Raw genomic sequence first — 132,427 nt, forward strand, 5'->3', positions numbered from 1 at the left:
CTCTCTTTCTCTCTCTCTCTTTCTCTCTCTCTCTCTCTCTCTCTCTCTCTCTCTCTCTCTCTCTCTCTCTCTCTCTCTCTCTCTCTCTCTGTCTCTCTCTCTCTCTGTCTCTCTCTCTCTCTACTACACCTTCACTCTCCATCTTTCCCCATCTCCACCTCTCTCTCTCTCTCTCTCTCTCTCTCTCTCTCTCTCTCTCTCTCCTCTAACCCTCCCTCTCTCTCTCTCTCTCTCTCTCTCTCTCCCTGTCTCTCTACCCCCCCTACTCTCTCTCTCTCTCTCTCTCTTTGTGTTGAGAATGTTTTATTCACTCCCATGTCTCCATCTCGCTGGGCACTTAGAAGTTGGGCTGCTGTGAAAGGGGGATGAGGAGGATGAAGAGAGGAGGGATGAGGAGGATGAAGAGAGGAGGGATGAGGGGGATGAAGAGAGGAGGGGAAGAGGGAAGGGGATGAAGAGAGGAGGGGAAGAGGGAAGGGGATGAAGAGAGGAGGGGAAGAGGGAAGGGGATGAACAGAGGGGGGAAGAGGGAAGGGGATGAAGAGAGGGGGGAAGAGGGAAGGGGATGAAGAGAGGACGGGAAGAGGGAAGGGGATGAAGAGAGGGGGGAAGAGGGAAGGGGATGAAGAGAGGAGGGGAAGAGGGAAGGGGATGAACAGAGGGGGGAAGAGGGAAGGGGATGAAGAGAGGGGGGAAGACGGAAGGGGATGAAGAGAGGAGGGGAAGAGGAAATGGGGGCATGAGGAGAGGGGGGGAGAGGAGAGGGGGAAACGAGTGTTGATGTGTGTCTGGAGTCGTCGCTCTCCTCTCCCTGGCTCTGTTCAGCTTTCTGTGGGGCCGCGATAGCCATGAGAGTGACACACACACAGACAGACACACACAGACAGACACACAGACACACAGACAGACAGACAGACACACACACATCTCTGACAGACATCTGTACCCCTCCACCCCCCTCCCCTCCCCTCTCTCCCACTGGAGGAGTGATTGAGATTAATGGCAGCATTTAAAACCCCACTGAGCTCCACCTGTCTGAAACAGCCCCCAGGACAGCTCCAGCCACAAGCCCAGAAAGGAGAGGCCGTCCTGGGGTATGATTCATCACTGAAGCCCCTGACAGCCTGGAGCCACAGGGTGAGACTCCACAGCTGGACCACCCGTACAGGGCTATCACTCTGGACTGACAGGCTGGCAAGCCGGATCAAACCGGATCAAACCAGGTGGCCACTGGACGGAGAGAGGGGGAGAGTTCAGCGAGGTCCAGATGGGGATGGGTGTGTGGGTTTCTGGGTGGCTTGGTGGCTGGGTGGCTGGGTGGCTGGGTGGCTGGGTGGCTGGGTGGCTGGGTGGCTTGGTGGCTGGGCGGGTGGGTGGGTGGCTTGGTGGCTGGGTGGGTGGGTGGCTTGGTGGCTGGGTGGCTTGGTGGGTGGGTGGCTTGGTGGCTGGGTGGGTGGGTGGTTGGGTGGCTGGGTGGTTGGCTGGGTGGCTTGGTGGCTGGGTGGCTGGGTGGCTGGGTGGCTGGGTGGGTGGCTTGGTGGCTGGGTGGCTTGGTGGCTGGGTGGGTGGGTGGGTGGGTGGGTGGCTGGGTGGCTGGGTGGCTGGGTGGCTGGGTGGCTGGGTGGGTGGCTTGGTGGCTGGGTGGCTGGGTGGGTGGGTGGGTGGCTGGGTGGCTGGGTGGCTGGGTGGCTGGGTGGGTGGGTGGCTTGGTGGCTGGGTGGCTGGCTTGGTGGCTGGGTGGCTGGGTGGCTGGGTGGGTGGCTGGGTGGCTGGGTGGGTGGCTGGGTGGCTTGGTGGCTGGGTGGCTGGGTGGCTGGGTGGCAAGGTGGCTGGGTGGCTTGGTGGCTGGGTGGCTGGGTGGGTGGGTGGGTGGCTGGGTGGCTGGGTGGCTGGGTGGCTGGGTGGCTGGGTGGCTTGGTGGCTGGGTGGCTGGGTGGCTGGGTGGCTTGGTGGCTGGGTGGGTGGGTGGTTGGGTGGCTGGGTGGTTGGCTGGGTGGCTTGGTGGCTGGGTGGCTGGGTGGCTGGGTGGGTGGCTTGGTGGCTGGGTGGCTTGGTGGCTGGGTGGCTGGGTGGCTGGGTGGCTGGGTGGGTGGCTGGGTGGCTGGGTGGCTGGGTGGCTGGGTGGCTGGGTGGCTGGGTGGGTGGCTGGGTGGCTTGGTGGCTGGGTGGCTGGGTGGCTGGGTGGCTGGGTGGCTGGGTGGCTGGGTGGCTTGGTGGCTGGGTGGCTGGGTGGCTGGGTGGCTGGGTGGTTGGCTGGGTGGCTTGGTGGCTGGGTGGGTGGCTTGGTGGCTTGGTGGCTGGGTGGCTGGGTGGCTGGGTGGCTGGGTGGTTGGCTGGGTGGCTGGGTGGCTGGGTGGCTGGGTGGCAAGGTGGCTGGGTGGCTTGGTGGCTGGGTGGCTGGGTGGCTGGGTGGCTTGGTGGCTGGGTGGGTGGGTGGTTGGGTGGCTGGGTGGTTGGCTGGGTGGCTTGGTGGCTGGGTGGCTGGGTGGCTGGGTGGGTGGCTTGGTGGCTGGGTGGCTGGGTGGCTGGGTGGGTGGCTGGGTGGCTGGGTGGGTGGCTGGGTGGCTGGGTGGCTGGGTGGCTGGGTGGCTGGGTGGCTGGGTGGGTGGCTGGGTGGCTTGGTGGCTGGGTGGCTGGGTGGCTGGGTGGCTGGGTGGCTGGGTGGCTGGGTGGCTTGGTGGTTGGGTGGCTGGGTGGCTGGGTGGCTGGGTGGTTGGCTGGGTGGCTTGGTGGCTGGGTGGGTGGCTTGGTGGCTTGGTGGCTGGGTGGCTGGGTGGCTGGGTGGCTGGGTGGTTGGCTGGGTGGCTGGGTGGCTGGGTGGCTGGGTGGTTGGGTGGCTGGGTGGTTGGCTGGGTGGCTGGGTGGGTGGCTGGGTGGCTGGGTGGCTGGGTGGCTGGGTGGCTGGGTGGCTGGGTGGCTGGCTGGCTGGGTGGCTGGGTGGCTGGGTGGCTGGGTGGCTGGGTGGTTGGGTGGCTGGCTGGCAGCCACAATCAGTCAAGTCCCTACAGGGTGGAGATGCATTCAGATGGTCTCTCTGATGACGCCTGGCTAGCTGGCTCTGACACCAGTGAACTCATCCTCCTCATCTCCTTTCCTTCTTCATCTCCTTTCCTTCTTCATCTCCTTTCCTCACGTACCCCCCCTATCTTAACTTTCTGCCGTCTCCTGTCCTGATCCTTCTGGAAAGAATGACATGTGGTTGCTGTTTGCCGGAGATTTGCCTGAACACTTTGTCAGAGAAACGTCTGAAGTTCACCTTAAAAGCATATCTTGAGTGGGGGAAAAAAATGAGCTTGCGGCATATTTGTGGTAATTTGTTTTGGTAAAGGAGAGAGATTGAACAGTGTTGACCAATGGAGAGGCTGCAGTCCTCCTGCCCCCCCTATCAACATCAAGAATGTTCCCTAATGCACGAGGCACTGTCGCACACACACACATACACTACACATCCTCATACACACACACACACTACACATCCTCATACACACACACAGACACACTTTTATGATAGAGGGATGTACAGCACATGAAGAGATCAGAGGAATAATAACACAACAGAGACATGAATGTGGACCTGGTTTACTCTGTGTGTGTGTGTGTGTGTGTGTGTGTGTGTGTGTGTGTGTGTGTGTGTGTGTGTGTGTGTGTGTGTGTGTGTGTGTGTGTGTGTGTGTATTTCTGTGAGAGAAAGTGTGGGTGTTGAAGTCAGAGGAAGTGTGTGCACATGAGTGTGTTTAAGTGAGATTGTGTGTGTGTGTGTGCATGTTAAAGATAGCCCCCACTGCCTGAGGTACCGTGACAGGAGTCTAAGGATGACTGCAGTACGACGCACAGGCTTAAAATAGCAGGCCATGCTAATCTAATGCTAAATAGCGTGCATTGCAACCTAACCAGTTGCATGCTAAGCTAACGCTAGATTGGGCATCTGCTAAGCTAAAGGTTACCTAGGTGAAAGCATATAGCCGGATACATACAGGGCTGTAGCACTGGATACATGGATGGTAAGCAGAGTCCTTATCACAAGCATTCAAACGCAGGTCACGACAAGAGAGACAGAGTGAGGGAGGGAGAAAGAGAGGGAGGGAAAGAGAGAGAGAAGGAGAGAGAGAGAGGCTGACGTCGCAGGTTTGATACTGTCACTGAGAGATGTCACACACACGCACACACTTTCTCACACACACACACACACAACATGAGTAGTAGTGTAACTGCACATGAACGCACACGTCAGACCACTAATCTAATCTATCAATCGGTGCAGTGGCATGTGTGACTGGGACAGTCTGCTGATATGGCCTACAGACATCTCTCTTTCTCTCTCTCTCTCTCTCTCTCTCTCTCTCTCTCTCTCTCTCTCTCTCTCTCTCTCTCTCTCTCTCTCCATCCATCTCTCTCTGTCTCTCTCTCTCTCTCTCTCTCTCCATCCATCTCTCTCTCTCTCTCTCTCTCTCTCTCTCTCCATCCATCCATCTCTCTCTCTCTCCATCCATCTCTTTCTCTCTCTCCATCCATCTCACTCTCTCCATCCATCTCTCTCTCTCTCTCTCTCTCTCTCTCTCTCTCTCTCATTCATCTCTCTCTCTCACACACACACACACACACAAACACACACACAAACACCCCCCCCACACACACACACACACACACAGCTCATAAACACCACCACAGGAGACACTTCATATGCTGAGTATGTAAATAAGGGTGACCTGCCGATCCCATTTCACAGTCACCCAGGAAGTCCTCCCAGGAAGTCCTCCCAGGAAGTCCTCCCAGGAAGTCCTCCCAGGAAGTCCTCCCAGGAAGTCCTCCCGCTCATCCCAGCCTAGCGACCCTGCGACCCCGCCACCCCTGCCAGCAGGAAACGCCTGGAATGTCAGATCACAGGCCAGACGAGTATAAACAGAATAGGGGGGAATTTTGCTCTATTGACGTGGAAGACGGCCTTGTGGTGTTGAATACGCCCTCGGGCAACTGGGTCAAAGTTAGACATGATCTGACTCTATGTATGTGTGCAGTTTATATACCGTGTATAGGAGTAGAAGGTATATCTGCCTCTCATTCTCCATCTCTCTCTCTCTCTTGCTCTCTGTCAGTCTCTCCATCCCTCTCTCTTTCTATTAGTCCCTCTCTTTATGTCTTTTTAGCATTCTCTTTATTCTCTCTCTATCTCTCCATCCCTCTCCCTCTCCCTCTCTCCATCGCTCTCTGTGTCTCTCTCCCTAGCTTCTTCTCTCCCTTTCTCTCTCTCAGCCCCCCCAGACAGTGAGTTATGCAATGACATAACAGGCTGTTCCACTCATGCCCACTGACACTTCCTGTTGCATTCATTGAGGATCAATAAAGTTTCAGATATAATCGTACAAATATGCCTTAAGAGTCAGGAAGTACGCAAGCTCACATACATACCATCCTACCTAAGTTAGGACATGATCAGACAGTGAGGTGAAAATATGAACGGCATGAAGTCAGAACCAGTCCACAGAAACGACACCATTAAAAAAAGTCTCATCTCTAATACATGTATGTGTGTGTGTGTGTGTGTGTAAGAGAGAGAGAAACTAACGTGTCTATAGCCAGGCAAGCCTCACCAACAGTGTGTGCATGTACAGTATGTCTGTATGTGTGTGTGTGTGTCTGTGTGTGTGTGTTGTGTGTGTGTGTTTGTTGTGTAACATGTCTTATGGAGCCCCTGCGCCCGACCAGCCAGCTCTCTGCTGAGACGATTAAAAGGCCAGCCTGCACGCCTGCCACACAGACCAGACTCCTGCAGACACAGCACTGAGCAGTCTCCACGGGAACAAGAGGAAGTGATGTCACAGGATATCCTTATTAGGACCAGGAACTAGACCTGAACATAACATGGACTTCCTGGTTTCTGTATCAGTTCTAGTTGTGGTAGACCAGGGGGGGCTGGGTCTAGGCTTAGGGTCAGAATAACTGGTTTAGTTTGGAAAAACTAGGTTTAGGGTCAGAATAACTATGGTTGAGGTTGGAATAACTCAATTTAGGGTTAATCTGGGATCAGGGTTAATATAGGGTTTAGGGTATTCTGGGTTTATGGGTAATCTGGGGTCAGGGTTAATCTAGGTTTTAGGGTAATCTGGGGTTATGGGTAATCTGGGGTTATGGGTAATCTGGGGTAATGGGTAATCTGGGGTTAGGGTTCATCTAGGGTTTGAGGTAATCTGGGGTTATGGGGTAATCTGGGGTTATGGGTAATCTAGGGTTTAGGGTAATCTGGGGTTATGGCTAATCTGGGGTCACATGGTCTTACCTTCCAGGCAGCAGGTCCTCCAGAGTCCTGAGTGCGTCATCACCTCCTCGTTCTTCTTGCTCGTCTCGTTCTCGTTGGTGCTCTTGACCTTGCACACTCCCCGCGAGTACAGCCAGTAGTCCGTTCCCACGGCGATGGTCATGAGGCTGAAGGCGGCGAAGGCGCCGACCGTGGTCAGAAGCATCTGAACTCCGCGGTCAAACACCCCCATGTTGCCGCATTCCATGAAAGGGGGCCCCCCTTTCCTCTTGATGTACAGGAAATAAATATTTGTGAGTTTGCGGGGCCAACCCAGGTCGGAAGGAGGCGGGGCGCTGCGAGCCGGAGGGGGGGCGGGGGAGGCGGGGGAACTCGGGGGGAATCGTATGGTTGGTTTTGGGGCGGGGGCCACAGACCAGGTGTAAAATAAAGGAGGAGGATGGGGGGGGGGGCTGGAGGGGGGGTGGAGAAGTGTGTGTGTGGGAGTGTGTGTTTGTTCCCTCAGTGTTTGACAGGCCAATCAGAGAGATCTGGCACTGGAGGACACCTGCTTAGACTGTCTAGGTTTTCCCTGTTTCAACAGCCCGCTAAAGAGACCTTCTGCTGGACTGCTAATAATTTCCAGTTCACCTAAAGTAAAAATGATCGTAGTATTTATGTATTTTTTATGATGTTACTACTTGGTAGAATGAAATGCGGCATGTTGGTCAGTCAGCAACCGGATAGAACGGCCTAAAACTCAGCGGCAAGAACAGGGCCTAGATTTGCTCCCTCAGCGCGCTCATGCCCACTGATCCCACACGTGTCACGCAGCTGACAGGCTCTATGTCGATGTGTCTGATGATTGGCATGTGTAGCGATTGCTTCAGCTTTGCGCACACTCTCACTCTCACACGCGCTCACACACACACACGCACTCACACAGGCGACCTCTCACACTCACGCACACGCTTTGAATTCAGATTGATGGGGAAAGGGGAGGGGAGGGGAGGGGGGGGTTCGGGGTTCTATGATAGACTCACGCGGCCCGGTTTCCTAAACACCCTCCAACCAGTAATTCAAACGCTACCTAACTAGGGCGCTAATTATACTGCTATTCTGCTACGTTGTTCTTCGAACCCAACAGGCCGGTTCTAACGAATCGCGGTGTCTTTTTTCCTGCATTCTGTCTGTCTGAATATCTTGCATGTACGGTAACGAGGATAACGGGGCAAAACACTATAGGTTGTGGATGTGATGGAGAGGAATTATTAAAGAAATGTAACCGTGTTGTAAAATTAACAGATTTTAAATGGGTCCCCTGAAATTACCAATTACTTAGCAACGAAATATTTAGGGGCAAACGTGTTTGCCTCAAAGCCAGGATTAAAACCAACCCAGACGAAGAACCCCAAATAAATATCCTAACCAAGCAAAAGGAAATAAAGTCGTGTAAATAAAGCAACCAGCTAGTTTGCCTTTTTCCTAAAATTCTGGTCCCCAGTTTCCATATGTAGCCCCTAGATCGTTGAAGGTTTCCACCGAGAATGAAAATCTGTTAGAAAGAACGGTACCGACGCAGATCCAGAGAGAGAGAGGCGCATCCAGACAGACAAGCCGACCATCACTCGTCATAGAGCCGGGGAGAGAGAGGAGATGTGGAGGGTGCGCTGGGCAAGCTCTTCCGCGCAAGACGATCTGCTGTTGCTCCCGTATCCAAACGATCCACCGCGGTTCTTTCGCAGCCAGACCCGGAACCAACGCCGAACCTTTCACACAGCCCTTCTGCCATACAAAAACAGCAAAATACCGTCAGACCGGATCAAACGACGACTCCGCGCGGAGGGAAAGATGTGACAAAAAAAAAACAAATAGCATCACATCAATCCTTTATTTCCCCCCAGATTCTTCCTCCCTGGTTCTTTTTCCTCGCAGGCTGAGATAGAAGTGGAGGGTAGAGGGGGAGGAGGGGGTGGCGGGTGACGGCTAGAAGCAGAGGATGAAAAAACCGACACAACCGGAGAGGGAGAAGATCGAGGTCCAGTGTCCGCGCTCAGCGCCACACTCCAAAACTAGACACTGCGGGTCGTTCATAGTCAGCGGGCAGAGACCAGGACTGGATCCCATATAGTGTACAGGTCCTGGGGGTTAGAGATGATCATTGTTCTGTTCATTCTGTGTTTATTCTGGAGACAGGCGATGCGTCTTCCACTTCGGTGTCGCCCCCAAATCCCCCCACTTCTGCCTCTTGTTTTCCCCACACGGTTTAGGCGCCGCGTCTCCGGTTAGAAGCTTCCGCCGTGCTGCTGGGAAGATGCGAGATTTTAATTCGAGAATGCGGGGGAGAGGGGAGGGGTTCAGCTCAGCGGCTTGGTTTGTCGAGTGAGAAGACAGGGGTGAGAGGGGTTACAGTGATCAACATTCAGGCTAAATTTGGTCGTGAAGCAGTGCTCTGTGCGTGCGTGAGTGCGTGTGTTGGGAATTGACAGGCCTTTCTGTCCCCGCTATATAGCGTTGATTTACCAGGCCTTCTTGCGTCTAATTTCAGAACCTTTGTTTGCTGTTTGGTCCTACAGTGAACGTCCTGGGCTACTTGTCTTCGGATTGTTGTTGTTTTCTTCACCCGTGTAGAGACACGTTTGAGAGCAGAGCCGAGGCTCTGAATCCCTGTGTAACCGTTAGAAAGTCTGACTCACTTCAGTTAGCTTTGCCGCGCTGCCGCGGTGCTGAAACGGACAGCTCCTCGTGCTTGCCGTGTCCTCTCATTTCCAATGCTCTTGTCTCCCCCTTGCGATAAAGATATTCTACTCGCCCTGTGGTCACTCAGTAAAAACTCACATATAATAGATTCACAGCAAGCCAATATGAAGCTATAGTTATGACCATTATGATGAATTAGTTGGGTTGTTTGCAGTCGGACTGGGTGCCTGTCTGTACTTCAACTTGTCTTCAACTTGTTGATACAAATCTAGACAGGAAGAACAAGTGACAAAAACAAACTTTGTTAAGGAAAGAGAGAGAGAGACATAAGAGACAGAGAGACATAAGTGACTGAGAGAGAGAGAGAGAGAGAGAGAGAGCGCTTAAAGAAATACAGATCCCCTGTCTTCTGCATACCACACTTTAACATTCTTTCACTGGGGAATAGGGGGAGAGGAGGGAGGGGGGGGAGGGGGGAGGGAGGGGGGAGGAGGGAGGGGGGAGGAGGGAGGGAGGGAGAGAGAGGAAAAGGAGTGACTGGTACATCCCATATGAGTGTCCTCCTAGAACTACGTTTAGGAATCTTTTAGTAAGTCACTCAGTAAGTCGCCATTTTGGCTCTTCTTAGATGTTGCGTAACAGTAGAATGTTATTGTTCGTGGAACATCAGGACACAAAAGCACCAAAATGGAGGACGGTTTATATGATTCTTCTACAGTGGCTTGGCAATGCTTGCTTGGCAGGGGCACAGCCAGGGGCAGGGGGGGCTGGGGGAAGGTTGGAGGGGGCACATGCGGGCACAGCTTGTAGTGTTTGACCATGTCCATCCAGCACAGGGAGAGCACACAGATCACTAACAGATTTAAACAGATTACAAAGGCTTTACAACACACTGAACAAACTCACTGCTGGCGGCCTGGCTGGCCATGCGTGTGTGTGTCTCGTTAGATAGAGGCATTGACACACACGCACACGTTCCTACGGCTCGTACACGAGGCCTATCTGTACCTGTCTAATTTGTTAAAATGCATCCCCTCTCTTGCTCTCTCCCTCCCTCTCCATCTCTCTCTCCACCTCTCTCTCTTTCTCTACACATCCCTCTCTCTCTCTCTTCACCTCTCTCTCCACCTCCCTCCCTCCCCCCCTCTATGCCCGAGGGGGAGTCCAGCTGGGCCGTAGGGAGGGAGGAGAGGGAGGGAGGGAGGGAGGGAGGGAGGGAGGGAGGGAGGGAGGGAGGGAGAGAGAGAGGGAGGGAGGGAGGGAGGGAGGGAGGGAGGGAGGGAGGGAGGGAGGGAGGGAGGGAGGGAGGGAGGGAGGGAGGGAGGGAGGGAGGGAGGGAGGGAGGGAGGGAGGGAGGGAGGGCAGTAGAGCGTGACAGTGGAGCAGCTACCTGCTGCAGACTGTCCCACTTCCCCCCTGCCTACCCCTCACCCACCCCTCCTCCTCCACCCCTCCTCCGCCCCTCCTCCCTCCTTCCTCCCCCCCTCCTACATGGATGGACTGATGGAGATAGACAGATAGAGAAACACCTGGATAGGCACTCCCAGTGCACCCCTGCTGGTGAAGGCGGACTCCATCTTCCCTTTACTGTCCCTCTCCTCCATCTCTCCATTCCTAGTGAACGAAGGATTCCCACCGCGGCCTCCTCTCCTCCGCCCTGCCTCTAATTCTTCTCCTCCCCCTTTTTCACACTTCGGTGGACACGGTTGATGAGGCCAAAAGAAAAGACAGACAAAACCCACTCCATCTTTCGCTCCTCTCTTCCCTCCTCTCTCTCCTCCTCTCCTCCTCTCTCTCCTCCCTTCTCCTCTCCTCTCCTCCCTCCTCTTCCTCTCCCTCCTAGTGCGTCCAAGGACATTGTCCCAGACAAAGCCTCCCTCATCTTCCTCGCTCATGAGCGAGAACATCTGTGTGTGTTGTCCGAGTGCACCTTTAAGTGTGCGCTTATGAGTGGTTGACTGTGTGTGTGTGTATATGTGTATATGTATGTGTGTGTCTGTGTGTATATGTATGTGTGTGTCTGTGTTTGTGTAGTTGTGTGTGTGTATGTGTGCACGTGTGTGTATATGTATGTGCGTATGTGCGTGTCTGTGTGTGTGTATATGTATGTGTGTGTCTGTGTGTGGGTGTGTCTGTGTGTGTGTCTGTGTGTGTGTCTTTGTATATGTATGTGTGTGTCTGTGTGTGTGTATATGTATGTGTGTGTCTGTGTGTGTCTGTGTCTGTGTGTGTCTGTGTGTGTGTGTGTGTATATGTATGTGCGTATGTGCGTGTCTGTGTGTGTGTATATGTATGTGTGTGTCTGTGTGTGTGTCTGTGTGTGTGTCTGTGTGTGTGTCTGTGTGTGTGTCTGTGTGTGGTCCGTCCAGCTGTGGTGGAGAAGAGGCCAGTGAGACACGTACACATGTGCTGACTGCTCAGTTTCCATGGGAACGCGCCCCTCCCCTTCCCTCTCTATCCTCTTCACCCTCCCTCCCTCCCTCCCTCCCTCCCTCCCTCCCTCCCTCCCTCCCTCCCTCCCTCCCTCCCTCCCTCCCTCCCTCCCTCCCTCCCTCCCTCCCTCCCTCCCTCCCTCCCTCCCTCCCTCCCTCCCTCCCTCCATCCTTCCTCATAGCACTATCAGAAGGCTGACAAGAGCGCCATACGTCTTGCTGTGTGTTCCTGGCTCTCACGCCAAGCTTGTCTCAATCCGTCTTGGTTTGAGTGCTGTGTGCGCGTGTGTGTGCGTGCCTATAACATGTTTACACTGTGCGCGTGTGTGTGCGTGCCTATAACATGTTTACAGTGTGCGTGTGTGTGTGCGTGCCTATAACATGTTTACAGTGTGCGTGTGTGTGTGCGTGCCTATAACATGTTTACAATGTGTGTGTGTGTGTGCGCGTGCGTGCGTGCGTGCGTGCAAGTATGTTTTCACTTTTATGTGCTTGCCCGTTGTGATGTGATGTAGCGTTGATGTTGTATGTTTAATGTGTTCATCTGTGTGTATAAGTGTGTGAGTGCTTGTTTGTTAATAGATGTGTATATGGATGGTGTGTGTTGGTTTTTGTGTTTGAGTGTTAATAGGTGTGTGTTTGTGTGCAAGGAGAATGCTTGTCTTATTCTTTAATCAAACAGTAAGTGAGGAAGAAGGGGGGGAGGGAGAGAGAGGGGGAGGGAGGAAGGAGGGAGGAGGGAGGGGGGGGTGGTGTTATCAAACAGAGTGGCTCACACAAACCATAAATCAATATCTGTCACCAGGGAACCAGCACAGTTTGTGACTGTGTGTGTCTCTGTGTGTGTTCCTGTGTGTGTGTTAGCTAAACATGTGTGAGCAGATGCAAGCAAGACCACTTGGAATAAAGAAAAACGGTGGTGTGTTTCAATCTAATAATTACAAAACAAGGCTGGGTAACAATAACAACTATTCTGAATGTGTGTAAAGGCTGTAGAAAAGCTAGTGTTTAAGGTCACTTTTACACTGATGTAAAGTGGCTGTGTACAATTACTTTGACACATGTTAATCAGCCTGTTTGTGTGCCTACAGTCCTGACATGATGTCCCAACCTGGTCCACAAACAGCTCGACAAATACAAAGGAGATATATCAACTAAATGCCAGTAGTTTTTATTGGAATTCTGAACTACAAAATAGAGCATATTCTAATTTTTTTTTTACCAAATTGATTAAAAAAATGGTAGAAGAGGGAAGTAGCTACGGTTGTTGCCGTGGTGACAGGTTCTCTCTCTGTCGCTGCAGCCAGTTGAGTGAGCAGGTGGCGCCCTCTACTGGTGAATTTCCTTAATGGAGCTGAAGCAGAAAGCCATGCAGAGCGCTGCAGAGAGGCTGTGGAAGAAAGCTCCGATGGACTTGTTCTTCTCCTCTCCTCTGGCAATGGAGGACTCAACAAGGTCTGGACCTGGAACAACAAACACCATCACAAAACAGGATATGACATCACACTGGAACTTTGGAACTGTGACTTCTCACTTAAAGATAAGTGTGTGTGTGTGTGTGTGTGCAAGTCTGTGTGTGTGAAATGGTGGGAGAGCCAACTAAAGTGGGGAAGCCTAAATGAGTAAATATACAGTCAGGATCTTACGTTCAGAGCTGAGGGGAGACACTTTGTTTGTGTTGAATATGTATGTCTTTTTTCCCTTGCCCATCCTTGAGGGAAGACTTCTCTTTCTTCTGGGCTTGGAAATGAGAGCAAAAGACCCACAGATTCATTGAGATTGTCACATGTCGTCCCTTCTCATCGCTGACTCAGCTCAGCGATGAGATGTGTTCTACCTAGCGCCAGTGTTGTTTTCAGCATAGCCATATGAACCATCTCCGGAGGACGGGGGTCGGCCTTTCCAAGCGGCCCCAAATCATCTCCCTCTGGGCTGGGGGCCTGAGCCATTGAGCCCCTGGAGGTGGAGGAGGATTGGGTCTCACTAGTCTTCTACAAGCCAGCAGACTCCGTCTCAAGTCTGTCATCTAAGCTTATGTTTGTGATGTAGATGCTGGAACCTTCCACCGGCCTTTTTCTAAGCCAGCAGAGTTCTCGACACTCTCCTTCTCCTCACAGCCTGTTTCCAGATCATGACTCTCACCCGACACAGCAGTCGGGCGCCAAACCTCAGCATGACGGTAGATCACAGTGGCCACGATCCCGGCCACGCTACACAACACCTGCCCTTCCCCGGAGGGTGGAGTGTACCTGGGCACTGTTGCTATCCGAGGAAAGTGTTTTAGACAGAAAGGTGATATTTATATTTGATCAATATAACAAGTGTTCTTGCAATCAGTATGAGTTTTATGTTGCAAATGCGCTACCTAAAGGCTGTTATAAATGAATCTGTGGGAAGACATCCAGGGCCCAATAGAGACAAAAATAAACAACCTTTCTCTGTCCTGGTTAGATTATCATCTGCATTACTGTGTATATAGTGTGTACAACAGCACTTAGGAATGCTTGCTTGATTGGACATGATGTTAGTTTCCTCCAGGATCACAATGACTCTTATTGAGAGACTTGTTGCTCTTGTGGGTTAGTTATAACGAAGTTAACTCTTGAACTCTTGTACTCGCTGTGAAATATTTTGCTGTTGATTGTTCTTCTACAGGTACAGTCTTGCACTTTTTGGGGTTCATGTTGTTTTAATTTGTAACTTGTATAACTGCATGCTTTTATGGGTTCTTCCCTTTGGCACTTGTTTAGATTTTCACAATGTATGCTTCATGTTTTGACTGCTTGCAGTGTTTGGGACTACCTCATTGTTATGATAAGTGACCTATGCTCTTTTGTAAAGCTCTCTCTTGGAAGTCGCTTTGGATAAAAGCGTCTGCTAAATGCATAAATGTAAATGTAAAGATATAAATCTTCACTCAACCACACCACCAATAAACAGAACTGGTGTTTCGATCTATAGCATCGATAGTATCTATACCAACGTTGGTATCAGTATTGATTGATACTCACATGATGAGATCGATACTTAAGTTTCAATTTCTTTTCGCTATATTCAGTACACAACTCCCTCATAGTGGTTGTGCAAACGCCTCCTCTCACTTGGCTCAAGCTGACTTGGCTCCTCCCTCACCTCCCCTCTCCCCTGCTATGCTGAGAGTTGTTGCCGGTGTCGCACGGTGCAACACCAAAAAAAAAATTCTGACGGCCGTCAGAAACGGTGTCCTCTATGGTAATGATTTTATGACGACTCTAAATCTGAAAAAAAACGGCTCCAGATTAGTGTGAAGAAATGAAATAACATCCCCAAACCTTCTTTCAACGTTTTAATACCTTTGGGAAGCAGTTATGGTGGGAAAATGTGTTATTAAATCTTTTTTTTATGTTTATTTTTGTGGGTCACACATTCTGACGGCCGTCAGAAATGGTGTCCTCTATGGTAATGGGTTTATGACGACTCTAAATCTGAAAAAAAACGGCTCCAGATTAGTGTGAAGAAATGAAATAACTACCCCAAACCATCTTTCGAAGTTTTAATACCTTTTGGAAGAAGCTACGGTGGGAACACACATTCTTAAATCTTTATTTTAATGTATTTTTTGTGTGGGTCACACATTCTGACGGCCGTCAGAAATGGTGTCCTCTGTGGTAATGGCTCTATGATGACTCTAAATCAGAAAAAATGGCTCCAGATTGGTGTGAATCGATGAAATAACATCCCCAAACCTTCTTTCAACGTTTTAATACCTTTGGGAAGCAGTTATGGTGGGAAAATGTGTTATTAAATCTTTTTTTTATGTTTATTTTTGTGGGTCACACATTCTGACGGCCGTCAGAAATGGTGTCCTCTATGGTAATGGGTTTATGACGACTCTAAATCTGAAAAAAACAGCTCCAGATTAGTGTGAAGAAATAAAATAAGTGCCCCAAACCATCTTTCGAAGTTTTAAGAAAGTGTGTTCCCATCATAACTGCTTCCCAAAGGTATTAAAACTTCGATAGATGGTTTGGGGTAATTATTTCATCGATGAACACTAATCTGTAGCCTTTTATCCGATTTAGAGTCATCATAGAGCCATTACCACATAGGTTACCATTTCTGACGACCGTCAGAATGTGTGACCCACCAAAATATAAAACGATTTTTTAAGAATGTGTGTTCCCACCGTAACTGCTTCCTAAAGGTATTAACATTTCGAAAGATGGTTTGGGGTAGTTATTTTATCGTTTCACACTAATATGGAGCCATTTTTTCCGATTTAGAGTCATCATAGAGCTATTACCAAAGAGGTCACAATTTCTGACGGCCGTCAGAATGTGTGACCCACCAAAATATAAAATGATTTTTTAAGAATGTGTGTTCCCACCTTAACTGCTTCCTAAAGGTATTAAAATTTCGAAAGATGGTTTGTGGTAATTATTTCATCGATGCACACTAATATGGAGCCTTTTTTCCGATTTAGAGCCATCATAGAACCATTACCACATAGGTCACCATTTCTGACGGCCGTCAGAATGTGTGACCCACCAAAATATAAAATGATTTTTTAAGAATGAGTCGTCCCACCGTAAATTCTTCCTAAAGGTATTAAAACTTCGAAAGATGGTTTGGGGGAGTTATTTAATCGATTCACACTAATCTGGAGCCATTGTTTCCGATTTAGAGTCATCATAGAGCCAATACCACTGAGGTCACCATTTCTGACGGCAGTCAGAATGTGTGACCCACCAAAAATAAAACGATTTTTTAAGAATGTGTGTTCACACCGTAACTGCTTCCTAAAGGTATAAAAATTTCGAAAGATGGTTTGGGGTAATCATTTCATCGATGCACACTAATATGGAGCTTTTTTTCCGATTTAGAGTCATCATAGAGCCATTACCACATAGGTCACCATTTCTGACGGCCGTCAGAATGTGTGACCCGCCCCCAGAAATACTAATACAAAAATATTTTTATGAGTGTGTGTTCCCATCATAACTGCTTCCCAAAGGTATTAAAACTTCAAAAGATGGTTTGGGGTATTTATTTCATCGATTCACACTAATTTGGAGCCATTTGTTCATATTTCGAGTAGTCATTTATCCATTACGATAGAGGACACCATTTCTGACGGCCGTCCGAATGTGTGACCCACACAAAAAATACATTAAAATGAAGATTTAAGAATGTGAGTTCCTACCATAGCTTCTTCCAAAAGGTATTACAACTTTGAAAGATGGTTTGGGGTTATTATTTCATCCATTCACACCAAATTGGAGCCATTGTTTCTGATCTAGAGTCATCATAGAGCCAATACCACAGAGGACACCATTTCTGACGGCCGTCAGAATGTGTGAACCACAAAAAATATATATTAAAAAAAGATTTAAGAATGTTTGTTCCCACCACAACTGCTTCCCAAAGCTATTAAAACGTCAAAAGATGGTTTAAGGTTGTCATTTCATCGATTCACGCTAATCTGGAGCCGTTTTTTCTGATTTAGAGTCGTCATTAAGCCATTGCCATAGGGGACACCATTTCTGACGGGCTTCCCAAAGGTATTAAAATTTCGAAAGATGGTTTGTGGTAATTATTTCATCGATGCACACTAATATGGAGCCTTTTTTCCGATTTAGAGCCATCATAGAGCCATTATCACATAGGTCACCATTTCTGACGGCCGTCAGAATGTGTGACCCACACAAAAAATACATTAAAATATAACGATTTAAGAATGTTTGTTCCCACCATAGCTTCTTCCAAAAGGTATTAAAACTTCGAAAGATGGTTTGGGGTATTTATTTTATCGATTCACACTAATTTGGAGCCATTTTTTCTGATTTAGAGTCGTCATTTATTCATTACGATAGAGGACACCATTTCTGACGGCCGTCAGAATGTGTGACCCACACAAAAAATACATTAAAATAACGATTTAAGAATGTTTTTTTCCCACCATAACTGCTCTCAAAGGTATTAAAACTTCGAAAGATGGTTTGGGGTAGTTATTTAATCGATTCACACTAATCTGGAGCCATTGTTTCCGATTTAGAGTCATCATAGAGCCAGAACCACTGAGGTCACCATTTCTGACGGCCGTCAGAATGTGTGACCCACCAAAATATAAAATAATTTTTTAAGAATGAGTCTTCCCACCGTAACTGCTTCCTAAAGGTATTAAAATTTCGAAAGATGGTTTGGGGTAGTTATTTGATCGATTCACACTAATCTGGAGCCGTTTTTTCTAAATTACATTTGTCATTTATCCATTACGATAGAGGACACCATTTCTGACGGCCGTCAGAATGTGTGACCCACACAAAAAATACATTAAAATAACGATTTAAGAATGTTTGTTCCCACCAGAGCTTCTTCCAAAAGGTATTAAAACTTCGAAAGATGGTTTGGGGTATTTATTTTATCGATTCACACTAATTTGGAGCCATTTTTTCTGATTTAGAGTCGTCATTTATTCATTACGATAGAGGACACCATTTCTGACGGCCGTCAGAATGTGTGACCCACACAAAAAATACATTAAAATAACGATTTAAGAATGTTTTTTTCCCACCATAACTGCTCTCAAAGGTATTAAAACTTCGAAAGATGGTTTGGGGTAGTTATTTAATCGATTCACACTAATCTGGAGCCATTGTTTCCGATTTAGAGTGATCATAGAGCCATTACCACATAGGTCACCATTTCTGACGGCCGTCAGAATGAGTGACCCGCCCCCAAAAATACTAATACAAAAATATTTTTATGAGTGTGTGTTCCCATCATAACTGCTTCCCAAAGGTATTAAAACTTCAAAAGATGGTTTGGGGTATTTATTTCATCGATTCACACTAATTTGGAGCCATTTGTTCATATTTCGAGTAGTCATTTATCCATTACGATAGAGGACACCATTTCTGACGGCCGTCCGAATGTGTGACCCACACAAAAAATACATTAAAATGAAGATTTAAGAATGTGAGTTCCTACCATAGCTTCTTCCAAAAGATATTACCTCTTTGAAAGATGGTTTGGGGTTATTATTTCATCCATTCACACCAAATTGGAGCCATTGTTTCTGATCTAGAGTCATCATAGAGCCAATACCACAGAGGACACCATTTCTGACGGCCGGCAGAATGTGTGAACCACAAAAAATATATATTAAAAAAAGATTTAAGAATGTTTGTTCCCACCACAACTGCTTCCCAAAGCTATTAAAACGTCAAAAGATGGTTTGGGGTTGTCATTTCATCGATTCACGCTAATCTGGAGCCGTTTTTTCTGATTTAGAGTCGTCATTAAGCCATTGCCATAGGGGACACCATTTCTGACGGGCTTCCCAAAGGTATTAAAATTTCGAAAGATGGTTTGTGGTAATTATTTCATCGATGCACACTAATATGGAGCCTTTTTTCCGATTTAGAGCCATCATAGAGCCATTATCACATAGGTCACCATTTCTGACGGCCGTCAGAATGTGTGACCCACACAAAAAATACATTAAAATATAACGATTTAAGAATGTTTGTTCCCACCATAGCTTCTTCCAAAAGGTATTAAAACTTCGAAAGATGGTTTGGGGTATTTATTTTATTGATTCACACTAATTTGGAGCCATTTTTTCTGATTTAGAGTCGTCATTTATTCATTACGATAGAGGACACCATTTCTGACGGCCGTCAGAATGTGTGACCCACACAAAAAATACATTAAAATAACGATTTAAGAATGTTTTTTTCCCACCATAACTGCTCTCAAAGGTATTAAAACTTCGAAAGATGGTTTGGGGTAGTTATTTAATCGATTCACACTAATCTGGAGCCATTGTTTCCGATTTAGAGTCATCATAGAGCCAGAACCACTGATGTCACCATTTCTGACGGCCGTCAGAATGTGTGACCCACCAAAATATAAAATAATTTTTTAAGAATGAGTCTTCCCACCGTAACTGCTTCCTAAAGGTATTAAAATTTCGAAAGATGGTTTGGGGTAGTTATTTGATCGATTCACACTAATCTGGAGCCGTTTTTTCTAAATTACATTTGTCATTTATCCATTACGATAGAGGACACCATTTCTGACGGCCGTCAGAATGTGTGACCCACACAAAAAATACATTAAAATAACGATTTAAGAATGTTTGTTCCCACCATAGCTTCTTCCAAAAGGTATTAAAACTTCGAAAGATGGTTTGGGGTATTTATTTTATCGATTCACACTAATTTGGAGCCATTTTTTCTGATTTAGAGTCTTCATTTATTCATTACGATAGAGGACACCATTTCTGACGGCCGTCAGAATGTGTGACCCACACAAAAAATACATTAAAATATAACGATTTAAGAATGTTTGTTCCCACCATAGCTTCTTCCAAAAGGTATTAAAACTTCGAAAGATGGTTTGGGGTATTTATTTTATAGATTCACACTAATTTGGAGCCATTTTTTCTGATTTAGAGTCTCATTTATTCATTACGATAGAGGACACCATTTCTGACGGCCGTCAGAATGTGTGACCCACACAAAAAATACATTAAAATAACATTTAAGAATGTTTTTTTCCCACCATAACTGCTCTCAAAGGTATTAAAACTTCGAAAGATGGTTTGGGGTAGTTATTTCATCGATTCACACTAATCTGGATCCGTTTTATCTAAATTACATTTGTCATTTATCCATTACGATAGAGGACACCATTTCTGACGGCCGTCAGAATGTGTGACCCACACAAAAAATACATTAAAATAACGATTTAAGAATGTTTTTTTCCGTCCATAACTGCTCTCAAAGGTATTAAAACTTCGAAAGATGGTTTGGGGTAGTTATTTAATCGATTCACACTAATCTGGAGCCATTGTTTCCGATGTAGAGTCATCATAGAGCCATTACCACATAGTTCACCATTTCTGACGGCCGTCAGAATGTGTGACCCTCAAAAATATAAAATGATTTTTTAAGAATGTGTGTTCCCACAGTACCTGCTTCCTAAAGGTATTAAAATTTCGAAAGATGGTTTGGGGTAGTTATTTGATCGATTCACACTAATCTGGAGCCGTTTTTTCTAAATTACATTTGTCATTTATCCATTACGATAGAGGACACCATTTCTGACGGCCGTCAGAATGTGTGACCCACACAAAAAATACATTAAAATAACGATTTAAGAATGTGTGTTCCCACAGTACCTGCTTCCTAAAGGTATTAAAACTTCGAAAGATGGTTTGGGGTAGTTATTTAATCGATTCACACTAATCTGGAGCCATTTTTTCTGATTTAGAGTCGTCATTTATTCATTACGATAGAGGACACCATTTCTGACGGCCGTCAAAATGTGTGACCAACACAAAAAATACATTAAAATAACGATTTAAGAATGTTTTTTTCCCACCATAACTGCTCTCAAAGGTATTAAAACTTCGAAAGATGGTTTGGGGTAGTTATTTAATCGATTCACACTAATCTGGAGCCATTGTTTCCGATTTAGAGTGATCATAGAGCCATTACCACATAGGTCACCATTTCTGACGGCCGTCAGAATGTGTGACCCGCCCCCAAAAATACTAATACAAAAATATTTTTATGAGTGTGTGTTCCCATCATAACTGCTTCCCAAAGGTATTAAAACTTCAAAAGATGGTTTGGGGTATTTATTTCATCGATTCACACTAATTTGGAGCCATTTGTTCATATTTCGAGTAGTCATTTATCCATTACGATAGAGGACACCATTTCTGACGGCCGTCCAAATGTGTGACCCACACAAAAAATACATTAAAATGAAGATTTAAGAATGTGAGTTCCTACCATAGCTTCTTCCAAAAGGTATTACAACTTTGAAAGATGGTTTGGGGTTATTATTTCATCCATTCACACCAAATTGGAGCCATTGTTTCTGATCTAGAGTCATCATAGAGCCAATACCACAGAGGACACCATTTCTGACGGCCGTCAGAATGTGTGAACCACAAAAAATATATATTAAAAAAAGATTTAAGAATGTTTGTTCCCACCACAACTGCTTCCCAAAGCTATTAAAACTTCAAAAGATGGTTTGGGGTTGTCATTTCATCGATTCACACTAATTTGGAGCCATTTTTTCTGATTTAGAGTCTCATTTATTCATTACGATAGAGGACACCATTTCTGACGGCCGTCAGAATGTGTGACCCACACAAAAAATACATTAAAATAACATTTAAGAATGTTTTTTTCCCACCATAACTGCTCTCAAAGGTATTAAAACTTCGAAAGATGGTTTGGGGTAGTTATTTCATCGATTCACACTAATCTGGATCCGTTTTATCTAAATTACATTTGTCATTTATCCATTACGATAGAGGACACCATTTCTGACGGCCGTCAGAATGTGTGACCCACACAAAAAATACATTAAAATAACGATTTAAGAATGTTTTTTTCCCACCATAACTGCTCTCAAAGGTATTAAAACTTCGAAAGATGGTTTGGGGTAGTTATTTAATCGATTCACACTAATCTGGAGCCATTGTTTCCGATTTAGAGTCATCATAGAGCCATTACCACATAGGTCACCATTTCTGACGGCCGTCAGAATGTGTGACCCTCAAAAATATAAAATGATTTTTTAAGAATGTGTGTTCCCACAGTACCTGCTTCCTAAAGGTATTAAAATTTCGAAAGATGGTTTGGGGTAGTTATTTGATCGATTCACACTAATCTGGAGCCGTTTTTTCTAAATTACATTTGTCATTTATCCATTACGATAGAGGACACCATTTCTGACGGCCGTCAGAATGTGTGACCCACACAAAAAATACATTAAAATAACGATTTAAGAATGTGTGTTCCCACAGTACCTGCTTCCTAAAGGTATTAAAACTTCGAAAGATGGTTTGGGGTAGTTATTTAATCGATTCACACTAATCTGGAGCCATTGTTTCCGATTTAGAGTCATCATAGAGCCATTACCACATAGGTCACCATTTCTGACGGCCGTCAGAATGTTTGACCCTCAAAAATATAAAATGATTTTTTAAGAATGTGTGTTCCCACAGTACCTGCTTCCTAAAGGTATTAAAATTTCGAAAGATGGTTTGGGGTAGTTATTTGATCATTCACACTAATCTGGAGCAATTTTTTTTCGATTTAGAGTCATCATAGAGCCATTACCACAGAGGTCACCATTTCTGACGGCCGTCAGAATGTGTGACCCTCAAAAATATAAAATGATTTTTTAAGAATGTGTGTTCCCACAGTACCTGCTTCCTAAAGGTATTAAAATTTCGAAAGATGGTTTGGGGTAGTTATTTGATCGATTCACACTAATCTGGAGCCGTTTTTTCTAAATTACATTTGTCATTTATCCATTACGATAGAGGACACCATTTCTGACGGCCGTCAGAATGTGTGACCCACACAAAAAATACATTAAAATAACGATTTAAGAATGTTTGTTCCCACCATAGCTTCTTCCAAAAGGTATTAAAACTTCGAAAGATGGTTTGGGGTATTTATTTTATCGATTCACACTAATTTGGAGCCATTTTTTCTGATTTAGAGTCGTCATTTATTCATTACGATAGAGGACACCATTTCTGACGGCCGTCAGAATGTGTGACCCACACAAAAAATACATTAAAATAACGATTTAAGAATGTTTTTTTCCCACCATAACTGCTCTCAAAGGTATTAAAACTTCGAAAGATGGTTTGGGGTAGTTATTTAATCGATTCACACTAATCTGGAGCCATTGTTTCCGATTTAGAGTGATCATAGAGCCATTACCACATAGGTCACCATTTCTGACGGCCGTCAGAATGTGTGACCCTCAAAAATATAAAATGATTTTTTAAGAATGTGTGTTCCCACAGTACCTGCTTCCTAAAGGTATTAAAATTTCGAAAGATGGTTTGGGGTGGTTATTTAATCGATTCACACTAATCTGGAGCCATTGTTTCCGATTTAGAGTCATCATAGAGCCATTACCACATAGGTCACCATTTCTGACGGCCGTCAGAATGTGTGACCCACCAAAAAAAATACAAATAAAAAAATATTCTTATGAATGTGTGTTCCCATCATAACTGCTTCCCAAAGGTATTAAAACTTCGAAAGATGGTTTGGGGTAGTTATTTAATCGATTCACACTAATTTTGAGCCATTTTTTCTGATTTAGAGTCATCATAGAGCCATTAAAATACAAATAAAAAAATATTCTTATGAATGTGTGTTCCCATCATAACTGCTTCCCAAAGGTATTAAAACTTCGAAAGATGGTTTGGGGTAGTTATTTAATCGATTCACACTAATCTGGAGCCCTTGTTTCCGATTTAGAGTCATCATAGAGCCAGTACCACTGAGGTCACCATTTCTGACGGCCGTCAGAATGTGTGACCCACCAAAATATAAATGATTTTTTAAGAATGAGTCTTCCCACCGTAACTGCTTCCTAAAAGTATTAAAATTTCGAAAGATGGTTTGGGGTGGTTATTTAATCGATTCACACTAAACTGGAGCCATTGTTTCCGATTTAGAGTCATCATAGAGCCATTATCACATAGGTCACCATTTCTGACGGCCGTCAGAATGTGTGACCCACCAAAAAATATATATATATATTCTTCTGAATGTGTGTTCCCACCGTAACTGCTTCCTAAAAGTATTCAAATTTCGAAAGATGGTTTGGGGTAATTATGTAATCGATTCACACTAATCTGGAGCCTTTTTTCCGATTTAGAGTCATCATAGAGCCAATACCACAGAGGACACCATTTCTGAAGGCCGTCAGAATGTGTGACCCACACAAAAAATACATTAAAATATAACGATTTAAGAATGTTTGTTCCCACCATAGCTTCTTCCAAAAGGTATTAAAACTTCGAAAGATGGTTTGGGGTATTTATTTTATCGATTCACACTAATTTGGAGCCATTTTTTCTGATTTAGAGTCTTCATTTATTCATTACGATAGAGGACACCATTTCTGACGGCCGTCAGAATGTGTGACCCACACAAAAAATACATTAAAATAACGATTTAAGAATGTTTTTTTCCCACCATAACTGCTCTCAAAGGTATTAAAACTTCGAAAGATGGTTTGGGGTAGTTATTTAATCGATTCACACTAATCTGGAGCCATTATTTCCGATTTAGAGTGATCATAGAGCCATTACCACATAGGTCACCATTTCTGACGGCCGTCAGAATGTGTGACCCTCAAAAATATAAAATGTTTTTTTAAGAATGTGTGTTCCCACAGTACCTGCTTCCTAAAGGTATAAAAAATTTCGAAAGATGGTTTGGGGTAGTTATTTGATCGATTCACACTAATCTGTAGCCGTTTTTTCTAAATTACATTTGTCATTTATCCATTACGATAGAGGACACCATTTCTGACGGCCGTCAGAATGTGTGACCCACACAAAAAATACATTAAAATAACGATTTAAGAATGTTTGTTCCCACCATAGCTTCTTCCAAAAGGTATTAAAACTTCGAAAGATGGTTTGGGGTATTTATTTTATCGATTCACACTAATTTGGAGCCATTTTTTCTGATTTAGAGTCGTCATTTATTCATTACGATAGAGGACACCATTTCTGACGGCCGTCAGAATGTGTGACCCACACAAAAAATACATTAAAATAACGATTTAAGAATGTTTTTTCCCACCATAACTGCTCTCAAAGGTATTAAAACTTCGAAAGATGGTTTGGGGTAGTTATTTAATCGATTCACACTAATCTGGAGCCATTGTTTCCGATTTAGAGTGATCATAGAGCCATTACCACATAGGTCACCATTTCTGACGGCCGTCAGAATGTGTGACCCTCAAAAATATAAAATGATTTTTTAAGAATGTGTGTTCCCACAGTACCTGCTTCCTAAAGGTATAAAAAATGTCGAAAGATGGTTTGGGGTAGTTATTTGATCGATTCACACTAATCTGTAGCCGTTTTTTCTAAATTACATTTGTCATTTATCCATTACTATAGAGGACACCATTTCTGACGGCCGTCAGAATGTGTGACCCACACAAAAAATACATTAAAATAACGATTTAAGAATGTTTGTTCCCACCATAGCTTCTTCCAAAAGGTATTAAAACTTCGAAAGATGGTTTGGGGTATTTATTTTATCGATTCACACTAATTTGGAGCCATTTTTTCTGATTTAGAGTCGTCATTTATTCATTACGATAGAGGACACCATTTCTGACGGCCGTCAGAATGTGTGACCCACACAAAAAATACATTAAAATAACGATTTAAGAATGTTTTTTCCCACCATAACTGCTCTCAAAGGTATTAAAACTTCGAAAGATGGTTTGGGGTAGTTATTTAATCGATTCACACTAATCTGGAGCCATTGTTTCCGATTTAGAGTGATCATAGAGCCATTACCACATAGGTCACCATTTCTGACGGCCGTCAGAATGTGTGACCCTCAAAAATATAAAATGATTTTTTAAGAATGTGTGTTCCCACAGTACCTGCTTCCTAAAGGTATAAAAAATGTCGAAAGATGGTTTGGGGTAGTTATTTGATCGATTCACACTAATCTGTAGCCGTTTTTTCTAAATTACATTTGTCATTTATCCATTACTATAGAGGACACCATTTCTGACGGCCGTCAGAATGTGTGACCCACACAAAAAATACATTAAAATAACGATTTAAGAATGTTTGTTCCCACCATAGCTTCTTCCAAAAGGTATTAAAACTTCGAAAGATGGTTTGGGGTATTTATTTTATCGATTCACACTAATTTGGAGCCATTTTTTCTGATTTAGAGTCGTCATTTATTCATTACAATAGAGGACACCATTTCTGACGGCCGTCAGAATGTGTGACCCACACAAAAAATACATTAAAATAACGATTTAAGAATGTTTTTTTCCCACCATAACTGCTCTCAAAGGTATTAAAACTTCGAAAGATGGTTTGGGGTAGTTATTTAATCGATTCACACTAATTTGGAGCCATTTTTTCTGATTTAGAGTCATCATAGAGCCATTAAAATACAAATAAAAAAATATTCTTATGAATGTGTGTTCCCATCATAACTGCTTCCCAAAGGTATTAAAACTTCGAAAGATGGTTTGGGGTAGTTATTTAATCGATTCACACTAATCTGGAGCCCTTGTTTCCGATTTAGAGTCATCATAGAGCCAGTACCACTGAGGTCACCATTTCTGACGGCCGTCAGAATGTGTGACCCACCAAAATATAAATGATTTTTTAAGAATGAGTCTTCCCACCGTAACTGCTTCCTAAAAGTATTAAAATTTCGAAAGATGGTTTGGGGTGGTTATTTAATCGATTCACACTAAACTGGAGCCATTGTTTCCGATTTAGAGTCATCATAGAGCCATTATCACATAGGTCACCATTTCTGACGGCCGTCAGAATGTGTGACCCACCAAAAAAAAAATATATATATTCTTCTGAATGTGTGTTCCCACCGTAACTGCTTCCTAAAAGTATTCAAATTTCGAAAGATGGTTTGGGGTAATTATGTAATCGATTCACACTAATCTGGAGCCTTTTTTCCGATTTAGAGTCATCATAGAGCCAATACCACAGAGGACACCATTTCTGAAGGCCGTCAGAATGTGTGACCCACACAAAAAATACATTAAAATATAACGATGTAAGAATGTTTGTTCCCACCATAGCTTCTTCCAAAAGGTATTAAAACTTCGAAAGATGGTTTGGGGTATTTATTTTATCGATTCACACTAATTTGGAGCCATTTTTTCTGATTTAGAGTCTTCATTTATTCATTACGATAGAGGACACCATTTCTGACGGCCGTCAGAATGTGTGACCCACACAAAAAATACATTAAAATAACGATTTAAGAATGTTTTTTTCCCACCATAACTGCTCTCAAAGGTATTAAAACTTCGAAAGATGGTTTGGGGTAGTTATTTAATCGATTCACACTAATATGGAGCCATTGTTTCCGATTTAGAGTCATCATAGAGCCATTACCACATAGGTCACCATTTCTGACGGCCGTCAGAATGTGTGACCCTCAAAAATATAAAATTATTTTTTAAGAATGTGTGTTCCCACAGTACCTGCTTCCTAAAGGTATTAAAATTTCGAAAGATGGTTTGGGGTAGTTATTTGATCGATTCACACTAATCTGGAGCCGTTTTTTCTAAATTACATTTGTCATTTATCCATTACGATAGAGGACACCATTTCTGACGGCCGTCAGAATGTGTGACCCACACAAAAAATACATTAAAATAACGATTTAAGAATGTTTTTTTTCCCACCATAACTGCTCTCAAAGGTATTAAAACTTCGAAAGATGGTTTGGGGTAGTTATTTAATCGATTCACACTAATTTGGAGCCATTTTTTCTGATTTAGAGTCATCATAGAGCCATTATCACATAGGTCACCATTTCTGACGGCCGTCAGAATGTGTGACCCACACAAAAAATACATTAAAATATAACGATTTAAGAATGTTTGTTCCCACCAAAGCTCCTTCCAAAAGGTATTAAAACTTTGAAAGATGGTTTGGGGTGGTTATTTAATCGATTCACACTAATCTGGAGCCATTGTGTCCGATTTAGAGTCATCATAGAGCCATTATCACATAGGTCACCATTTCTGACGGCCGTCAGAATGTGTGACCCTCAAAAATATAAAATGATTTTTTAAGAATGTGTGTTCCCACAGTACCTGCTTCCTAAAGGTATAAAAAATTTCGAAAGATGGTTTGGGGTAGTTATTTGATCGATTCACACTAATCTGGAGCATTTTTTTTTCGATTTAGAGTCATCATAGAGCCATTACAGCAGAGGTCACCATTTCTGACGGCCGTCAGAATGTGTGACCCACCAAAAAAAATACAAATAAAAAAATATTTTTAAGAATGTGTGTTCCCATCATAACTGCTTCCCAAAGGTATTAAAATTTCGAAAGATAGTTTGGGGTTGACATTTCATCGGTTCACACTAATCTGGAGCCATTGTTTCCGATTTAGAGTCATCATAGAGCCATTATCACATAGGTCACCATTTCTGACGGCCGTCAGAATGTGTGACCCACCAAAAAAAATATATATATATATATTCTTCTGAATGTGTGTTCCCACCGTAACTGCTTCCTAAAAGTATTCAAATTTCGAAAGATGGTTTGGGGTAATTATTTAATCGATTCACACTAATCTGGAGCCTTTTTTCCGATTTAGAGTCATCAGAGCCAATACCACAGAGGACACCATTTCTGAAGGCCGTCAGAATGTGTGACCCACACAAAAAATACATTAAAATGTAAACATTTTAGAATGTTTTTTCCCACCATAACTGCTTCCCAAAGGTATTCAAACTTCGAAAGATGGTTTGGGGTAGTTATTTCATCGATTCACACTAATCTGGATCCGTTTTATCTAAATTACATTTGTCATTTATCCATTACGATAGAGGACACCATTTCTGACGGCCGTCAGAATGTGTGACCCACACAAAAAATACATTAAAATAACGATTTAAGAATGTTTTTTTCCCACCATAACTGCTCTCAAAGGTATTAAAACTTCGAAAGATGGTTTGGGGTAGTTATTTAATCGATTCACACTAATCTGGAGCCAATATTTCCGATTTAGAGTGATCATAGAGCCATTACCACATAGGTCACCATTTCTGACGGCCGTCAGAATGTGTGACCCTCAAAAATATAAAATGATTTTTTAAGAATGTGTGTTCCCACAGTACCTGCTTCCTAAAGGTATTAAAATTTCGAAAGATGGTTTGGGGTGGTTATTTAATCGATTCACACTAATCTGGAGCCATTGTTTCCGATTTAGAGTCATCATAGAGCCATTACCACATAGGTCACCATTTCTGACGGCCGTCAGAATGTGTGACCCACCAAAATATAAATGATTTTTTAAGAATGAGTCTTCCCACCGTAACTGCTTCCTAAAAGTATTAAAATTTCGAAAGATGGTTTGGGGTGGTTATTTAATCGATTCACACTAAACTGGAGCCATTGTTTCCGATTTAGAGTCATCATAGAGCCATTATCACATAGGTCACCATTTCTGACGGCCGTCAGAATGTGTGACCCACCAAAAAAAAAATATATATATTCTTCTGAATGTGTGTTCCCACCGTAACTGCTTCCTAAAAGTATTCAAATTTCGAAAGATGGTTTGGGGTAATTATGTAATCGATTCACACTAATCTGGAGCCTTTTTTCCGATTTAGAGTCATCATAGAGCCAATACCACAGAGGACACCATTTCTGAAGGCCGTCAGAATGTGTGACCCACACAAAAAATACATTAAAATATAACGATTTAAGAATGTTTGTTCCCACCATAGCTTCTTCCAAAAGGTATTAAAACTTCGAAAGATGGTTTGGGGTATTTATTTTATCGATTCACACTAATTTGGAGCCATTTTTTCTGATTTAGAGTCTTCATTTATTCATTACGATAGAGGACACCATTTCTGACGGCCGTCAGAATGTGTGACCCACACAAAAAATACATTAAAATAACGATTTAAGAATGTTTTTTTCCCACCATAACTGCTCTCAAAGGTATTAAAACTTCGAAAGATGGTTTGGGGTAGTTATTTAATCGATTCACACTAATATGGAGCCATTGTTTCCGATTTAGAGTCATCATAGAGCCATTACCACATAGGTCACCATTTCTGACGGCCGTCAGAATGTGTGACCCTCAAAAATATAAAATGATTTTTTAAGAATGTGTGTTCCCACAGTACCTGCTTCCTAAAGGTATTAAAATTTCGAAAGATGGTTTGGGGTAGTTATTTGATCGATTCACACTAATCTGGAGCCGTTTTTTCTAAATTACATTTGTCATTTATCCATTACGATAGAGGACACCATTTCTGACGGCCGTCAGAATGTGTGACCCACACAAAAAATACATTAAAATAACGATTTAAGAATGTTTTTTTTCCCACCATAACTGCTCTCAAAGGTATTAAAACTTCGAAAGATGGTTTGGGGTAGTTATTTAATCGATTCACACTAATTTGGAGCCATTTTTTCTGATTTAGAGTCATCATAGAGCCATTATCACATAGGTCACCATTTCTGACGGCCGTCAGAATGTGTGACCCACACAAAAAATACATTAAAATATAACGATTTAAGAATGTTTGTTCCCACCAAAGCTCCTTCCAAAAGGTATTAAAACTTTGAAAGATGGTTTGGGGTGGTTATTTAATCGATTCACACTAATCTGGAGCCATTGTGTCCGATTTAGAGTCATCATAGAGCCATTATCACATAGGTCACCATTTCTGACGGCCGTCAGAATGTGTGACCCTCAAAAATATAAAATGATTTTTTAAGAATGTGTGTTCCCACAGTACCTGCTTCCTAAAGGTATAAAAAATTTCGAAAGATGGTTTGGGGTAGTTATTTGATCGATTCACACTAATCTGGAGCAATTTTTTTTCGATTTAGAGTCATCATAGAGCCATTACCACAGAGGTCACCATTTCTGACGGCCGTCAGAATGTGTGACCCACCAAAAAAAATACAAATAAAAAAATATTTTTAAGAATGTGTGTTCCCATCATAACTGCTTCCCAAAGGTATTAAAATTTCGAAAGATAGTTTGGGGTTGACATTTCATCGGTTCACACTAATCTGGAGCCATTGTTTCCGATTTAGAGTCATCATAGAGCCATTATCACATAGGTCACCATTTCTGACGGCCGTCAGAATGTGTGACCCACCAAAAAAAATATATATATATATATTCTTCTGAATGTGTGTTCCCACCGTAACTGCTTCCTAAAAGTATTCAAATTTCGAAAGATGGTTTGGGGTAATTATTTAATCGATTCACACTAATCTGGAGCCTTTTTTCCGATTTAGAGTCATCAGAGCCAATACCACAGAGGACACCATTTCTGAAGGCCGTCAGAATGTGTGACCCACACAAAAAATACATTAAAATGTAAACATTTTAGAATGTTTTTTCCCACCATAACTGCTTCCCAAAGGTATTCAAACTTCGAAAGATGGTTTGGGGTAGTTATTTCATCGATTCACACTAATCTGGATCCGTTTTATCTAAATTACATTTGTCATTTATCCATTACGATAGAGGACACCATTTCTGACGGCCGTCAGAATGTGTGACCCACACAAAAAATACATTAAAATAACGATTTAAGAATGTTTTTTTCCCACCATAACTGCTCTCAAAGGTATTAAAACTTCGAAAGATGGTTTGGGGTAGTTATTTAATCGATTCACACTAATCTGGAGCCAATATTTCCGATTTAGAGTGATCATAGAGCCATTACCACATAGGTCACCATTTCTGACGGCCGTCAGAATGTGTGACCCTCAAAAATATAAAATGATTTTTTAAGAATGTGTGTTCCCACAGTACCTGCTTCCTAAAGGTATTAAAATTTCGAAAGATGGTTTGGGGTGGTTATTTAATCGATTCACACTAATCTGGAGCCATTGTTTCCGATTTAGAGTCATCATAGAGCCATTACCACATAGGTCACCATTTCTGACGGCCGTCAGAATGTGTGACCCACCAAAATATAAATGATTTTTTAAGAATGAGTCTTCCCACCGTAACTGCTTCCTAAAAGTATTAAAATTTCGAAAGATGGTTTGGGGTGGTTATTTAATCGATTCACACTAAACTGGAGCCATTGTTTCCGATTTAGAGTCATCATAGAGCCATTATCACATAGGTCACCATTTCTGACGGCCGTCAGAATGTGTGACCCACCAAAAAAAACATATATATATTCTTCTGAATGTGTGTTCCCACCGTAACTGCTTCCTAAAAGTATTCAAATTTCGAAAGATGGTTTGGGGTAATTATGTAATCGATTCACACTAATCTGGAGCCTTTTTTCCGATTTAGAGTCATCATAGAGCCAATACCACAGAGGACACCATTTCTGAAGGCCGTCAGAATGTGTGACCCACACAAAAAATACATTAAAATATAACGATTTAAGAATGTTTGTTCCCACCATAGCTTCTTCCAAAAGGTATTAAAACTTCGAAAGATGGTTTGGGGTATTTATTTTATCGATTCACACTAATTTGGAGCCATTTTTTCTGATTTAGAGTCTTCATTTATTCATTACGATAGAGGACACCATTTCTGACGGCCGTCAGAATGTGTGACCCACACAAAAAATACATTAAAATAACGATTTAAGAATGTTTTTTTCCCACCATAACTGCTCTCAAAGGTATTAAAACTTCGAAAGATGGTTTGGGGTAGTTATTTAATCGATTCACACTAATATGGAGCCATTGTTTCCGATTTAGAGTCATCATAGAGCCATTACCACATGGGTCAACATTTCTGACGGCCGTCAGAATGTGTGACCCTCAAAAATATAAAATGATTTTTTAAGAATGTGTGTTCCCACAGTACCTGCTTCCTAAAGGTAATAAAATTTCGAAAGATGGTTTGGGGTAGTTATTTGATCGATTCACACTAATCTGGAGCCGTTTTTTCTAAATTACATTTGTCATTTATCCATTACGATAGAGGACACCATTTCTGACGGCCGTCAGAATGTGTGACCCACACAAAAAATACATTAAAATAACGATTTAAGAATGTGTGTTCCCACAGTACCTGCTTCCTAAAGGTATTAAAATTTCGAAAGATGGTTTGGGGTGGTTATTTAATCGATTCACACTAAACTGGAGCCATTGTGTCCGATTTAGAGTCATCATAGAGCCATTATCACATAGGTCACCATTTCTGACGGCCGTCAGAATGTGTGACCCACACAAAAAATACATTAAAATAACGATTTAAGAATGTTTTTTTCCCACCATAACTGCTCTCAAAGGTATCAAAACTTCGAAAGATGGTTTGGGGTAGTTATTTAATCGATTCACACTAATCTGGAGCCATTGTTTCCGATTTAGAGTCATCATAGAGCCATTACCACATAGGTCACCATTTCTGACGGCCGTCAGAATGTGTGACCCTCAAAAATATAAAATGATTTTTTAAGAATGTGTGTTCCCACAGTACCTGCTTCCTAAAGGTATTAAAATTTCGAAAGATGGTTTGGGGTAGTTATTTGATCGATTCACACTAATCTGGAGCCGTTTTTTCTAAATTACATTTGTCATTTATCCATTACGATAGAGGACACAATTTCTGACGGCCGTCAGAATGTGTGACCCACACAAAAAAATACATTAAAATAACGATTTAAGAATGTTTGTTCCCACAATAGCTTCTTCCAAAAGGTATTAAAACTTCGAAAGATGGTTTAGGGTATTTATTTTATCGATTCACACTAATTTGGAGCCATTTTTTCTGATTTAGAGTCGTCATTTATTCATTACGATAGAGGACACCATTTCTGACGGCCGTCAGAATGTGTGACCCACACAAAAAATACATTAAAATAACGATATAAGAATGTTTTTTCCCACCATAACTGCTCTCAAAGGTATTAAAACTTCGAAAGATGGTTTGGGGTAGTTATTTAATCGATTCACACTAATTTGGAGCCATTTTTTCTGATTTAGAGTCATCATAGAGCCATTATCACATAGGTCACCATTTCTGACGGCCGTCAGAATGTGTGACCCACACAAAAAATACATTAAAATATAACGATTTAAGAATGTTTGTTCCCACCAAAGCTCCTTCCAAAAGGTATTAAAACTTTGAAAGATGGTTAGGGGTAGTTATTTAATCGATTCACACTAATCTGGAGCCATTGTTTCCGATTTAGAGTGATCATAGAGCCATTACCACATAGGTCACCATTTCTGACGGCCGTCAGAATGTGTGACCCACCAAAATATAAAATGATTTTTTAAGAATGAGTCTTCCCACCGTAACTGCTTCCTAAAGGTATTACAATTTCGAAAGATGGTTTGGGGTGGTTATTTAATCGATTCACACTAAACTGGAGCCATTGTGTCCGATTTAGAGTCATCATAGAGCCATTATCACATAGGTCACCATTTCTGACGGCCGTCAGAATGTGTGACCCACACAAAAAATACATTAAAATAACGATTTAAGAATGTTTTTTCCCACCATAACTGCTTCCCAAAGGTATTAAAACTTCGAAAGATGGTTTGGGGTAGTTATTTCATCGATTCACACTAATCTGGAGCCGTTTTTTCTAAATTACATTTGTCATTTATCCATTACGATAGAGGACACCATTTCTGACGGCCGTCAGAATGTGTGACCCACACAAAAAATACATTAAAATAACGATTTAAGAATGTTTGTTCCCACCATAGCTTCTTCCAAAAGGTATTAAAACTTCGAAAGATGGTTTGGGGTATTTATTTTATCGATTCACACTAATTTGGAGCCATTTTTTCTGATTTAGAGTCGTCATTTATTCATTACGATAGAGGACACCATTTCTGACGGCCGTCAGAATGTGTGACCCACACAAAAAATACATTAAAATAACGATTTAAGAATGTTTTTTTCCCACCATAACTGCTCTCAAAGGTATTAAAACTTCGAAAGATGGTTTGGGGTAGTTATTTAATCGATTCACACTAATTTGGAGCCATTTTTTCTGATTTAGAGTCATCATAGAGCCATTATCACATAGGTCACCATTTCTGACGGCCGTCAGAATGTGTGACCCACACAAAAAATACATTAAAATATAACGATTTAAGAATGTTTGTTCCCACCAAAGCTCCTTCCAAAAGGTATTAAAACTTTGAAAGATGGTTTGGGGTAGTTATTTAATCGATTCACACTAATCTGGAGCCATTGTTTCCGATTTAGAGTGATCATAGAGCCATTACCACATAGGTCACCATTTCTGACGGCCGTCAGAATGTGTGACCCTCAAAAATATAGAATGATTTTTTAAGAATGTGTGTTCCCACAGTACCTGCTTCCTAAAGGTATAAAAAATGTCGAAAGATGGTTTGGGGTAGTTATTTGATCGATTCACACTAATCTGTAGCCGTTTTTTCTAAATTACATTTGTCATTTATCCATTACCATAGAGGACACCATTTCTGACGGCCGTCAGAATGTGTGACCCACACAAAAAATACATTAAAATAACGATTTAAGAATGTTTGTTCCCACCATAGCTTCTTCCAAAAGGTATTAAAACTTCGAAAGATGGTTTGGGGTATTTATTTTATCGATTCACACTAATTTGGAGCCATTTTTTCTGATTTAGAGTCGTCATTTATTCATTACGATAGAGGACACCATTTCTGACGGCCGTCAGAATGTGTGACCCACACAAAAAATACATTAAAATAACGATTTAAGAATGTTTTTTTCCCACCATAACTGCTCTCAAAGGTATTAAAACTTCAAAAGATGGTTTGGGGTAGTTATTTAATTGATTCACACTAATCTGGAGCCCTTGTTTCCGATTTAGAGTCATCATAGAGCCAGTACCACTGAGGTCACCATTTCTGACGGCCGTCAGAATGTGTGACCCACCAAAATATAAAATGATTTTTTAAGAATGAGTCTTCCCACCGTAACTGCTTCCTAAAGGTATTAAAATTTCGAAAGATGGTTTGGGGTAGTTATTTGATCGATTCACACTAATCTGGAGCAATTTTTTTTCGATTTAGAGTCATCATAGAGCCATTACCACAGAGGTCACCATTTCTGACGGCCGTCAGAATGTGTGACCCACCAAAAAAAATACAAATAAAAAAATATTTTTAAGAATGTGTGTTCCCATCATAACTGCTTCCCAAAGGTATTAAAATTTCGAAAGATGGTTTGGGGTTGACATTTCATCGATTCACACTAATCTGGAGCCATTGTTTCCGATTTAGGGAGATCATAGAGCCATTACCACATAGGTCACCATTTCTGACGGCCGTCAGAATGTGTGACCCACAAAAATATAAAATGATTTTTTAAGAATGAGTCTTCCCACCGTAACTGCTTCCTAAAAGTATTCAAATTTCGAAAGATGGTTTGGGGTAATTATTTAATCGATTCACACTAATCTGGAGCCTTTTTTCCGATTTAGAGTCATCATAGAGCCAATACCACAGAGGACACCATTTCTGACGGCCGTCAGAATGTGTGACCCACACAAAAAATACATTAAAATGTAAACATTTTAGAATGTTTTTTCCCACCATAACTGCTTCCCAAAGGTATTCAAACTTCGAAAGATGGTTTGGGGTAGTTATTTCATCGATTCACACTAATCTGGAGCCGTTTTTTCTAAATTACATTTGTCATTTATCCATTACTATAGAGGACACCATTTCTGACGGCCGTCAGAATGTGTGACCCACACAAAAAATACATTAAAATAACGATTTAAGAATGTTTTTTCCCACCATAACTGCTTCCCAAAGGTATTCAAACTTCGAAAGATGGTTTGGGGTATTTATTTTATCGATTCACACTAATTTGGAGCCATTTTTTCTGATTTAGAGTCGTCATTTATTCATTACGATAGAGGACACCATTTCTGACGGCCGTCAGAATGTGTGACCCACACAAAAAATACATTAAAATAACGATTTAAGAATGTTTGTTCCCACCAAAGCTCCTTCCAAAAGGTATTAAAACATCGAAAGATGGTTTGGGGTAGTTATTTAATCGATTCACACTAATCTGGAGCCATTGTTTCCGATTTAGAGTGATCATAGAGCCATTACCACATAGGTCACCATTTCTGACGGCCGTCAGAATGTGTGACCCTCAAAGATATAAAATGATTTTTTAAGAATGTGTGTTCCCACAGTACCTGCTTCCTAAAGGTATAAAAAATGTCGAAAGATGGTTTGGGGTAGTTATTTGATCGATTCACACTAATCTGTAGCCGTTTTTTCTAAATTACATTTGTCATTTATCCATTACTATAGAGGACACCATTTCTGACGGCCGTCAGAATGTGTGACCCACACAAAAAATACATTAAAATAACGATTTAAGAATGTTTGTTCCCACCATAGCTTCTTCCAAAAGGTATTAAAACTTCGAAAGATGGTTTGGGGTATTTATTTTATTGTTTTCAGACTAATTTGGAGCCATTTTTTCTGATTTAGAGTCGTCATTTATTCATTACGATAGAGGACACCATTTCTGACGGCCGTCAGAATGTGTGACCCACACAAAAAATACATTAAAATAACGATTTAAGAATGTTTTTTTCCCACCATAATTGCTCTCAAAGGTATTAAAACTTCGAAAGATGGTTTGGGGTAGTTATTTAATCGATTCACACTAATCTGGAGCCATTGTTTCCGATTTAGAGTGATCATAGAGCCATTACCACATAGGTCACCATTTCTGACGGCCGTCAGAATGTGTGACCCTCAAAAATATAAAATGATTTTTTAAGAATGAGTCTTCCCACCGTAACTGCTTCCTAAAAGTATTCAAACTTCGAAAGATGGTTTGGGGTAATTATTTAATCGATTCACACTAATCTGGAGCCTTTTTTCCGATTTAGAGTCATCATAGAGCCAATACCACAGAGGACACCATTTCTGACGGCCGTCAGAATGTGTGACCCACACAAAAAATACATTAAAATGTAAACATTTTAGAATGTTTTTTCCCACCATAACTGCTTCCCAAAGGTATTCAAACTTCGAAAGATGGTTTGGGGTAGTTATTTCATCGATTCACACTAATCTGGAGCCGTTTTTTCTAAATTACATTTGTCATTTATCCATTACTATAGAGGACACCATTTCTGACGGCCGTCAGAATGTGTGACCCACACAAAAAATACATTAAAATAACGATTTAAGAATGTTTTTTCCCACCATAACTGCTTCCCAAAGGTATTCAAACTTCGAAAGATGGTTTGGGGTATTTATTTTATCGATTCACACTAATTTGGAGCCATTTTTTCTGATTTAGAGTCGTCATTTATTCATTACGATAGAGGACACCATTTCTGACGGCCGTCAGAATGTGTGACCCACACAAAAAATACATTAAAATAACGATTTAAGAATGTTTTTTTCCCACCATAACTGCTCTCAAAGGTATTAAAACATCGAAAGATGGTTTGGGGTAGTTATTTAATCGATTCACACTAATCTGGAGCCATTGTTTCCGATTTAGAGTGATCATAGAGCCATTACCACATAGGTCACCATTTCTGACGGCCGTCAGAATGTGTGACCCTCAAAGATATAAAATGATTTTTTAAGAATGTGTGTTCCCACAGTACCTGCTTCCTAAAGGTATTAAAATTTCGAAAGATGGTTTGGGGTGGTTATTTAATCGATTCACACTAAACTGGAGCCATTGTGTCCGATTTAGAGTCATCATAGAGCCATTATCACATAGGTCACCATTTCTGACAGCCGTCAGAATGTGTGACCCACACAAAAAATACATTAAAATAACGATTTAAGAATGTTTTTTTCCCACCATAACTGCTCTCAAAGGTATTAAAACTTCGAAAGATGGTTTGGGGTAGTTATTTAATCGATTCACACTAATCTGGAGCCATTGTTTCCGATTTAGAGTGATCATAGAGCCATTACCACATAGGTCACCATTTCTGACGGCCGTCAGAATGTGTGACCCTCAAAAATATAGAATGATTTTTTAAGAATGTGTGTTCCCACAGTACCTGCTTCCTAAAGGTATAAAAAATGTCGAAAGATGGTTTGGGGTAGTTATTTGATCGATTCACACTAATCTGTAGCCGTTTTTTCTAAATTACATTTGTCATTTATCCATTACTATAGAGGACACCATTTCTGACGGCCGTCAGAATGTGTGACCCACACAAAAAATACATTAAAATAACGATTTAAGAATGTTTGTTCCCACCATAGCTTCTTCCAAAAGGTATTAAAACTTCGAAAGATGGTTTGGGGTATTTATTTTATTGTTTTCAGACTAATTTGGAGCCATTGTTTCCGATTTAGAGTCGTCATTTATTCATTACGATAGAGGACACCATTTCTGACGGCCGTCAGAATGTGTGACCCACACAAAAAATACATTAAAATAACGATTTAAGAATGTTTTTTTCCCACCATAATTGCTCTCAAAGGTATTACAACTTCGAAAGATGGTTTGGGGTAGTTATTTAATCGATTCACACTAATCTGGAGCCATTGTTTCCGATTTAGAGTGATCATAGAGCCATTACCACATAGGTCACCATTTCTGACGGCCGTCAGAATGTGTGACCCTCAAAGATATAAAATGATTTTTTAAGAATGTGTGTTCCCACAGTACCTGCTTCCTAAAGGTATTAAAATTTCGAAAGATGGTTTGGGGTGGTTATTTAATCGATTCACACTAAACTGGAGCCATTGTGTCCGATTTAGAGTCATCATAGAGCCATTATCACATAGGTCACCATTTCTGACGGCCGTCAGAATGTGTGACCCACACAAAAAATACATTAAAATAACGATTTAAGAATGTTTTTTTCCCACCATAACTGCTCTCAAAGGTATTAAAACTTAGAGTCGTCATTTATTCATTACGATTGAGGACACCATTTCTGACGGCCGTCAGAATGTGTGACCCACACAAAAAATACATTAAAATATAAACATTTTAGAATGTTTTTTCCCACCATAACTGCTTCCCAAAGGTATTAAAACTTCGAAAGATGGTTTGGGGTAGTTATTTCATCGATTCACACTAATCTGGAGCCGTTTTTTCTAAATTACATTTGTCATTTATCCATTACGATAGAGGACACCATTTCTGACGGCCGTCAGAATGTGTGACCCACACAAAAAATACATTAAAATAACGATTTAAGAATGTTTGTTCCCACCATAGCTTCTTCCAAAAGGTATTAAAACTTCGAAAGATGGTTTAGGGTATTTATTTTATCGATTCACACTAATTTGGAGCCATTTTTTCTGATTTAGAGTCGTCATTTATTCATTACGATAGAGGACACCATTTCTGACGGCCGTCAGAATGTGTGACCCACACAAAAAATACATTAAAATAACGATTTAAGAATGTTTTTTTCCCACCATAACTGCTCTCAAAGGTATTAAAACTTCGAAAGATGGTTTGGGGTAGTTATTTAATCGATTCACACTAATTTGGAGCCATTTTTTCTGATTTAGAGTCATCATAGAGCCATTATCACATAGGTCACCATTTCTGACGGCCGTCAGAATGTGTGACCCACACAAAAAATACATTAAAATATAACGATTTAAGAATGTTTGTTCCCACCAAAGCTCCTTCCAAAAGGTATTAAAACTTTGAAAGATGGTTTGGGGTAGTTATTTAATCGATTCACACTAATCTGGAGCCATTGTTTCCGATTTAGAGTGATCATAGAGCCATTACCACATAGGTCACCATTTCTGACGGCCGTCAGAATGTGTGACCCTCAAAAATATAGAATGATTTTTTAAGAATGTGTGTTCCCACAGTACCTGCTTCCTAAAGGTATAAAAAATGTCGAAAGATGGTTTGGGGTAGTTATTTGATCGATTCACACTAATCTGTAGCCGTTTTTTCTAAATTACATTTGTCATTTATCCATTACTATAGAGGACACCATTTCTGACGGCCGTCAGAATGTGTGACCCACACAAAAAATACATTAAAATAACGATTTAAGAATGTTTGTTCCCACCATAGCTTCTTCCAAAAGGTATTAAAACTTCGAAAGATGGTTTGGGGTATTTATTTTATCGATTCACACTAATTTGGAGCCATTTTTTCTGATTTAGAGTCGTCATTTATTCATTACGATAGAGGACACCATTTCTGACGGCCGTCAGAATGTGTGACCCACACAAAAAATACATTAAAATAACGATTTAAGAATGTTTTTTTCCCACCATAATTGCTCTCAAAGGTATTAAAACTTCGAAAGATGGTTTGGGGTAGTTATTTAATCGATTCACACTAATCTGGAGCCATTGTTTCCGATTTAGAGTGATCATAGAGCCATTACCACATAGGTCACCATTTCTGACGGCCGTCAGAATGTGTGACCCTCAAAAATATAAAATGATTTTTTAAGAATGTGTGTTCCCACAGTACCTGCTTCCTAAAGGTATAACAAATTTCGAAAGATGGTTTGGGGTAGTTATTTCATCGATTCACACTAATCTGGAGCCGTTTTTTCTAAATTACATTTGTCATTTATCCATTACGATAGAGGACACCATTTCTGACGGCCGTCAGAATGTGTGACCCACACAAAAAATACATTAAAATAACGATTTAAGAATGTTTGTTCCACCATAGCTTCTTCCAAAAGGTATTAAAACTTCGAAAGATGTTTTGGGGTATTTATTTTATCGATTCACACTAATTTGGAGCCATTTTTTCTGATTTAGAGTCGTCATTTATTCATTACGATAGAGGACACCATTTCTGACGGCCGTCAGAATGTGTGACCCACACAAAAAATACATTAAAATAACGATTTAAGAATGTTTTTTTCCCACCATAACTGCTCTCAAAGGTATTAAAACTTCGAAAGATGGTTTGGGGTAGTTATTTAATCGATTCACACTAATCTGGAGCCATTGTTTCCGATTTAGAGTGATCATAGAGCCATTACCACATAGGTCACCATTTCTGACGGCCGTCAGAATGTGTGACCCTCAAAGATATAAAATGATTTTTTAAGAATGTGTGTTCCCACAGTACCTGCTTCCTAAAGGTATTAAAATTTCGAAAGATGGTTTGGGGTGGTTATGTAATCGATTCACACTAAACTGGAGCCATTGTGTCCGATTTAGAGTCATCATAGAGCCATTATCACATAGGTCACCATTTCTGACGGCCGTCAGAATGTGTGACCCACACAAAAAATACATTAAAATAACGATTTAAGAATGTTTTTTTCCCACCATAACTGCTCTCAAAGGTATTAAAACTTCGAAAGATGGTTTGGGGTAGTTATTTAATCGATTCACACTAATCTGGAGCCATTGTTTCCGATTTAGAGTGATCATAGAGCCATTACCACATAGGTCACCATTTCTGACGGCCGTCAGAATGTGTGACCCTCAAAAATATAGAATGATTTTTTAAGAATGTGTGTTCCCACAGTACCTGCTTCCTAAAGGTATAAAAAATGTCGAAAGATGGTTTGGGGTAGTTATTTGATCGATTCACACTAATCTGTAGCCGTTTTTTCTAAATTACATTTGTCATTTATCCATTACTATAGAGGACACCATTTCTGACGGCCGTCAGAATGTGTGACCCACACAAAAAATACATTAAAATAACGATTTAAGAATGTTTGTTCCCACCATAGCTTCTTCCAAAAGGTATTAAAACTTCGAAAGATGGTTTGGGGTATTTATTTTATCGATTCACACTAATTTGGAGCCATTTTTTCTGATTTAGAGTCGTCATTTATTCATTACGATATAGGTCACCATTTCTGACGGCCGTCAGAATGTGTGACCCACACAAAAAATACATTAAAATAACGATTTAAGAATGTTTTTTTCCCACCATAACTGCTCTCAAAGGTATTAAAACTTCGAAAGATGGTTTGGGGTAGTTATTTAATCGATTCACACTAATCTGGAGCCATTGTTTCCGATTTAGAGTGATCATAGAGCCATTACCACATAGGTCACCATTTCTGACGGCCGTCAGAATGTGTGACCCTCAAAAATATAGAATGATTTTTTAAGAATGTGTGTTCCCACAGTACCTGCTTCCTAAAGGTATAAAAAATGTCGAAAGATGGTTTGGGGTAGTTATTTGATCGATTCACACTAATCTGTAGCCGTTTTTTCTAAATTACATTTGTCATTTATCCATTACTATAGAGGACACCATTTCTGACGGCCGTCAGAATGTGTGACCCACACAAAAAATACATTAAAATAACGATTTAAGAATGTTTGTTCCCACCATAGCTTCTTCCAAAAGGTATTAAAACTTCGAAAGATGGTTTGGGGTATTTATTTTATCGATTCACACTAATTTGGAGCCATTTTTTCTGATTTAGAGTCGTCATTTATTCATTACGATAGAGGACACCATTTCTGACGGCCGTCAGAATGTGTGACCCACACAAAAAAATACATTAAAATAACGATTTAAGAATGTTTTTTTCCCACCATAACTGCTCTCAAAGGTATTAAAACTTCGAAAGATGGTTTGGGGTGGTTATTTAATCGATTCACACTAATCTGGAGCCATTGTTTCCGATTTAGAGTCATCATAGAGCCATTACCACAAAGGTCACCATTTCTGACGGCCGTCAGAATGTGTGACCCACCAAAAAAAATACAAATAAAAAAATATTCTTATGAATGTGTGTTCCCATCATAACTGCTTCCCAAAGGTATTAAAACTTCGAAAGATGGTTTGGGGTAGTTATTTAATTGATTCACACTAATCTGGAGCCCTTGTTTCCGATTTAGAGTCATCATAGAGCCAGTACCACTGAGGTCACCATTTCTGACGGCCGTCAGAATGTGTGACCCACCAAAATATAAAATGATTTTTTAAGAATGAGTCTTCCCACCGTAACTGCTTCCTAAAGGTATTAAAATTTCGAAAGATGGTTTGGGGTAGTTATTTGATCGATTCACACTAATCTGGAGCAATTTTTTTTCGATTTAGAGTCATCATAGAGCCATTACCACAGAGGTCACCATTTCTGACGGCCGTCAGAATGTGTGACCCACCAAAAAAAATACAAATAAAAAAATATTTTTAAGAATGTGTGTTCCCATCATAACTGCTTCCCAAAGGTATTAAAATTTCGAAAGATGGTTTGGGGTTGACATTTCATCGATTCACACTAATCTGGAGCCATTGTTTCCGATTTAGGGAGATCATAGAGCCATTACCACATAGGTCACCATTTCTGACGGCCGTCAGAATGTGTGACCCACAAAAATATAAAATGATTTTTTAAGAATGAGTCTTCCCACCGTAACTGCTTCCTAAAAGTATTCAAATTTCGAAAGATGGTTTGGGGTAATTATTTAATCGATTCACACTAATCTGGAGCCTTTTTTCCGATTTAGAGTCATCATAGAGCCAATACCACAGAGGACACCATTTCTGACGGCCGTCAGAATGTGTGACCCACACAAAAAATACATTAAAATGTAAACATTTTAGAATGTTTTTTCCCACCATAACTGCTTCCCAAAGGTATTCAAACTTCGAAAGATGGTTTGGGGTAGTTATTTCATCGATTCACACTAATCTGGAGCCGTTTTTTCTAAATTACATTTGTCATTTATCCATTACTATAGAGGACACCATTTCTGACGGCCGTCAGAATGTGTGACCCACACAAAAAATACATTAAAATAACGATTTAAGAATGTTTTTTCCCACCATAACTGCTTCCCAAAGGTATTCAAACTTCGAAAGATGGTTTGGGGTATTTATTTTATCGATTCACACTCATTTGGAGCCATTTTTTCTGATTTAGAGTCGTCATTTATTCATTACGATAGAGGACACCATTTCTGACGGCCGTCAGAATGTGTGACCCACACAAAAAATATATTAAAATAACGATTTAAGAATGTTTTTTTCCCACCATAACTGCTTCCCAAAGGTATTAAAACTTCGAAAGATGGTTTGGGGTAGTTATTTCATCGATTCACACCAAATTGTAGACATTGTTTCCGATCTAGAGTCATCATAGAGCCGATACCACAGAGGACACCATTTCTGACGGCCGTCAGAATGTGTGACCCCCCAAAAAATACACTAAAAAAAAGATTTAAGAATGTTTGTTCTTTCAACGTTTTACTACCTTTGGGAAGCAGTTATGGTGGGAACATTTGTTATTAAATCTTCTTTTTTATGTATTTTCTTTCTTGGTCACACATTCTGACGGCCGTCAGAAATGGTGTCTTCTGTGGTAATGGCTCTATGATGACTCTAAATCAGAAACAATGGCTCCAATTTGGTATGAATCGATGAAATAACAACCTCAAACCATCTTTCGAAGTTTTAATACCTTTTTGAAGCAGTTATGGTGGGAACAAACATTCTTAAATCTTTATTTTAATGTATTTTTTTGTGGGTCACACATTCTGACGGCCGTCAGTTATGGTGTCTTCTGTGGTAATGGCTCTACGATGACTCTAAATCAGAAAAAACGGCTCGAGATTAGCGTGAATCGATTAAATGACAACCCCAAACCTTCTTTCGACGTTTTAATAGCTTTGGGAAGCAGTTATGGTGGGAACACACATTCTTAAATCTTTATATTAATGTATTTTTTGTGTGGGTCACACATTCTGACGGCCATCAGAAATGGTGTCCTCTGTGGTAATGGCTCTATGATGACTCTAAATCAGAAAAAATGGCTCCAAATTAGTGTGAATCGATTAAATGAATACCCCAAACCATCTTTCGAAGTTTTAATACCTTTGGGAAGCAGTTATGGTGGGAACAAACATTCTTAAATCTTCTTTTTTTAAATGTATTTTTTTTGTGGGTCACACATTCTGACGGCCGTCAGAAATGGCGTCCTCTATCGTAATGGATAAATGACGACTGCAATTTAGAAAAAACGGATCCAGATTAGTGTGAATCGATTAAATAACTACCCCAAACCATCTTTCGAAGTTTTAATACCTTTGGGAAGCAGTTATGGTGGGAAAAAACATTCTAAAATGTTTATATTTTAATGTATTTTTTGTGTGGGTCACACATTCTGACGGCCGTCAGAATTGGTGTCCTCTATGGCAATGGCTTAATGACGACTCTAAATCAGAAAAAAACGGCTCCAGATTAGCTTGAATCGATGAAATGACAACCCCAGACCATCTTTCGATGTTTTAATAGCTTTGGGAAGCAGTTATGGTGGGAACACACATTCTTAAATCTTTATTTTAATGTATTTATTTTGTGGGTCACACATTCTGACGGCCGTCAGAAATGGTGTCCTCTATGGATAAATGACGACTCTAAATCAGAAAAAATGTCTCCAAACTAGTGTGAATCGATGAAATAACTACCCCAAACCATATGTCAACGTTTTAATACCTTTTGGAAGCAGCTAAGGTGGAACGCATTCTAAATTTTTGTTGTTGTAGGTTACACATTCTGACGGCCGTCAGAAATGGTGTCCTCATGTGGTAATGGCTCTGTGATGACTCTAAATACAATTGTATCTCCCCTAACATGCAAAGGATCTGTCCTGCCATCATGTGTGTTATTTTTCTCACAATAAAAAACCTGAGATAATATGGAGATATCTGCTCTTTTCGAGCAAAAGTTACAGAGGGGATGCACATTATATCAAACCCTTTTGGCAACTGATATAATGTGTACGCCCACTGTAACTTCTGTGTTCATTGACAGACCCTTATGTAAGGGGAGGGGGTACACATTATATCAGGTGGAAAAAACGGCCCGATATAATGTGTAGCCTAAATATGATCATAATCATGATCAACTAATCACAAAATCATTCAATGATCATGAATATTCAAATTAGCATATTGATGATGCATTCACTTCCTAAATTATGAGGCATTGCTTTCCCCTAAACGAAAGTAGATACGCTGTTTTTCTAAGTAAAAAGTATCGATATTGGTATTGCCAATACTGGTCCTGTATTTGCTTGGTATCGATACCAAATGTTGCAGTATCAAAGCAGCTATACGTTTAAGACCTTACTTTTACATTACGACCATTTGGTAAACAGAGCTCGCTGCTTCACACTTTACGGCAATTGGTAGGAGTTTACGCGCAACTGAAGCAGCAAGGCAGGCTGCTGTCGAAAGGTACAAGACCGCAAGACGCCTAACTACTTAATAACTTTGGAAACGATCCGCCTCATCAGTGTTAAAACGATGAACATTTAGTATGGCGTAAACGAAATCTGTCGTATCTGGTGTTTGATTTGCATGTTGAACGTTAGCTTCCAAGATATCATCAGTGGAGTTGGCTAGTTAGCAAACTATGATTGTCACACCTATTTAGCTACATACTCTAGTTAGCTAACTAGCACACCACCATTAATTCACGTTTCAGTTGGGCTTTCATTCTGCATGGAATCAACAATGCAAGTTTACTGATCTTTTGAAAACGTTTTTTAGTTTCTTGCTTTTCTACAGGTACACTTGCACTTAAAGCGATTCATGTTGTTTAATTGTAACTTGCTTAACTACATGCTCTCATGGTTCTTCCCTTTGGCACTTATTTTGGTTGTTCACAATATGTGCTTCATGTTTTGGCTACCCGCAATGTTTTTGGGGCTATCTTGTTGTTATTATCAGTGACCTATGCACTTTTTAAAGCTCTCTCTTGGAAGTCGCCTTGGATAAAAGCGTCTGCTAAATGAATAAATATAAAGTTGACACACACGGCGTTCCTCAAAAGCATGCCTAAAATGTGTGCGTGTGTGTATGCTTGTATGCTTGCTCCTCAGGTTATGACTTTTGGCCTGCCAGGTCTTGAGGGATTGCAAGGTTGGCCTGTCAGAGTAGTGGTTGTGGTGAGTGTGTGTCCTTGTGTATGTTTATAGACGTGCAAGCTGCCCTATGTCATTCAGGCTCACTGCCAGCCTGGAATTTTCAACCCAGGTCTTAGTTAGTCAAGACTCTCAAGTTTTCCATGCTTGCATCACCATGGGAACTCATCAGAATACCTCAACAGTTCTCTCTCTCTCCTCATCTCTCTCTACCTTTCCCGTTCCCCCACCCCCCTCTCTGTTTCCATGACAATCCCAGAGCGTGTTGCTGAGTGTGTTGATGCTCCCGTTGCTGAGGACTGCGGGATTGCGAGCGTTCTCCATGGCGACCGAGACTTACGCGTCGGGCACACACTCCGCGGCCTTCGTCACGTGTCCCAACGACACGGTTGCCAAGGATCTGGCCAGGTGAGGGTGTGCTTGATTTTGGATTTGTCTTACCCCTGCTGCGTGTAACCTTTTTGTGATCTGAACCACACAGATACATTCAAACACTCTGGATTTGAGTTATTTTATTCTGCTGGCTTGGAAGGTATGACTGTCACACACACAACACACACACACTCACAACACACACACGACACACACCCCGTCACGTATGAGTGTGTGAAAAGTGACCGAAGCTTTTCCTTCCATCTAGAGGCATAGTGGAGAAGAAGCTGGCTGCATGCGTCAACATAATTCCCAAGATCACCTCAGTGTAAGTTCATCCTGAGTAGGCACAGGAGAGCTGCCTAGGTTTGTACGTTTTTCATGATAAAGGACCACTCTGTTATGTCGGTTGATGTTCTGGTGCTCTGGTTGCAGGTATGAGTGGCAGGGTAAGATTGAGGAGGATAATGAAGTGTTGCTGGTGAGATTCTCTCTCCCTCTATCTCTTCCTCCCTCTCTCTCTCTCTCTCTCTCTCTCTCTCTCTCTCTCTCTCTCTCTCTTTGTATCTCTCTCTTTCTCTCCCTCTGCCTCTCTCTCTCTCCCTCTCTCTCTCTGTATATCTCCCTCTGTCTCTTTCTTCCTCTCTCTCTCTCTCTCTCTCTCTCTCTCTCTCTCTCTCTCTCTCTCTCTCTCTCTCTGCCTCTCTCTCTCTCTCTCTGTCTCTCTCTCTCTCTCTCTCTCTCTCTCTGTATCTCTCTCTCCCGCTATCTCTCTGTATATCTCTCTCCCGCTATCTCTCTCTGTATCTCTCTCTCCCGCTATCTCTCTCTGTATCTCTCTCTCCCACTATCTCTCTCTCCCGCTATCTCTCTCTGTATACCTTTCCCTCTCTCTCTCTCTCTCCCCCGCTGTCACATTTGGAATATCAGTAGAAATGCAGTTTAACAATATTTTAAGTGTTTATCAGTTTGTAACATAATTATTTCCATGGTTACAATCGGTATCCATTTCTTTTGCATGAAAGAACACCAAATAGTGTAGATATAGGATACGGACAAACACATTAATCATTGACCCATGAAGCAGGAACATCTGATTGTTGTTTGTTTCTGGGTATAGATGATCAAGACCAGAAGTTCAAAGGTACCCGCCCTGGCCGAATATGTCAGGTACGTCGCCATGGTTGCCGCTTCATCCAATGGAGTTGCACTGACACCGATGACTCATAGATCCTGGTTGAACTGCTCTGAAGTGTGTGCGTGTGTTTGTTTCCAAATAGACCCCTGAGTGTGTGTTTGCGCAAATATTTGGAGTGTGTGTGGGTGTGTGGGGGGGACAGGTTGAATAACTGTCTATAAAATAATTGTCTCCAGATCTACCCACCCTTATGAAGTAGCCGAGGTAATCAGCTTGCCCATCGCCCAGGGCAACCCGCCGTACCTCAAATGGATCGGCGACACCGTTCCAGAATGACGGAGGGACAGGACGGACAGACGTCCACATGAACAAAACAAACGAGGACGTGAAGAGGGTTCCTGTCGTTTCTCAAGCCCTGTGCTTTGTTTCACTACTTCAGAGCACTGTAGCTCATTTGAAGGAGTGTTTATCGGTTCACCTGGAAGTCCTGCAGGTGCCAGAAATGATTAGCTTCTGTTTTTGACATTTGTTCGGATGAAGAAATGAGGCAGAAATTGATTTGATTTGAAATAATAAAATGACAAAAATGTGACATCAAACTTCCGTTTATGTGATCTCTGTGCTGTCATTGTCCTATCATCTTTTTTTTATCTTAATAGTTTTGTGCTTTTTTAATTCCCATTGATCCACAAGAGGCCAGTAACCAACCACAACAAAGAAGTTAACCCAGCCACAGGGACAGTTTGACTTCATAAATAGTTTATTCACTTTTATTTTCTTAAATTTTCAAACAACTTTAAGGCCTTGTAGTTCACTAAAGCACCAACGTCACATACAATACCATAGTCGTTCTCAAATACTAAAAAATACTGCTCGGAAACCAAAAACAAAAGCAACTGGATAGAAACAGTGATACTGAACAGCATGAGACTTGTGCTTAACAGATGATTGGTTGGTTAAACAGGAAATGTGCCAGGATATTTACTTTGCATTTTACCATTGTGGAATGATGATGTCACGCTCAATACGAGTAACGATACCGAGCACTTCATTCACCTCCAACAAAACTCACCCTCTCATCCTTTCACTTATCCACTCACCCCCTCACTCGCTCACCCGGGAATTGCATGAACCCGACTGAGAGACAGAGCAGAGACAGTAATAAGCCCAAAACTTTTACAACTTGTACAACATAAGTGCATGTTAGCTCCACACGAAAGAGGCATTAGAAATAAGTGGATGCCAAAGAAAGCACATCTCTCCTACGACGTATCACAGGAGCCACAACATCTCTGCTTTGACCTGTCACGGAAGAACAGGCTGTTGTGCTCATGCTCGTTAAAAGACCAAATGAGGTGGGTCTGCTTTCTGACGCTAAGATGGAATTTCTCTCTTTTTTTTCTTTTTCTTTCAGTTTTTCCACAGTGACACGCAATGGTCTGATGACTTCACTTGGGAAGTCTTTCATTTGCTAGGCCGGGTCAGAGCACACACGCTATGACACACAAACAGGACATGCTGCCACAGGCACAGTATAAACAATCAAGGAACAAAACACATTACGGAACGTTATTATTATTGCCATGGAAATGACCATCCACTTTGAACACGCTGGTAATTCGAGCAATGTACAGAAAAACAAATGTATGAACAGCAATATACAGAAGGACACAAAAACTCCCCTTTCAGTTGATATCTGTATACACGCCACGTACAGTTATGATCTTAAGCCTGTATAATTCATCGAAGCCCTGCTGGGATTAATAACACCAGAGTAAATGTGAGGGTTTGCATATTCTCATCGAATGCTGGAAACGCTGTTGTTGTTGCACGAAGCATGAAATTGGTCGAAAGGCAGTTGATGTTGATGCTCACAGTTGCTGTTGAAGGGAACATGTTCATTTGACACAATGGTACGGGTGTATCCATACTTATATTTCATATTTTGAGTAATTTTAAAATGATAAAAAAAAGGCTGGGCTCCCTTGTGGTACTTTACAAGTAGCTGATCTCTAGGACTGTACTGTGGTCCAGCGAGTCTTCAGGCCGGGATCGTTTTCTTATACTTTTAGAGCCATTGCCCGCAGTGGGAATGGCCTCGCAAGGCCCCAAGCCTGGGCCTTTCCCAGCCGTCTCCCCGGTTTTGACCCTCTGCCCTGGGGGGACCATATCAAGTTGATCCCCCTTCAGAACCTGAGTCTTGGAGCTCTCTGCCACTCCACCATTTCCGTACTGCTCCATCCTGCTGATCTTCTTCATTCGTATCCCTTCCTCTCCTCCTCCCTCCACCCCTCCTTCTCCTCCTCCCTCCACCCCTTCCTCCTCCTCTCCTCCTCCCTCCACCCCTCCCTCTCCTCCTCCCTCCATCCCTTCCTCCTCCTTCTCTCCTCCCTCGCCCTCTACTTCTTCCTCTCCGCCTCCTCCCCCATCCTTCATCTCCGTCACCCCGAGGACGTTTCTAGTTCCGGGCGCAGTACCACTCCTCCGCTGTAACTCTGTACCCACCCTCTCGTGGTTCTCCACCCTCCGCGAGTAGCGACACAGGGCTTTGCGGAAGCCCCGCTTGAAGTTGTCGGACAGGAAGCCGTAGAGGATGGGGTTGGCGCAGGAGTTGGCGTACGACAGGACGACCACGAAGAAGTAGAGCCCTCGGAACTCCCCGGGCAGGACGACAAGCAAGTTGACGATGTTGAGGACGTAGAACGGCAGCCAGCACAGCACGAACACCGCCACCACCACCACCACCATCCGCGTTATCTTACGCTCCGATTTCCTGCGGCGCGAGGAAGTGGCCCGCGCCCGTTTCCCCGCCCTGCGGACCTGGAAGTGACATCACACGAATGATCATTGCGTTGGGAACCGGTTTAGGTCTTTGGCAGTGTGTTTCTATCTGAGGGGGGAAACTGTCCCTGTCTTGGGAGGTCTATTGGTCTAGGAGTCGGCCGCTGGGGTCGGCGGGCCACACATGGCGTCCGTTACCTTGACGACGATGAGCAGGTAGCAGAGACAGATGACCAGCAGGGGGCAGAGGAACCCGACGGTGGAGGTGTAGACGATGAACGAGGCCTTCCAGACCTCGGCCGGCTCGGGCCACACGATACTACAGTTCCCATCATCCTCCAGCACGTCTGCGAACACCACCACGGGCAGCACCACCACGAAGGACACCGCCCACACCGTGGCGTTCACCGCCCTGGCCACACGGGGGCGCCGCCAGCACGCTGACCTGGAGAGAGGAGAGGACAGCATAGGGGTGCAGGATGGACGACAGGTACCGAGGTCAGAGACGAGCAGGATACATTATTACAGAACTTTTTTATATATAAATATCAACCTTTTGAAAAAAGGTTTTCACACACAGTGAAAGGAGAGTAGGAGGGACCAAAAATGTCTAAAACAGAGTAAAGCAGAGCAACGTACAACAGAGTACAGTAGAGCAGAGCAACGTACAACAGAGTACAGTAGAGCAGAGCAACGTACAACAGAGTACAGTAGAGCAGAGCAACGTACAACAGAGTACAGTAGAGCAGAGTCGTCATCAAGTACTCATCAAGGAGACCCAATGCACAAATGTGCCCAAAAACATTCTACTTTTGAGCTTTTTTTCACCACTTTTTTGTATTTTTATACTAGTTCAACTTTTTCACACATAAAACGACACAAAAAAGTTTCATGTTTTTTGCAATTATTTAAAAAAACGTTCTAAACTTTTGGGCTATAAACAAAACAAAAAACAATTTTTCAACCAACAGATGTACTGTCACCGACAGTAAATGATCGCCGTCAGAGTACCCAATCAGAGGCTTGCAGCAAACACACCTGATGGGGTGCACCACGGCCAGGTAGCGGTCGATGGACATGACGGTCAGGCAGAAGATGGAGGTGAACTGGTTGATGGCGTCCACGGTCATGACCACGCGGCAGACCAGCGAGCCGAAGGGCCAGGAGAGGAGGGCGTTCTGCACGGCCAGGAAGGGAAGGCCCAGCATGAACAGCTCGTCAGCCACCGCCAGGTTCAGGATGTATATGTTGGTGACGGAGACCGCCTGGGTGTGGTGCAGCACCACGTGGATGACCAGGGTGTTCCCCACCAGGCCGACCACGCACACCGCCGCGTACATGGCGGGGATCAGCACCCCGGCCACGCTGGGCCTGAACCCCCCCGCGGCCCCGGGGGCGGAGCCGTTGTGCCGGGCGGGGTCGTCGGCGGGGGGGTCGTGGGCGGGGTGGAGGGGAGCGGGCGTGGGGGAAGAGGGGGTGAGGAGGAGGAGGAGGAGCGTGGGGAGGGAGGAGATGGGGAGGGTGGCGGTGGCGGAGGAGGCGGGGGAAGCCCAGGTTGGGGTGGGGGTCGTCTGGGGCGGGAGGGAGGGGAGGGAGGCTTGAACTTCAACGAGCTCCATGGAGGAACGAGTGGATGAGGGGGAGGAAAGGGGGGGAGGGGGGAGATAATGTGTGGAGGAAGGATACGAGAGGATTTGAGGGGTGTAAGAGTACAGGCGGAGAGAGGAGGAGAAAAGGGAAGAGGAAGTGGGAACTGTAGAGGGAGGAAGGGAGGATGGAGAGAAGGTGGCAGAGAGTGGAGTTCTCAGAGCTTTGCCATTGGTCCTGAAAAAGAGATAGAAAGAGACAAAGAGAAAAGAGGAAGGAAGATTTAAAAGGAAAGGGAGAGAGACATAGAGAGATGCTAATCTTAAATCTCAAAGGAGAGCAGCGAAAATAAGACAGCGAAAATATTTCAGCGAATAAGCTGCGAAAGTATTTCCAACAACTATTTACTTTGTTTTATTCAAACGTGGTTGAGCTGGACACCGATCATGTCGGGAAGAAAGCTGGACCAAAACAACAGGAAGTCGACTTGTTTGTTTGTCCCTAACTTGTTGATGTGAACATGGGAGCTTCGTAATAGAGCTGAGACCATACAAACACACGCTCAGCTACGCACACACACACACACACACACACACACACACACACACACACACACACACACACACACACACACACACACACACACACACACACACACACACACACACACACACACACACACACAAACACTCTCCTGCGACAAACACAAACACACCAGACTCTGGTCTGCTGCTACAAAAAATGTCTGCATTTACTCATTGCCACTCAGGACACAGTCCTCTCTACACACATACACACGTCACACGCGCACTCCCGTACCTGAGTTATAGCTGATAATTGGCCCCCGGTCTGCTCTGGTTTATGTGCAGAAACAACAGAGGCATGTTCTTGACAAGCCCGCGTTTGATTAGCGCAAACATGATAAAGGGATGGGGAGTGAGGAGGGGCTAAGGGTGGCAGACTAGCAGAGATGGAGTGAGGGAGACGAGAGAGGTTTGGGGGGAGGGTAGAGGTATAGGAAGGAGAAAACATCCGACCAGAGATGGGCAGTGAGATAATGAGGGAGGGGGGGGGGGGAGGGGGGGAGGGATGAGTTGGTAGTGAGCAGTGGCCCAGCGCTCATCAAGCAGTGTGACACTGACAGTATTTTTGTACACTTCCTTTCCCGTGGGTGTTGCTCCTAAACTGTGCCCCTCTGGAAACGTCACGCATTAATCACTCAGTTCCACAACACAAACAAACAAGACGAGCTGATGAATCATGTGACAGGCAAGGACACAATCAATCACTGGACTGATCTCTTTGCTTGAGCCAATAAAGACTTGTGTGAAGAAATGTGATGCACACAAAGACACACACACACACACACAATTTACGATAACACACACAACAGTGTGGGGACATAAACACATCTGACACAGCGAGACCCCAATTACGGTGTACAAGTGTTGGTAGCTGCAAGTTATTGTTTGTGTCACAGAGTGTGTGTCTCAGTGTGTGTCTCAGTGTGTGTGTGTGTGTGTGTGTGGGGAGGGGGGGGGGTGGGCGGGGTGTCAAGGTGGAGTGATTGGACAGAGAATGACTGGAGGGTGGAATGCACCACACACATGCACACACACAAGTACACACACACACACACACACACACACACACTGCATGCAAACATGCACGATCACAGACTCAGAGAGTCTGAGAGAAAAAAGGCGGTTAGAATGAGAAAAGGATCCAAATTGAAAAGAAAAAAAAAAGATACAGACGACTGTGTTCCAAGGAGTCTATCAGTTTCTAACACGTACTTTTCTCTTATTTTCTCTCTCTTGTTTCCTTCCAATTTTTTCTTGATTTCTAATTTACCAAACCTACAATTTGTCACAGCAAGAGTGGGTTGATTTATTCTTCCGCTAGCCAGGAGGGAACTGAACAGAGAACCAGACAGAAAATCACTTTCTCTGTTCAATATCGAAGACATCTTTTAAGTCCAGCAGTTTCAGACTCCGCCAGACACAATCCCCCGACTCTAAACAGGAAACAGCAACTGCTTCTGGAAGCGTTCACGGTCCCTCTACAAGACACTCTGAAAGTGAGCGAGTGTGTTTTGGTCTGTCTCTTGAGAGCTGTTGAAACCTGTACTTAGTATGGGACCGTTGATATCAGAGAAAGGTCATCCCCGTCAGGGGCGGATCTAGAGATTTTCATTCGGGGTGGCAATGGGGTGGCAGAAGGAAGTTGTTGGGTGGCCTCCTGGAGGCGAATTAAACGGAGAGTCGTTCGCCCAGTGAACGGGCCGGCTGAAACGGAGGGTCGTTCGCCCAGTGAACGGGCCGGCTGAAACGGAGGGTCGTTCGCCCAGTGAACGGGCCGGCTGAATGCATCAGCTCCTCTTTGACTGGCGTCTCCTGAACAGAGCGCTGACCAAACCCCGCAGCGAACAAAGGTAGCCCTAATCAGTGCAACCATAAAACACCACACACAGACACACACACACACAACTTCTATTTCCCCTGTGTTCAGAGGCAGAAGGCGCAATTGTCTGTCCTAATCTCCTGCATCCACAATACCACAGGAAGCCCTACCCAACCCATACACACACACATACACACACTCTCTCACACACACACACACACACACACTCTCACACAGACACACACACTCTCTCTCTCACGCACATACACTCTCTCTCTCACACACAAACACTCTCTCTCTCTCTCTCTCTCTCTCTCTCTCTCTCTCTCTCTCTCTCTCTCTCTCACACACACACACAAACACACACACACTCCTTCTCTCACACACATACACTCTCTCTCTCACACACACACACACACACACAGAGCTATTTAGTTTGTATGAATGGGCCCGACACAGATGCTCCCTATTGACATTTAACGACAGCCTCGACTCCGAACGTTCAAAAGCCTCTGTGCATGATTACGTGGTTTGTGCTGGAGCACGCACACACACACACACCTTAACACGCACACACCTGGACACACACACCTCCCGGCCAATATAAAAGCCGTGTCCAGGCCTCTGTAATTAGCCTGTATGGGAGGCCTGTGGACAGGTGGGTGGACTTGAAAGGTCAACGCTGAAACGTCTGGAATCAGAGGGAGGACAAATGTTTACCGTGTGGAACGCTTTCAAATTCATACTGATGGGGGGTAGAGAGAAGCGGGAATGGGTGGAGAGAGAGGGAGGGGAGGAGGAGAGAAAGAGGTGGGCATGGAGTAGGGAGCGAGAGAGGGGGAGAGAGCTGGAGAGAGAGGGGAGATGAGAGAGGGAGAGGGGGAGAGAGCTTACGAGAGAGGGAGAGGGGGAGAGAGAGGGGAGATGAGGGAGGCAGAGGGGGAGAGAGAGGGGAGATGAGAGAGAGGTAGGAGAGAGAGGGGAGATGAGAGAGGCAGAGGGGGAGAGAGAGGGGAGATGAGGGAGGCAGAGGGGGAGAGAGAGGGGAGATGAGAGAGGGAGAGGGGGAGAGAGCTTACGAGAGAGGGAGATGAGCGAGGCAGAGGTAGGAGAGAGAGGGGAGATGAGGGAGGCAGAGGGGGAGAGAGAGGGGAGATGAGGGAGGCAGAGGGGGAGAGAGAGGGGAGATGAGGGAGGCAGAGGGGGAGAGAGAGGGGAGATGAGAGAGAGGTAGGAGAGAGAGGGGAGATGAGAGAGGCAGAGGGGGAGAGAGAGGGGAGATGAGGGAGGCAGAGGGGGAGAGAGAGGGGAGATGAGGGAGGCAGAGGGGGAGAGAGAGGGGAGATGAGAGAGGGAGAGGGGGAGAGAGCTTACGAGAGAGGGAGATGAGCGAGGCAGAGGTAGGAGAGAGAGGGGAGATGAGGGAGGCAGAGGGGGAGAGAGAGGGGAGATGAGGGAGGCAGAGGGGGAGAGAGAGGGGAGATGAGAGAGGGAGAGGTAGGAGAGAGAGGGGAGATGAGAGAGAGGTAGGAGAAAATCAGGGTCCAGGATGGCAGTTTCACCCTGCAGCGGTGAGTGAGGGGGAGGCACCTCCAACCTTTCAGACCCCCCACGCACCCAACACATACGCCTGCTCTCATCCTCACCTCATGTTCCCGCCTCCCTGTCATTGACAGATAGGGAGAGAGATCCATTGTATTCACATGTGTTCCAGTCCCCTGACGCATGTCTATACAGACACACACACACACACGCACATAGACACACAGACAAAGACCATGTACACACAGATACACAACACACCCAGCAGGCAGTCATGCAGTCACACACACATACACACACGCATACATACATACATACATACATACATACATACATACATACATACATACATACATACATACATACATACATACATACACACACACACACACACACACACACACACACACACACACACATTCAGGCACAGGCTCAGGTTCTTCTGTGACTTAACGTCAACAACTACTTAAACATCAAACCTCCTGACATCCCACAGGTCCCTCGACACAGCAGGCACTGCTAACCCTTGGCTGTGATGTCACCTGCTAACCCTTGGCTGTGATGTCACATGACGCGCTGCCAGTGAGTGGAACCACATACATCGAGATATTTGATTACAGGCCAAATTGGCCGTGTACAAACAAGCCATGGAAAATAAACACCATTAAGACACTCATTGAACTGATTGGAGCCCAATTAAATAAAAAGGGGGTGGGGAGGGTGGGCAGGAAGGAGTGTGTGAGAGAGAGAGATTTAGAGAGAGAGAGAGAGAGAGAGAGAGAGAGAGAGAGAGAGAGAGAGAGAGAGGGCAGACGTCAATAGAAGTGAAGGAGAGAGTGAGGGAGAGGTCTGTATTTATCTTTCTCTGGATTTTAGTGTAGTGTTTTAAGTGTGGCCTACATGTAAAAATGAGGATGACAATAATTGTAGGAAGGAAGGATGATGACAGTGATGAGGATACATTTAGGAAGAGGATGATCAAGATGATCAAGTTACTGTAAGAGATGGGAGGAAGAGGAAGGTGAGGAAGAAGGATAGACACAGTGTATCAATTCTCGAGAGAGAGTCTATTCGGAACTAAATGAAGTGATAACTGACATTGGCCGCGTTTCCCAGATTCGTTAAGAAGCTCTTAACGCCAAGAGGTTCTTTGGAGCGTTCTAAGAGCGCTCTACGGTCTTAGAACGCTCCCAAGAAGCTCTTAGCGTTGAATGTCTCTCAGTGTGAGACTGAACCCCGCCGACAGGTGACGGGAAGTGCCACCATCGCGCGGCAGCGTATCTCAACTCCCTCTCTCCACTCGGATGAGCGCAAGGTCTCCCCTTCTCTCACGCGCGCCACTCAGTAGAAATGACTACAGTTTTGCTCGTACGGAACGATACTTGCTTGATTTGGTAAACTGTCGTAAAGTACGTTATCATTAGACATCAAAAGAATGTATGCATACGAATCATCGAAAGTAATTGATGTCTACTCATATTAAGAATTGGAAAAACTGAAGAAAAAAAATACTACACAAATAACAATAGGCTACTGCAAACCCACAGTAGCATATAGGTAGATTTTAACATACCCATGCGCACTGTAACAACTCAGTCAAAGTTGAAAGAACAATTCATATGAAAACACAGTGGCAACAAGGATTACATCAACCTCCCTATGAGGTTCAAAATAATAATAATAAAATAATAAAACTAGATAGCCTAGATGATAATGATCATGCTCTTACCTTTGGTATTAAAATGTGAGCAGTTTCTCAGATGTAAAATACACACAAGTTTGCTGCTCTCTCCTAAATGATAAGCTTTAACAAGGACAACCGTCAGCGCTTTATGTCTTTTGTGTTTCCAATCTGCCTTGTCGCGAGCTGCAATTGCGGTCTGCCACAATCACGTACCATACCCGTATTACAAGGACGCGTCTCGGTTTAACCGTTGCAATGCTGAGATGGGTTACAGGCCTTTACGTCACACACACACACACATACACTCACACACACACACACACAAACACACACACACACACACAAACACACACACATACACACACACAGGTATGGTATTGTGTGAGTGATGGCAAATGGATTCAGAGAGAGTTCAGTGATATTTGTGATATCACAGTATAGTACTTAAATCAAGGTATATAACCTTCTTCCTTTTGTTGTAATCATGTTTTGATGATCACCTTTTGCTTTTTATTTTTTTATTTTTAATTATTTTTACACATTGTATTGCCTTTGTGTATTTATGTATGTGAAGCACATTGAATTACCACGGTGTTTGAATTGTGCTATATAAATCAACTTGCCTTGCCTTTTTTGTGATGAGGACAGGAGGAGGATATTAGGCATCTTTTTAGTCAGTGTTCCAGGTTCCAGGCTCTGTTTCAGGTGCTGCAGGACTGGTCTCGGAGGCTCGGGAGGGAGTTTTCAGTGCCGTTGTTTCTACGAGGACCCAGGTACACAGTTCTGTTTTTACGGGGACCCAGATACACAGTTCTGTTACTAGGGGGACCCAGATACACAGTTCTGTTACTAGCGGGACCCAGATACACAGTTCTGTTACTAGGGGGACCCAGATACACAGTTCTGTTACTAGGGGGACCCAGATACACAGTTCTGTTACTAGGGGGACCCAGGTACACAGTTCCACAGTTCTCTCTCTCACACTCACTCACACACACACACACACTGTCAACTGGGTCACGGCACATTGATCGTGAAGTCAAAAAATATAAACACTTAAACTCCACAAAACACCATCTCCAACTTTACCCCCAGTTCGTTTCATTAAGACTCTGGGGCTGACATGTGTATTTGCGTAAATAGTTGTAAGTTACATAAAGACCAGTAAGGCCCAGTAAACTGACTTACTAAAAGGATGCTGCTCTACCATCGATCAGACCAACCGTTAAACAGTTATGTAAATGTCCTGTCAATGTGTACTACAATCTCTTTTATAGAAACTCAGTTCCATTCAATCCACTGTGTACCCTGATAGGAACTTGAATACAATCTTAGTCAAACACATGTGTGTTCTTGTGTTCTTGTGTAGGAGTGTGTGTGATTGTGAGTGTGAGGAAGTGCGTACGTGAATAAGATACTACCAGATAACCAAAAACAATCCAGGTAAAACCAAGGATCCTTGGATGGATCATGTGACAGGTCATGTGACCAGTCCCCTGGATGATGAGCTGTTCTCTCCTCTCTCCTCTCACGTACAGTCATGAACAGGTAGTTCAGCCAATAGAACTGCCAGGATAACCTGGAGCCAGGTGATTGGTGGAGGTGCATGGCGCCATCGGGACAGAGTACGTGTAAAAAGACGGCAGAATCCGTCCAGAGTTCCAGAATCGTCTCCTGGGAAGAAAGAAGATGAAGATGGTTCTAGCACCTCTCCTCCTCCTCCTCCTCTGGACAGGTGAGTCTAGCTCTGCACCTCCTCCTCTTCCTCTGGACAGGTGAGTCTAGCTCTGCACCTCCTCCTCGTGTGCACAGGTGAGTCTAGCTCTGCACCTCCTCCTCTTCCTCTGGACAGGTGAGTTCTACCTCTCAGCTCTGACTTGTTCAGTGCCTACTTGCATTCTACTACTTGCACTATTCCTATTTGAAACATTCTGTATGTCTTCTTCTGTAATAATTCTTCAACTACGAATGTGTGAATGTGTTTAATATGATTCCATTCCCTCCCTCTCTCTCTGTCTCTTTTCCTCTCTCTCTCTCTCTCTCTCTCTCTCTCTCTCTCTCTCTCTCTCTCTCTCTCTCTCTCTCTCTCTCTCCAAACAGAGAGCACATTGAGCTACAATCAGAAGAGGATCCTTGGAGGATATGACTGTGCTGTCACCGAAAGGCTGTACCACGTCCATCTGTATAAGCACCATAGCACATATCCTTCTGAGTATCTGTGTGGTGGTTCCCTCATCCATGCAGAGTGGGTGCTGACAGCTGCCAAGTGTTATTTCCCTAAGGAAAAGAAAGGCTGGTGAGTTTGTTTTTACTGTGTGCGTCTTCTGATGTGTGTGTGTTTCTAATGTAATGAACTTTTCCTCAGTTTAATCACTTTTTGTATTGACTATTTTAACGTACGCTATGTGTATATATTTGTATTAGGGTTGTCATGATAACGCGTTTATTTCTATTAATTAATTGTAGAAAAAATGACGTTTGAATTTTTTTTCCACGGATTACCGTGATATATGTAAAGCTGATAGGAACATCGTTTTGTGTGATTTCTGCCATGAAAGATTTTCGTACTGTTGGTGTTGTTGGAGCCGTTCCAATTGGGTCTAATGGGGCTTCAGAATACCCTATAAAAGGAGGCCTAACTGATAGTGTGGTTCTCCCCTAAATCTGTGACATAACCACGCCCCCTTCATTTGATTTTAAGAAATGGAACTGAATAAATAATGCATTTTTCAACAAAAGTGAAGCTTATATTTATTGAACTTTACTGATTCATTCTCATTTTTTTTTAGAAAAAGTTGTTAATGTGTGTATTGCTGAATGGATTTTTTTAGGATGGATTTTACAGCCATTTTATTTAACATAAACAACATTTCACAGTTACAGACACATGTAATGCATCATTGCTTTGTGTCGCTCAAGAGCAACGCTGCCTACCAAAGCAGTCGAGTTGCGTTTCGGGTCGCACACACACATATACTGTCACTATCGAACGGACACCATCAAATGAATCCTGAATCTTCTTGTAACCGACTCTTCTCTCTGCCAGGGAGATCTATGTGCATGCAGGTGTTCACCCAGGAACTGAAAAGGTCGCTGAATACCCCATCAAAGAAATTCAGAGGTTCCATGACGACAAACACAACCTCCCTGGTGAAATAATCCTGCTGAAACTTCAGAGCGCTGTGCCTGAAGGTATCACGCCTGTCTCACTCCCGGTGTGTGATGATAAGGGTCAGCCTACTGTCGCTCCCACATCCATCCAGCTGGCCGGACACGTTCTTACAACAACGAGGATGTTAAATCATGACAGTAAGATCATTTTTATTATGAGGAACTCAGACTCAGGATGGAGATGTGACTCTGAACTATGTGTTGTCTCCGTGGAGATATGTGACTCTGAACTATGTGTTGTCTCCGTGGAGATATGTGACTCTGAACTATGTGTTGTCTCCGTGGAGATATGTGACTCTGAACTATGTGTTGTCTCTATGGAGATATGTGACTCTGAACTATTTGTGGTCTCCATGGAGATATGTGACTCTGAACTATGTGTTGTCTCCGTGGAGATATGTGACTTTGAAGTATGTGTTGTCTCCATGGAGATATGTGACTCTGAACTATGTGTTGTCTCCATGGATATATGTGACTCTGAACTATGTGTGGTCTCCATGGAGATATGTGACTCTGAACTATGTGTTGTCTCCATGGAGATATGTGACTCTGAACTATGTGTGGTCTCCATGGAGATATGTGACTCTGAACTATGTGTTGTCTCCATGGAGATATGTGACTCTGAACTATGTGTTGTCTCCATGGAGATATGTGACTCTGAACTATGTGTTGTCTCCATGGAGATATGTGACTCTGAACTATGTGTTGTCTCCATGGAGATATGTGACTCTGACCTCTGTGTTGTCTCCATGGAGATATGTGATTCTGACCTCTGTGTTGTCTCCATGGAGATATGTGACTCTGACCTCTGTGTTGTTTCCATGGAGATATGTGACTCTGACCTCTGTGTTGTCACCATGGAGATATGTGACTCTGACCTCTGTGTTGTCTCCATGGAGATATGTGACTCTGACCTCTGTGTTGTCTCCATGGAGATATGTTACTCTGACCTCTGTGTTGTCTCCATGGAGATATGTGACTCTGACCTCTGTGTTGTCTCCATGGAGATATGTGACTCTGACCTCTGTGTGTCTCCATGGAGATATGTGACTCTGACCTCTGTGTTTTCTCTATCCTTCCAGAAAACGTTGAGTCTAAGAACTTGCTGTGTGTGGACATGGAGGTTGTGAAATGCCCGAAGCCATCAATGCTTTGTTTTAATGATGTTTATCGAAAGCATAGCCTTTGTTATAAAGGATATGGAAAGAATGCCGGCCAGGTAGGGAAACAACTCCTACCTCATCTTCAACAGCATCATCTTAAATATGTTTAGTAAAAGTGACTGAGAAATTGCAATTATTTGTTACAAAATAAATTCCCTCTTTCTTTCTTTCTTTCTTTCTTTCTTTCTTTCTTTCTTTCTTTCTTTCTTTCTTTCTTTCTTTCTTTCTTTCTTTCTTTCTTTCTTTCTTTCTTTCTTTCTTTCTTTCTCTCTCTCTCTCTCTCTCTCTCTCTCTCTCTCTCTCTCTCTCTCTCTCTCTGTCTCTCTCTCTCTCTCTCTCTCTCTCTCTCTCTCTCTCTCTCTCTCTCTCTCTCTCTCTCTCTCTCTCTCTCTCTCTCTCTCTCTCTCCCCACACCGTTCAGTTCGTGTCTGTGCTCACATCAAGTTGATCAAGAAGCTTACTGGTCTTGAATAGATTCACATCTGACCTAGCTTCTGGGGTGGGACGCCACCATCTAGTGGTCACTAGTGGTAACTACACCAGGTTCAGGATGGATATACAACAGATAATTGCTTGTAAAATGATGTTGGATTCAATAAGGAACAAAGGTTTATGTCTTACTATGAAGCTGTAAATCAGGGTGGGCCAGTGGTTAATCAGAGGGGCACATTAAAAAACACATTAGTTCCGCTTTTGGGGCAAGCACATTTAATCGTAATAACTTGATCAATTTATTTAATTTCATTATTCAGTCAGCACGGGGGGAGGGCGGGGGCAGGGACATTTTACAGGGGTACTGGCCCCTGTAGCCCCCCGTGTAGAACCACCACTGCGAAAGTCTTCTGTCATTACATTGGTTGTCCTCATCCCTCCTCGAGGCTGAAAGAAGAGAGACAGGGAGATGAGAGAGAAAGAACACAAAACAGTACATGGACAAGACAGTCCCTTTCTTTTGTAAATATTCATTTGCAAACGCAGACACAAACGTTCACCGACTGAGTTAAGGATCCCAGATCACAACTTTGCTTGTGGACACATAACAACAGCACCACCAATTGGTGGCTAGTAACAACTACACTCATGCCAAAATATTTTTGAAATATTGATAAAAATGAGCTTAATATGAAGAAAGTGAGCTTATATTCAAAATATATCAGCTAGAAAACTTTTAAAAAACAAAAATATATTTGGCACCCCATAGGGTTTAAAGCTAGTAAACTGCTAGTCAGCCGGAATACTTGGATGTCGGAACTTGGACAGCTTCACAAATGTTACCTACAGCAGCGGTAGGCTGTATCCTACATTTGCCAATAACTTTTATCAATGTAAAAAAAGAAGATAGCACTAAAAATCATGTTAGCCTGCACTAAATACATTGGGTACGGTGATTCTAGCTTTAACAATGTGAAAGGATTTAAGTGTCCCAAACATGGGAGGGACATCTTTAATAATAATTAGTTAATCATTAATATGTAATTAATAATTAATTGATAATTAATAATACAAATAATTGTTTAGAATAAAAACATGTTTGAGCTTCTTAATTAGCAAAGAAAATAAGGAAAGGAATTATGTCAACATGGAACTAGTAGTTAGTACGGTTTAACGAAGGAAATTGAACTAAAAGCTAGTGGAAAACATTTTTGTAAAGAAAATGCAGAAAACCCAACAAATTCAATTAAATCTTTCACCTCAATAAAGAACATAGTCATACATATTGACACTCTCATTCCAAACTTGGTCCTTAAACAATATGACAAATGAGAATATAACCAGTCATAATGGTATAAGCAGTAACACAATAATACAGCCTACCCTTGTCTGGAGTTTTGTCCTCATCCATGTGGTATCTTTGGTAACGCTGGCTGACTGACACATTGTGCACCCAAGCTTCACTGTAAGCCTTTCCTCCAAGTCAGCCTTTTCTATTGGTTCCAGTCGCTGTTCTCTCTCTCTCTCTCACTCTCTCTCTCTCTCTCTCTCTCTCTCTCTCTCTCTCTCTCTCTCTCTCTCTCTTTCTCTTTCTCTCTCACTCTCTCTCTCTCTCTCTCTCGCTCTCTCCCGCTTTCTCGCTCTCTCTCTCTCTCCCGCTTTCTCGCTCTCTCTCTCAACCCCACCCCCCTTTCTCTCTCTCATTTGACCCCAGTGTTCTTGTATTTGACCCCAGTGTTCTTGTATTTGGCACAAATCAACAATAACCAGGAATACTGAAACTTATTGAATGTAGTAATCTCTGTTAAGAAGCTCCAGTCAAATTGTGTCTTTGATCTACCGTGTTACTGTAACATACCAGGACACTTGGCTGAGTCTCGATAGTCAAATCCACAACCGGAACATTCAGTGAATGGAATACTCTAGAAGTTCTTTCTAGTTTAAACGTTAGATAGGAAATTTTACTACAACTGGCACAATATCTTTACATGAAAGATATTGATGAAACGACTGTGTGACTGTGTGTATGTGAGTGTGTGCGTGTGTGTATGTGTGTATATGTATGTGTGTCCATGCATTTGACTGAATTACATCAAGATAAGCAAACCTTCCTGACTGGTACAAACGGATTGGTGATAACTGTCACGCTTGAAGTTCATAATACAGAAGACCTTGGTTGAACACAGAACACACCCTCTTACTGGAGTTAACACAGTCAGACACGCACACACACACACACAGTAGTTAAGAGCACGGTAGATGAAAGAGGTAGAACAAGGTTCCAAGTAGAATAAAAATAGGGTTTATGGACTGCTTAGAACCCTCTGAAAGTACTGTTTAGAACCCGTCTCCTGCCAGCCTTACCTGAACAGATCAGGGGTCTGTTCCATAAAGCAAGTTTACAGAATCAGGCAGGCTTACGTCAAATACTTTCCGTCAAATGTGTTCTTACGAACTTCCGTTTAAAGTAAGAAATTCAACATATATTATGTAATTTCTTTGTAATCATCCAAAATAATGCTAAGTGTATGGGTATTTTTCCAAGTAGGCCAATGACTGGTCGATACGTGCGATCGATGCATTGAGTGGACAACGTGCTTTGAGTGGGCCGCGCACCGTTTACTGAGTGGGCCGGTCTGACAGTAAAACTCCCGGGCCACTTTTCCCCCCAGTCCGTCCCTGGCTATGACCATATTCTGTAGAAATTAACAAAGCATATAGCACATGTATATTATCTCAGTAGATACACGTCTGACATGTTGTACTTAAATAACATGTGTATGTGTGTATATGTGTGTGTGTCCATGCATTTGAACGAATTACATCAAGATAAGCAAACCTTCCTGACAAGCACAAACGGACAGGTGATAACTGTCACGCTTGAAGTTCATAATACAGAAGGCCTTGGTTGAACACAGAACACACCCTTGTACTGGAGTTAACCCAATCAGACACGCACACACACACACACGCAGCTTAGTTTTTTTTTAAAAGCAAAACAAGTATTCTTCTATAAACTAAAGTGTCAGGTATTCTAATTTACACGTTTACATTTTCATGTTCTCATTTTCTAAATACTGTTTCTCAGGGTAGCAGAAAGTGATCTTTCAGAGAAACCAAAGTCTCTGTCACCAGAATATGAGTCTCTTCTTTCTTACTTTGTCTGATTGCATGTTTCCTGCAACACCAACACCCTTTGGTTTTGTTTACAGTTTTAGCCAGTAATGTAGGTAGCAACAGGACTTTAGGCTTAACTTTAAACAAAAGGCCACTCATGTACAGATTGTACTCTCTCTACATAGGAAATGCTATGACCATATTCTGGAGAATTGAACAAAGCATATAGCACATGTATATAATATATATCTCAGTAGATACACGTCTTACATATTGTACTCAATAAGATGACTCAAGATACTAGAAAGGTAGAAAACGTTACCTAATGTTAAAACATGAATGTACAGTGTTTGGTAGATATATGAATTCTTGAATAATGGAGGATGGGCAGTACCGCTCATCTCTCCACCCATGTACAGTCATGAACAGTAGTTCAGCCAATAGAACAGCCAGGATAACCTGGAGCCAGGTGATTGGTGGAGGTGCATGGTGCTATCGGGACAGAGTACGTTTAAAAAGACGCCAGGATCCGTCCAGAGATCCAGAATCGTCTCTTGGGAAGAAAGAAGATGAAGATGGCTCTAGCTCCTCTCCTCCTCCTCCTCCTCTGGACAGGTGAATCTAGCTCTGCACCTCCTCCTCAGACTCCACAGGGGTCCACCTCGGCAGGGACTCTTGATTCTTGCGTTGATCATGTTGAGGATGGTTAAACTCTGCCTCACCACCTAATCTCAGATTTTTTGTCAGGTTGATTTTATGTTTTCATTTGAAAAAGGACGTATGTTGTACGATCATAATGTTTTATTGGAAAACTATGCAAACCACCAGCAAATTTTCCTAAATGAATGAAATTCATTTGATTTAATCATTATAGAAAGATACATTTACTCAACTCCACATAGTTATTTGAACTTTATTATTGTGTATTTTGAGTAAATGTAAATTACGCTTCTTAAGTAAATTACGAAATGTGTTTACGGAAGCAGATAGAAGTATCAAAATGTATTACATTTGAGTTACATAGGCTTAATCAATTAAAGGACTAATAATTAATCTCAGTGAGTTCCATGAATGTAGGGAACATGAGCAACCCATGTTGCACTTTATCGTATCAGAAGAGCTGATATGTGTTGACCAACTCAAATGGTTCAAGGCAATCAGTTTCCAAAAACTGATTTAACTTGAGTGAACGTATCTTCTTTTACAGAGTGTGTAACATTTTTCACTCCATCACATTTTTTGCATATTTCTTTTTAAAATGATGTACAGCATACTGTATACTCTCTCTTTCTTCTCTCTCTTTCATTTACTCTATTTCTATCCATGTAGATTCTTCATCAAGCTACAATATGAAGAGGGTTATAGGAGGCCAGGACTGTGGAGATAAAGACAGGAGGTACCACGTCAGACTGCACCATAGTAACGGTGTTGACGCCTACCTATGTGGTGGTTCCCTCATCAGTATACAATGGGTTTTGACCGCTGCTCACTGTCTGATCAATGGCAAATTAGGGTAAGTGGAAGAGAGTCGTGCTACTGTTTGACACTGAAACGTATCCATGTGGATCTATCAGTGCGCTGTTACAATCATTTCATCTGCCCCATCTATGGGACTTTGCAGTGTTTACAAAGACATGTAAAGTCATAATGGGAGTGAGAGATCACCTGCTTACTGTTAACACTTTCTTTCTACCAGGACACTGAAAGCTTATGTAGGCGTTCATCCAGTTCCAGATCCAAAAAAGTTCCAGATCATTAAAGAATATTTCACATACACTGACAAGGACGGTCTCCATGACATCATGTTACTGAAGCTTCCAACTGCTGTGGACATCGTGCCAATACAACTTCCAGACTGCGCAAATTTTTGGACAAACTTGATGACATGGTAAATCACTAACACACATTACTAACATGTCTTACATTCTGACTTGGATATCAACACAGGAACAGTAGTTTTGATTGTGAAGTTGGTATCGATGTCACTTTGTCTTCCATAAAGCTTTTTGGGGCCCAAAACTAAGAAACCATGCAACGGGGTCACAGTTCAGGTGGCTGGTTATGCTGGAACCAAACCCACCGCTGAGGGAGGTAAGAAAGTTAGGATTTTTTACATATAATACACTACTTGCTGATGAGCTTTGTAGTAAGACAGTATACTAACATGTAATACAGTATTATCTGATGGGGTAGTAAGACAGTATTCTAACATGTAATACAGTATTTGGCAGCTACAGAAGCTACTGAAACACAGATGGATCTAATGTGACCTCCCTGCACTCTCCATCCTTACAGCCAGTGTCCCTTTTCCTACAAAACTGCAGTGTGCTGACTTTACTGTTATGGACTGCACAACTACATCGTATCAACATAATTTCTGTTATGGATCATCCAAAATCACCCCAAATGTGGACACCTGCGGCGTAAGAGCACATTCACTACACTGTCATTAACAGTATCATATTTTAATACAAATATGTTTTTATCATTTAATCCCCATCTCAATCTCCCCATCTCTATTTCTCTCTCCCTTGTTCTATGTCTCTTTCTTTCAGGGGGACTCTGGAGGAGGTGTGGTGTATGAGAACCAGATCTTTGGTGTGCATGTTAAGGGTAAACCAGTTCTTTGTAGCGGACCGAGTAGAGCTATGGATGTCTGCAAGTACAAAGAATGGATCAAGGATAAAACTGGTCTACGCTAATGCTGAACATGTAATGTGATCCTGCTTTCTAACCAGCAATAAAGAGATCTCTGATCTCCCTGCATGAACTACACGTCTCTGGTCACTTCTGTTACTGTGTGTGTGTGTTGGGGGGAGGGCATAAGCATTTACAGGTAGGAGGTGACAGGAACATATGTAGATACTACATTATCACAACAACGTTTTTGAGAAAGAGAATCAGATGTTTTGGATGAGAGAACAAGGCATAGATTACAGTTTTTTACAGTCGCTAGGACACATTTCTCAATACTTAAGTCGAGTTTTCAAAACTCTTCACACAGTGAGCACAACAGTACATGTGGGCTAAACTGTGGATCATTTATCATTGCTTTGGCACAAAATGCATTCAATGACCACATCTTTCAAATTACATTCCTTCTTTTCTCAATTCGACACAACAACTGACAAAACTGTATGTACATACTGTTTTCAAAACTGTTAAACTTAGATTCAAAACAATAATATAATACACAACTGAATAAGACAGAAATTTGCTACATTTCTACAGTAATATTGTAATGAAATATATTTCAAATCAAATTAAATGCTATAAAATGATCTCTACGGAAGGGTTGTGCTAGGTGAGGAAAGGGATGCAGAAAGAAGAAATCAGCCAACATTTGTTCACAAGTTCAGATATTACACCATAGATTGAATAGATAGCTTTTATTGAAGCAGAGCTCGTAGCAGAGCCGAGCCGGGAGCAGTTGGTGGAGGCCGGTAGCAGAGGCCTGGGGCCTCGGGTCCGGGCATGGATTCGGGGTGTGGCGGAGAGTCCTAATGGGTCACGGCCGAGCAGCAGCTCAAGCAGATCCCCTGGGAAGCCTGGCTAGATGACAGGGAGAAGCAGAGAAGCGAAGGGTGGGAGGGTGAAAACAACATGCTAGCACAGGGACCAGAGGAATTGAAGATACTTTATACAGAACTCTTAATTGACAAGGGGAGTTTGGTCGCATTCTTCTGTGCTTTACTGGGCTGATGCGTATTAGTGTAACCTACACCCTACTGGCTCTTCACTAAGAGCGAGCGGTAGTTAGAACGGTATTTCCCACGATGGTTTGTTCAATTAAATGAATGGAGGAGGAGGCGGCGTACAAAATAATGCACTTTATTCACAGTACGGTAAGGTGTTCACATGAGCTACTATTACAACAAGCTGCACCAAGGCTGTGATTTCGTTATAATGCCGGTTACAAAATGTAAAATTTAACTATCATCACTAAATAAACTCAAAAGAGGGCACTCTCACTGCAAAGAAAAAGACAGAATAAGACCCGTCCAACAAAATAAGTGACACTCAAAACAGCACTTGGAGGTGGTTTCACATAGGCACACAACGGCAAACCGAAAGCCCTCAACTGCTGTTCTATAATAGTTGCCCAGGAACAGCGAATGGTTTTAAAATAGTTACTTTCATAAAAATCTACAGTGGGGAAAAACAGTGGCTACTAATGATCCCTGTATGTCTGTGCTGAGGTCAGACTGCAGACAGGAACCATGTAGTTCTCATGTAAGCTTGCTATTAATAAGAGTAGATTGTGTCTATGTGTCAGGGATAATAGATGTTTGAGATCAGGAGAAAGTACTGGCTAAATGGTCCTTGTCATGACAACTAGGAGAGCTCCAACTATGTGTTGGGAGCTGTGAATCTCTTTCTCTGAGACTGTTGTAACGTCATTACTGCCTGACTGTCACTATCTATGTTTACATTCTTGTGCCCTATAAAAGATGGTCCTCTGTCCTTCAGAGCGGAGAGAGACTTGATTGAGACCTAAGCCTGGTGTTGTGTTGTAATTTATTGTCAGAGGTCTGGTTTTCTCTCCCAATCTGCAGATTGATAAATACTTATTAAAATCCAGAACTCAACTGAACTTAGTCACTCCGTTTATGAAGAGACGGACAAAACACTTTCTTCATCAATTGGCGTAGTCGAGCAGCAGGATTGCAGAACCAGATCCAGGAGAGACCCACGGCGGCACCAGTATAAAGCAGAACCCGTGGTGCACAAAACAAAATGGTAAGGGGATCCTTTTCCAAAACCCCATTCATGGACTGCTTTATGCTTGGTGCGCCTGCTGTCCCTCTGCGATGCTGGTAACGTAAACAATTTAAGAACCTTTTATTGTGACGTTCAGTTGGGAGCCTGGTCTTAGCAGAGCAGAGTCTGCTAGGCCTCAACAGGAGGACGATAATATTAGAGTTTTGGTTTAGTAAATTTGGGTCATTTGTTGACTTGCTATTTTTACTTTGTCTAGGTCAGAGTTGACAAACTCTGATAGCGTACAAGAACCCTGGTCGCGGGAAGTATTGAAAAAGTATGTAACAGAATCTGTATTCTTGATCTGAGGTAAAGGATCTGTTAACAGAGAATACGGACCATATACTCTTGATCTGAGGTAAAGGATCTGTTAACAGAGAGTTATGGTTTTACAGATACAGACCAGGGGTGAACCAAACAAGGAAAGGTATGTGTTATTTTTTTATGCATGTTTACAGCTGAAAATTTTAGTTGAACAGAGATATTATGTTTGTTTGAATTGTATTAAGTTGAACTGGATTGTATAACGTTTTGTGTTGGGCTTTTCTCTTTTGAACAGAGATCTTATTGGGACTTTTATTTTTGTTTATATTGTAACTGTATTAAGTTTTGTTTTGGGCTATTCTTAAGACCAAGCACAGTAGGTGGGCGGTCATAATGTATTAGGGTCAAAGGCTTTATGCGAGAGACCAACTTTAAGGATAAAGTGGTTTTATACAAGTTAGGGATACTTTGACAATGTAAAGGGACAGTTAGGCTTTTAACTGACAAGCTTGGCATTTAATGATCAGCGAGGGACACAATCAAATACTAAGGGAAAGACAGACAGGCAGTTTATTAATTAACTCGTCTCTTTTAAGCACAAATTGTGTTTTTTTGTTACTTATGAGGTAACGGAGTTGTGGAGATTATTGTATGCGCGTTCCCAAAGAGTTGGGTCTCTGTAGGCGCGTCCCATGATGGAGCGCCCGGAGGGTGAGGATAGCTTGGCTTGAAAAGGGCCATATTTGTAGTTCACAACCACATGATGTTGTAGTTCTCTTATTCTTTTATATTGTGACCGTTTTACAGTGCTACCAGATTGTGCGACTATTCTAAAGTGCTGTGTGATTCTTGTTGCAGTAAATCATAAAAGTTGGTGACATAGCCTACAGTTATGAGATTTGTTACAGATACTTTGTATTCAGATACATTGTAATTCAGTATGGGTAATCTAGCTTCCAGTATGGGAGCGATAGAGACGTTGTTAGTCCAGCCCGATATATGTGTGATTTACATGGAATCAAGCAGTTTCAAGTATTGAGAGATTGCATGCGTGGATTAATCATGACTCGAGACATTGTTTTCTGCTGGAGGAAACGTTTGACGTAAAGATATTGGAGTTTAAAAGGCTATTCTGAAAGACAAGGAAACAAGTCGGACGTGTAAACAGTATTAAAGCTGGCAAATGTTGATATGGTTAACTGAATCTAAGAGACAATGTGGCATTTTCTTGAGAAAGTAAGGTCAGATCAAGCTAAAACTTATTCTGATAGAATGCTAGTCTATTCAGACAGAGACAAGATGAACAGAAAAGTCATTATTAAAAGGTGATCAGACTGAACAAAGTCATAGAGTGAGGGAACTCAAGACATTGCTTGAACATGTTAGCATGAAGTTGCTTGAACAGACGAACAGGGCCAAAACTACTTGTGAGAAGACAGTAGTTGTGAAACAGGCTGAAGGTAGCTTAATTCTCAAGTGAAACAAAAGAGTCTGCCTAAGATTTGTAGCCTATTTACCCACAATGAAGATGATGCTGTTGCTATACCTGTGGCTATACAGAGGAGAGCCAGAGACAGGGAAAAGGCATTATTAGGGGAAGCAGCGGGTCAGGTACAGCCAGAACAGTACTTACAAGAGAAGGTCGAGGTTCATATCATAACAAATATGATTGGTGAGGTTATTCAGGAAGGCCTGTAACTATCAATTGAACCCCCAGGTATCAATGAACCCTATGGTTCATCCAGGCCCTGATGTATGACAGCTTCTGTACCTTTATCGCCCATGATAAGGGACTGAGCTGAGGGAGCTAGGAAAGGGATTTCCTGACATGAGAGGACTCAGCAACATTTTCTAAGAGATTTAAAAATAGCTATCAATGCTAACATACCTACTTTTATTGATTTGAATCAAGGGTTATAGGGTGAACTCCAGCCTGGTATGTTGAGAAAACATAAAGCATACATTTCTGTTGGTGTTTAATGGTAGTGTAGCGTGGTTTGCTCGTTTAAGATTAGTAATACTTAATTTCTAATAAAGTATAGTAGTTCTTGGGGCACCACCTCTGATTCGTGAAAGGGACAGAGGAAACCTTGTTTAATAGTATCGAATAATAGCACTCGTAATAATCAGTCTAATCTTAAGTAGTAAATTCTATGAAAGTAGAGCAGATCATATAACGTGAGAGATAAGCGAGTATTATACACAATGATTTATTTAAGAGAATGTAATTATAGTGAACACATACCAGACAAGTTATGGGTTAGTTGGGCTAAAGCAGTACAGTAGGCCTAAATTCTAATGAGAGCGCGCTACACAATGGTTGCGTAAAGCGCGTGTGGAGGGGAGGGGAGAAGTTGAGGAAGAGGTAGAGATAGGAAGAGGCTTTTATAGTAACAATGGACGATCAATGGAAACTGACCTAACGATGATTAAGTCAAATCATTTGTAGAATACAATCAAACATCAACAATTCAATCACAACATGCCAATATGTCACAAGTAAGAAATATTGCAAATCGCAGTTACTTTTGTCGGTTTGAAGAACGGAGTCAAATGGTTCGTTATGTCCAACGAACAGAATCGGAATCTCTCGTCAAAGTTCCGGGCGCTCAGTGAAGGTGCAGGTTAAGAGGAATAGGTTAGAGAGTGACGCGTTCACCCACAAGTTTATCCTACGAACAAGCGGGGGTGATTGTACGTTTGGGGGTTAAATACCCCAAAGAACAGGGGGTCATCCCTGTGAAGGTGACCTCTCTCATTGGTCAGTTACTTCCACCTGGGCGTCGTCCTGGGAGATGCCTAGAGGTGTGAAGTGGCTGATAGCTTTTGAGTTCCTTTATCTCAAATGTCCATGGGATGCTTAAACTTCAGAATATAACAATACAACGTTCATAACTGGTTTTGTTAGTATGATACAATTATTTTGATACCAAGATTGACTGATTTAACTATACCTGAAGGGAAGTTATAATCAAACATCAATTAACAACGTTCTAGGTAAATGAGACAAACACATTCTAACACATCGACTACTGTCCTTGAATTAGTGTCCATGAGCCATGTAGTCCTTTAGAAAATGTTTGTAAGTCCACACAAGTAAGTTCCTTCAAGTAATTCCTTTTGTTCTGACAATGTGAGACCATGGTCTCTGTTCCTGACCCCATGCTGGGTCAGGAATTTGAAGCTCCTACTCTGGGAGATAAGGACAAAAGGGGAAGGACCCTTCCCTTGTCGGGGGTAGGGGAAGGTGTGGATGGTACCATGCTTTGTCTGTGGACTCTCTGCTACATATCCCCCTGCTGGCAACGTCCGATGACTCGACGTCGTTGGGCTGTTGGCACGTAAGAAGAGCAGAGAAAAGACAAACACGACAGTACGATAGCATTTCTACTGGACACATTGGCATGAGTGGACTCTAAACAAGGCAGGAATCAATGGGGCTAACTTAGGTCCTATTAATAAGTTTCTCTAGGTTAAGGTCCTATGCCTAAAATTGAAAGGAAAGAAAGAGAAAAAGAAAGGAGAAAGAAATAAAAAAATAAAAATAGAAATACAAAATAATAAAGTGGGAGTGGGCTTTGACTTCCTGGAGTCATAGTCGTATTTGTAAGGGGCCAGGGTAGCTTGCTCATGAGGCATTGTAGCATATTATTGTGGTCAGTCATGTTGGGTGTCTGGTACCGATTTATTTATTTTTGGTAAATTGGTGGAGCCATATTTGTCTTGTGACGGTATTTGGCTATTGTTTTGGTTTAAGGGAAGGTTAGTTTTGTGAACTTTGAGGCACTTGGGCAAGGCACCTGTTGTGCACTTGTTTCCTCAGCAGTTTGACAGGGTCAGGTTGCTGGTATAAAGCCAGGCCAGGGCTCTGTGCATGGCTTGTTGTCCGGTGGTTTCTTCCGGGGTTTGTGCCACCTTGTCACCGCTGGGGTGCTTCTTCTGGGATGCTTATCGGCCATAGTAGGTCTTCCTACTTTCTGCGCTCTCATCCAGTTTGCATCATGTGACTTCTTTTGGACCTGTGACGCTTCTCGTCGTAGGTGGGTTTCTGCTGGTCGACAGTCATTGCGGAGTGCTGATTTTCCTCGAACTGTGTGTCTCGATGAGTGAGTGGCGTAGCTCTGGGGCGGTCTGGAGTGGCCATCTAGTCCATGGGTCGAGTCTCCTTCTGAGATATGTGGATCAGACGTAGGATGTCCCCCCCCTTCAACTGTGAAGACTGTGTTGTGGACTTCAGGGTGAGGCAGTGGATAGGGCTTCTTGACGTTGGTCCACATCTGGTTTCGTTTGAAGTCAATGAGGGGTTCCAGTCTGTTGAGTAGATCGTGTCCAATCAGCAGTTTTTCGGTCTCAAGCGGAGAAACATGGACGGGGTGGATTAGGGACATTTCCCCTAACGTTAGCTTCAAGTAGAGTGTTTCTGTGACTGGAGCTTTGTTTTGGGTGAAGCCTGTGAAGTTGAACTCACTATTTTCACTTGCAATCCATCTTCTGTTTGACCTGGCTATTCCTTTCACTTTGAGGGCATCTTTGAGGGTCATTTCCTGTCGTATTAGCTGTGTTTCCTGTTCCGACAGCTGTGTTGTAGCTTTATCCAGTTCTTCAGCCAGGCAGTTGGCTTCTTGTTCCAGTCGTTCCCTTTGGTACTGTTCACCTTCTTTCGCTTCGAGGGCATCTTTGAGGGTGCTATCTTGTTGCGTTAGCTGAGTCTTAGCGTCTTCTAGTTCTTCGGCTAGGCTGCTGGCTTCCTGTTCTATTTGTTCTCGTCGATCTTGTTCTGTTTCTCTTGCTTTGAGGGCCTCTTTGAGGATTATTTCCTGTTGTATCAGTTGTGTTTCCTGTTCCGTTAGCTGTGTGTTAGCACTCTCCAGTTCTCTAGCCAGGTCGCTTGCTTTTTGTTCCAATTGTTCTCGGCGCTGTCGTTCACTTTCTGTCGCTTTGAGAGCATCTTCTTGATCTCGAAGAGCTTGTGCCCATTGTGTTTTGACATCCGCAATTGATAACCTGAGTTGGGCAGCATAGTTGAGACCGAGGCTGGATAAGCATTTGATGGTTTGGGACTTGCTCAATGTTTGACCCACATTTTCTGCAACCACTTCCAGGGTTTTCCTGGCGATCTCCTCAAACGGTAGACCGGTCAGAGTTTCCACATATTTGGGGTTTTCTTTCTCTGATAGGTAGGCCATCAATTTCTCAGCTTCCGTGAGGTGAGACATGATTAGTTAACTAAGGATGTATTTGGCTAATTGAGGTTATTAGCACAATGCTATTGTGGTAAAGTTCTTAGGCACTTTAGTTTGTAGTGTTTTTTTTTTTTTTGTAAAAAAAATAAAAATAAAAATAAAAAATAATAATAATAATTAAAAATATATAATATTACTTAAAATCAGAAATTAATATTCAAAGATTAGCAATCCAAAAGTGAAATTAATATTCAAATTAAAATTAATATTAAGGTTAACTGGCAGATCAAATCACAGATAATGAACCAAATTGCTGCTGCATCTTTGATGTAGCTTTAAATTGGGCAAGGCTTTACATTAATGTCGAATTGAATGTAAAACAGTGAAGCTTTTCCGAAAGCTAGGGTTTATCAATTTAAGAATTGTGTAACAATTTGTGGCAGTAGGCTGCGTTGTTTGGCTACTTCGAAACAAAAGTCCTTTTGGACTGCTCGCAGATATAGTGGGCAAACTAAAAATAATACACTTTACGTTTAATTATTATTTAGTGACTGTGTTAAAGTTGGTACTGATGAGGGGTAAATAGAATTACAGTTCAGGATGGTCAACAGCGCCGATATTCTGACAACTTTCCACTTTTAAGTGCGCGGAATGAAATCAAATTACAAGTTTTGCTGACGAAGCGTAACTATTTCCGGTTTAGCAAACAATAAAAGTCCTTAAATAAGCAGCGTCCACTGTCTCAATAATTATTTTACTGTTACTTTATTGATTCTAGAAAGTTGAGTGTTTACATTAATGTTGAATTACATGCAAAACAAAGTGAAGCTTTATTTAAAAAGCTATGTTAATCAATGGCTAATTGCTTAACAATATTGAAGCCTATAGCTTAGTAGAGAACTGCGAAGTGTCTTTCAACATAAAAGTCCTTTAGGACTAAACCGCATGTTTGTTTCTCGGAACAACTTATCAGTTTCAAAGTGAATTCGCTTAAGTCTCTTTCAAAATAAAAGTCCTGTAGGACTAAACCGCATGTCTGTTTCCTAACGAGACATGGAACAACTTAACAGTTGCAAGGTTAATTCGCTTAACCCAAAATAGTAAACACTACTAAGATACACCTTCAGAAGCGTGTATGGTACCAATATAAGTAGTGGTTACGACCCGTCAAAAGGTTCTTATGCCTTCTCTTGGAAGCGCTGCCTTCAAATTTACAAAATGAAATGAAACGGGACGCCGTGTCACTGCGCACGCGCGTACCTCCGCTCAATCCTAGCTCAAAGTTAGATAGCAACCACAAACATTCAGTTGTCACGACAAAGCCAAATCAATCAGTATTCAGTACACAGCGCAGTATTCAAACAGTGTTTAAAACTGTAGCTATTTGGGGAATAGTTAAATATAACGGAAGTTAATTTAACCAAAAGGGTGGGAGGGTGGGTTCTGTTTCAGACGGAAAATCTCAGTTATAAATCGCTCGTTTCAATCTGTTTCAAAGCCTCGCACGGGGCTCCAGTATGTAGCGTGGTTTGCTCGTTTAAGATTAGTAATACTTAATTTCTAATAAAGTATAGTAGTTCTTGGGGCACCACCTCTGATTCGTGAAAGGGACAGAGGAAACCTTGTTTAATAGTATCGAATAATAGCACTCGTAATAATCAGTCTAATCTTAAGTAGTAAATTCTATGAAAGTAGAGCAGATCATATAACGTGAGAGATAAGCGAGTATTATACACAATGATTTATTTAAGAGAATGTAATTATAGTGAACACATACCAGACAAGTTATGGGTTAGTTGGGCTAAAGCAGTACAGTAGGCCTAAATTCTAATGAGAGCGCGCTACACAATGGTTGCGTAAAGCGCGTGTGGAGGGGAGGGGAGAAGTTGAGGAAGAGGTAGAGATAGGAAGAGGCTTTTATAGTAACAATGGACGATCAATGGAAACTGACCTAACGATGATTAAGTCAAATCATTTGTAGAATACAATCAAACATCAACAATTCAATCACAACATGCCAATATGTCACAAGTAAGAAATATTGCAAATCGCAGTTACTTTTGTCGGTTTGAAGAACGGAGTCAAATGGTTCGTTATGTCCAACGAACAGAATCGGAATCTCTCGTCAAAGTTCCGGGCGCTCAGTGAAGGTGCAGGTTAAGAGGAATAGGTTAGAGAGTGACGCGTTCACCCACAAGTTTATCCTACGAACAAGCGGGGGTGATTGTACGTTTGGGGGTTAAATACCCCAAAGAACAGGGGGTCATCCCTGTGAAGGTGACCTCTCTCATTGGTCAGTTACTTCCACCTGGGCGTCGTCCTGGGAGATGCCTAGAGGTGTGAAGTGGCTGATAGCTTTTGAGTTCCTTTATCTCAAATGTCCATGGGATGCTTAAACTTCAGAATATAACAATACAACGTTCATAACTGGTTTTGTTAGTATGATACAATTATTTTGATACCAAGATTGACTGATTTAACTATACCTGAAGGGAAGTTATAATCAAACATCAATTAACAACGTTCTAGGTAAATGAGACAAACACATTCTAACACATCGACTACTGTCCTTGAATTAGTGTCCATGAGCCATGTAGTCCTTTAGAAAATGTTTGTAAGTCCACACAAGTAAGTTCCTTCAAGTAATTCCTTTTGTTCTGACAATGTGAGACCATGGTCTCTGTTCCTGACCCCATGCTGGGTCAGGAATTTGAAGCTCCTACTCTGGGAGATAAGGACAAAAGGGGAAGGACCCTTCCCTTGTCGGGGGTAGGGGAAGGTGTGGATGGTACCATGCTTTGTCTGTGGACTCTCTGCTACAGTAGTAATACTGGAGGAGTGTTGCTTGACTGGAGCAAAGTGTATGATCGCAAACAGAGAAAATATGAGGATCCTAAAGATTATTTAAAAAAAATAGGGTTAGAGGCCCTGAGGTTAGAGTCCTCTAAAAAATAGGGTTAGAGGCCCTGAGGTTAGAATCCTCTAAAGTAAAGAAAAAAAATAGGTTGAAATCCTTGAGGTTAGAGTTCTATTTCTTTCAACTATGGGGTGTCGAATAAATCTGTTCGAAAGGAATTTGTTGTGCAAACTAAACCAAAATGATATGCACTACTGATGTTTCTTGTCTATTCCTTAGGATAAAGAACACTTGGCCTAGCAATTCCATACACATCCCCCAGCAGTGGAATGCAGAGATTTTAGCGACCGCAGATGTGGCCTTGCTAGAAGCTGGGCCTGAGCTCCTGTGGTCCACACAAGCTAATCATATTGTTATCATTGTTTGTAGTACGACTCTTGAGAACCGGACCTCAGTATGCTAGTGATAGAGAAGTAGGGAAAGGTATTGTCCCAGTTATTGATGCTTTGTTGAAACAAGGAGTCATAGGTAGACTTAGGTCAATTTGATCCCTCAAGGCTAATCAAATACTTGGAAGTTTATTATGGGTTTATAAGCTGGTAATGCCTGTGTTATACATCCTGTTGTGCCTAACTCTGTTACGATACTTAGCAAGTAACCCTGTTACTTTCTAGCTCTGTAAATGACTATTGGTTGCTTTTCTTCTTTGTTCCCATTGCAGGAGAGAGCCAGTAACTGTTGGCATTCACGTTTCGCCAGGTCTACCATACATTTCAGTTGTACCGCAGGAGTACACTGAATCACCTACGTTGTTTAGTCAAGCATTACGAGAGGAGCTCCAGGATGTCACCTTAGCAGCAGGCTCTACTCTGGTGCAGTATATTTATGACCTTTTTGATATGTTCTAAGAATCTTGCCTCCTGCCAACAGGACACTATTGTTGTGCTACAGGCACTGGTTGAGAAGGGCCACAAGGCCTCAAAGGCCAAACTGCAGTTATGGTCTTAGGAGGTCAAGTATCTGGGCCATACACTCAAAGGTACAGAGCGTCTATTGACGCCTAATAGAGTGGAGGCCATCCGATGGAAACCGAAGCCTAGATCACCAAAACAACTCTAGGTTCAGTCGGGTATTGTCGTTAGTAGATCCCTGATTATGCTGTGTTGGCTAGACCTCTCCTTGATTAAAGGAAGGAGACTGATACTCATTTGTTGTGGAAAACTGAAGCTGATAAATCATCTGTATCTCTTAAGCAGGCCTTGGCCAAAGCGCCAGCTCTCGGTCTGCCAGAATACACCAGGGTGTACTGACCCTGCAGCATGGTTATCTTAAGAGGCCTATCGCCTATGTGAGTTTCTTGTTTAGATACTGTGGCAGCAGGTTTCCCCCCGTGCTTACGAGCAGTCTGTGCTGCGGCAACATGTGTGGAAGCAACTTCAGATATAGTGCTGGGGTCGCCCTTGGCAGTGATGGTTCCTCATGCAGTAAGTGTTTTTCTGTTACGCACCAAAACTCAACACCTGTCAGCCACTAGAGCTACAAAGTATGAACTGTAATTCTTGACTCAAAGTAACATTACATTCCATAGATGCCCCACATTGAACCCAGTTTCATTGTTGCCCACCCCTGATGATGGTGAACCACATGACTGTGAGATGGTTGTCGATAAAGTGCTAACACCCAGACCTGATATGTTGTGACAAACTTAGGGATAATGCTGAACTTGTGTTGAACGTAGATGGATCTTCGTCCTGAGCATGGGATGGCTCTCTAAACTCCGGATAAGCGGTCTGCACGGACAGTGAGACATTCGAATCTGGTAAACTGTCTGCACAGCAGGAACAGTTTTGCTTTGACAAGGGCATGTTGTTTGTCAGAGAAGGCAAGATTGTAAATATTCACACTGACTCGAGGTATGGATTTGGAGTTACTCACAATTTTGGTGCCATATGGCCAGAAAGAGGTTTCATTAACTCCTCAGGTGGAGCAATTAAGAATGGAAAGATGATTTGATCATTTTATACTATTACCGAGAAAGCCAACTATTGTTAAGTGTGAGGCTCATACTAACAATAGCAGAAAGAATGTTTCAAGAGGAAATGCTAGAGCTGATGTTGCAGCAAAGGCTGCGGCCCTCTGATGTGTCCCAGGTCTGTATTTGTTTTTTTGTGTCTCAGCAACCAGAAACGCGCTTTCCCTCTCTTCATGTTGTGGTGGACCTTCAAGTCGCTGCTGATAACACTGAGAGGGATGGTTGGTTATCTGTTGGCTGTGTGAAAGATTCCACTTGAATTGTTCCCTTGGTTGGCTCGTTGGGGGTATGGTCTCAATAGTAAATACAGATTGGTTTTGCACCTGGTTTTTCCACAAAGGCTGAGCAACATTGTGCTCAGTGTCATATTTACCAGCAGCATAATCCCGGAAAGGGACCAAAGAGAAGAGACACAGCCCACCCACCACCAACTGGTCCTTTTATTAATTTACAAATTGATTTTATGCAGATGAGCAAGTGTTGTAATTTTGAGTGTGTACTTGTAATTGTTGTCATGTTCTCTAAATGGGTAGAAGCCTACCCATGTCGGAAAGTTGATGCTACCACGGTAGCCAAGATTTTATTATAAGAGATGTGATCTGTAGATATGGGATCCTCACAAGACTGTCCAGTGATAGAGGTTCACATTTCACAGGTAAAAATTGTTCAGGAACTTTGATAAGCGCTCCAGATCAACCATCATTTCCACTGTCCCTACCACCCACAGTCTGCGGGGACAGTGGAGAGGCAACATGGAACTTTGAAAAAAACAAACTAGCCAAGATATGTAGAGACAGGCCTGAAGTGGCCTGATGCACTTCCACTAGCTCTTATAGCCATGAGGTCCACTCCCCAGAGGAGAAATATACTTTCCCCACACAAGATAGTTGAAGGGAGACCAATGAGATTGCCTGTCTCCACCAAATGGATGATACAGTGTTAAACTTTTGTTACGCCCTAACTAGAGCAGCCAGGGTTGCGCATTCACAGGTGAAAGCTGCCTTGCCTGGGGAGCCATGTCATCCCTATCAACCAGGAGACTACGTGCACGTGAAAGTGCACAAAGGGAAGACTGCCTCTCACCGAGATGGAGCTGTCCATAGCTGTTTATCCTGGTGACTCACACAGCTGTGAAAGTGGAGGGTCGTCCAACATGGAGCCATGCGACACACTGCAGAACAGCCCCGCCACCGAACAACACGGTGGAGGGTTCCAACGGAGAGTCAGGGACCGGTGGAGGAGCAGGTGCACCTCCAAATGGTGCCTGCTCCAACTTCACTTCATTTGTCTCATCCCCACTGGGTTACTCTTCCAGGAGTACACCAAGGGGGGTGGAGACCCGTTTGCAGCAGCTGAACCGGGAGCAGGTCAGCGGACCGATTTGAGCCAGAACCAGGACCCCGCCATCTAGCACTCCAATCCAGGGGTGCTGAGAAGGAGGTCCCAAAGAACACCCACCCGGAGGTGTTGAAGACGTCGAAAGGTGAGTCACATGTGGAGAAAGCCAGAGAGGGGCTGCTGTTGCTACCATGCCTCTCTCCCCCATATGTGATTCATGAAGCAGATGACAGCACCCAGACGGGAAACCAGAGAGAGGAGCCTGGAGAGGGGAAGACACTTTCAGTCTTCCTCCAGCCTCTACATGAAGCAGATGACAGAACCCAGAACGGGGATGAGAAGATACTGAGGCAGAGGCCCTCGGTTGTTTCAAGGAAACCGAGGCCGCTGCCTGAGCTACGATGCAAGATGAGATCCAGACATACTGACGCACACACCTGACAGACTTTTACTGATACTGGACGCACGAGTCCACAGACATCGCATACATGAGCCACACCGAGAGTCACTATTGCACGCTCCCAATTATACTGATGTGACATTGAGATTCATCATAAAGCACACATGAAGAACAATCTGTACAACAACACCTTACCGTGGACGAAAAAAATGACTGGACCAGCATTAGAGGGGACAGACCTTGCAGAGTTTGTGGTTAGAGTCCCAAGCACCCTGGAAGTTATCCAGGGATATCTGTCCCTCTGTCAATGGCTGATATGTGTAAGGTTAAGAAGTGGTTTTGTGTAAGGTTGGATGTAACAAATGTGATGAATCAGTCATCTCTTGAATATTCCCAATCTGCATGGTTATGGTGAATGGCAGAGTGGTACAGTGAGAGTGTTGGGGAATAATACATGTAAGGATACGGTTTCTATGTATGCTCACCCTCTACTGGATGATTTGAAAGTTCCATTGTATTGTTCAATGTTACTTGTCTTGTATACCATTTGGATGGGTGACATTAATTCCTGATGTTGCTGACTATGCTATTCATACACCTTTAGCATACCACAGAAGATGTAGTATTTGGTTGATTGAATGTTCAAATAATTATGGGAAGTTAGTTGAAAAAAATACATTTAACCACACTGTGTTTATGTATGCTAACAGCCTGTTGCATGATTGCCTGTTGCAGATGGACCTGTAAGTACTGTATAAGGACATCACCATGTTGGCTTCCTCATGTAGCTAACAAGGGCACCATGTGGGGATGTGGTAAGAGTGCTTATTATTTCCTGCCAGCCGACTGGTCGGGAACGGGTTATCTTGGGTTTATTGTAGGAGCCCTCAGACCTATAGATGGGTTGCCCCTGCACCCCTTGCTCAAACATTGGTGGCACCGCCACAAAAGAAGTATTATTAAAGCAGATGCTAAGAATCTGGGATCACATTACGTGGATTCAATAGTACCTCAGTCACTTGTCATGTTTTCAGCTGCTATTTTCCCTGTGTATGGTGTTATCACTGCCTTTACAGATATTAGGAGCTTAGCACCAGGATTGGAGTCTATTGGTAATGAGACAGCCACAACAGGAATCCTATAGGATACGGTGCGCCACCACACAATGCAAACATAAACAGCCGATTACGCTAGCTCTACATGGCTACTGGTAAGAAAATAAATAAGCCACAACTGCATTAGCCATAAGCATTTTTATTCAGGAGAATTAGCATGTAAACATGCTCAGAGGAGAGGCGAGTACGGAGTCGATTTACGAGCAGGCCGGCGTAGAAAAGACTGCAGGACCTGAGGTTGCTGCGAGGTACTGCTTAGCCAGGACACTATGCTTCTTGTAGCGCCAAATGAAATGAAAGGAGACATGTAACGCAGGGAAACTAAAGGGTTAATGTTAAACGGATGTTAGTCTTAACTGACTGTGGAGTTAACCTATCAGATTGAGATGGGTTGGGGGTTTGGGCCAATTAAATGACACCTATATTGGGGTCGCCCTTGGAAAAGAGCGGGGGAAAAACCCTAGGAGAAAAAAACGGAAGATTTCCTTCAAAGAGCTGGATGTATGTTAAAGGAAAAAAGAGAAAACGATTATAAACTAAATCAAAGTGCTCAAACTAAGTAATAATAACAAACATATTATTATTATTAGAGACTGATCTTTTAGAGCCTGGAACCATCGGCATTGGGAAACAGCAATTGCACACTTTTGACCGTCTTGGTAAGCTTCACTCGTTGAACTACGATGCTAGCATGAATATCACAATGCACACACAAGTTGATGTTCGTTCTTTATTAAAATGATTACAAGGTTTAGTTGTGAAATCTTGTAGGTTAGTTCAGACTGTTATAAAAGGGTTTAAAATGCTAAAGAGCCTGCTCAAAATAGGCGCTAGCTTTATTTTTGGGGTGTGCTTGCCTTCGGCGAGCACAAACCATTGTTATCTCACATATATATTATTTATTATTTATTGTTTCTTTTCGCCCCCCTAAGGATGACTCAATATTTGGACTACATAGACAACGGCGATGTCAAAAGGTTCGTCTCGGTAGCGATTGCGTTGGTTGTATTGGGATTTATGTTCCATTGCACGGTTTAAGTAGAAATTACGTTTTTGTGGCAAAAAGTGAAGCTAACGGTGGCTAACTTGCTAGCCACAGTCACTGACGCCACTAACGTCACCAACGTCACGAAAACTCGCGTGACTATCTCTAGCAGAACATTAGTTTCCCATCTGTTAACTTGGGGGATACTAATCTGCAAGGCAGCTGCAGAAACGCCACAAGCAAAGAGGCCAGGGTGATATTTAATCATTTTACTTTGTGGTGTGAAACATAATTGTGAAATGTAATGTACAATATTAGCTGATATTATTAAGTAAGTAGGCCCACATCTACTTTCGGAAACGGTAGTCTACTATTTCACTGAAGCATTAGCATCATGACATTAGCCTCTGTTGCTTGGGCAACACATACTACAGTGGTCATGATGCATCTGTTTTCAATCGTTAAAATAAACATTCCTCACAAATACGTTTTTGTTGTAGGATTTATTTTGACATTAATAAACGATTTGTTGGTGAAATGACCATTACCTGTGGTTTCAAATCAGTGTGGCGGCTCACTGCAACGCTGTAGCCTACCCGAGACACTAATGAGTAGCTAACAAAAACATCTCTTTAGAGATGTTTAGAAAGTCAAACGGCGACGGAACATGTTTGGCTTTCCCCTTACTCAAAAGTTTTTCAATAGGTGAAAGTATCTGACTACTAACCTGAACTTCATTGCCACAGCCTAAACTTTGTCAATGTCAAAACTTTGTCTGTTCATGAAAATAATTAATGTCAGCCTGCTTCAGCCTTGCTTAGCTGTAGGATATACATTTTACTGGGTCTTGCTGCGCTGCTTGATTTATTGAAATTATTATGAAATGTTTATGTTTTACTAGCCATTTGCCTTCTTAAGCAAATCACAGTATTTCCCACCCCTCATGGTGTAACTGAGACGACCGTAAATAGCCTAATTCATCTTTCAAGTAATAAGCCCCCGTTGAAGTGTTGAGCAGGAAATTAGCTGGTCTGTAGAGATCTTGGGTTGGTGGTTTTACTGATGCAGAATTCTCTCAAATAAAATCGATAGACGTAACGAGTGGCACATAACGTGAAGTAGGCCTAACATTGCATTTGATTTTGTTTGAGTTTTAATAACTTGTCCAGTGCATCGGGGCAAGTAGCACTAGCCTAAATTGATCTTCCAGACTTGCCGTAAAAAAAAAATGTACTCTTCCCGGACAAGCCTTAGCTACATGGCTAGACTGTTGATCCAGATCAGAATCCATCATATCTTGGACACTCAAAATCAGCGAATCTTGCAGCCAAATCAAGTAGCCTATATTTATAGGCCTTTATATGGCTACAAACTTCTGCTCGGTTTCTAGCTGGCTACTTGTTACCAAGTTACAACTTTGTTGCAGGGGCATTCTTTGTCTACATTGCGAGCTAACAGTGTCCGGTAATTATGTCGCTATAAATAATGATGTTAAACCGAGACCACTAAGCCCTCAAAGAAAATGTAAGGTCAAAGAAACAAAAGAAAGGTTTGAGGTTACTCTGAAAATTATTAATAAAATAGGCTTCTAATATTAAACTGCTAAATCCTTCTCTAACTAGGCTCCTCTATGATGCATAATGAAACTTAACGTTTTTTAAGTAATCAATAAGCCTACGCTTGCCCTCATTACTCAAATGATGCCGTTCAGGGCGTTCAAATTACATAATAGGGCGATGATAGGAGGATAATAGGACATAATAGGGCAACCAACAAGTTGTTTATATCTGATTACAATTTAATAAGTTATCTAGCGCTGCATCTTCATGAGCTACATTTGGCCTCCTTCTCTTCCAACCAACCAGTATCACCTCTCCTCCATCTGAGTGATGCATGTCATTTTTACAAACTTATTATCAAGGGAACACAATGGTCAGAACTGTAGTCATACACTTAAATGCTTTTTGAAATATGTAAACACCAGGAGTGTATGGAAAGCTGGGGCAGCCACAAGCACACCCTCACAATTTCCCCAGAAATTGTATGCTCTCTAGTTTATTTTTCATATCTCATGGAAACAGGGCTTTGGCGCATAGCTCATGGCCGATATAATGTTGGTTAGCATAGGCATTGTGTTAAAAGTTCTGCTCTGGCTAAAATGTTATTTTGTTTGAAGGAAGACAAAATTAATAGCAAAATATAAATTGTTTTGTATACTCTGACCTTGCCACACATCTAGGTCAGGTTTTTTTTGTTGGGATACGTTGAATTGGATGGCGAGCCAACCCACGAGGATAAAGCTGGAAGATTTGGAGCCTTCATTTTGAGGACGAACTATTCTCTTCTTTCATATTGGACTGGTAACAAGCTGATTCTGAAACCACCAATGGTGGTGATTTGTTTTCTTTGGTATAATTTAATTGAGCTGGAATCAACATTTATGAATATTGTTTTATGTTTCTGTGTGATCCAAATTGTGTAATACGGATGTTATTAGAGTCAAAGGGTGCACCCAGAAAGTAATTGATTGTATTGATATCTGTAGGAGATTGTCCTATTAACGCATGTAAGACCGTTTCTTTGTCTTCAAGTAAAAAAATCACAATACATATTGCAACTCAGTATTGCTGCTACCTCTTGTTCGCATCTAATTTCTTCTGATCAATTGGCCTATTTCTTCCATTTAGTATAGTCATCAACTTTGTTACAGACTCACAGCAGAACACAGGCGTAGCCTACCTTTTTTGATGGTTTTCATCATTTTCTAACGTCACAACTATTAGAATTCACGACGCGACGGTTTTCCAATAAAATGTTTTTTTTAAATTAAACTACGCTCATAAGTATTCGAAAAAAGTATTCGAATACTAACTTACTTTAGGATATCCGGATATTCGATTAACCACGCCCATCCCTAGTAAACAGTTGATGAATGATTGTTGTGTTGACGTTAAACGTCAAAAGGGGGGACTGTGGAAGAAATGTAGAGGTCTCACCGACGTCCTTTATATAATAGATGGACAGTACAAATATAGTCACCACAAAACATGCCCTTAAACAGCACCAACTCCACTAATGACGAACATTGGAAATGGCACACTGGTGATAACGTCGTAACTCATTGTTTGTACTATTTCTACATCTTGCTCTCTTCAGAGTTGGCCCATTCCAATATCTATAAGCATACTGGTGAGAGGCCCTCTGCATGACCTCTTGACCACAACAAGAGACAAGCCTCACATGTACAAAAACTCTGCGTATCACGCCCCGAATGAACATCTCTAGATCCGCCCCTCAACATAGCTATACATCAAATATTGGTAACACTCTCATTCAAATCTTGGTCTGTACACAATATAGTAAATGAGAAACAAGACTAGCACATAATAATATAACCAGTAAAAATAATCACAATAATATTTTCCAGAATTGTATCCTCTGACCCCTTTCTTTGATAGCGCTGGCTGACTGCAACGTTGTGCACGCAAGCTTCACTGTTCCCAAGTTGGCTCCAGTCGCTGTTGTCTTCCGTCCACTCTCTGTGCCTCGCCCCGTCGTCCCAGTCCGACCTCTCTCTCTTCATGTTTATCACTCTCTCCCTCTTCCACTCTCTCTCTTCAACCCAAGTCTCTGTCACCAGAATAAGAGACTCTTCTTTCTTAATTAGTTTGATTGCATTTTTCCTGTTTGTTTTGTTTACAGTTTTAACCAGTAATGTAGGTGGCAAGAGGACGTTAGGCTTAACTTTAAACAACAGGCCACTCATGTAGAGATTGTACTCTCTCTACACAGGATAGGCTATGACCATATTCTGGAAAATTGAACAAAGCATATAGCACATTTATGCAATAGTATGAACCTGCAGAGCCGGAGACCCCGGAGGCCCGGAGAGCCGGAGAGCTGCAGTTTCAGGACCGCAGTTCTAGGACCCTGACAGCACCACCTAGCGAATTGAAAGGCAGTGTCACTCGATCGCAACAAGATTTGAATGGTTTGTGAGGCACAAGGGAAAACTCATGTGATGATGTTTGATGACACAATTATATAGAAAGGTCTAATATTTGAAAATATGTTCTAATAATATAAAAAGGTCTAATATTTGAAAACCTGTTCGAATAATAAATATTTGATAATAAAGAAATTAAAATCACATACAATTTGAAAAAATTTGCATATATCTTAGATGTCAAGATCCAGTGGAATTTGATAAAATTAAGTAAGCAAATGAAGAAAGATAAAATAGTCTAAAGAAAAGGTAGAAAATATATCAATGTGGACAGATGTGTGAGGTCTGGATTGGCCTTAAAGGTTTTCTGGGACTACAGAGAACCAATGTACACCCTGCAACATGACCCTTAATGATTGTGGCACCTTTGCAGATACTCTGAACTTGTTCTAGAGGGCTTAACTTCACCAAATAGCAAAAGTCAACAAAGCATTATGTCCTGATGACATCAGTAATAACAAGCTCCTGGAGACCTGCTACAAACAACTGTCTATGTGAACTGTTCAACTGGTCCTTGGAGGAGCTGGAACACACAGTTCCAGCTCTTTGGAAGACCTCTGCCATCTGCGTTGTTCCAAAGAAGAGCAGACCCATGCTTCCCAATTACTTCCAACATGTAGCTCTTACATCAGTGGTGATGAAGAGTTTTGAATGTCTGATACTTTTGTACTTTTTCTAGTGCCTTTAACATAATGTAACCACATATGTTTAGAATACAACTACTAAACATGAGTAAATCCTTGATTCATACTGCAGATAACTAAATTCCACACACACACAGGGTTCTGTCAAAATACTTATGCCATGTACGTATTCTGTGATTCGTTTCATTATTTTATTTTATGCTCTATTATACATAAATATCAAAGTTATCTGAGGAAATACAAGTTTAATGTTGATCTGTTATAATTTATTTTATTTAATGTCATCACAAAAAAAAACATTTTCTTTGAGTAATGTGGGATGGTGGTGCTGCGGAGGATCCACCGCTTCCTTGTCTGCTGCTGGTGGTGAACCTCTATGGTGGATGGGCTGCATGAGGATGCTTCCTTTGGTGTGGATGGGCATGCTAGATGATGTTTTGTGTTGGACATGACTCAAAACATTGATCACATCAGTGGATCAGATCATCATTCATATTCCTGTAAATACTGCACATGCCTGTGTGCATGCTACATTTTGGATGTGTCTGACACCACAAAGTTCTGGAAAAGTGAAGTTCTATTCTATTTGCTATGGCTTTTGCAGTCACTCAATCTCAACCACAAATGTGTAATGTTAGAGAGGCAAGACACAAGGTTGACTCTCCGGGCAGATTCAAGATATACATTGTTTATTTGCCAAAATCGCACTATGGTTTAAATAAACAAAACAAATAGTCTAAAAGTTTGTAATTCATAAAATTATCATAAGTGAACAGATAATTGTACCAGAATTGTTTTGAAAGTTTAGCTAACTTAAATATGTTGAACAATACTTGATTTACATAAGCTACGTCGCGCTACTGTTTCATTAAACAAATACTGTAAACAGTAACAATTTACAGTTCGTTTTTAAAAGCTATGTGTGTAGAGCTAGCTAGCTAGTGCTATAACTACTGAATGTTAGCTCTAGCTAATCAAATAGTTTGTTTGACGTTGAAAACCACTCCAGTGTCTTGAAATGATTTTGAAGTTAGCTAGCTAACGTGTCCAATTCAAGACACCAGAATTGTTTTATACATAACCATACGTGATTCACATTACATTAGCTACTTACACTCTTATTCTAGTCCATCTTGTTCTGAGCCGTAATCCTACAATATTCACTACTGCAGGAAAATATTATCTTGTTCCGGTCCATGTTTATTCTATTCGCTAGTGGCGCTGTCAGATAAAACGAGGGTCCTAGAACTGCGGTCCTGAAACTGCGGTCCTGAAACTGCAGCTCTCCAGCTCTCCGGGCCTCCGGGGTCTCCGGCTCTGCAGGTACCAAGCAAGCCCCCACCCCTCGCCCCTCGGCTTGAAGCAACGGCCCCGGTGGATGTAGGTGGTATTGCATTACGGTTAGGTTTCCGACTTTTCCGGTCGTTGTTATTCTATTAACTCCAGTCAACATTTACAAAACTATCTCCCCCAATAATTTTTGTCGGATTCTCGAACCTGGCTCATACTACTAGCTTTTTCATAGAATAATTTTTCCAGATTTTTGCTAAGTTTGAGACCAATCCGAAATGGGTAAACTAGCACCCCATTTATTTGCCTACGTCAATAAAAGTTGCCTGCAAATGTGCTTGCGGATACTAACAGGGCACGAGCACAAAAGTTCACATTGGCCGATTGCCGATTTACATGGAGCTGAATGAGCCATTTACTTATTGAATGAGCCATTGACTTATTGAATGAGCACAGGGAGAAATGGCTTGAGTTATCTGCCTTGTTGTAGCAAGTTTAGCAAATCGTTGTCACACATACATGAAATGTTGTTAATATAGTTTATTCCCGTTATTTTAAAACGGATTTGATTTTTCGTAAAAACGTTCATGACATGATGACATATATTATGTTAAGCGCGAGCATAGATTGTTCACATATCTGGAGCAAAGACGAAGATTAATACTTAACTGTTAACCACTATAGGAAATGATATAAATAATATTAGTCTTGCCTTCAGAAGCTTTTGTTAAACACAGCCATTATTCTTTTTTTGATCGTGCCAGACTGCTTTTGTGGGGCAATGAAGGTCCTCATGCAGTGATATATGTTTCACCCTCACTTACATCTGATGGTAACGTCTTGTAGCCTATATGGTTCTATGAATATCCTTTCAAAGGCAAATGTTCAAACAAGTATATTTTAGACACACTTCTCGAGCTTTTATTTATTACATTATTAACACGTCTTGTTAGATCACGTTATATCCATGAATAGACGTTCGGTTTTCTAGGTTGAACATATAAAACACAGGTCGCATTTCGACACTGATGTGAAATTGAAGGCAGTGTGAATTTCGTGGCATTTCGTTTGAACATAAAGTTGACAGTAAGCTATGGTAAGTCTGCATTATGGAAGATTTCGGTTCCCAAAATAACTAAGCTGTTTCTGCCTGGCGAGAACAACGACGGAGCTGTTCATGTTAACATTTTATTTCATCCGACACAATGCGTTGGAAATCATATCACAAAGAAAAAAAGCAACATATGTGATGAGTTCCATCTAGAATAGCCCTATATTTAGCCCTAGAGCTTATTTCTAAAAAAAAACAAGTAGAAGGAATACTATACAGTGACAGAATACATTTCCGTTAAGTTTGCATCATGTCTCTGATTCTTATCGGACTTTCTGCCCATAGATTCTGTCTTAGCTCACACACACGTAATTATATAATTCTATGCTCGCGACTGGTTGTTGCAAAGTATGACGTGTACAGCTAGTTGCAAGCGTGCACGACGGTCTCGGATCTAGGGAAAAAAAGAGCCACTGTTTAAAGCTAGACCGGAAGACACGGAAGTGGAAATATGGCCGCGCCCTGTCTCGCGCTTTCGCTTGCCTCACTGCGCCACTGAGCACTTTTCATAGAAATGAATGGGGACGCCATCTTGGAAGACAAAAGTAGCTTACTCTAGTTATATTAACTCTATGGCAGGTACCCCCTACTCCATTTATGCAGTATAATACATATCTCAGTAAGTACAAGTCTCACATATTGTTCTTAAATAATAACCCAAGATATAAGAAAGGTGCATAAGGATTTACAGGTAGGAGGTGACAGGAACATAGGTAGATCCTACATTATCACAACAACTTTTTTGAGAAAGAAAATCAAAGATGTTTTGGATGAGAGAACAAGGCGTAGAATAAGGGATCAAACCACCTCAGTCCAGCATTGAGGTGGGACACCACCATCTAGTGGTCACTAGTGGCAACTACACCAGGTTCAGGATGGACGTTCAACAGATACTTGCTTGTAAAATGATGTTGGATTCAATAATGAACAAAGTTTATGTTTTATAAACAACATAGCCATACATAAAATATCTCTAAAACACTCTCATTCCAATATTGGTTTGTACAAAATATGATAAATGAGAAACAAGACTAGCACACAATAATATAACCAGTAACAATAATAACAATAATATAGCAAACTTCTGTCCGGACTTGTGTCCTCATCAATGGGGTTTTCTTGGTAAAGCTGGCTAACTGACACATTGTGCACCCAAGCGTCACTGTTCCCAAGTCTTTACAATTAGTTCCAGTCTTCAGTCCTTGCCCCCCCTCCCCTCCATCTCTCTCTCACTTAGTCACTCTCTCTTCCCCTCTACCTCTCTCTCAGTTACTGTCTCTCAATCCAGCCCCCCCCTTACTTTCTCTCTCTCTCCCCCATTCCCTCTTTCTGCATGACTTTGTAACTGATTGATAAACTGGCTGGTGAAACTGATAAATTGATATTTTTAAATTAATGTATCAATTTTAATTCATATATATTTTCTAAATAAATTATGATAAATAGAAAGGTTGTCATCTTCATCGCTGAACTTTTTGATGGTATTATTTTTAAGTGGGACTAGAAAGCTGATAAAGCAGTTGAGAGGAGCAGAACTCAAACCCCAGTGTTGTTGTATCTGACACCAATGTTCTTGTATTTGGCACAAATCACCAATAACCTGGAATACTGAAACCTATTGAATGTATATTAATCTTTGTCATAGAAGCTCCAGTCAAATTTTGTCATTGATCTACCGTGTTACAGTAATGTAACATACAAGGACACTTGGCTGAGTCTCGATAGTCAAATCCACAACCGGAACATTCAGTGAACGGAATACTCTAGAAGTCCTTTCTAGTTTAAACGTTAGATAGGAAATTTCACTACAACGGGCACAATATCTTTACATGAAAGATATTGATGAAACGACTGTGTGTGTGTGAGTGTGTGTGCGTGTGTGTGTATGCGAGTTTGTAGGTGTGTATATGTGTGTGTGTCCGTTCATTTGAACAAATTACATCAAGATAAGCAAACCTTCATGACTGGCACAAACGGACAGGTGATAACTGTCACGCTTGAAGTTCATAATACACAAGGCCTTGGTTAAACACAGAACACACCCTTTTAACTGGAGTTAACACAGTCAGACATGCACACACACGTGTGCACACACGCACACAGAGGAAGCTTAGTTTTTTTTGAAGCAAAACATGTATTCTTCTATAAAATAAAGTGTCAGGTATTCTAATTTTCACATTTTCACGTTCTAATTTTCTAAATACTGTTTCTCAGGATGGCCGAAAGTGACCTTTCAGAGAAACCCAAGTCTCTGTCACCAGAATATGAGTCTCTTCTTTCTTAATTAGTCTGATTGTATGTTTCCCTCAACATCAACACCCTTTTGTTTGTTTTATTTACAGTTTAAGCCAGTAATGTAGGTAGCAACGGGACGTTAGGCTTAACTTTAAACAACAGGCCACTCATGTACAGATTGTACTCTCTCTACACAGGATATGCTATGACCATATTCTGGAGAATTGAACAAGGCATATAGCACATTTATATCTCAGTAGATACACGTCTTACATATTGTACTTTAATAAGATGACTCAAGATACTACAAAAGGTCGAAAACGTTACCTAATGTTAAAACATATATTTACAGTATTTGGTAGATATATGAATTCTTGAATAATGAAGGATGGGCAGTTTTTCTCATCTCTCCTCCCATGTACAGTCATGAACAGGTAGCTCAGCCAATAGAACTGCCAGGACAACCTGGAGCCAGGTGATTGGTGGAGGTGCATGGTGCTATCGGGACAGAGTACGTGTAAAAAGACGCCAGAATCCGTCCAGAGATTCAGAATCATCTCCTGGGAAGAAAGAAGACGAAGATGGCTCGAGCACCTCTCCTCCTCCTCCTCCTCCTCTGGACAGGTGAGTCTAGCTCTCAGTTCTGACTCCACAGGGGGTCCACCTCAGCAGGGACTCTTGATTCTTGTGTTGATCATGGTCAAACTGATGATGGTTCTGTTGTGTAATGACAGATGTATTTGTTCAGTGCTAACCTGCAGTTCAACATCTCCTTTCAATTATCAAGTTGCACTTTTCAATAAACCAACTATTCCTAATTGAAACATTTTGTTCTTGTTCAAATCTTCTTCTGTAAGAATGATTTAACTATGACTGTGTAAATGTGTTTAATATGATGGACCCCCCCTCTCTCCCCCCCCCCCCTCTCTCTCTCTCTCTCTCTCTCTCTCTCTCTCTCTCCAAACAGAGAGCACATTGAGCTACAATCAGAAGAGGATCCTTGGAGGATATGACTGTGCTGCCACCGAAAGGCTGTACCACGTCCATCTGTACAAGCACCACAACACATATCCTTCTGAGTATCTGTGTGGTGGTTCCCTCATCCATGCAGAGTGGGTGCTGACAGCTGCCAAGTGTTATTTTCCCAAGGACAAGAAGGGCTGGTGAGTTTGCTTGTACTGTGTGTCCAGGGAGGGGGTGGGGTAAACCTGGCAAGGGGTCACATGGCTGAGCGGTCAGGGAATCGGGCTACCAATCAGAAGGTTTCTGGTTCGGTTCCCGGCCGTACAAAAATGACGTTGATGACGTTGTGACGTTGGGCAAGGCACTTCACCCTACTTGCCTCGGGGGAATGTCCCTGTACTTCCTGTAAATCGCTCTGGATAAGAGCGTCTGCTAAATGACAAAATATAATGTAAACCCAGGGCGGACAGGCTGTGGTTACTCTGCTCACAGGGAGGAGTAGAGACACAGCCTTGTTTTCTAATAGAAATAATGTAATGTTAATGAAGAACATTATTCCTCAACATTAGGAACAAAATATGAAAGATTTGGAAGTTTGACTCGAGAAACTAGACCATTTGGAAGGAGACAAGCTTCATGGTTCAACTTTGGCAGAAAAGTATGTGGCCACCTGTCATAACCAGGGGCAGCCAGTGGACCTAGATATAACGAGTAAGACATTATTTTTTTTAATGTAATGACCCTTTCCTTCGTTTCATCAGTGTTTGTAATGACTATTTGAATATACACTATGTGTATTTGCATTAGGCATGTCACGATAACGCATTAGTTCCTAATAATTGTAAACGACTGCAGATTACCGAGTGCTCTAAAGCTGGCAGGAAACATTGTTTTCTGCATAAATGAATGTTCGTACCATCGGAACGTTGAATACATTGGCTTCCTGCTACATGTAAAAGGACAACTCATTTATAATCGTGTGTAGCCTGGCTGCCAGCCCAACTTTTCCCGCCCACAAAAAAAGTGGGTCTGGAGGGTCTCGTATTGGGGACAACTACAGAAAACCCAGAATCGGGACGGACCAATGAAATTGCCAGAGCGGGCTTTATACGATGAGGGACAGATGATCAACAGTAACGTAATCACCCACGTCACAAAAGAGCCCCTGGGTTGAATTCGTTTTCAACAAACAACATATTACGTTGCTCTGATTGGTTGTAGGTCTATCCAATTGAGCGTAGAGGCATTTGTTTTACGAGTTCGGTTGAAACACGCCCCGTAGTCACAGCCCAACGGTGAGTTTTCAGACTCATATTCTGACTAGAATTATGAGGATGACAACGTCAGGCTAAATCGTGTGACTCTCCCCTGAATTTATGACATTACCGCGCCCCCTATATTTGAATATAACAAATGGAACTGAATAAATGTGCCATTAAAAAAAGAAAGAATTCCAAACGTAATTTTCAAACAAAAGATATTTGTTGAAGCCTATAATTATTGTAATATAGATGGCATTCCTGCATCACTGCTTTGTGTTGTCCAAGAAGTTCCACTAATTTCCAAAACACGCTGCGCTTATCACCGGTCAAACATGCACATGCGCTGTAAGTATCGAACGCACGCCATCAAAAATGCTTCTTGTAACAGACTCTGCCCTCTACCAGGGAGGTCCATGTGCACGTAAGTGTTCACGGAGGACAGCAGTTTACTGAAATTCCCATCTCAGAAATTCAGTGGTTCCACGATGAAGAAAACATCCGCGATGGTGAAATAATCTTACTGAAACTTCAGAGTGCTGCGCCTGAAAGCATCACGCCTGTCTCACTCCCGGAGTGTAACGACGGTGGTCAGCCGACTCTTGCTCCCACATCCATCCAGCTGGCCGGACACATTCTTTCAACAAAAGGCTTTGTAGGATGGCAAAGTAAGAACATTTATTACTCAGACTCTGGACGGAGTTACGTGACTCTGACCTCTGTGTTGTCTCCATGGAGATGTGTGACTCTGAACTCTGTGTTGTCTCTATCCCTGCAGAAGACATTGAGGCTAAGCACTTGCAGTGTGTCGACATGAATGTGGTCCCCTGTCCGAAACCATCAATGCTTTGCCCATTCAAAATCGGTTCCCTAAAGAATAACCTTTGTTATAAAGGAAAAGGAAAGGATGCCGGCAAGGTATAGGGAAACAATTTCCCCTCTTTCTTAAACAGAATCATCTTACGTAAATAGAAATGTTTCATAAACCTGACTGAGATATTGCATGAGTTGTTTTTCATATAAATCCTTCTGAACTCTATTATCTCTCTCTCTCACAGGGAGACTCGGGAGGGGGTGTGGTGGACAAGGCCAATAATATCATTTATGGTGTCCATTTAGAAGACAATAGCAAAGTCTGTGGCACACCACCGCGTTCTTTTAATGTCTGTACTCAAATCAAGCAAATCAAGAAGTATGTTGGCCTTGAAAAAAAAAAATGAAAAAATGTCTTAAAAAAAAACATATGAAGAAATCTGATATTGCTTCTTAACCAGAATTAAAGAGATCTCTGATCTCCCTGCATGAACTACATGTTTCTGGTCATTCATCACTCTGTGTGTGTGTGTGTGTGTGTGTGTGTGTGTGTGTGTGTGTGCAGCGACGCAGAGCACCTGTCACTACGGCAACAACCGGACGCCTTGGAGTGTGTGTGTGTTTCCACATTTGTGAAATTAATAAAAACATTGATTTTCTTCATCTTATGATGACGCTTATTTGTGTCTGCAGCTTAGACATTATCAGGAGGGGTCAGATGGCTGAGGGGTTAGGAAATCAGGCTATTAATCAGAAGGTTGCCAGGTTGATTTATGGCCGTGCAAATTGACGTTGTGTCCTTAGGCAAGGCACTTCACCCTACTTGCCTCTGGGAGAATGTCCCTGTACTTACTGTAAGTCACTCTGGATAAGAGCGTCTGCTAAATGATTAAATGTAATTTAATCAGGACTGCAGCGACACAGAGAATGAAAGACTGATACGTGTGCGTAAAATTGAAATAATAAAACTAAAGTTTTTAAATAGACACACATGACCAAACTGTATGCATATATGCATGTTAAGAATGTTAACATAATCTGGTCAAATCTCTTCTAACACATTTGCACACGCAGTCACACTGAGCTGGTTCCCTGGTGACAGATATTAATTTAGGGGGTGTGCATATCACAGTCCATATTTTTTATTTAAGAGAGGCCTTTATTCACAGCAAAGTATAAATAGTACCTATCGACCAGTGGTCTTCAATCCTGGTCCTCAGGGTCCACTGTGCAAGTTAGATGTTTCCCTGCTCCAACACACCTGATTCAAATGAATGGGTCGTTATCAAGCACAGTGGAAGCCTAAAAACAACTATATATTTGAATCGGGTCACTCACACTCCTGAACACAATCTTAAACATGCATGCACGTGTGGGGTTATGTTCATGGACGTCACTAGGGCTCTCAAGTCTCACGCATTCACCGTGAGACACACACATTTCAACCAGCTCTCACGCTCTCACGCTACTCCTCATAACTTGTCCCGCAATGTACAATTGATGGATGAGGTGCAGGCATGCAGAGGTAAGTCTTCTGCAGAGTTGATAGTTGTCTCGAGTTATACAGAGTTGAATGCCACCTACCAGTCAATCCAGAATACCAGCAGGTCCTATCTCTCTCTACCCCCCCCCCCTCTCTCTCTCTCTTTAAGTGTATCTACATCTCACATTATATTTTACTGATGAGAAAAAATCAACATACAGTCTCAAATGCGTCCACATAAAGACGTTAGGTCATTTGGTCACGTTTTTCCAGGTTGGCACTTTGCTTTAGTGTAAATGCCCACGAGATGGCAGTTTAGGGTAATAAACCCTTGTCCGCTGACTTCAGTCGGCGTGACGTAATCTATTCAGACATAGACAGCTTACATCTCAATATAATTAAGAACCGTTAATGAATCCATAAATCTAATATATGTTTACTGTATCTTTTCATCTCCACGCGTGAAGCCTAGTTGTGCTTCTAGTTGTGCTTCGGCTCAGACAACTCAAACTGCGGCTCCATTAAAAGTTACGGATCGTCATCTGTGGTTGTCAGCGAGTCAAGCAGACAGAGAATGAGTGAGTGATGGTCATTTACGGAAGGCTAAACTTTGATCCTGTCAACACCCACCATCACAAGAAGCCCAGATGCGAGGGACGAGCTGGTGTTGCAACCGGGACGGATTTCTCACAACTGACTTTAAACAATTCAAAGCGGTCTACTTGCTTACTACAATCCAATTGTTATAGTGGTCCTATTTATTTAACAGAAGTAACTGCTCTCCAATTTCCGCGTTTTGTCGGCTGTCAATGCCTACGGAGTGCCAAATGGGTAAGTTTGAGCTTATTTTATAATAAATGTTTGCCTCAGTTAGCCTACTATAAAATGAATGACTCAACGAAAGGGCAATCAGCCTATTTATTTTTAACAGTATGAAACGGGCCCACGGATTAATACTAACAATGATGCAACAATGTTTTTATTTAGGCCTAGTGAATTTAACAAAGCTGACCTACTATCTGATGTTTGAAGAAAAGAAAAAATCGCTTCTTAAGGATGGTGACAGCTGTGTGTGTGTTCGTGCGTGTACGTGTGTGTATTGCTGAAGCATGATATTATCAACCCGTCAATCAAACTCGTCAGTTTAACAGTGACAGTTTCAGTGTCCGTTCAGACATGCTTCGGGTCGTTCGTTGTGTGCTAGTTGACGGAAGGGCGTATGCTACTTGAAGGTTACCTAAACACCCGTAGCTAAGCTAACCACAACCAGGCCAAGATAACCAAAACAGCTGCCGTTTCTCTCCTTTCCTTCCTCTTCCTCATTTCCCTCCTCCCTCTACTTCCCTCTACTTCCCTCTCTGTCTTTATCTTTCCTGACAGCACCTTAACAAACAGTTTGACTTGTAAAATTGTAGTTGTACTTCACTCTGCTGTTGTTGTGGTGGGTGGACAGTGTCTTCAGACTTCACTGCAGACGAGAGACTGGAGATTGAAAGCATGAAAATGCACCGGAAAGATCTCCTGGATGAAATCCAGGTAGACACACACACGTGCACACACAGGCATGTACACAAACACACACACACACATGCATGTGTGCACACACATAAAACACACACAACCATACAACCACGTTGACATTAACACACAGACACAAACAGACACTACGACACAAACACACACATTGCAGGATGATTCAATGTTCCCCTCTGTCATGTCTAGCGACTGAAGCTGGATATAGACAACGTCATGGCAGAAATACAAGACTTTGAATCTACTGAGGAAAGGTGCGTGTTCTCACACCACACACACACACACACCGCACACACTCAAACACACACACAAATGGGTAAGTCCTTACTCATACATTTCTTGACTGATCATCTATATGTCCATACCTCAATCCCTGTCTTCAACATTTTTGTTTACCTTGTTGCTCATTAACAAAGCAGTGATGTAATTGTTTACGAGGCTGTGCTAGATGTGTTTGTTTACAAGGCTGTGGTGTATCAGCTTGCTTACAAGGTAGAGATCTACCTGTTTACGAGGTTTGTTGTATCTTGCAGTAAAACCTTAGAGAGGGGGAAGCAGCTGAACTCTGGGAAGAAGAAATTCAACATGGACCCCAAAAAGGTGATAAACAGAGAAATAAAGAATGAAAGAGAGAGGGAGAGGGGGAGAGGGGGAGAGGGAGAGGGGGAGAGGGAGAGGGGGAGAGGGGGAGAGGGAGAGGGGGAGAGGGAGAGGGGGAGAGGGAGAGAGACATAGATAGAGGGAGTGAGGGAGAGAGAGAGAGCTAGACGGATGACACATCCTGGTTGAATAAGACGTTCAGTGAGTGTGTGTGTCGAGGGGTGCCGGATGTCAATTTTAGTTCTATGACCTTCTCACCCATAGACTTTGAAAACCACTAAAAAGAAACACACGCATACATACACACACACATACATACACACACACATACATATATTGTAAGTGTTTATTTTTTAACCATCGCCGTTTTGGCCTTCTTCTCTTGAGATGACGGTGAAGCCAACCTTGACCGAGTAACCATAGTGACCATAGAGCTCAGCTGGCACCCCCCCCTCCCCCTCACACACACACACACACACACACCCCTCACACACACAAACACACACTGTGTCACATACTGGTACACTGTTCTTTACCCTGGTTACGGTGTTGGTGTAAAGAGGAAGAGAAAGAGGTTTTAAGGAATTGGGATTTAAAAGGTATTCTGGGCTAATTCTGGTGGCAGCCCTGATACAGGAAGTCTACTCATGCACACACACACGCACACACATGCACACACATACACACACAGGTGCACACGCACACACACATACATACACATACACACACACACATGCACACGCACACAAACATTCACACATACCGTGCATGCAGACTTCCTTTATCGGACTGTTACCAGAATTAGCTCAGGAAATATGAGATCATAACGAAACAAGGAAAACACAAATCTACGAGCCACAACTGAAAATGAACACTGCATGTGTGTGTCTATTTAACCACTAACAATTTTGTGTCGCAAACCAAAAACACAGAATTACGTACAATGACCAATATTACTGTAAGTACCATGCATCTAGTCAAACACTGAATATGTAATAGCATTCCAATAAATAGCACAAAGAGTTAGCGATAGCTTAGAGTTTGCTTATTACACAAGTGTAACAAGGTACAGTATGGGGGAGGGATGTGTGTGTGTGTGTGTGTGTGTGTGAAGGAGCACCAAGCGTGTGTGTGTGTGTGTGTGTGTGTGTGTGTGTGTGTGAGGGCCAATCTGATGTTGTAAGGGACTGTTGAAGGTTGTGCAACTAAAACAAGATCAATGTTAACATCCACTTATTCCTGTAGAGCCCAACCTCTCCCATGTCAAGTTTAATTTGTGGAATAACTTGAGCTACTGAACCCAAATGAAGTGTAACCACATGCTGTATTAGTTTGTATGTAACTCCAATGTTGTCTAGTAATAGATGTAGCTCTGAATGTTTTGTTTGTGTGTGTTTGTGTGTGTTCATCACTTTGTATAATGGGTGTGTTTTGTGTGCAGGGTATAAATTACCTGGTAGACAACAATCTGTTGGTGTGGAGCCCTCAGCCAATAGCAGAGTTCCTGTACAAGGAGGACGGGCTTAACAAGACGGCCATTGGAGACTTCCTGGGAGACAGGTATGCAAGAGGGGGGGAAGTGGAGGAGGAGGAGGAGGAGGGGGAGGAGGAGGAGGAGGAGGGGGAGGAGGAGGAGGAGGAGGAGGAGGAGGAGGAGGAGGAGGAGGAGGAGGAGGAGGAGGGGGAGGAGGAGGAGGAGGAGGAGGAGGAGGAGGAGGGGGAGGAGGAGGAGGAGGAGGAGGAGGAGGGGGAGGAGGAGGAGGAGGAGGAGGAGGAGGAGGAGGAGGAGGGGGAGGAGGAGGGGGAGGGAGAGGAGGAGGAGGAGGAGGGGGAGGAGGAGGAGGGGGAGGAGGAGGAGGAGGAGGAGGAGGAGGAGGAGGAGGAGGAGGAGGAGGAGGAGGAGGAGGAGGAAGTAGAGAGAGGTGGAGGCAGAGAAGGAGAAGAGGTGGAGGACAAGAGAGAGGGAGAGGAGGAAAAGAGCATGAGGGGAGAAGTGAAGGATGAAGTGGAGGAGGACGGAGAGGGGGAGGAGAAATAGAGGGTTGATGTTGATGTGTGTGTGTTTGTGTAGAGAGGAGATACACCTACAGACCCTGAAGGCCTTCGTGGACCTCCATGAGTTTTCTGACCTCAACCTGGTCCAGGCGCTGCGGTGAGCTGCTGCTCTCCTCATCACACAGCTTCAGCTGCTGCTAATTAGCCAGAACCTAGTAGACAGCACGCACGCACACACACGCACACTCACACACACACATATAACTCACGTTCTGCGTCTATGAATGGCAGTCTTGTCTATAACTGATCTAATCACTGATTGGAAAACTTAGATTTTTGTGTGCGCTTGTGTCTCAATTATTGCATGTGTGGTGTGTGTGTTTCTATCTGTGTGTGGTTGTGTGTGTGTGTGTGTGTGTGTGTGTGGTTGTGTGTGTGTGTGTGTGTGTGGGGGGGCCTCAGGCAGTTCCTGTGGAGTTTCCGTCTCCCTGGAGAGGCTCAGAAGATCGACCGTATGATGGAGGCCTTCGCCGCCCGCTACTGTCACTGCAACTCTGACGTCTTCCAGTCCACAGGTAGACCTCTCTCTCTGTCACACACACACACACCACACACACACACACACACACACGGAAAACACGTGTCAGCTTCCTGTCTGTCAGTTTGGTGGTTTGTGTCTGTGTTGTTGTGATATACTGTATACATAGATCTATGATTTCAGCCAGCTCTGCTGTGTGTCTGTGTGTGTGTGTGTGTTTCTGTGTGTGTGTGTGTCCCCCAGACACCTGCTACATCCTGTCGTTCGCCATCATCATGCTGAACACCAGCCTCCACAACCCCAACGTGAAGGACAAGACCACCTTGGAGCGCTTCGTCTCCATGAACAGAGGCATCAACAACGGAGGAGACCTGCCCAATGAGCTGCTCACAGTGAGGCCCGCCGCCCAACCACACGCCACGCTTCAGGTCACGTGACCAGAAAGGGCTGCGCAACAACAGACCCTGGCACCATGTCACGTGACTTAGAGCTATTGTAATGTGACTTGTCACGATTGTATTTACACACACATAGAAGGCATAATAGTTTATTGGGTGGAGATAATTATGATTTAAATGGGATCTCCACGATGTGGAAGTAGGGGATTTTGGTTGTCATGGAAACTCATCACATGCGTGATGGCAGTATGTTTTAAAAAAGTGAGTTTGATGAAAAAAAAACAAAAGAATCTGGGCATCCTCCCACCATTCTCCGAAAAATAAGCAGTGATGTCATTCCCCCCCCCCCCCGTCCAATAGCAACTGTACGACAGCATCAAGAACGAGCCATTCAAGATCCCCGAGGATGATGGGAACGACCTCACCCACACCTTCTTCAACCCCGACAGGGAGGGCTGGCTGCTGAAGCTGGGTAACACAGCCTGCCACAGTCTGCCACAGTCTGCCACAGACTGCCACAGCCTGCCGGGGGTCAGGGGGGTCAGGGGCTGTTTAGGGGGGTCCAGGGTGAGGTCGAGAGAGGTCGGGGGGGGGGGGGTCAGGGAAAGTTCCTGAAGGTGGGGTCATGGGGAGGTTCAAGTGAGTTTCATCATTGGTGCTGAATAGTGTATGAAGGCCTGTGAATCGCAGGTTTGTATGGGCTTCATAGAGGTGTGTGTGTGTGTGTTCAGGGGGCAGGGTGAAGACGTGGAAGAGAAGGTGGTTCATCCTCACAGATAACTGCCTGTACTACTTTGAGTTCACCACGGTGAGTTGACCCCCTTCTCTCTCCCTGATCTACTGGGTGCACTTCTATACCAGACCTCTGGACTAACCCTCTCTCTCTCCTCCACCTCTCTCTCTCTCTCTCTCTCTCTCTCTCTCTCTCTCTCTCTCTCTCTCTCTCTCTCTCTCTCTCTCTCTCTCTCCTCTCTCTCTCCTCTCTCTCTCTCTTTCTCCTCTCTCTCTCTGTATGTCTCTCTCTCCCTCTCTTTCTCTCTCTCTCTCTCTCTCTCTCTCTCTCTCTCTCTCTTCTCCTCTCTCTCTCTCTCTCTCTCTCTCTCTCTCTCTCTTTCTCCTCTCTCTCTCTCTCTCTCTCTCTCTCTCTCTCTCTCTCTCTCTCTCTCTCTCTGTCTCTCTCTCTGTCTCTCTCTGTCTCTCTCTCTGTCTCTCTCTCCAGGACAAGGAGCCCAGGGGGATAATTCCTCTGGAGAACCTGTGTGTCAGAGAGATGCACTACCCACGCAAACCTGTAAGCTACCACACTCTGTGTCCATGTGTGTGTGTGTCTGAATGCATGTCTGGGTATGTGTGTTGGTCTGTGTGTGTGTGTGTGTGTTTATCCGTGTGTGTTGAACGGATTGCCAGTCGATGGATGAATCGACGTGCTCTGTCTCGTTTAGTACTGCCTGGAGCTGTTCAACCCCAACAGCAGGGGTCAGAAGATCAAGGCGTGTAAGACAGAGACGGACGGCAGGGTGGTGCAAGGGAAGCACCAGTCCTACTCCATCTGTGCTGCCTCGGCTGTGGAGAGAGACTCCTGGATAGAGGCCATCCGGTCAGCACACACACACACACACACACACACTTATACACACACGCATACACACTCACTGATACACACACACATACACACACACACGCATACACACACGCATACACACTCACTGATACACACACACACACACACTTATACACACACGCATACACACTCACTGATACACACACACCTATATACACCACACACCTATACACACACACTTATACACACACGCATACACACTCACTGATACACACACACATACATACACACACACACTGATACACACACACTTACTGTATACACACAAACACTTATACACACATGTACATGCACACACATACACACACACACACTGATACACACACATACACACACACATCTACACACACACTAACAACCCACACATTCCTCTATCCAACAGAGCCAGTATCACCAAGGACCCCTTCTACGATCTGGTGTCCCTCCGCAAGAAGAAGGTCATCAGCCAAGCACCCCAGGAGTGAGAGCACCCCCCTCCCTGGACAGAGCCCCCTGCAGACCACCCACGGTACTGCAGCTCTGGGAACAAAAATCGTTTACACCTACTGGAACACCACTCTGGAACTACCGATTCGTTGGAACCTGTTCGAGAACTGTGTGGACTGGCAGTTGATATGAACATGAGTCAGTTGACTCTGTATGAGTGAGCAGAGTTGTTTCTGAGTCAGTTGACTCTGTATGAGTGAGCAGAGTTGAATCTGAGTCAGTTGACTCTGTATGAGTAAGTAGAGTTGAATCTGAGGCAGTGTGTGTGTACCTGAGAGAGCCTAGCTGGTAAAAAGGGTGTGTGTGTGTGTGTGTGTGTGACAGCTGGCACTCAGACCTGAACTGAATCAAAGACAGTCACTGAGGCCCTCTGGGACGGTTGAATCTCCACTGGACCTGAACTCCAGACCCTAACAACAACGCCAGGAAGGCTGCTTTCAAAACGGGATCTGTTCAAATGCTGGAATCTGAAACGGTTGTTGAAACTGTCACTTCACTGTCACTATGGAAACCGCTGTAGTCATCTTGGCTGTGGCCCGGACCAGAAAAGAGGAAGATGGGGCGCGGGCTGAGTTTCTCGTCGGAGTGTGATGTGTGTGTGTGTAATGTGTGATGTGTATGTGTGTTCAAGATCAGAAAATAGATTATTTTGTCTTTAACCCACGCTGTCACTTCTCTTTTGGGCTGGCCGCACAAAAAGGCTCAGCAGCAGTGGACTTCCCTCACGTAAAACCAGAACTGTGCATTTAACTGTGCATTTAACTGTGCATTTAATTGAATAGAACTGGACCCTGTTTTTCCTTCAGTAGAAATAGTGTTGACTCGGACAGGTTGTTTGTTGCATCCGTGTGTGTGGAGAAAATATTTAGCAAATTTTACTGTTGCGATGTCTGCTAAAGTGTTTTATATCTAAGAATGCCTCTTCATTGGTATTGTTTCTTTTGTTGCTGGGTTGTGGTATCATGATGTTTTTGATAAATAAATTATTGAACCGCAGCAACGGAGGCCATTGTTGTGGTGTAAATGTATGATGGCTGTCACCGTGATAAGTAACGACACCTGAGTTTCCAGTTGAACACGCATGGCAACATCCTCTCACTTCCTCCTATGTTGCGTGTGTGTGAGTGTGTGTGTGTGTGTGTGTGTGAGGGGCGGGTCACCCAGTAGCTGCCGAGGAGCAGATATGTTGAAGAGCCCCCTGTGGGTCAGAAAAGGAATAGCGTCCAAACAAAGTAATTTCAAACTCACTTTAACCCCTCGTTACTAACAGCCTTAGAGATGCACTGTTTTCAAATGACACTGACGTCAAAGAAACGACCCCTTCACGTTTGACCACCTCTCAAACTGTGTCCCTCACTACCTCCAAACAGCACAGGGGCCGACGTGCCTCCGGACACGTCTGTGTGCCTGTCAGACACACAGAGCCTGCCTGAACCCTCACGAGGCTCCGCCTCCTAGGCTCCGCCTCCTCAGAACACTGTCCTGCCGTGCTGGGCCCCTGCTTCCTTTGTGCATGTGACTTCCTGTTTGTGTGTTGCCTCACACCACATTGCCACTCCAGGCATCGTGTCCCCCCCCCCTCCCCTCCAGGCCTCGTGTGTTTGTGTCCCTCCAGGCATGAGAACTGCTGAGGCTGTTGCGTACAGTACACACTGAGAGAAGGGGTGGGGTAGAGAGAGAGAGGACCTGAAACACACCATTGACAGGAAGAGGGGGGAGGTCGGGGGATAAACAGATGTCAGAGTGAAATGGGGGAGGGAGGGAGAGAGAGAGAAAGAGAGAAGGGGAGGGAGTGTGAGAGTGGGGGAGAGAAAGAGAGAGAAGGAAGTGACTTGTCACATATTCGTAGCATGCTCTTGCTCCACCCTCTGATACAGAAAGGCACCAGGATGAAAAACAAACAGGTTTCAGGTCAAACCCTTAACTGTCATATACCTTCTACCAGCAGGGGGCAGAGTGATCCCACAAAAGCAGTACGTTTCCATGACAATGTCCATGACCCATGACCTCCCTTGAACGTGCCATAAAAAAGACACCAGGAAGAGTTTTCAAAACATATTTTTTTATCAGAGCTTCTCGTCACATCACAGTATATGATCCTTATCAAATAAACGTATGACAACATGACAAGTTAAGGTCATGCATGCAGTAGACTGAACAGACATTATATTTTTACAACACCCCAGAAATTCATTGCATTCATGTGGATAACACAACTAAATTCCTTCACATAGACAATACTTTTGTGCCATATTAATGTGTCAGTTTAATTATGGTCTGTTGTCTACCTCTGTCACAAGGCACTTTAAACACACGCTTAAGGCTTATTTGTAAACATTACCTTTTCAGGTTCATAAAGATATTAACAGTATTGCACAGTATCTTCTCCAGGTGTTCTTGAAGGCCATTGGTGGAGTGATACAGTATGGCCAGGCCCCTCTCAGGTTTTGGCCCAATGGCCAGAAACGACTGGACTCATCAACCAATCAGCTTTGCTCAGGACTGTGTACATCCTTTCTTTGACCGCTTTTTTTCCCCGCCTGGGGAAAATGAGAGAGAAAGAGAGAAAACGAGAGAGGGAGAGAGAGAGAGAGAGAGTGTGAGAGAGAGTGTGAGAGAGAGTGTGAGAGAGAGTGTGAGAGAGAGAGAGAGAGAGAGAGAGAGAGAGAGAGAGAGAGAGAGAGAGAGAGAGAGAGAGAGAGAGAGAGAGAGTGTGAGAGAGAGTGTGAGAGAGAGAGAGAGAGAGAGAGAGAGAGAGAGAGAGAGAGAGAGAGAGAGTGTGAGAGAGAGTGTGAGAGAGAGAGAGAGAGAGAGAGAGAGAGAGAGAGAGAGAGAGAGAGAGAGAGAGAGAGAGAGAGAGAGAGAGAGAGAGAGAGAGAGAAGGATAGATGGAAATAGAGAGAACAACAAAGAAAGAGGGAGTTGAAGAAGAAGGAACGGAGTGTAAAGTAGCTACGCAGCACATTCAGCAGTAACTCCAAACCAGAACAGCCGTCCCAACTTACTGTCAGAGTTGTGCATGCTGTTGACGGCCTGTAGAGAGGCACTCTTGGCTCCTTGTTTTGACAACTTCTTACTCTTCCCTTTCCCCGGCATCTTCACCACAACCTCAAAGCTGTCCTCCGTCTCCGACTCCCCGTTCCCCTCCACAGAGTTCTTACTGGACGCCCGGCCCCTGAAGAGCTTACCTCTCAGCGAACTGAAGCGCTTCTTCGAGCCCTCGACCTTTCGGTCGTCCGAGGGCAGAGGAGACAGCCTGTCCAGCTGCCCCTCACTCCCTTCAGCCTCCTCCGCCTCCGCCCCCCCGCCCCCCTGGGAACTCCCCGTCACCTCCCCCAAGCCCGGCAGGTCGGCCAGGGAGAGCGTCTTCTGACCCGGCATGTCCCCGAACACCAGCGCGTATTTGGGGTTGTGGTACTTGTGAGCGGGGACCTTTAAGTCGGCCATCCGGGAGTCTCCGAGGGAGACCTGGAAGCGGGAGGTGGTCGCGGGTAACGGTGGGCGCTTGGTCTCCGTCCGCGCCCGCGCCAGGGTGGCGGCGCCGGGGCCCGGCCGGATGTGGAACTCCTTGTAGAGGTCTAGAGGGTCGGAGACGGCGTAGAGCTCGCGGAAGTCGCGGTCGAAGACGTCGACCGCCTGGCCGCTCATGACGGTGATCATGTTGCGGTCCATGCGGGAGGACGCCCAGGAGAAGCTGGGGGAGAGAGGGAGGGGTGAGGGGTGTGGATGTCACACACAGGCATATGCTCTCACAAAGACACACACACACACACACACTGCCCTCACCTGTATGACCCAAACATGACCTTGTCTCCGTCCACCAGCATGTATTTACAGCACATGGAGCCAGGTAGCCTTCCAAAGGACAGTCCAAACCCTGTCCCCTGTAGGGAACGCACACGGAGGCTCTGCACACACACACACACACACACACATAGATAGATACATATCATAGATATACTAAAACACTTCAAAAACAACACAAAAATAAAACTCAGAAGAAACACACAAAGGCACGCACGCACAGTCAAACACACACAGACTGATCCCCCTACCTGGAGGTGCTGCTGTTTCAGCTGGAGTCTACTGCACATGTCCAGGAAGTGAGGCACGCCGCGGCCGTCCAATAGGATGTAGACGGCGACGGAGCGCTTAGAGGCGGCGTCCAGGATGTCCTGCAGGATCTGGATGTCTGTCAGCAGGTCCATCACTATCGCCACCACCTGGACAGGAGGGCAAACATCTCCTCATTAGAAATGCCGCATGGTTGAGAGGTTCAATCCTACATTTGAAGCTTCTTACTAGTCACTTTACACACGGTCACTTTCAGCTACACTTCAGCTACACTAATATTGCACTTTTGTACTTCACTGTATTTCACTTAGTTTAGAATAGGTTTACAGGGTTAGCAATAGGTTATTACGTGTATTTAGGGTTTAGCATATTGTATTTGTATATTTATCTGTATATTTAGGAGGTTTACTTATTTAAGCTTAGCATAGATGTAATTTATGTTTTGTGTACTTTTGTCATGTTATGCCAGGTGCTTGCGTTTTCTTGTCTTAAGAATTTCAGTGCCCCAGTCTGACCTTGTGTTGTTCTGTGTACCTGACGATAAAAGACTTGAATTTGAAGCTTATTGACAACAACGCCTCAACAACAGTGACAGACTGTTGGATATTTTCACAACGTGTTATTTTCGTGTTTTAACCCATGATACAGCTCTAACTCTCTGACACCACCTCCGGCCTGCACTAAGGGGCGGAGCCTCTCCATCAGGATGTTCAACACCCTGGGTGGTGTACAGGTTTACAAGCTGACGTAGAGACGCACGCACACACGCAATCACACACACAAGCCCGCTCCCTCACTATCTGTGATCTGACAGAGCCTGACAAAGCAGAGAGAAATCCAGCCTAGAAAAACAGACAAACTAAAAAAACCTGATGAGTTTCTAAAACTTTCCTGCATTTAACCTTTCCAAAAAACCTCCCTATACCGGTTCTCCTCTGGTTTCTCTTTCTTTGTCGCTAATCTACCGCTCCCTGCACCACAGAAAGATAGAAATCCACCTTTCTCTTCAGCAGCCAACAATACTATACATCAGGGGTAGGCAACCTCTATTTCAAATGTATGGGTTGTTATCAAGCTCTGTGGAAGACGGGTAATGACCATTCATTTGAATCAGGTGTGCTGGAGCAAGGAAACATCTAGAACATGCAGGACAGGGGCTCTCCGGGACAAGGGTTGCCTACCCCTGCTATACATCTATAACTATTAATAAAAACATCTATAACTATAAATAAAAACATCTATGTGTTTAGCAAAGATTTACATGCTGGGGGTTAGTTTAGAAGCTAAATGTATACGTGCTCTACCGCTGACCTAAAGCCATTTAAAGCACTTCTCATTGGTTCAGAGCTGACCTAAAGCCATTTAAAGCACTTCTCATTGGTTAAGAGCTGACCTAAAGCCATTTAAAGCACTTCTCATTGGTTAAGAGCTGACCTAAAGCCATTTAAAGCACTTTTCATTGGTTCAGAGCTGACCTAAAGCCATTTAAAGCACTTCTCATTGGTGCTGACTGTGCTTGCCGTCTCTCTGAACTAACTACAAACACATCATGTTGCCAGTCACACACACTGGGAAAACACACACACGCAAAACAAACAGACACACACACACACACATTCCAACAGTGACAGTCCTTTTGCCTTTCTCCTTCGCCAAGACATGCTCATGATGTCATGTCAGTCCACAGGGAGACCTGGGGCCATTGCAACATGTCAGACTGCACCAATCAGAGACAGAGCTTTGTAACTCATTCTGCACATGCTCTGTGGTGATCCCTTGAGCCTGCCAACAGACAAACTGTTGTGCCACTTTTATCAATGTTTTTTTTGTTTGCCAATAATTGTCTTTACTTTTATTCTTCTACTAATTGAAGTGTTTTGTGTTCAGTGTAACTGACTACAAATCTTCTAGTGATTACCTTGTATATTTAGTGTCCTATATACTTTACAATATGCACTGTAACACCAACATCTTCTAAGGCCAAGTAACTAACCTGATTAGGTCAATATCTAACTACGCCTGTTGTACCAACTGTCTTATCTCTGTGTGTGTGTGTGTGTGTGTGTGCGTGTGTGTGTGTGTGTTTGCCGCACACAAAACAGAAAAAGTATTAATTGTTTCTGCAACGATCGCGTTAAGAGTAGCACATAGTAGCTGTGTCGTGATGATGGTGACAATGTGTGTGCTACTTCACCAAAACAATTAACTAGTGAGGAATGCATACACACACACACACACACACAAACAGACACTGTTCCAGTATGAACTTCACAAACAGGTTTGCTCATAGGGGAAAATACCCTGCTGCTATTTAAATCAGAGAACTGTCAAACGTATACATCCATCCATCATGAAGTGTATACACACAAGGTCTTGTTTTCTCTATGATCACAGAAACTTGAACCTTTCATGAAAAATGTATTCAAAAACAGAGTAAACGTTTTAACGATTACTACAATCCATTTGCAGGTGATGATGGAAGGGTGGGGGAGTTAACTAAAGTGTGTACAAGTCAGCTGTAATAAATATCATACCGTACACAGTGTGCAGGAGACCGAACTCTGACCTTGGGCTCACATCAAACACCACAGAACTCTACTGAGTGAGTCACACAGCAGGACACTGGGTGAGGCGTGAGTCTGTGCTGCTGAGGGCCACTCAAACAGGCAGGCCACTATGGGCATTGCTATGGTGACCAGAACGGGTGTGTAGCGTGTGTGTGTGTGTGGGGGGGGGGGACGACTTCCCTGAAAAACTCCTTTACAACCAGGTCCAGGCATGGATACGCACACACACACACACACACACACACACACACACACACACACACACACACACACACACACACACAAACACATACATTAGAACCTTGTCGCATTCTTTAGTGCGTGCATTTGCGCGAGTGTGTACGCTTTCTTTTCTAGCTCTAGCTCGTTTAAGATTTTAAGTAAAACTTGTAGGTTACACAACCGGCAAAACTCAAAGTAGGCCCATTTCTAGTAGGCTACATATAAGTGTAAAATCCAAAAAGGCTATATAAGTGAATAAACCTCACCTTGTTTGCTTCCTGGATGAGTCGGCGGACTATCTCTTTAATGTGAGGTCCGTTGTCTTTGGGTGGGTGGGTGTGAACTGTCACCCGCGTGACTCCTCTGAAGAAACCGCTGTTGGGCCAACCAATGTCGAGCGGCGGTACCTCTGTGTCCGAGAGCTGCGGCCAATACGTGGAATGGACACCGGAATCCGCCTTGGCATCGTTTGTGTTTGAAGACTCTGGCTTGGCTTCTGCCTTTGCCTCTGCCTCTGCCTTTGCCCTTTCCTCAGCCTCTGACGTCTCCACCGTTGCCATCTCGTATGCTATGAACATCTCCCGTAACGTTTTGATTTCACGGGCTGAAAGGAAATCTACGGCTTTGTCATCTTTCAGTCGTGTTTTGAAAGCGCCGTCGCCGTTCTTCAAAAGTTCCTCGACTGCTGCTCGCTGTAACTCGCTGTAGTAGAACGCCGGTATGTCCTCGGGAACAGTGGCGCTAATTTGGCCGTCCTCCATGCACATAATCTGTGACTCGGCCATGGCTGTCAGGTCCGCCTCACTGCCGCGTTAGAAACCCAAAGTCTGACTTCCCAGTCACCTACAGACTGCGTGACGCTGGCTACAGGTATACCGATAAGCATAAGTAAACTAAAAGGAAGAACTGTGTTCTACCTTTCACAAGAGGCGGGTCCGTGTCGGATCAGAAACACCTTCAGGTGACGGAAAGTTGGCTTAACTTCTGTGTTGCTGTGTATGTGCTGGTGACGAAGATTATTGTGTTGCCACGGCTTTCCTGGAAAATTCCAGAAAGTGGGACAAGCTTGGACAAGGCAGGCGAAGTTTCTGAGATTCTACACGTGTTAAAAGCAAAAAGAAACGACTTCCTTTTATGAGTAGGTGACAGCGATTTAGGCTACACAAAAATATGTTTTATTTGGCAGAAGTAGGCCTACTGTACATGTAGGCTACATGTAGATCGTAAGTTAAACTGAGACTTTGCACAAACAAGGAATTTACTTTGGCAGGGAGGTGCATACATACATAGGAATATTGGAACTTAAATATGTGGACTAACTATACAAAAGGAGCAAAGTCTAGCTAATACTAAGGGGGGTCTAGCTATTACTAAGGGGAATAAAAAATTAAATATAAGTAGTCATAATTTATAATCTAACCTAAAATCTAACATGGACCAATATGTCTGAAATAAAATAAAAAAGGAATCATTGATAAAAACTTCCCCACAACCGATCCTATAACATTTCAAAGAAGAGATTGACGACAAAAGAAAAGAAAAAGATATCAAACCGAAAAACACTCTCTCTTCACACACACACACACACGCGCGTGCGCGCAGACACACACACACACACACACACACACACAGCAGTGTCTTCCATCATACAGGCGTGGTGTAGTTGGAGGGGAAGAGGCCGGTTTGGCCACGGAGCCTTCCGGTCCACCAGGACACGTCGGAGCGCTCCAGGACCTCGATGATGTCACCGGCGCTGAAGTCCAGCTCGTCCTTCTCCTCGGCGACAAAGTTGTACAGAGCCTTCACCTGCTCCGAGGGGCACGACGGCACGGCCTGGGGCACATGGAGGGAGGTGAGGTGACACATGGTGCATGCACACACCACGGTACACACACACACACACACAGTACAATACACACACTCAATACACACACAGGATACAGTACGATATACACACACACGGTACACTCACACACACACACACAGTACAATACACACATTCAATACACACACAGGATACAGTACGATATACACACACACGGTACACTCACACACACACACGGTACGAGACACACTCGATAAACATCCAGGATACAATACCACACACACACACACACACACACACAGTACAATACACACACTCAATACACACACAGGATACAGTACGATATACACACACACGGTACACTCACACACACACACACAGTACAATACACACATTCAATACACACACAGGATACAGCACGATATACACACACACGGTACACTCACACACACACACGGTACGAGACACACTCGATAAACATCCAGGATACAATACCACACACACACACACACACACACACAATACAAACAGACCAAACACACACATGATACACACAGGTGGAGGTGAGGATACACACACAGGTTTCACACTCTCGCACCACACACAAACACACACAAATACACTATTCACACTCCCTACCTGTGGAGGTGGGAGAGGATCAGGGGGGTGGTAGGGTGCTGGGGGTAGAGTTTGAGCTAAGTGCAGGTTAGGTATTGGGGCTAGACTTTGGGCTGGGCGCAGGTTAGGTATTGGGTGTAGACTCTGCGATGCGGCCCTTTGGTGGTGTGGTTCCATTTCCAACAGGCAGATCCTGCTCGTCTTGGAGACGGAGTTCCTCTTGTAGAACTCCACCAGCTGCTTTGCATCACATGGAAAGAAAAGAAACCAAACTTTGATTCAGAGCGTTTAAGCACAACTCACGTTACGTGAAACAGATACAAAGTTTAGACGGATGGACAGTGAGATTAGAATCTGCTGTGGAGAGGAGCCAGAGGAAATTACATCTTGTTAAACTGACTGATTGAACCAAATTGGTTGCAATTCAATATGCCACCACCATTAACAATAACAGTGCATTATAATAGCTTGCAATTAGTAAGGAAACTGAACAGAGACCTAACTGTGAGAATACAATACCAATGACAGCAACTCACAAGTGAACAGAACACTGACCTTATTCAGCGAGGGGAACTTGTCAGTCCAGACGTAATACTGCCCCCTGCTGTCCATCTTCACCTTAAAGTGCTGAACATCGGCCTCGTGTCTGAGATACGGAGGGATAGGGTGGAGAGAGGAGAGAGACATGGAGAGACAAGACGGGGTAGAGAGACAGAGGGAGAGTGTGGAGAGAGGAGAGAGAAGGAAGGAGAGGGAGGTTAGAGAGAGAGAGAGACAGAGGAAGGGGCAGGAAAGAGAGAGAGAAGGAGGTTAGAGAGAGGGAAGGAGAGGGAGGTTAGAGAGAGAGAGACAGAGGGAGGGGCAGGAAAGAGAGAGAGGGTGGTTAGAGAGAGAGACAGGGAGGGGGAAGAAAGAGAAAGAGAGAGGGAAGGAGAGGGAGGTGAAAGAGAGAGGGAAGGAGAGGGAGGTGAAAGAGAGAGGGAAGGAGAGGGAGGTGAGAGAGAGAGACAGAGGGAGGGGCACGAAAGAGTAAGGTGGTGTGGGATAGATTCATGGTTTTTCTTGCAGATTTTATGCGCATATGTCCTGACACACACACACACCTGACAGAGATGGAGAAGTCCCCCGGAGTGCTCTGGCTGCCCCTGATGAGGAAGGAGCCCAGAGGTTTGGGCATCAGGCTGTCCTGGGCCTCCGCCCGACTGGTGTTCTCCTGGTACCAGCTAGAAAGGGTGGAGAGAGGGAGAGGGAGAGGGGAGAGAGAGAGAGAGAGAGAGGGGAGGGGAGGAGGGGGGGGGAGAGAGAGACAGAGAGAGAGGGGGGGGAGAGAGAGAGAGAGAGATCAAATAAAATAAACAAAATGTTTACAAAATAACCATCCCAATTAATATTTGGTGTAAAATATTCGACAGTATCATTAAACCTATTGCTCTCTACGGAAGTGAGATATGGGGCCCACTCAGCCATCTAGACTTCAATAATTGTGAAAAGCACCCAATAGAGACTCTACATGCTGATTTCTGTGGAAATATTTTAAATATTCAAAGAAAACTCCCCACAAACGCATGTCGTGCAGAATTAGGCCGATTCCCTTTAACATTAGAAATCCAGAAAAGTTCATTAAAATGTAACACTCATAATCCAGTCCTGAGGAAACACTCCAGTCTAAAGCCCTTGCAGTCCATGAAGGTAACCCTGAGAGGAGCCCCCTGTGCCAGCTGGTTATGAGACCAACAAACCAGTTACCACCCGGCACACCTTCTTCACCTTTACTAACACCAAACAGAATTAAACTAATCACAACAGAAAACAAAAACTCCTACCTAGAACACTGTGAAAAAGAAACCAAGACACAAAACAAATTACACTGTTGTCGGGGTCTGAATAGAAACCATGAAATGTCTGAATACCTATATACTGTCAAGGACATAGAGCAGAGACAGCTGCTCATAAAATACAGAATGAGTGACACACCCTTGCAATCGAAAAAGGAAGACATAAAAAAAACCTGGTTACCTAAAGAGTACAGAATCTTTGGGCACTGTATTTGAAACAGAAAAACATTTCCTACTTGAATGTTACAAGTATAGTATATAAGTATAAGAGATCAATATCTGGAAAAATGTAACCAGTTAATTGAAAACTACACAGAGCTTGATATAAACGAGAAATTAAGGATATCTCTGGGCGAAGGGCCTACTGCAAGCCCTGCCGCTAGATATGTCTCTCAATGCCACAACGAGGGACAGTGAACCAACCCTGTATGACTGTTAAAACTGTATATTAACATGCATCGATGTGTTACTGTTAACCTTACAATGCTACTGTTATTTTGCCATATTATTATTGTTAGACACCTTGTTAAATGTTATGATATATTTGTTAAAATGTCCTTTCAATATGGACTGCTTTGGCAATACTGCTCAACCCGAACTGTCATGCCAATAGAGAGAGAGAGAGAGAGAGAGAGAGAGAGGGGGGCATCTGTCTGAGTCCTCGACAGAGAATGTGTGTGTTTTAGTCCAACCAGGAAAAAGGTGAACACATGGACAATATAGACGGTATGTTCTACTATATACTGTAGGTGTATACAGTAGATAGTAGATGTATACAGAATGGAGGGAGACACGGGGGGGGGAGTGAGAGAGACAGAGAGAGAGAGACAGAGAAAGACAGAGAGACACAGAAAGCGACAGAGAGAGAGAGAGAGAGAGAGAGAGAGAGAGAGAGAGAGAGAGAGAAAATGGGGGAGAGAGAGAAAATGGGGGAGAGAGAGAATGGGGGAGAGAAGAGTTTCCGTAGAGGAAGTTGGGGATGATGTCATATCTCCAGTACCTTGGAAGATGTATGTCTATGTAGTTCATGGGTACGAAGCCTTCTTTTCCGCACATCTCAGCTTTGAACCACTCATCAGTGGTTCCCAGTATCTGCAGGATGACACAGGCTAGCATGAGGCTGTTACAATGGCACCACGGACAGTTAGCGCCAAACTGTTAGCATGATACAATTAGCATGTTCAAACAGTTAGCGCCAAACTGTTAGCATGATACAATTAGCATGTTCAAACAGTTAGCTCCATACTGTTAGCATGATACAATTAGCATGAGTTAAGTTAGCATGGTCAAACAGTTAGCACCATACTTTTAGAACGATACAATTAACATGAGTTAAGTTTGCATGGTCCTTCAGTTTCTGTAGCATGATGTTGTTAGCATAATTCAGTCAAATGTAGCATGGCTATATTGTATTGGAGTCAAATTTGTTTCGTCTGGAGATATTTCATAAATGTTACCTAGTTTTTAATGGAACTAAGGGTTATTGGTATTCTCATGCTCTTGAGATCCACGTGGCAGTGCAGGGGAAAACACTAAACCCCTTTGACAAGTTTCCACACTAGTCCATGTCATATGAAACTAAACAAATACAGAGGTTGGGATCATCTTTTTCAGGTTCCCATCATGTGCTATGCAGAGCTGGTAACATAGGACCCTGGGAACAGAATGACTCCCCTTTAGTGTGAAACAGTTATCAAATGTAGCGACACTAGGATACAGTTGCATGGCATGGTTCTATTAGGAAATAAAGCATGTGGCCTACAGTAAGCTGCTTGCTAGTAGGAAGTCATCTAGACAATAACAAATTATTTACAAGAGAATGAAAAGTCTGGAACTATAACGATGTTATCAGACAATAGTTTCTGTGTGTGGTATCGGTTTTCTGTGTGTGTATGTGTGTGTGTACTAGGGGAATGTGTTGAACGTTACCCTCATCTGATCTCCCTTTTTGAAGCTCAGCTCATCGTTGGCCGTGGCTTTGTATTCAAACTTCCCCACAGCCTCCATTCTAGAGTGGAAGAGAGAGAGGTGGAGGTGGCGAAAGAGAGAGGTGGGGGAGAAAGAGGAATGGGGGGTAGAGATAGAGAAAGGTAGGGAGAAAAGGGCGAGTCAGGGAGAGAGAGAGAGACAGGGGAGTTAGGTGGAGGAGGCATGGGTGGAGGAGATAGAAGTGAGTCAAAGAGGATGGAGGGATGAAAAAGAGGAGAAATGACATAGTGAGCGATGGAAGTACAAAGGGAGGATGGTCAGTGCCACGGAAAAAGAAAGAAAGAGAGAGATGAGTACAATAGCACTTCCAGCCTGTTAGAGGTGTCACAACATCCTTTGACCGATAAACTCAAACATTCAAAAAGAGTAAAACACGTCAGCCACCTTTCAAACTGACTTCACCCGACGACAACGTCTCACCTACCTGTTAGACGGCAACAGTCTGCACACCCACACGAATACTCCACGATCGACCAAAACCCTGTTTCATCTGTCAGGATGTGAAGCTCCTGTCGCACTTGCGCATAACAGATCTCTGTTGTCAGCCTGTTTGGTCGACCGCCAACTACTCATGCAAATGTGGGTAGAGGCACACACACACACACACACACACACACAGGCATACATACATACATACATACATGCATGCAAATACAGACACATGAACACACACACAAGCAGAAATACACAACCATGCCTGGGAAAGCACACTGAAACACACACAAACACATATACCGACAAACATCAGTTGATCTAATTCTGGAAAGAAAGTACAGAAACTCCGAAAGTGGAATACTATTCAGTTAAACATTTGATTCATTTATCAATCGTTTTGATTCAAAGCGACGTACTGTATGTAATAAATAATCAAGGATCAAAAGTGAACAGTTCTGACAGTAATTCAGTGATTTGAGCCAAAGAACATTCTGTTTTATTCAGTTAGACTGCCGCACACAGTTTGGGGCTGTAAGAGTTGAGCTAGCAAGACTGCAGTTATGAAACTGCTGTGTTACAGTTTAACTGGAGAGGGAAAAAGAGGAAGTATATTTAGTAGAGAGGCCATGAAATGCTGCAGTATATTTGGTTGAGAGGAGATGAAATGCTGCAGTATGTTTGGTTGAGAGGAGATGAAATGCAAAACTCGTGTTTACTAAAAGAGGAATTGCGCGAGAGGAAGAACATTTTTTGAGAGAGAGAGAGAGAGAGAGAGAGTGAGAGAGAGAGAGAGAGAGAGAGAGAGAGAGAGAGAGAGAGAGAGAGAGAGAGAGAGAGAGAGAGAGAGAGATGAAGCATGCTTTAGTCAAGCATGCAGCATAAAGTGACGGTTCTCCATTGATGATTACAGAAACATATTTAAAATAGTTTTTAGTTCAGCAGAGAGATTTCTTAGAAGAGGAAGTTTTTTGTGGAGCCCTCTATTTGGAAATGTGTCAGTTTCGGTGGACACATTGTGGTTTCACAAGCTGCTTGGTGTGGTAGAGGGAGGGAGGGTGAGATGGAGGGAGGGAGGGAGGGTGAGATGGAGGGAGGGAGGGAGGGAGGGAAAGGAAGAGTGTGTTTTGTGTAGGGTGGGGTGGGGTGGGGTGGGGAGGGTTGGGTAGGGTGGGGTGGGCTGAAGGGAATTAAACTTTGATGGGGATGTTGCTCGCTCCTCGATGGCAGTTGCCAAGGCGACACTCGCAGTACAACGTAGGTACCTGCTTGTTAGTGTTTTGCTTCAGTCAGGAGAAGCACAGGTGTGTGTGTGTGTGTGTGTGTGTGTGTGTGTGTGTGTGTGTGTGTGTGTGTGTGTGTGTGTGTGTGTGTGTGTGTGTGTGTGCGTGCGTGCGTGCGTGCCACTCCCATAGACCCCCAGGTTAACATCAAATGGTGATGAACAATCTCAACACACACCATGTAAACTAACATTTACACACAATTAGAATGCACACTTACAGTGTTAGCACAGCACATCCTATATAAGCAGTGTAAGTAAGTGTATATTTTGTTTGTGTGTGTGTATGTGTGAGAGTTGTGTGCGCGAGAGAGAGAGAGAGAGAGAAGTGTGTGTGCATGAGGGAGAGAGAGAGAGTTGTGTGTGTGTATTCTGCAGTGGGTGGAATGTGCTGATGAGTATTTGTGATGGTGAAGTGTGATCACGACACTCTCGTCAAGCAAAGAGAGAGAAAGAGAGGGGGAGACAGAGAGACACAGAGAGAGAGAGAGGGAGAGGGGGGGGAGACAGATAGAAGGAGGGAGGGTAGAGACAGACTGTATATTGAAGAATGCAGGATGGAAAGATGATGCATACCTGTTTCTGACTTTCTCTCTCTCTCTCTCTCTCTCTCTCTCTTTCTCTCTTTCTCTCTTTCTCTTTCTCTCTCTCTCTCTCTCTCTCTCTCTCTCTCTCTCTCTCTCTCTCTCTCTTATCCTCTGGTGAATGAAGTGGGTCATCTCCCAGTTGACAGGAGCCTATCCATCACACACACACTCACGCTCACGCACACACTCACACACACCCATCTATCATATCTTCGACTGGCACCTTGACATAAATTAGGAGTTATAGAGAAACAGTAAAAACAGTGTGGGCAGTTATAATCTGAATGTATTTATAATTTAATCATATTTATCATCTATTCATGTTTTTCAGAGAAATCAGCCGATTGATTGATAAACTACTTAATTAATCTAATCTACTCAACTTCACCTCCCTTCTCTCCCCCCCTCTCTCTCACTCCCTCTATTCTCCTGCCTCTACTCCTCTCTTCTTCTCTTCCATCCCTCTATCCCTGCATCCTGGCCCTCTCCAGCATGGTGGACACACCTTGACAATGTAGGATGGGTTACCGTGGCGAGGAACGCATCATGCAACAGTCAAGCCAACCATAAAGAAGCACTGGATTGTGAGTCAAAAGAAAAACATGCCCCCCCCCAAAAAAAAAAAAAAAACACTTAAGAAAGCTCACTAACCTATGAGTAAACTTGGAAAGACATACAGACGCACAAAAAAAAAAAAAACACACACACACACTGATTAAGCAGTACCAAGGTGACCTTTTGAACGCTGCTGTCCAATGAGAACTGCATATATTAGCATACGTTAGACTGCTACTGCGTTTCATCTGTTTATCTGTGCGTGTGTGGGTCTGCATGTTTGTGTGTGTGACTCAAGCTAGGGAAACAAGCAGGGTTTAAGGGACAAAGAGTTTATATATCTGCTAGTGTTTGTGTGTGTGTCTTTCTGTGTGTCTACGTGTGTTTGTGGGAGATAGAATGGGAGAGGGTTCGCTGGATAACGAAATAGTTGGAGATCCGGAGGAGACAGATAAAGAGAGTGTGTGAGTGTGTGTTTGCAAGTGTGTGTGTGTGTCTGCAACCGAGACCCACAAAAAAAACATTGTTCTCAGTTGGCACGATTGCTTGTTTAGCAAAAAACAACAAAGTACTGCGGTGTGCCACTAGGGGGAAGTAAAGCCCTGATGACGAATGAAACATGAGTGTTACTGATAAAGAGGATGCGAAGGAGTGGGGCCGAGATCACAACACAATCATTTTTGTTCATCATTTTTGTTCACCTCATGGTAACTCAGGGAGACACACTATCACACGCACACACACACACACACACACACACACCAGTACAATGGAGGTTACATCTATGACCTTCTGTGTCAGTGCCACCAGATGGTTTGACCACAGGCATGACCCCCTGACTGTGTTTACAACATCAGCCCAGCCCTCCTCCGTGCCAGCCCAGCACCAGCCCCCACCTAGCCCCTCTAACCCAGCCCAGATCACCCTGCTCCTCTAACCCAGCCCAGATCACCCTGCTCCTCTAACCCAGCCCAGATCACCCTGCTCCTCTAACCCAGCCCAGATCACCCTGCTCCTCTAACCCAGCCCAGATCACCCTGCTCCTCTAACCCAGCCCAGATCACCCTGTTCCTCTAACCCAGCCCAGATCACCCTGCTCCTCTAACCCAGCCCAGATCACCCTGTTCCTCTAACCCAGCCCAGATCACCCTGCTCCTCTAACCCAGCCCAGATCACCCTGCTCCTCTAACCCAGCCCAGATCACCCTGCTTCTCTAACCCAGCCCAGATCACCCTGCTCCTCTAACCCAGCCCAGATCACCCTGCTCCTCTAACCCAGCCCAGATCACCCTGCTCCTCTAACCCAGCCCAGATCACCCTGCTCCTTCTAACCCAGCCCAGATCACCCTGCTCCTCTAACCCAGCCCAGATCACCCTGCTCCTTTAACCCGAGAGGGAGAGAGAGAGAGACAGACAGAGAGAGAGAGAATGAGTGAGTGAGTGGAGGGCAGATGAGAGTTCTTGACATTTGGTTGAAGGTGGAAGGTTTCAGACACAGTCCTGCAGACACATGTCTGACTGCCTGAGAGCCGGGGAAGAGGAGGGTGAGAGAAAGAGGGGGGGGGGGGCGGGAGAGAAAGAGGGGGAGAGAGAATGAGAGAATTGAGAGAGCAGATTGGATAAAGCTGATGTTTTATGATCCGGTGCATATTTTACCTTTTTAGAAAGTGGAGTAGTGCTGTTTCAGGTTGACAGTCAGGCGTTTGATGTAAATCACCAGATTGCCCGGCGATCTGTGAGCATGGACCAATCACTTAGCTTTGTTCAACTGAGTGGTGCAGAACCACTAGCTTGGCTTGCTGCTCACTGCTGACTAACACTGACTCCTTTTTTACCTGCCAACACTGCAGCCAACCACTTAACAACTGTGCGTGTGTGTGTGTGTGTGTATGTGTGTGTGTAGTCTTGTGTTTGTATGTGAGAATGTGTAGATGTGTGTGTGTAGTCTTGTGTTTATGTGTGAGGATGTGTAGATGTGTGTGCGTGTGTGAGAGTATATATGTGTTTGTGTCCGTGTGTGATTGTGAGTATGCGTGTGTGTAGATGTGAGTCACCACACTATGGGGTCACCCAGACTACAGGTGTGAAGAGTCTTCTATTACAGCCAAGAGGCTCGTCAGAGGTGGAGAGGTGCACTCTGGGATAGCTATGTGGGGCCTGGGAGGACTGCTGACCTGTACAGGCCTCTCAGAGGTAATGGTTAAAGGACACACACATACACACACATTCACACGCACATACACACGCATTCACACGCACACACACACATGTAGTGTAATCACACTGGGTGGAGGGTATGTGCTTCTATTACTCCTCCGCTCTCTTCCATACAATAATACAGTCAGAAATGATCTCTATTTTTCACACTCTCACACTCTCTCTCTCTCTCTCTCTCTCTCTCACACACACACACAAACACACACACATCCAAAGGTTCCCGAAATGCAGAAAGCTGCAGGTGTCTAACATTTACTCATCAGCCTAATGACCAATCTTTACTTTCATTAGCGGTGAGATGGGGGAAGAGGGAGGAATGGGGAGAAGGAGGGGTGAGGTAGAGGGAGGGGTGAGGGAGAGAGGAAAGAGAGAGGAGGGAGAGAGTTTGAGGTGTAAGGAGAGTTAAAACCGCAGGGTGTATAGTAGGGATGAGATTACATGCTGATCTTTCTTTATTGGAATCTTACCAGGAACATTTAGCCACTGTGTGTGTGTGTGTGTGTTTGTGTGTGTGTGCAGCTGTTGTCTCCATGTGACTGTACAATATGTGTGTGTGTTTCTACCAGAATATCCCTGTATTGTTGCGTGCACGTATCTGTGTGTGTGTGTGTCTGTGTGTGTCTGTGTGTGTGTGTGTGTCTGGGTGTGTGTGTGTGTCTGGATGTGTGTGTGTGTCTGTGTGTGTGTGTGTGTCTGGATGTGTGTGTGTGTCTGGGTGTGTGTGTGTGTCTGGATGTGTGTGTGTGTCTGGATGTGTGTGTGTGTCTGGATGTGTGTGTGTGTCTGGGTGTGTGTGTGTGTCTGGATGTGTGTGTGTGTCTGGGTGTGTGTGTGGACAGCTAGTCTCTGGTGTCAGCATAGTAATCGTCTCTCAGACAGGTGGAGGTCAAAGGTTCCGTCTCCGAGGGCAGGTGTGCTGTCGACATTTGGATACCATGACAACCAGCCTGGTTACACCATATCAGCACCGGAGAGTGATAGAGGTGACTATCACTTCTCTTTTTATAGACCTCCCCTATACCCCTCTCTCTCTCTCTCTCTGGCCTACCTCCCCCCCCCCCCCCTCTCTCTCTCTTCCCCCACTAGGGAAAAACAACAGTCAGTTATAGAGAGGAGAAGCAGGTGAGAGAATATTCGGTGCATGGTGTACAGCACAATTAGGCCCACAGATACACGAGTTCATGTGGCTTGTCTCTGCTGTAATTGACGACGAGCAGCACAGGGAATAACCACACTTAGGCGTTAGGTTACGGTTGGAGTGCGACTTTCTCTGTTCACCCCGCGGGAAGCGGCCTAAAGTGACACGTTGTGTCGGTTTAAATTGAGATAATAGGACGAAAGCTGGTTGCGATGACCTTTAGAGCGCCGCTTAGACGTGTTCACGGATAACAAGAAAAAAGATCTTAATGTAACTCCGCTAGGATTTTTTGTGAGCCTGGGTGACACGCCTTTTCTTTGCTCGTGAAATTTAGCTCGGAATTAATTTGTTAAGAGGTAGCCTAGCTACGAGCTTTCTGTCCATTTACACAACGTCATTAGCAGCTAATGTAGGCTACTGTAGGCTATAGGCTAACATGTCGGGTCGTTTGTTATATTTGTAAAGATAATTAACTTGTCGGCAGTACAACATCCCTTCCTCTCCTCCAAGGTTGCTCTGGCTGTGCCGTCAGTTAACGACCGGCCGGCCTAACGGAGCAGGGCCGAACACATCTGTGTCAAACCGGCTGTCATTCAGAGCGTCGTCATGGGCCACTTGTTGTGTCTGGCAGCTGTTACACCGGCGGTTCATACAGGGCGGGGTTGCCGCTCCGCCGTTGAAATATCCCTCTTTCCGAACCGACCCTCCGTCTGAGAGCCGGTCCTCGACGGTGTGATTTACGTCCGTTAGTTCTTTTAGTGCTCACTTCTTGGCCTTGCGGTCCATTTGGACGTCTGATTGATATGGCAAATCAGTCTGGACTGGAAAAGGGACAACACGAGCATGAAGACTAACAGCAGCCCCTTACAGCGTGGTCCCTTTTATATGTGGTCTGACCAGTGTTGTCGTGACTGGAATGACACTGCGCGCGCGCGCGTGTGTGTGTGTGTGTGTAGGCCGTATATGTGACTAGAAAGAGTGCGTAAGAGCGTGCGTGTATGTACGTCCTATGTCACCAACACATTCACCTTTTAATCGACATGTTAGGTCATCATGTCGACTTCATGTTACTTCTTCACGCATCTCAAGATTCAAACCCTGGTGTGAGTTACTGTTGCGTGGGGAGTTGAGGGCGCAAACGGTGGGACCGGGGACGTGCACAATTGTAGCCGCGTTTCTGGTGGCAGGTTTTGCCGGTCAGTGGCACGCGGCCCTGTGACCTTCCTGTCCCAGGCGCCTGAGGTAGTCAACCTGAAACCTAATTGTGTGGTGATAAACCATGCTGTCACCTCGTGCCTGGGTGTGTGTGTGTGTGAGAGACAGAGACGTGGGTGTGTATAAGAGAGAGTGTGTGTGTGTGTGTGTGTGTGAGAGAGAGAGAGAGAGATAGAGGAGAGAGAGAGAGACAGAAAGAGAGGAATATGGATGTGCGTGTTCGCGCTCATAGCTGTCATACCCCCCCCCCCCCCCCCCCCCCATCCCTTTCTTCCTCCGATGTCAGCGCGCGGCTCCGCTGTAGACTCCCAGAAGTGACCTCTCCGGTCTCCATCGGAGATCAATAGCACAGTCGTTGTAATGGAATTATGCAGTGATGGAACAACAAAGTGCTTTACATTTATTTACTGAAGCCCTCGGGGCCACTATAATACATGGCACTCATTCAATTTAGACTGATTGATTAAAAATAATGGTAGACTCCCGTAACCACATGATTATTACTGAAACCAGGAAGAATTGCAGGTTTGTATTAGCCTGAGGCCATTCACATCTGAATTCAGATGCAAAATATTCCTTGAATCCTTTTCAAATGTGAAACTGCCACTATCCCGCCCCGCGTGGCGTGGGTGAGGGGGGAAACACGGGAGGACTAACGAATGAAATGACCACTCTCTCCGCGGTTACGAACGGTTACCGCCGCTGTCCATGGTGCTGGAGCCCTTGCACCACTCCTGTCACCCCCCTTCCCCCGACACACACACACACACACACACACACAAGGTGTCGACACTTCTTATCTACTGTAAGTACATTTTTCTCTTCTTTTTTAAAATCAGCTCTTATATTTTCTTCGCTAGAATTTTACTTTAGATTCTAGTGTGCGCATATTCTCGAGCGCCTGTGCTTCCCTGTGAGTTTCTGGCACAACACCCGCAAAATGTGACTGTAGTACACAGCGACGAATTGATAGAAAGTGTGTGTGTGTGTGTGTGAGAGAGAGAGAGAACACATTGCACCGTTCCTCCTCCCCTCGCGCCTTCCGCTGCTTGCTACATTAACAGGGCTCGGGAATCATACAAGCGCGCCGCGCGCCAAGCTCTAGCTGCGAAGCCCGATTTACCTGCCAAGTGATAATTGCGCAGCTGATTATTTTCGTCGGAATCTCAACGGAAATTTCCTCCAACACCGGAGACCTTGACTGGATGGAGGGAAACCATCTCCAGACGACTTTTTCCGGTGGGGAGTGGTGTTTCACCGAATCTTCTAGAAGTCCCGTTTTTGTTGCCTAATCATCATAGCAGGGGATTGTCTCGCTCAGCCTGGGAGTGGACGGGTTCCGTTAACTTCATTCGCCACGGGAGACAAGCGGGGAAGGAACAAGAAGAACCGGGAGGGAGTCATCAGCAGCTTCAACAGGCATCGCCGCGTGCCACTGCTCGGTTTAGGTTTCATTGGATATGTGTCTCTCAGCGGTTCTGAAGTGAGGTGAATTTAATGCGAATAAGAATATCAAAAGAAGAAAAATTCAATAAGAAGTGTGACAGAAGACGTTAACGTGTTGCCAAATTCAAACAGTTTGAAGGCGTATCCCATTCTGCTGCGTTGTGAGAAGCCTATCATTTTGTCCGGTCTGAAAATTAATTTCAAAGATAAAATAAAAAAGACAATTTCGTTTTCACGTATATCCGACTTAGAAATTGTCTAGCCAACCCTAGACACTATAGGTGAGTCCTGTAGGGATGGATGGTTAATGAGAGAGAGAGAGAGGGAGAGACAGAGAGTGAGAGACAGAGAGAGCAAGCGAGTGCGGAGAGCATCGTCTGCCGGCTGTGAGGGACCTCCCATTGTCCCCAATCGACCGCTGGTTTTGTCCTCCCACCATAGTCCGCCCAGGGCCGATCCTGGACAGGTAGAGCCGACAATAGCACCATTCAGTAGGGGATTGTATTTCAATAGCTGGCCTAGCTAGGTGTTTGGGAACGTTAGCGGTCGTTTCTGGAGACCACCCATGTCTCCAAACCAACTTGGAATCAACATTTCCCTTGCCTGGGTTTAAAAAAAGGAAGAGTAAACTGGAAGCGATGACATGTGGATTCCCAAACCGCCCGAGGTTCTCGCGCACCGGCACGGTCCGTTGAGGAGTTGCCAAGGCTACGCGGCATATCAGAGCTGAGTCCTCGCGCCTTTGATTCGGTGGGCTTTTGAAGTGCACAGGTGGTGGGTTATTGTCTCAACGCGGCGCCACCGCAAATATGTTATGTAAATGTTATCACCGCCTGAGCCGGAATACGTTCAACCCGGATTCTTTAACATATTCCTGAATGGAATTAGTCAAACAGACTGGATTTGAGTAAAAAAAACCTGAAGAATCCCCCTGAGAGAGAAAAAAAAGAGAGAGAAGAGGAGATTAGCCCACCGTAGCCTAGGCTACAGATATCCTCTCTCAAGCCATTGGCGACCTGGCCTTCTTTGATGTCAAACAAGGTAGGCTTTAAAAGTCATTTATTGTCCAGTTGTTATGTTTCTTTCTAAACACAGACAAGCTCACTCTCTCCCCCCCCTCCACCCCCCCCCCCCTCTCTCTCTCTCTCTCTCTCTCTCTCTCTCTCTCTCTCTCTCTCTCTCTTTCTCTTTCTCCCCCTCCCCTATCTCTAACCCCCCCCCCTCTCTCTCTCTCCCCCCTCCCCTATCTCTAACCCCTCTCTCTCTCTCTCTCTCTCTCATATCCAGGCTCTCTCCTTCTCCTTTCATAATTGTTTTGAGGTTGTATTGAAAGCATTAATAGAAAAGATAAAAACTCCAGACACACAAAGGATGAAATGATAGTCCTCATCCTCTGAACATCTGAAGCCTGTGTGTGTGTGTGTGTGGGCGTGTGTGTGTGCGTTTGTGTGCGTGTGTGTGTGTAATAAAGAAGGAGGGGGTTCCTACAGCAGGTATTCTTCTACAGTAATATAGGTGTCTGACCATTGCCCTCCTACAACACAAGAAGTCGATTTCCAATGGAGTTAGGGATTCATCAGTGCCATGAGCCAAGAATCAAGCATGTCAGTTTCACACAGACACTTCAAGATGGCCTCTACATTTAGGTTCACGTGAGGCCGGACTTCAAACCGTTTGTAAGTTACGCTGATATTGATTACCGTAGCAGAACCAATAAATCAGGATACCAGCAACCTGTGTGTGTGTGTGTGTGTGTGTGTGTGAAAGGGTGTATGTGTGTGTGGAGGGTGGGGGGGGGGGGTGTGGGAGGAGGATTCTAAATGACCAAAAGGGGGCACTGTACCAACACCTGTCTAACTGACGTGAAATGTAACCCTGCTCCTCTCAGTCAGTGTTTACAGGATATAGACTAGCAGTTGTATGGATCCAGTAGATTCTCAATTTGACTTCCAATTTGATAGTGATGATTTTAATTGATTAATCTTCCCCAGTAAGAAACAATCACCCCGTCTCTCTCCCTGGGGGAGCAGATTAGAGGTTGACAAAACAAAGCTGTAATTAGAATGTTGGAGGATTCACAATCCTCATCAGGTCCGATCAGACGGTGAGGCTAATTGGGTCGTTATGAGTTTTTCTCAAGCGTGTCGACCAATAGGAGAGAGCGGAACGTTGCAGGGTTTGTGAGCGCTTCCAGGAACCTTGAACCGACGGCGGACGGTATCTTTTCTGTAAATCTTTAATGTCTGTCGGATCCTAGTTCTCAGTCTGTGGCTCCTCAGCATTCTGAAACAGCACTTCGATCTTCATCCAGATTATAGGAAGACAACAGGCGGGCTTCCAGTTGATGGAGAGAGAGGGAGAGGGAGAGGGAGAGGGAGAGGGAGAGGGAGAGGGAGAGGGAGAGGGAGAGGGAGAGGGAGAGGATTGGAGGAATGTTTGATATCCCAAGAGATGGAGAGGAGAGGTGAAATAGAGTGACAGGATGAGAGAGGCAGGGAGAAACTAGATTGGGTCAATGGTCATTATCGGCCAGAACCCTTCAAGGTCAATCTCCCTTCTCCACTACCTCCTGTCTCCGCCCTCTTTCCCTCCACCCTACTCCCCCTGCCCCGCCGTTCACCCCTCCTTCCCCTCTCCTCCCCCTCCTCACTACTGCTCTCCCCTCGTTTCCAATTCCAATCTCCTACTTCCTCAAAACTACTTTAGTACGCCTCCACCCTCTGCTCACTCTCTCTGTTAGTGAGCCAATCAGAATTGAGCGTGTGTAAAGGTTATGTAACTTAAATTATGACAACCTTATTGACAAATAATTTTAGGTCAGATTTCATAATCAGATAACTACCACAGCACTCGCAGAGCGACATAAGTAGTTGAACCAGAATGATTTTACCATGGTAACACATAATGCCTCGTATTATGGGATTGTTCCATGCTATCTGCGTACAGATGAGTTTGAGTGTCTAATGTCTCGTCAAGGTCCACACACACGCACGCACACACGCACGCACACGCACACGCGCGTACACACACGCACACACACACACGCACACACACACACGCACACACACACACAGAGGTCAATCATGTCCGGTCACTCTTGTCACACGCCAAGGCTGGCCTGATCAATACTGTTCATAGCTCATTGCCAACGGGCCTTTAAATCATGATCTACAGCAGCTCCCCCTTCCCCTCGCATGCCTGCTCGCACACACCACACACACACATGCATGCACACAAATCACACACCCTCACACACACACCACACACACACATGCATGCACACACATCACACACACACACATCCACACACACGCATGCTCGCACGTACCTTCACACACGGGCATACACCAGACACCATGCAGACACACACACACACACACGATCATGCATTCATAGTGTTCAAAGAGTC

The 132,427-nt window shown here is 43.6% G+C and overlaps 9 protein-coding genes across 11 annotated transcripts in view; 5 read left to right on the forward strand and 4 right to left on the reverse strand.

Annotated features, from left to right (window-relative positions):
* Positions 1–6,500, reverse strand: part of cacng2b (calcium channel, voltage-dependent, gamma subunit 2b) — a 27,695-nt gene extending 21,195 nt beyond the window's left edge. Inside the window, exon 1 of the mRNA XM_084684774.1 lies at positions 6,275–6,500. Within this exon, the coding sequence (XP_084540900.1) occupies positions 6,275–6,500 (226 nt within the window). The remainder of the gene's footprint in view (positions 1–6,274) is intronic.
* A 40,301-nt stretch (positions 6,501–46,801) lies between these two features.
* LOC146237485 (protein CutA homolog) lies at positions 46,802–49,826 on the forward strand. Of its 3 annotated transcripts, none has more exons than XM_084685138.1 (7): positions 46,802–47,028; positions 47,676–47,741; positions 47,977–48,125; positions 48,358–48,417; positions 48,525–48,570; positions 49,210–49,259; positions 49,464–49,826. In XM_084685138.1, the coding sequence occupies exons 2-7, from the start codon at positions 47,679–47,681 to the stop codon at positions 49,561–49,563; spliced, it is 468 nt and encodes a 155-aa protein (XP_084541264.1). In that variant the 5' UTR covers positions 46,802–47,028; positions 47,676–47,678; the 3' UTR covers positions 49,564–49,826. The 3 variants fall into 3 exon arrangements, with proteins under 3 accessions (XP_084541264.1, XP_084541266.1, XP_084541265.1); XM_084685139.1 differs by lacking the exon at positions 46,802–47,028 and adding an exon at positions 47,236–47,361; XM_084685140.1 differs by lacking the exon at positions 47,676–47,741 and having other exon boundaries at positions 46,954–47,028.
* A 138-nt stretch (positions 49,827–49,964) lies between these two features.
* Positions 49,965–53,453, reverse strand: sst3b (somatostatin receptor 3b; the record flags this gene model as incomplete). The annotated part of the gene is made up of 4 exons (XM_084685937.1): positions 49,965–51,492; positions 51,673–52,047; positions 52,207–52,453; positions 53,047–53,453. Coding segments are annotated over 4 exons (1,299 nt in total), but the record flags the coding sequence as incomplete, so codon positions are not given.
* Positions 53,454–60,913: 7,460 nt separating this feature from the next.
* Positions 60,914–69,809, forward strand: LOC146237487 (kallikrein 1-related peptidase b1-like). Its single transcript, XM_084685938.1, has 5 exons — positions 60,914–60,959; positions 61,325–61,520; positions 62,271–62,533; positions 63,478–63,614; positions 69,663–69,809. The coding sequence occupies exons 1-5, from the start codon at positions 60,914–60,916 to the stop codon at positions 69,807–69,809; spliced, it is 789 nt and encodes a 262-aa protein (XP_084542064.1).
* On the forward strand, positions 68,457–68,999 carry LOC146237488 (snake venom serine protease KN3-like). Its single transcript, XM_084685878.1, has 2 exons — positions 68,457–68,620; positions 68,804–68,999. Exons 1-2 carry the CDS (start codon positions 68,457–68,459, stop codon positions 68,997–68,999), a joined length of 360 nt encoding a protein of 119 aa, XP_084542004.1.
* A 26,100-nt stretch (positions 69,810–95,909) lies between the features above and the next one.
* Positions 95,910–98,959, forward strand: LOC146237489 (cationic trypsin-3-like). Its single transcript, XM_084686053.1, has 5 exons — positions 95,910–95,952; positions 96,296–96,491; positions 97,959–98,218; positions 98,329–98,468; positions 98,609–98,959. The coding sequence occupies exons 1-5, from the start codon at positions 95,910–95,912 to the stop codon at positions 98,768–98,770; spliced, it is 801 nt and encodes a 266-aa protein (XP_084542179.1). The 3' UTR covers positions 98,771–98,959.
* Positions 98,960–100,420: 1,461 nt separating this feature from the next.
* cyth4b (cytohesin 4b) lies at positions 100,421–108,013 on the forward strand. Its single transcript, XM_084685846.1, has 13 exons — positions 100,421–100,677; positions 101,300–101,382; positions 101,569–101,633; positions 101,913–101,979; positions 103,421–103,539; positions 104,051–104,131; positions 104,437–104,549; positions 104,756–104,904; positions 105,271–105,382; positions 105,642–105,718; positions 106,130–106,201; positions 106,353–106,507; positions 106,914–108,013. Exons 1-13 carry the CDS (start codon positions 100,656–100,658, stop codon positions 106,993–106,995), a joined length of 1,197 nt encoding a protein of 398 aa, XP_084541972.1. The 5' UTR covers positions 100,421–100,655; the 3' UTR covers positions 106,996–108,013.
* Positions 108,014–109,062: 1,049 nt separating this feature from the next.
* sack1fb (scaffolding CK1 anchoring protein Fb) lies at positions 109,063–114,865 on the reverse strand. Its single transcript, XM_084686037.1, has 5 exons — positions 114,147–114,865; positions 111,073–111,240; positions 110,804–110,925; positions 110,023–110,711; positions 109,063–109,557 (listed from the first exon to the last, which is right to left on the reverse strand). Exons 1-5 carry the CDS (start codon positions 114,663–114,665, stop codon positions 109,514–109,516), a joined length of 1,542 nt encoding a protein of 513 aa, XP_084542163.1. The 5' UTR covers positions 114,666–114,865; the 3' UTR covers positions 109,063–109,513.
* Positions 114,866–115,158: 293 nt separating this feature from the next.
* grap2b (GRB2 related adaptor protein 2b) lies at positions 115,159–120,670 on the reverse strand. Its single transcript, XM_084686038.1, has 7 exons — positions 120,572–120,670; positions 120,088–120,166; positions 119,159–119,250; positions 117,427–117,546; positions 116,879–116,969; positions 116,345–116,560; positions 115,159–115,713 (listed from the first exon to the last, which is right to left on the reverse strand). Exons 2-7 carry the CDS (start codon positions 120,163–120,165, stop codon positions 115,525–115,527), a joined length of 786 nt encoding a protein of 261 aa, XP_084542164.1. The 5' UTR covers position 120,166; positions 120,572–120,670; the 3' UTR covers positions 115,159–115,524.
* Positions 120,671–132,427: the final 11,757 nt, after the last annotated feature.

Source organism: Hypomesus nipponensis, chromosome 21 (assembly GCF_054491055.1).
Source record: "Hypomesus nipponensis isolate SF chromosome 21, ASM5449105v1, whole genome shotgun sequence".
NCBI lineage: Eukaryota > Metazoa > Chordata > Actinopteri > Osmeriformes > Osmeridae > Hypomesus > Hypomesus nipponensis.

Excerpts from the sequence above, each read along its gene's own strand:
- LOC146237488 (XM_084685878.1), top strand. The coding sequence starts at position 68,457 with ATGAAGAGGGTTATAGGAGGCCAGGACTGTGGAGATAAAGACAGGAGG. Across the intron at positions 68,621-68,803 it reads CTGATCAATGGCAAATTAGG|GACACTGAAAGCTTATGTAG; the intron begins GTAAGTGGAAGA and ends TCTTTCTACCAG.
- LOC146237489 (XM_084686053.1), top strand. The coding sequence starts at position 95,910 with ATGGCTCGAGCACCTCTCCTCCTCCTCCTCCTCCTCTGGACAG. Across the intron at positions 98,219-98,328 it reads AGGCTTTGTAGGATGGCAAA|AAGACATTGAGGCTAAGCAC; the intron begins GTAAGAACATTT and ends CTATCCCTGCAG. Across the intron at positions 98,469-98,608 it reads AAGGAAAGGATGCCGGCAAG|GGAGACTCGGGAGGGGGTGT; the intron begins GTATAGGGAAAC and ends TCTCTCTCACAG.
- sack1fb (XM_084686037.1), bottom strand. The coding sequence starts at position 114,665 with ATGGCCGAGTCACAGATTATGTGCATGGAGGACGGCCAAATTAGCGCC. Across the intron at positions 110,926-111,072 it reads TGAAACAGCAGCACCTCCAG|AGCCTCCGTGTGCGTTCCCT; the intron begins GTAGGGGGATCA and ends GTGTGTGTGCAG. Across the intron at positions 109,558-110,022 it reads CAGCATGCACAACTCTGACA|GCGGGGAAAAAAAGCGGTCA; the intron begins GTAAGTTGGGAC and ends CATTTTCCCCAG.
- LOC146237487 (XM_084685938.1), top strand. The coding sequence starts at position 60,914 with ATGAAGATGGTTCTAGCACCTCTCCTCCTCCTCCTCCTCTGGACAG. Across the intron at positions 61,521-62,270 it reads CCTAAGGAAAAGAAAGGCTG|GGAGATCTATGTGCATGCAG; the intron begins GTGAGTTTGTTT and ends TCTCTCTGCCAG. Across the intron at positions 62,534-63,477 it reads GAGGATGTTAAATCATGACA|AAAACGTTGAGTCTAAGAAC; the intron begins GTAAGATCATTT and ends CTATCCTTCCAG.
- grap2b (XM_084686038.1), bottom strand. The coding sequence starts at position 120,165 with ATGGAGGCTGTGGGGAAGTTTGAATACAAAGCCACGGCCAACGATGAG. Across the intron at positions 119,251-120,087 it reads AAAAGGGAGATCAGATGAGG|ATACTGGGAACCACTGATGA; the intron begins GTAACGTTCAAC and ends GTCATCCTGCAG. Across the intron at positions 115,714-116,344 it reads ATCCTCTCCCACCTCCACAG|GCCGTGCCGTCGTGCCCCTC; the intron begins GTAGGGAGTGTG and ends CATGTGCCCCAG.
- LOC146237485 (XM_084685138.1), top strand. The coding sequence starts at position 47,679 with ATGACTTTTGGCCTGCCAGGTCTTGAGGGATTGCAAGGTTGGCCTGTC. Across the intron at positions 48,126-48,357 it reads GTTGCCAAGGATCTGGCCAG|AGGCATAGTGGAGAAGAAGC; the intron begins GTGAGGGTGTGC and ends CCTTCCATCTAG. Across the intron at positions 48,418-48,524 it reads ATTCCCAAGATCACCTCAGT|GTATGAGTGGCAGGGTAAGA; the intron begins GTAAGTTCATCC and ends CTCTGGTTGCAG.
- cyth4b (XM_084685846.1), top strand. The coding sequence starts at position 100,656 with ATGCCTACGGAGTGCCAAATGG. Across the intron at positions 100,678-101,299 it reads GCCTACGGAGTGCCAAATGG|TGTCTTCAGACTTCACTGCA; the intron begins GTAAGTTTGAGC and ends GTGGGTGGACAG. Across the intron at positions 105,719-106,129 it reads ACTACTTTGAGTTCACCACG|GACAAGGAGCCCAGGGGGAT; the intron begins GTGAGTTGACCC and ends CTCTCTCTCCAG.